Below are 138,398 nucleotides of genomic sequence, written 5' to 3'. Positions count from 1 at the left end.
ATTGAAAATTGGGTGTAGACTAAGGAATGGGAGAATTTTGAGCTTAAAATAATTGTCTCCCACAACCTTGGTGATGGTGTAAGGCCCGTGTCCAAGTGGTCTGAGCTTCCCATGGGCTCCGGTAAGACGTTCTTTCTGCAAATGCAACCAAACTTTGTCACCCACCTGAAACTTGTGTAGCACTCGATATTGATCATGTCACTGCTTGTACTTGGCATTAGACTTATCTAAGATATTGTGCACTTGCTGATGGATATGCTAGATGCATTCAATAAACCAGGTTGCTTTAACAACCTCAGAGTGTACATGTATCAATTCTATCTATGTAGTCGCGTGAGGCATGGCAACATCAATCAGACACAATGGTTGAAATCCCAGACCCACTTGAAAAGGATTTCATCTAGTTGAGCTATGGAGAGCTCTGTTATAATTGTTTTTCACATAAGGCAGGCTCTCATCCTAGGTTCATGGATGCTTGGAGTTGTACATGCATAGTATGTGCACTATCATCGTACTAATGGCTTCTATTTGACCATCAGTTTGGAGATGGAATGAAGTTGATTTGGTGATCTTGGTGCCCAATAATGTCCAGAGGGTTGAATAGAATGGGCTCATGAACCTGTTATCTCAATTTGATATAATGGTTAGTGGGATCCCAAAATGTAACCATACTTGTTCAAAGAAGAGTTTGGTAGTGTCCTCTGTTGTGATACTCTTCTTACAAGCCACCAATATAGCCATCTTAGAAAATTTATGCATGACCACAAATACACAGTCATTATCGTGCTTGGTATAAGGGAGGCTTGACAAAGAGTCCATGGAGATGGATTCCCAGGGCTGGCTAGGAGTAGGAAGAGGATTGTACATGCCTTGATTCTTGATGGTTGGCTTGGTGATGGCACAGGTAATGCAGGACCGGATATATTTTCCAATGTCATGTTAGAGTTTTTACCAATAAAAATAATTATGTAGTATGACCATAGTGTTCTCCACACCAAAGTGTCATGTGATTTAACTATAGTGCACCTCCTAAATCAGCTTGGCACACTCACTCGAAGGAACACAAAGGTGGAAATTTGGGACTTTCTTTCCATCCACTCACATTTGCTATGTGGTGGAAAAATATGGATCATTTTTGTACAATTGCATCCCTCCGTAGGTCTCATGGCCACAAGAGTTGAGAACAATAGTCAGTGCTTCAACTGGGAGTCGACTAAGGCAATCTGTAACATGGTTGGTGTTTTCCTTCTTATATTTAATATTCAAGTGGAATTTTTGTAGATATGTAGACCACTTCAGATGCCAATCATTTTGAAACTTCTATTGTGTCTAGATAAGATTAAGAGGATAGTGATTTGTATGGATGATCATCTCTTTCCCTAGAAATTTTTATTGTATCAAAAAGTGTCTCACTATGATAGGCCACTAGATTCATTTGCTGGGTGAGAATTGCACCAATAGCACAGTTAGAAGCCTTTGTCTCAATTTCAAATGGTTATTGTAGGTCCAACAATGTGAGTACAATTGTAGAGCAAAGGCAGCGCTTCAGTGCAATGAACACCTTCCATTGGGACTCAAACCATGGTAGTTTATCTATGGGAATATATGTGGTGGTTACATGCCTTCTGAAGTATGTTACAATGAGGCTCGAAGACCTATTTATTGTTGAGAAACAATGGAAAACCCTAAACATTCAAAAACCTAACCTTAGCAGATGAAGCACCAAAATTTTGTGGGCCCAGTTGGGGTAAATTAGTACATCAACTTCCCGAGGTTGTAAATTTGGCATATGATCTCTGTTTGATGTGTACAATACCTTGATATAAATATATGTCTGAGGAATACAACTTTCGATTGCAAACCCATATTGTTGTTTATAAGTTTTCCTTTTTTCCAAAACAACATTGGCTAGGTCCTCAAAATGGCTACGAAAGTTTAGGACCTGAAAAAATTCCAAAAATAGTAAATTGTGCTACAATTAAGGACACTGAAAGAAAAAGTGGTGGGGGTCCAAGTGGAATAGATGGGTGGCCACCAATATCCACCTAGATCATTTAATTACCTTAGTTTATTTCTTTTCTACAACTACTTCTTCATTGAGATTTATGATTGTGTCATTTATCTGTTTTATCTTCATTTCTATTTCACCTAACTGCTTCTTAACTTCATCAAGTTGCTTTGTCGGGTTTTCACATTTTATTTTGAACTCATCCAACCTAAGTTTCGAGATCATAACAAAGTTTTCATCTAAATACATGCTTCCATCATTCCATGGAACCATCTTCTAGTAGTTAAGCATTCCTAAAGATGACCTCCTTGGATTCCACTTGTTAGACCCAAGAGTAGACTGAGAAGGCAGGGGGTGAATCAATGTGTCATCTATATTACCAATTCACAACTTTCAATAAATTAGCAATGTAACAACCAATAATAACCCTTATAATATATCAATAAACATAACAATGCATCATGAAACTATCCTCATGTCAATAGTTAATCAAGAGGCCATCACATCAAAGATAGACAATATTTTACATGGAAACGCATACAAGAGAAAACCATAAATTATTGATCTCCATATGGTTCAATTTATTACAATCATCTACAAGCTTCAAACTCTCGGAGGAAACCACCCCAAATATATGCAAGTTTCCACTTGCGGTAGTCTACAACATGATTGAGGCACCGACCTTGATAATGAGAAAGATCCAACTTGCTCTAAGCTCCATCCTGATTCAGGCACCAACCTCGATGATGAGAAATATTCAACCTACTCTACGATCTCATCTGCCCTAGGATCCAACCTGATTGAGGATCTAACCTCAGTGGAGGCACCCACCTCCTTCTTCAACTCCTTGTGAACCTCTCTTCAAAATATTTCAAACTAGATCCAGCATTGTCTTCTGTATTTATCTGTTAATAAATAAAAATGATCACAACCAACAACCATTGTTACTACCATCACAACCTGTACATACTATCACCATCATCACAACCTGTACACATTGTCACTACAATTATTTCCATTGAACTTGCAAACACTTTAACTACAATCACTACCACAAACTATCATATCAATCAGTATCATTTGTTGTCATACTTCTATCCATACTCTACTCCAACTAGTTTATCAATATTGTCATACAAACTCCTTGGAATTTTTTCTCCCATTATCTAAAACCATTATGATTGACTCTTAAACCCTAAAAACCATATAATTAAGAATTTGACCATCAAAAAAATTCCAACAAGGCTTTTCATACCTTTGGATGCATCCACCTCAGAGCCTTGATCATGGATCTTCTTCAAAAATCCAATTTGGAACAATAATGAGTTTATAAACCCATAAAAACCATACAAAACAATGTATTAAATTAAATTCTCTACAAATTTCCTTTTTTTGGCTATGCTTCTATAAATTGCCACTTTCTAGCATTGGTGCTAAAAAATGTACACTGTTGTGTTGTTAATAGTGCAACATAATGAATCCTATTAAAATAAAAATGATCTTGTTCACCATTGAGACTCGAACGTGTGACCTCGGGTTGCCGATAATAATACCATAACAATCACGCTATCTGATGGAGTGAGCTTGACATACCGTGCTCTCAACCTAACTTTATTATAAATTTAATTCCATATGGGCCATGGATCAAACTCGTGGCTAATATCCCTTTCACCAAATGTGTTAGTTAATATGATTCCAATCATATTTCTCTACTTTCTAGTGCACACCCAACTCAGTTGTCATGGCCAAACCAACGGTATCCATACCTGGCACCTCCAGTCCCGTGCTAAAACTACATGTTGTTACAAATAGATATCATTCCAAAATCACCACCGATCTCTCCTTTATATCTTTCACTACATAATCAAAGTGGATTTCCTCTGTGATATCTCTACCAAATGGATCTAAGATATCACTAGAATTGGAGTTTACGTCCACCAAATTGAGCTTAAACCAAAATTGAACTTTCAAAGGCATAAAAATAGATTATTATTGAAGCTACCTTGCTATCTATACCGAGTTCAGAGGTATGATTTCTACTGGTGCTTCAACCATGAAAAGATGAATCGAACCATTCTTGTAATTATTTCATGCTTAGAGTGAACCAAAATTAGCTCAGATAGTATCAGCCTCACACAATCTTAACCTTTGAACCAAACTCCCCAACCTCGCTCCAGAACTCTATCAAATTCTTATGTTTTAACATGATAGAGTATATGTTTCAATGATGATCAGGCCCCTATATTTATATTAACAGAGTCATCACGGGGTTTGAGGTAAGCCAACCATGGAAACATTAATCATGCTCGAGATTACAGAGTCAAGTGAATGTTCATTTCAATCAAAGTCATATAACCTTACTCACATGGCCTTACTGAGGTGCCAAGTGCTCATATTATGCCATTAAAATTCATGAAATATGATTATTTCATATGACCATTCTTTATGCCATATTCATACTTCTCAACCTTAGCTCATGTGACCACATGACCATCCCATGTGACCTTAACATAGGGGTTCATTGGTTTCCTACATGATGACTTCAACATGACATCATCATGCCATGTGACAACCCATAAGGGGTGCCACGTGTCACCCGCTTTAGAATTTACACCAATCAAAACTTTCAAATTTTTCTTGCCACATGGAAACCTAGTAGTGTCATGCCATCATGTTGATCTCAACTACTGACATGTCATGTTGCATTGTTGCCACATCATACATGCTACCACATCACGACTTGTACTTTTCTACCACGTGCCCAAGATTCAATGTCATCAATGAGGGCTAAAGGGCCTATGTGTCATGTGTCTAAGGGGTCGACATCATCATTGTTGACCAACCAATGTATGCCACATGTCTTGTAAGTCCACTCAGATCTGCCACCTATGTATCAAATATTTATTGGTTCTGCAGGATATGTTGAATGTCATGCAAGTTGTGACATCATCTACCATCCACTTTCTCATGGTTTTTGGAGTCATTTGATTAGTGAAAAGGACTATGCTCTTTAACATGTTAAAATTCATGTAAGTTCCGTTGAAATGTGCCATTGACCTAGTTTATGAGCCATGATGTGCCTGAAAGGTGCACACTCTTTAACATATCGATAAATTGGGTTTTTGTCTTATACTTTGGACCTCCAACTAATTCTAATTTTCAAATGGCCATATATTTTCATCTACGAAGAGTTTTCTAGAGTGGAATATACCATTAGAAATTTATCAATGATACCTATATAACCATGTTGTTTATAGGATCACTAAGAATTCATTACTTAGTAAAAAAAACTCAATAAACTTTAATATTCCTTGGACTTCACCTAATGAGGGTATGCAAGATATCTAGCTATCATATTGCTTCCTATGATTTGTAAACGATGTTTTTGTTGTCTCATACATTCCCTTTGGCATCAATTACATATTGTTGTCATCAATGACAACACTATGTGCAACACGTTGTCACGTGTCCTAGGGATTCAAGAATATTGAACATGGGTGTACGCAATTTGAAAAGGATAAAAATCTCAATTTTAAATCAATTTTTATTTTGAGTTCTCTTAGGATACTGAATGGAGTGCATAAAAAAATTGTGCACCTTTCTGCAAGAAATACTGAGAGTGGAGGTGAATGATTATTTTATTGATATTAGTAATTTTTATCTTTTAAAACATTTGATACATATAATTCATGAAACATGGATCTTTATATAAGAAAATCTTACACATTTTTTCTTTGTAAAAATTTTGTTAAATTCCTTGTACAAAGTAAGCACCAACTTACCACTTTTGTAGGCACCAACATACAGGAGATTCTAATCTCCAAGCTAAGCACCAACTTAGAAAAATTATAGGAACCAACCTATAGGAGACTCCAATCCCATAGTTGAGCACCAATTTAACAAATTAGTAGGAACCAACATACTTCTTCTATTTTTTCCTTGGACCTATCAACAACAATTCTTGTTTTCCTTTCTTCGATGGCCTACCATGATCAAATTATTCAACAACAAGCTTCACATTGCTCCTTAAATTCTCCACAAAATTGCGCTTCTACTATACTGATCACATGTTAACCTTCTACTATATTGTTCTTTCACTATTTATCCTCAATATTTTTCCATCCATCCACACTCTCCTCCAAGTATATCTTCTTCCACATAGCCTTACTCACATGATTTGTTCTACGAACTTATTCTCTTCCACTCCTCTGCTGAAACAATGTGAACATCATTCTGTTGGAGCCATCACCTTTAGCCATTATAAGATTAGTAGATGGAGTGGATAGACATGTTTCAATGCCTAATACAAAAATACATGTGGCATAGTCCTCAAAATTAGATGAGCACTGAGAACCATCAAGTATAGCGAGAATATATATGTAAGCATAAATCCATCCTCAATTTTTAGCTAGGGAGGGAGAACTAAATAAATTGGATTAGAGATTGTCATGGAGTAGCTCTAAGAATTTGAGGTATTTGATCATTTTCAAACAAATTTTCAAATCTATTTGAAAATCTTACATTAAAAAATGTGTAATCTCTTTGAATATTTTTAATGCTAGATATGGATAGAAAAGGGTTTGACCAATTTATGGTGTCTCCAAATAATGTGAAGTAATATCCTATCAAGCTTTGGATGAGAGCCATGGATGAATGAAATGAGAAACCTTTTATGTCCCTGTAAAAATCTGCAGCCTTGAAATCAAAGCTAAGAGCCTTGCCCTCCATAACAGTTTAGAGTTCCTAGTCCACCATAAACATGGATCCATCTCCTCAAAAGTTCTAACCTATAACAAGACTTGACTTTGGCTTGTTCAAGTCTGCCTCAAAGCACAAAGAAACAAGTTTGAAAAAATATAAAAATTGTCCCCAAAACGGTTCTAAATAGATCCTCCTAAAGCTCAGTTAAGAGGAGAAAATTCTTCTTCTTGGTTTATCATCTCCTTTTATTGGCTCAATTTTTCTCCTCCTCCTCTCCAAGATTAGATCTAAATTAGATGCTTGAGTTGAGTGCTAAACTCCTCCACATAACTCTTATTTATAATGTTTGGGCATCCAAGTTGGGTTGACTTGTGCAAATCTTGTGCACATAATAGGATATTATAAAATCTACTTCTCTTTAACCGTTAGATGTTAGGAGGCATGTCATATTTTGTTGGAAAGGTCTCAAAATATGATATTTTGCTATGTAACTTTCTCTTTCATCTAGAATACCTTTGACATTAACAACAACCTTTTTTAACAATCTCCCCCTTTGTTATTGATGGAAACACTTTGATATTAGCCTCTACCAACAACTACTCCCCCTATGTTCATTCTCTCCATATTTCCTGTCATCTTCTCCCCTTGTCTGAATTCTCTCCCCATTTGACATCAAAATAAAAGGGTGATTCCCCTATCTGCATCATTTCAACGCTTCCTAATAGATGTTCTTCTTTTTCTATCACTGAGGAATTCTCCCCCTAACATTATACTTCCCAAGGACATTTGAATCAAACATCTTATTATATTTCTTTTCAAGTATGTTTCTTAAGGTGTCTAGTATTTCCTTTCCTTCTATGTCTTCAATGCAATATTAAAACTTCAAAGTGTTCAATGGCTCCTCACCTTTTATGTATCCATTACCAGAACTAGTTTTAATGCCATAAGAAGCCAACACCATGTAGTAGAGTGTCACATCCAATTCCCACACATCATCAATGATATGTCAAGCCTAAGGATCACTTTGGTGTAGTAAAAATAGGATAAATAAGAGACCTTCAAAGATCATCATTGTTTCTCTTAAATACCTTGCTAACATTGAGTTTTGAAGTCTTAACTATTCCATCACTACCGATGAAAAGGTTTTCTGGTTTGATATCTCCTTTTCCAAATTATACTTGCATGTTGTGACTCCTTTGCCTCGACGAGTTTTTCTTCGAGCGAAGTTGGGAAACATAATTTTCCTTCTATTATCATTCAATGTGGTTAATTTCCTCTTAGGAGAATACATCAAGTTAATGTTTATTTCCATGTAAAATGGCATCAAAGACCTGAATATGTTTTTCATATCTTTTCAACATATATCATTTCCCCATTGCCTTTTATGAAATTTCAACCTTTATAGAACCATGAAGTTGCCACTCATCAATCATCAGTATGGAATTGAATCGCAATGTAACATGCATATTTCCACACCACAGTTGATATGCAAGTATCGACCAAAATTTTATCTACATTGTGTATGATGAAGAGTTTCTAGGGAAAAGATAATGATTGGACCTTGAATATTCATTTTTCCATGCAACTTAGAGTGGTATGGTAGTCAAATATTCCCTTCTAATCATTTCTATTATACATCATTTCTTCCTCTAAACTAAGAATCATGCAAAAAACACTTCAAAGTCCATGCATGTCAATCACTTATTAACATCTTTCTAGTTATGGTGATTCTTGGAAAGAGGTTTAGTGTGGATTTTCATATGACTTCTTGTAATTTTCCTTGGCTTCAGACCAATAAATTTTAGTATCTCCCTAAATTTGCTTGTTTATTTCTTCATAATAAATTACAGTGTGAAAATTTCTTTTAAACAAGGAAAATTAATCATCTATTGTCTTTTTTATCTTGCGCAAGTATGTAGGCAGAGAGGTCACACTTACAAATGGCTTATATCTCGCAAAAATTTCTACCTCAAATTTGGAATGCACATGTGCTTGACGTGTGTCATTTAGAAGTTTTTCCTCCTTATCAAACACATTGGATAGGATGGATAGATATCTCCTCAAAATGTTACACCTAAAAAGGAATATTATTGAGAACCCCTTTATTTAAAGTATGCCAATTCTTCCTTATTATATTCCATGGCACCTTGATTAAGTACCCACTTGAATCCAAAAATTGTAGTGCAACCATTCTTAGAAGCACTACTATTCTAGTCAATATTATATAAATTTATCAATAATTTGTCTGATGGAAGCAAAGCTTTCCCTCTTGGTCTCATTTGCATGTAGTTCTCCATGTGAAGTGGCATTCAAAAGGTTCTTATGTAGGGTTTCAAACCATCTACTTCCCAATCTTTTCATATATAATATTACAAAATTGTGTGTAGGATTGCAATAACATTCTTCTCTATTATAGGAACTTGGTTGAGGATATTGGATAAGAAAATTGTGAGTATTTGGTTACTGGAATTGTGTGTGATTTGTCTTGTTCTCTAAAGGGGAAACCTGTCATTGATTTCTCAACATCAATCCTATAATCAACCAAGAAAGAACATGAATATTCCACTAAATCCAAGCAACAAAAGTGTAAACAACTGTAATATCAACAATGTTTGTTTTTGCACATATTTTCCCAAAAAAACCTTCAAAAAATAAAATTTATTCTTCATATACTTTAGTACAAGAGAGAGAAATTTTAATCCATATCATGGAAACTCCTCTACAACCTTCATGTGATTAGTACATAGTCAAAATAGAACATCATATTGTATATTCTATAATTCCCTTTCTTCAGCTATCTTAGAGCATTCAACCTTGTATATAATTGAGGAATGTATCAACAATTTAGACTTGTATCTTGGCCATATCGATCCATATTTGGATCTTCTTGTTTTCTTATTCAGACCTCGGTGTATTTTTCTATACGCCAGAATACAATCGTTGGACCACATCTGCCAGACTTTAAAAGAGAGAAGAGTTTGGTAATTACATTGAAGGAATTTTCTTTGCTAGCTTGGGGTGAGAAAACACTATTCACCCCATCTAATGGGAAAGCCTCGATTTTTCCCTTCCAACCAATATAATTCTCCCATGTGTTTTCCCCTCTAACCAATCAAATCTTTCCATCTGTCCAAGTCATTTTTTGCCCACTTACGACCACCTGCCTATTTCTACATGTCTTTATGACACATCGTCCCACCATACCTATGCTCTCCCTTCCACCATTACTTTTGACTCCCTCCTCTTTGGGATGTTGTACCCTTCTCCTTCCCGTAGGTCAATCGATGTTTTTCACCATACCTCCATTAAATTTCATTGTATGCCATCTCCCTCACATGTTGTTACCTATATTAAAGAGTCGTGTACCCTTCTGCTTATCGATTTTCAGTCAATACCCATCTGCCATACTTGTGCTATCCCTTCAACCTTTAATTTTCACACCGTCCTCTCTAGCACGTTGTACCCTTCTCCTTCTTGCTGGTCAATCGAGCATGTCTGCCATACCTACCACATTGAATTGCATTGTTTTCCTGTTGACGATGCTAGACCTGCCAACATGTCAAGGAGATCTCCCCAGTAAGAAGTCCCAATTAGACCTCAAACCATTTGTTGTAAGAGTCCTAGTAGTGGTTTGTAAGGTAATGCCTTGATTGTAGTGTCACACAGAGGCAAGTAGAATAACTCTGTCAGTAGCAAGGGTGTTTCTAATGTAGTGAGTCAAGGAAGGTGTATGAGAGGTTCCAACACTTTGAAGGGGGAAGGAGGTGAATGTGAGTTCTAGGTTGAAAGGGATCAATCCCAACTAGGCTAGGAACACACAACATAAAGGACATGCACAACTTCCAGCGGAGCAGTCCACTCGGATGTGGTAGTCACGTACACCACTCATAGATCAGTCCGAGATGAGTGCGACAGTTGTTATAGCAAGGTTCAAGTGAAATATTTGTCTGATGTCCGGTAGAGCAGTTGACACAGATGGTGACAACATTTACAACATATGCAACACATTAAAAACAAGATTCATATGATTGCATGTGAATCAGTTCATACACAAGTACGTAAGTTAAAAAACACATATCATTAAAGCAACCAAAGTAGTCCAACTACAATAACAACATATGCATGAAAATGTGCTGACTCTTATTATATAAAGAAGTGTAATTCACAATCATACAATACATCCATGTAAACCTGCTAGCCCCAACAGTGGAATGTTATAGCCACATCTACCTACTCCTCCAAAGAGATGTACTAGCTCAGTGCAGTGGAGAAGCCAATGCGCATTACAATACTGTCGAAGCCTTCTTCAAAATAGTCTTAGTAGAAGCTTGGTTGACCAAAACCTTATACAATGAGTTATGAGGGACTATTTATAGCAAAGGGTGGGGTGACCCTTGACATTCCCCTTTGTGACAGTTAAACTACCCTCATGACTCTTCACCTACTCTATGACCGTTACATCAAACTATTGACACTTGACTTACACTTGACATGACTCAACATTACAATGCAAATGTACTCATGTGAGACAACATGGTTTGAGCAAGCCTTGCAAGACATCATTGAAACTTGATCCAATATGGTGACACCAACTCTTTGACATGCTTGTCATGGTGATGTTGTTGAGCTGATGCCAAGCTTGGTCGTCCATGATGGTGTGCATGCACCTCATGGTGACATCTTACTGAAGCGAACACTTGCTTTCATTGCAACCGGTGCATTGGTTTGGCCCCTTCATCCAACTTGTCTGCTAACATGCACATGGTCTTCTTGGGTGCGTTGAACTAGTAGCACACTGATGCATAGTTTTCGTGCTGATCTTCAAGTGTGTGTTGGTGGTCATGCGCATCAACTTGTTGAAGTACCTGTTCGGCTCCAGTTGGACTTGATTCTTGTCTTTGACTTGGTGAGTGTGTTGAATGGCTTGGAATACATGTGCGCGCACAATGACATGCATGCTGCTGAATCCCTTACATGTGATCAACCACACTGCTCACCATGTCTGCTCCATGTTAGCTGCTAGGATGGATCTTTAACTTGTTCGGGCACAGTTTCATCCATGAGCGCATGTTGCGCCCATTACTATTTCTGGTCCTACTGCAACTCATTCATCTGTCTGCACAACTTCATGTTATTCCTGAGTTGCTAATTTAGCACATGTAACTCCTTCTTTGTTACATCTTCTGCCTTCATGTGATATTCATGTTGTGTTGTCACTCCATAGCCAGAGTCTCCAAAGTTGCTTTCATCATCAATGGAGTTTCTTGAGCTTGCAACCTTATTCTGCCTCTGTGTTGTCAACAACCCTCCTCTTGCATTCGTTGCATTTGGTATGCTGTCTTCAGCTGTTGTTCATGATGATGCTTGTTATGATGCTGTTGCTTGATGTCCTTGTCTATGAACAACTTGATGAGCCCCAGAAATGGGTAATTTTATGGGCTCATTCTACCTCTTATTTCGACTTAATCCACCATTCTCATTAGTTTTTTGCATGTTTTTGAATATATTTATGCTAATAGAGTGAATTGGGTTAGTCACTTTACCATGTAGTCTAATGAGTGCTTTATGCAGATTTTTTGGACATTTTTGGACAAAGACAAGGAATTTATGAGCAAATGGCAGCCAAACTCGAGGAAAACAGAGAAGAGGACTTGTAGGGGGGGTGTCTACTTCATTAATGACCCATTTCCTCAAATCCTCCATCATCAACTCAGAGCACAAAGGGCCACATTGATGATTCCAAGGGGTAGTCGAGCAAGTCAAGTAGGACTGCTATTTATCTTCAGTTCTAAGAAGCTGAGTTCCTTGATTTTAGGAGGACTGTTGGAAGTCCCCATTTGTATAAATATGAAGTCTTAGAGCCTCAGTAGGTTAGCCAGTTATTAGTAGATTTTCGCACTTTGTGTAGCATTGTGCTCAGCTCATTTTCAAGCTCTTTTTGAGAACAGTTTATGTGATGTAACTGCTATTTTTGATAATGAAGACGAAATAGTTTTTGAGCCAGCACTGATTTTTTTCAGAGGGCTAAAGCTCTTGGGTTAGGGCCCAACCCAAGCTTCCCAGCACCTCCTTTTTGTACTTATATGCTTTTGTTTCAATTCATGAGTTAATTTATGTTGCATACATTCACTTTACTTTGTTAGATTAGGTTGCTTTTGATGGTTAGTATAGTTGTTTTTGTTTCAAGTTGCTTAAGTAAATTGCTATAGTGACAAAAAAAGATCCAAAAAGGCCAACAATGTAGGAATTTACAGGGTAAGTTCCTCAGAAAGAACACCAAAAGGACACCGCTCACAACCAGATCTCAAATCAATACACCAGTATTTTTGACGTGGTTAAAACCCTCAAAGAGGGAAACAGTCCACGGCCTGAGCCAACGTGGCCACTTCAGGCAATTTATTAATCAAAGAATGAAAATTTACATAAGCTTTCTCTCATAGACGGATTACCCGAACAATGACCCTCCATGCACTTTAAATAGAACTCATGGACCAATCGGGTGTCAAGCCACGGATCAAGTGTCGGTAATACCGAGGAGAGAGTGAACCGTCGGATCACTACATATCGTGGCTGTCGGATTGTAAGTTACAAAATGTACAACGGTAAAGAAACACACTTTACCTAACTCTATACCTAACTCTATACTAGACCAAGTTGAACTTAACTATTTCCTATGTGTCGGAATATCCTAACATCCCCCCTTAAGAACAACTTGGGATAGGATTGAAGGATTTACAAATATGACACAATAGGAGAAGGAAGGAGGCACTAGAGCCTATCCCCCCTTAGTGACAATTTCCTGAACTCCAAGCATATATCGAAGTTTAGTGAACTTCGCCTCTGTGAGAGCCTTTGTGAAGATGTTTGCAACCTGATCATCTGTTGAACAATATTGCACTTCAAGAACATGGTCATGAATGAGCTTTCTGATGAAGTGCATGTGTAGTTCAATGTGTTTGTTGTGCTGATGCTGGACTGGATCTTTGCATAGCTGAATGGCACTTTGATTATCACACCAAAGTGTGGTTGGATGCTGCTGCTCAAAGCCAAACTCTGATAGGATCTGACGAAGCCACAAGGCTTCCTTACTAGCTTCCACGGCACCACGATACTCTGCTTCTGCTGACGAAAGAGAAATGGCAGCCTGTTTCTTACAAGCCCATGTAATAGGTCCTGAACCAAGAGTGAAGACATAACTGGCAGTAGACTTCCGATCATCAGGGTCACCAGCCCAATCAGAATCAGTGAAACCAACTAATAGAGGAGCTGCTTTGGCACTGTAATGAATCCCAAACTGTACTGTACCTCGAACATAACGAAGTATTCTTTTAGCTGCTTTCCAATGACTTTCACGGGGGTTTTGCATAAAACGAGCAACAAGGCCAACAACAAAGGAAAGGTCAGGACGAGTATGGGTTAAATACAAGAGTTTTCCTACAAGTTGACGGTATAAGGTAGCATCAACTTCAGGAGAAGTACAAGAGACTGAAAGTTTGACTCCAGACTGAAAGGGAGAAGGGGCTGGCTTACAGTCTTCCATGTGAAAATGATGAAGAATATCACAAGCATACTTGGACTGGGAAAGGGAAATACCCTCCTTGGATTGCAAGACTTGAAGACCGAGAAAATAGTGTAATTGTCCTAAGTCTGTCATTTCAAATTTCTTTTTAAGGCTGGACTTCACATGGTTTATGAGGTTGGGATCACTACCAGTAAGAATAAGATCATCAACATAAAGAACAAGGATGATAAGAGAGTTGCCCACTTTCTTGGTGTAGACAGTATTGTCAGAATAACACCTAGAAAAGCCAGATTCTAAAAGAAAGCTATCCATTTTGGCATACCAAGCCCGAGGAGCTTGCTTGAGACCATAAAGAGATTTCTTAAGTCGACATACAAGGCTGGAGTCTGTTTGGATGAAGCCAATGGGTTGTTCCATATAGATTTCTTCATGCAAGTCCCCATGCAAGAAGGCAGATTTAACATCCATCTGATGGACTTCCCATTTTAAAGAGGCAGCAAGGGAAAGAACAAGGCGGATAGAGTTCATTTTGGCAACAGGGGAGAAGGTTTTAGTGTAGTCAATGCCTTCAACCTGTGAAAAGCCCTTAGCAACAAGACGAGCTTTATGTTTATCAACTTTCCCATCTGGTCCATACTTGGTTCTGTAAACCCATTTACATCTAACAAGTTTGCATCCCTTTGGTAGAGGAACAAGATCCCATGTATCATTTGCCAACAATGAATGATATTCTTCATTCATAGCTGCTTCCCAATGTGGATGGCCTGAAGCTTCTGCAAAAGTGTCAGGATCATGATTTACTGGAGCTTGAGCCAGTAAAGAAGAGGCTCTTTCAAACTGAGAACGTGTACGTCGCTGATCTGTAGGATCACCGGCAAGATCACCTGCTGCATCCCAAGTAGCACGGACCCATCTTGGAAGTTGAGGATCCTGAGAATGTGGGGAAGGATTTTCATCCTCACTTTCATCATCTGAAGAAGAAATGTTTTCAAAAGTAGAAGAGATAGGAAGAGGTGGCACATCCGCCGGACTAGGCTCGCAGGCCGATTTATTTTCATCAAATTTTACATCTCTTCTAATGATAACATTTTTGGACTTAAATGGAATAAGTCTATAACCTTTTACATCTTCAGAATATCCAACAAAAGTACATTTCTCACTCTTAGGTTCTAAAGCTTTATGCTTTTCATCTGGAATATGGGCCCATGCTTCACTTCCAAAAACACGAAAGTGACTTACATCTGGTTTAATGGAACTCCGAGCTTCTTCTGGAGTGATATTCTTTAGAACCTTAGAAGGAGTGTGATTTATTATATAATTTTCACAATTAATTGCTTCGGCCCAAAAACTAAGACTGAGTCCTTTAGATTGCAGCATACAATTAGCCATTTCCTTTAAGGTGCGATTTTTCCTTTCAGCTACACCATTTTGTTGTGGAGTGTATGGAACAGTATGTTGCATTTGAATTCCATTTTCGGTGCAAAAGTTGATGAATGTGTTTTTAACATATTCTCCACCATTATCAGTTCTTAGCTTAAGAATTTGATGTCCAGATTGTTTTTCAACAAAGGCTTTGAAGGCCAAAAAGGTGTTAAATACTTCGCTCTTGAGTTTTAAGAAGTATACCCAAGTGCGTCTGGAGAAATCATCAATGAAAGTTAGGAAATACTTGCAGCCAGAGAACGAAGCAACAGGAAGTGGACCACATAAATCACTGTGCACAAGCTGTAAAGGGGCTGAGGCATGCCAAGAGGCACGTTTTTCAAAACTGTCCTGATGATGTTTTCCGAGTACACATCCGGAACAAAAACCATCTCTGCAAGATACCATAGGAAGACCTGTCACCATATTTTCTTTACATAGATGCTGAAGGGAGCGATAGTTTAAGTGACCAAATCGCTCATGCCAAAGTTTGCTTACTTCATCATTATGAGCAACAAATACTGAGGGAAGATTTGATGACCCAAAGTTGTGAAACTTATACAACCTTGTGGAATCATCAGCAATACCAGTAGCTAGAATCTGTTTAGGATCTCTTAGATCCTTGATTACAACATCATGAGGTGAAAATTCAACAATTTTACCTTCACCTGAATGAGTTATCTGATATACAGATAGAAGGTTGCAGGATAAGGTTGGAACACATAATACATCATTAAACTGACCATTGTCTAGATGAACAGTTCCAGTCCCTACAACATTAAGAGATCTATCATCACCAACATATATATTTTTGGTGTTACAATCATTTAAAGAAGAAAACATGGCTTTGTTTTTGGCCATGTGATAAGAGGCTCCAGAATCAATGAGCCACTCATGAGAATGAGAAGAAGAAGATACATTTAATGCATAACCAGACTGAGATGATTGACAACGACATGCAAAAAGTGCCATTCCTGAAGATGAAGTTGAAGTTGAAGTTGAAGAATGCTCCACATGGATGTTATGTTTCTTCATTGCGGCTTCCAAGGCTTCCATCTTCTTAAAGCATTTAGATTCTAAGTGGCCATCTCGATTACAAAAGTTACAATGTCTATCAGTCTTCTTCCATTTGTTTTTATTGGTCTTATCATTTTGCTGAAATGATCTTTCATTTTGAGGGTGAGTTTGCTTAGGACCCTTGTTTGGTTTAGGACCATTCTTTTTAGGATATGACTTCTTAGGATTCTTTGAATTTGGTTGCTGCTGGGCGGCTAACGCTTTCTTGGAAGAGTTTCCAAGATTAAGAAGACCAAGGTGTAAGAGTTTTTCTTGTTCTCTTATTAAAGAATCACAAAAAGAGTCAAAGGAAGGGGCCTTGTAGTCTTTTCCTTGACAAATGAAAGCTTCCCTTGTAGAATGGAAGGTGGAAACAAATACAGAGTAGGCTGGTCCCAACTTAGTAAGGATGGAATAAATAAGGTTACTATCTTCTTTCTTAACCTTAACACCTTCCAAGAGATATCTAAGGGTCTTGAATTTGGACAAGAAATCTTCAATGCAATAAAAATTATTAGGATCCAATGTAAGCAACTCATTTTCAAGTTGATGGGCTCTAATTTCATTTTTAATCCCAAAAACTTTAGTGATTTGTTCCAATGCTTCATGAGGAGTATCAAGTTCTGCAATATGGAATCTAAGATCAGGAGAAATAGACATCCCTATCAAACCACGTGCTTGATCTTGTCTATTTTCCCATTTTGCAGCCTTGTCTTCATCTTTTGGTTTCTTCTCTTGGCCTGTGGCTATTCTGTAGAGACCTTTACTTCTAAGTAAATCTTCCATGTAGGATATCCATTGGAAGTAGTTAGTGCTGTCAAGAATGAGTTGTCATGGTATTTCCATTTTAAAAAAAAACTGAAGCTAAAGATGCTAAAAGTAAGTGTTCCAATGGATAGATCTCGAAAAATTAGGCTGTTTTAAAAAAAACGGCTCTAAAAAAGGCTTCCGGATGAAGAAGTTATGGCTTTTTGAAAAACAAATTGTTGAAGTTGCCGGCAAAGTGCGCGAATGTGCGGGAATGAAAAAAAACGCCCCCACAAAATGGAGATTTGAACCCAAGACCTCTACTCTCTTAAAATATCTTTGAACCAATTGAGCTATACAAAAAATTTGAGAGAGAGAGAGAGAGAGAGAGAGAGAGAGGGGGGGGGGGGCCTTGGGTTGCGTGCTTGCCTTGAGAAAACTCTTTTTTCCTACAAAACAAAAACACAAAACCCAACACGAATATGTAAAGAAAAACGAACCTTATGGCTCGAAGTTAGCTTTAGCCGAAAACTAAATATTTTTCTCAATGTTTCTGATTTTCCAAGATCACACTAAGGTGCAGGGAAAAGAGCATACGCATGAGAAAAAAAAACTTCCTTTCTGTTTCTGATTTGCCCAGATCGCACAGAGTCGCAGGGCAAAGAGCATACGCAGAAATGAAAGGTATAGATCCGGTAATTAAAAAAAAGCTAAATAAACAGAAACCGAAATAACCAGAGAGAAAATAACAGTAAACTGCAGATAAACACTATATACCTCCAGATCTTAAAAATGACGCAGATAGGGCTACCGGAAACCTTTTCGCGTGAAACGAAAGGGGTTCCTCACTGGAACAGATGCTCCGAACGCAACAGAGCAGTCCTCTCGGCCCGAAAGCAGTCAGAAATAGTAGATCTAGGAAACGACAGCCGCATGCAGTTCTACCGGCTTCAGATTTGGATCACCAACGGACGCGGCCCTCAAATAGCTCTGATACCATGTAGGAATTTACAGGGTAAGTTCCTCAGAAAGAACACCAAAATGACACCGCTCATAACCAGATCTCAAATCAATACACCAGTATTTTTGACGTGGTTAAAACCCTCAAAGAGGGAAACAGTCCACGGCCTGAGCCAACGTGGCCACTTCAGGCAATTTATTAATCAAAGAATGAAAATTTACATAAGCTTTCTCTCATAGACGGATTACCCGAACAATGACCCTCCATGCACTTTAAATAAAACTCATGGACCAATCGGGTGTCAAGCCACGAATCAAGTGTCGGTAATACCGAGGAGAGAGTGAACCGTCGGATCACTACATATCGTGACCGTCGGATTGTAAGTTACAAAATGTACAACGGTAAAGAAACACACTTTACCTAACTCTATACCTAACTCTATACTAGACCAAGTTGAACTTAACTATTTCCTATGTGTCGGAATATCCTAACAAACAACAGGTCTTCATCTCCTTTCTCCCTTCTTGGGACTATGATTTGAGGTCAAGGCACTACTGCTGCCACCAAAAACATGGTTTTTGCTCTTCCATGCAACTGTTAGTGTGATACTTTGATTTGGAAAAGTTGATATTGGTTCAAATTCAATTTATTATATTATTTCATGTCCTTTTACCATATTTCTCTCGCATGCTTTTCTGTTCATAAGGTACTGTTCAACATTTTCTGGTTGTAGGTCAGAAATTAGGTCAAGCTAGACAAAACTCTGTTTTTTTGTTCTTTCTTTGGTCAGTTTTGATAAGTAAATGTGCAGATCTCTTGCAGGACATCCTAGCTCACCATCCCTCCATAAAACAACCAGCACCAACTCACTTCTCATAGATTCCCCAGCTCATTCGCAACATTTCACCAATCTGCCCTAATTTCTGCGTTTTTTTCCATAAAGCTGCTTTCTTGCCCTTTGAACAAATCCAACCATCACATTCATCCCTGATCTTCCTTGACAAGTTCTAGACACCTCAACACCTTCATCTAGCCTTCATTTCCCTTTTCCCATCATTTTTCCACCTTCAAAACTCCAAAAACAACTTTCGGCCTCCTCCTGTAGATTCTCCTATAGAACCTCCTGTAGATCCCCTGCAGCCTCCTGTAGAATTTCCTGTGAGTGATTTTTTGAAGTCTGATCGCAATGAAAGTCTTCAGAAGGGTACTAGGGGATTCTTAGGACCTCTCCACACCTTCCTTCACCTCTGCAACAACCAACTCCATCTTCCTTTGCCACCAATCCTCTACACAGTCACAACCAAAGAAATCACAAGCATAATAATTTCACATAAAAACACTCAAAAGTACAAAAAGATGATTTCTTCTCATTTCTCTTCAGAAGTAGCTTGAATAAATGTAATTTACCTTCTCAGTAGTCAATGGCCCCCGTTTCATTAGTTTCCATCTCTTTTCTTGAAAAAGTAAGGTTAGTGGGTAAACTAGGGTTTGCTAGGGTTTGCGTTTCATTTCAGTTTTCCTTTTCTTTCTGCAAGTAGAATAGCCCCTATAGAGTTATTTTCCTTTCATCACAGTCAAAATATTCTTCTGAGAACTCATAGAAGTTGGATTAAGCTCCTAGAGAACTTGTACTAGCTGATCAAGTGACAACCCGCAGTAAGAGCTAGTACTTGTGCATACAGCACCATCACTTCCAAGTTTGTTACGAACTACCGGGTTGATAAAAGTAAAGAAGGAAGCCCTAGGAGTGCAACATTATTGTTGCAATACTGGATCCCACCACAACTTGATGTCTTCGTGAGTAGGCAAGCTCATAGACACTTGATCAACTGCATCCCCAAGCGTTCTCTGAATGGTGTCCTCATCTCTGCTCTCCTAGAAACCATTGTATATGTATTGCTGAGAGGTATATGAACACATGCGATGCCTGGAGACATGGAAACACTCATAGCAAGCAATCTATTACTTGAAAACCAAAATTAACATGAGAACTGACTTGCAACATACCTGGGTGAATGATCATGAAGGTTGTGCAATTTTGTCCTGGAGGTCGGGAGACTGACTGCCAAGACTAGTCAAGGCACAGTCCGGGCTGCTGGGAGACTAGATGACTGCTTGAATTGCGCAATGCATAGTGCAATCTAGCTACTGACTTCTAGGATTGCATAATGCGTAATTCCAGCTAGGAAGGACTAATGGCCTAGGGACAAATCTGTGCAATTTCTTGGGCCAAGTAGCCACTATCCTCCAGAAATGCGCAAAACAATCCTAGAGGCTAGTGCCGGGTAGGAATGCACAAATCTCGAGAGGAAGGTGAGCGTTCCTTTCCCAAATTGCGTAATGCAGCCTTGGTGAAGGCAAAGCATGGGCCAAGGTTGGCCCGACTCGCCGATGAGCGACTAAAAGTAGGTAAGTCAGTGAATGCATGACGACACTAAGTGATAGTAGAAGTGATTGACAGTGCATGAAAAACATGACTGAAAGATTTAGCAAACAAATCAACATGCATGTGGGTCAGGCAGTTTGATAGTTGGGCAAATGTTTGTGCAAAACAGTTTCATGCATGCAACAGCAGTGAGATAGCAACGAAAACTGAAACAAAGCTAGGACAAGCTAGTCTATGTGTGAACGACAGTAAGCATCCAAATAAATCAAGAAAACAATACTCCTACAAGTGAAAACACAAAAAGCAACTGAAATGCAGCACAAGGCATGGGAAGCAGGCTTACCCCAAAACAGCTGAGGTGAATGTGCCAACTACTCCTAGATGTAATGTAGGATGTCAGAGCTGCAAGGTTGATGTGAGGAATGAGCTCTGTAGCATCCAGTTGGTGAGTTTTGGTAACATCGAGGTTGTGACGTGTATGTCATGAATTTAGGGGAAGCAACACTTCGTGGGAGGTTTCAGAATTTCTCCTTGCATGTAAGCTCCAAATGCTAAACATAGATCTATGAAACAAGGGATGCCTTTGCATGCTACCTTGGGAGAAGCAGGCCATGCATGCAAGTTTGTTTTTCTCAATCTTGGAGGGAACCAATCAACTCAACTGCACATGCAAGAGACTACTCGACTGCTAGAGAAAAACACGCATTTCTGGTTGGGAGTTGGGTTGGCTGCCTAAGGGATTTGCACAATTTTTGGGTAGAGCAGCTGACTAATCCCCATATTTATGCAAATCTTGGGATGAATAGCTTGTTGCTGGGAAATTTTACGCAAATCCTACTGGGAGGGTTGGTTGTCAGGATTGCGCAATCCTAGAGCCCAGCAGGCTATCAAAGAGGATTGCATAATTCCTCAAGGGAAGGCTGGTTTCCCTCTAGAAATGTGCAATTTTCAAGGGTAATCCACTTTCCCTACAGCTGGACCAAGTCCGGGTGAGCATCCTATGAGGGGAATGGATCAACTGTGATCGACAGGTTTCCTTTGTGCGAGGAAAACACTTGAAGCTTGAGTACTTGACGAAGCAAGACAAAGTGTTGTGTAAGGTTGGTAGGGAGGCTCTAAAACAGGATAAGGAAAAATTTAGGAGGGTGGTTGTAGCCACTACAACACTTGGCAACACACTGGTAGAACTCCAACTCTCTAAATGGACCTTGTTCGTGAAAAACAAGTCTAACACCTTCGGAAGTATTTTTCAGCTCTCAGCTCATCCTGGCTTCACACTAGTTTGATTGTAAGATGTAACATTTGCTAGAATCTTGGTTGATTAACACACATTCCAAGCCAAGGCAACACAATTGTTTCTATTGGGCTTGAGGGGTATATAGGTGCACAAGAAATATAGTCATCAGAGTCTTAGTTTCATCTCTGGTTTTGCTCCACTGCCCGTAGGCCTAGACAGTACCCCGATGGAGTCAGATAGAAACACAAGCATGGATCTGTTGCCAACGAGCTTGGTTAGTACCCTGACGGAGTTACTTGCATCACCTTCCTGTGCAGGAAGCCTTTCTCTTCTTTCGCCTTATTCATTTCGATTTTTGATTTTTTTTTTTTGACTTTTCAATTTTTTTCATTTTCACTGTGCATAACACTTATTCATTTCAGAGGCGGAAGAGGGATCCCAACTTATTGAGAGCAGAAGAGGTTGTTCCAGCAGAAAAGTAGTTTATTATATCTTTGACATGCATGTTAAGGTTTTCCCCCTCACCTTACTCTACTTGACTGAGCTGACAAGTGTTGTGTTTACACCAAGGTTCACTTCAAACAATATGTATTTTCCTTTCGATGTATCATGGAATAAAAGTAACAAGCTCATCATACAGAGGCAAGATGACAGATAGCCAAGTAGTGATAGCTGTACAAGCCCTCTTGTACTTTACCCAGCTTGCTTCAAGAGTCATAAATGGTTTCATGCAAAACTAACCTATGAACGAATCAAGTGAATGAACTAACAATCAACAAAGCAAAGCAAGATCATAAGCAAAATGAAAGAGAAGCAAGTGAACAAACAAGAAAGAAAACAAACAAGCAAACAAAGCACATAAATAAACAAGCATGGAAGCAAACAACTAAAAGAAAACACTATTCCTACTCCTATACTAATGGTACATGGGACTGATCACATGAAGTGATACTTCCAATGCAGCCACCAGCGCATTGGTAGAACCATGTTGGTGAAGGCTTGGTCCATGATAAACCCAGTTATATGAACCAGCAAGGAAGAAATATATAACAATGAAGACAACCACACTTCATGATTCAAAGTTCCCACAGGACATAAGTGAGTGCATGTGAATGAAGGGCATTCCAAGTACTTATCATGGCGCTATGTGACACTACGTGCAACTTTGAAGCATAAGCACACTCTTGACTGTGACATGCAAGCAAGCGAAAGAAACGAAGATAACTTGCATCACGTATGAGTGCTCACAATGTAAGACTCCTCCAATGCATGAGCAATGGGATTGTGTAGTTCGAGTGGAGGAAGTAAGATATGAGTGTTGGATTGATCTTGAGTGCATACAAATGAGTGATGAGGAGCCTTGAGTGTTTGAACAATTTCCTAGTAGTAAGTGAAATCAACCTCAATACTGAGAGGGCCTGACATAACCATCAACTCAGGCTGAAATTCCTTGACGGCTTGTGGGGTTTCGACTTTGTTGATAGATGGATCTTTGTAGACCAGTGGCTTAGATGGATTAACAATGAGTGAATCAACATTGTGGTTAGATGATGAGATGAAGAGATCACGCAACTAAGATCAAAAAATTTAGGATGTTGGTCGACATCGTCATGGTTGGATGAATCACATAGAGGGGTAGATGAAAAGCGAATAAAATCATCCTCTGTGTTTTCGGAAAACACATATGAAGGATCAAGTGGATTTTCAACAAGTAACTTATCCTCTCTATTGTCAAATGATGGACTAACATCTAGTGAGTCCTGCGAGTGATCGACAATGGGTGCATCTATGGATGAAGATACACATGGAAAACCATGGATTGCAGGTTCACCAAAGAGGTTAGGAAAGAATGGAGGGGACTCAGATAGAAGGGAGTCATCCTTCACCAAGTGTTGATGTTCAAGATCCCACTTATACTGTTCATGAATGACAATGGATGTTGGTTGTGCAACACTGACTCCGTCAGTGGGTTGTTCCTCGTTCACAACAAGTGGAGAGTCTAGAATGGATGAACACAAGACAACATCATCTAGAGGAACACCTAAGTGCAAAGACGGAGGTCGAAGAAAAGAATGCATATGAGAACTCGAAGGACTCACAACCAAATCTGCGTGAAAATTGAGTGGAGTGATGTTGGGAGAGTGTGAAGGATGAACAGGTGTGTGAGCATGATCCTCAACATCACTAGGTAGTGGTGGAGCTGCTAAATGAGAGGGAGGCGGATAGTCAGTTGAGACAGTGCCCACTCCCACATGAGATTTTGTAGTTCCATCAATGAAGAATGTTGAGCGAGGCTTGATATCAAGCTTCCTCTTGGGACGAGTAGATTTCTTAAGGAAATACTCGAATTGGTCCCAAAGATAAGCAAATTTCATCTGGCTCTTCGGAGCTTGAAACTGCAAGTCACGGAAGCACTACCAAAAATCAATAATGGATTCATGCGGAGCCCTTCGTTGCTGTAATAGTTTCCAGTCAAGATAGTCTGGATCAAAATGATAGAACGTGTCTTCAATGAGATCACAAAGTGCTCAAATGAGTGCACGGTGTTAGCCGGTAGGCTGAGCACCCAACGAAATGGAGATTCGCGAAGTGTGTATGCAAGCAGAAAACCGACATGTTCGTCAGAAAACTCATCTTCCTCATAAATCATGAAAAGAAAGTTATATAAGTGCTCAGGCCAGGCCACTTTGCCTTCACCATCATACATGTGAGTGGAAAAGAGATAGAAAAGCTTCCCCGATATGGAGACATCTTCACGATTCAAAAAACACCTCAGGGGAAGAAGAGTGCAAGACTCCATGAAAAATATGCAAAGGTTCAAAAATGGATGAGAGGACACAGCTTGTCATCAGGCCCTCCTTCTAGCGCCAAAAATGTTGATGGTGTTGGACATTCCAACATCTCAAGGGGATCTCCCTGGTAGGAAGTCCCAATTACACCTCAGACCATTTGGTGTAGGAGTTCGATTAGTGGGTTGTCAGGTAATGCCTTGACCGTGGTGTCGCACAGAGGCAAGTAGAATAACTTTATCAGTAGCAAGGGTGTGACTGATGCAATGAGTCAAGGAAGGTGTATGAGAGGTTCCAACACTTCGAAGGGGGAAGGAGGTGAATGTGAGTTCCAGGTTGAAAGGGATTAGTCCCAACTCGGCTAGGAACACACAACATAAATGACAAGCACAACTTCCAGCGAAGCAGTCCACTCAGATGCGGTAGTAACATTATACAAGGTAAGATAACACATACAACACTCACGGATTAATCTGATACAAGTGTGATGGTTGTTCTAGCAAGGTTCAAGTGAAAGGTCTGTTTGATGTCCAATAGAGAAGTTGACACGGACGGTGACAATATTTACAACATATACAACACATTAACAACAAGATTCATATAATTGCATGTGAATCAGTTCATACACAAGTACATAAGTTAAACAAGACATATCATTAAAGCAACCTTAGCAGTCCAAATATAATAACAACATATGCATGAAAATGTGTTGGCTCTTATTATATAAAGAAGTGTACATCACAATCATACAATACATCCATGTAAACCTACTAGCCCCAATAGTGGAACGTTACAGCCACATCCGCTTGCTCCTCCAAAGAGATGTACTAGCTCAGTGTAGTGGAGAAGCCAAGGCGCATTACAATGCTGTCCAAGCCTTCTTCAAAATAGTCTTAGTAGAAGCTTGGCTGACCAAAAGCCTATATGATGAGTTATGAGGGACTATTTAAAGCAAAGGGTGGGGTGACCCTTGACATTCCCCTTTGTGATAGTTCAACTACCCTCATGGTTCTTCACCTACTCTATGATCGTTACATCCAACTGTTGACACTTGACTTACACTTGACATGACTCAAAATTACAATGCACATGTACTCATGTGAGACAACATGGCTTGAGAAAGCCTTGCAAGACATCATGAACACTCGGTCCGCTGTGGTGATATCAACTCTTTGACATGCTTGTGATGGTGAAGCTAGTGAGATGATGCTAAGCTTGGTCATCCATGATGGTGTGCATGCACCTCATGGTGACATCTTGCTGAAGTGAACTATTGCTTTCATTGAAACTGGTGGATTGGTTGGGCCCCTTCATTCAACTCGTCTACTAACATGTGCATGGTCTTCTTGGGTGTGACTGAACCGGCAACACACTGATGCATAATGTCCGTGCTGATCTTCAAGTGTGTGCTGGTGGTCATGCGCATCAACTTGCCAAAGTACTCGTTTGGCTCCAATGGGACTTGCCTCTTGTCTTCGCCATGGTGAGTGTGTTGAATGGGTTGGATTGCATGCGTGCGCACAATGACATGCATGCTACTGAATCCCTTGCATGTGATCAACCATACTTCTCACCATGTCTGCTCCATGTTAGCTACTGGGATGGATCTTTAACTTGTCCTGCTGCAGTTTCATCTATGAGCACACGTTGCACCCAATGATGTTCTTGATCTTGCTGCAACTCATTCGTTTGTCTACGTAGCTTCATGTTCTTCCTGAGTTGTTGCTTCAACACATGCAACTCCTTCTTTGTTACATATTCTTCCTTCGCACGATATTCATGTCATGTTGTCACTCCATAGTTGGAGTCTCCAAATTTTCTTTCTTCATCAATGGAGCTACTTGAGCTTGCAACCTTGTTCTGCCTCCGTGTTGTCAACAACCCTTCTCTTGCATTCATTGCATTTTGTATGATGTCTTCAGCTGCTATTCATGATGTTGCTCACTATGATGCTGCCGCTTGATGTACTTTTCTACGCAAAGCTTGATGTCTTCGTAAGTAGGCAAGCTCATAGACACTTGATCAACTGCATCCCCAAGCATGCTCTAAATAGTTTCCTCATCTCTGATCTCTTGGAAACCATTGTACCTATGCTACTAAGAGGAAGATGAACACCTGCGATACCTGGAGACATGGAAACACTCATAGCAAGCAATCTGTCAGTTGAAAACCAAAATGAACATGAGAACTGACTTGCAATGCACCTGGGTGAATGATCATGAAGGTTGCGCAATTTCGTCTGGGAAGTCGAGAGACCGACTGCCAAGACTGCTCAAGGCACAGTCTGGGTGGTTGGGAGACCGGTTGACTCTTGGAACTACACAATGCAAAGTCCAATCTGGTTGCTGACTATTGGGGTTGTGCAATGCCCAATCCCATCTGGGAAGGATTGCTAGCCTAGGGACAGATCTATGCAATTTCTTAGGCCAAGTAGCCACTATCCTCCAGAAATGCGAAAAATAGTCTTGGAGGCTAGTTTTGGGTAGGAATGTGAAAATATGGAGAGTAAGGTGAGCCTTCCTTTCCCATATTACACAATATAGCCTTGGTGAAGGCAGAGCCCGGGCCAAGGTTGGCCCGACTCGCCGACGAGTGACTGAAAGCAAGTAAGTCAGTTAATGCATGGGGACACTAAGTGATAGTAGAAGTGATTGACAGTGCATGCAAAACATGAATCAAATGTTCAACAAACAGACCAACATGCATGTGGGTAAGGCAGTTCACCAGTTGGGCGAACGTCTGTACAAAACAATTTCATGCATGCGACAGTAGTGAGATAACAATGAAAACTGAAACATATCTAGGACAAGCTAGTATATGTGGAAATGACAGCAAGCATTCAAATAAATCAAGCAAACAATACTCCTATAAGTGAAAACACAAAAAGCGACAGAAATGCAGCATAAGGCATGGGAAGTGGGCTTACCCCAAAATAGCTGAGTTGAATGTACCAACTAATCCTAGATGTGATGTGGAATGTCAGAGTGACAAGGATGATGTCAGGAATGAGATCTGAAGCTTCTGGTTGATGATTTTTTATAACATCGAGGTTATGATGCGCATGCCACGAATTTAGGGGAAGCGACACTTTGTGGGAGGTTTCGTAATTGCTCCTTGCATGTAATCTCCAACTGCTAAACATAGATCCCCAAAATAAGGGATGCCATTGCATGTTGCATTGGGAGAAGCAACCCATGCATGCAAGTCTATTTCTCTCAGTCCCGGAGGGAACCAGTCAACTCAGCTGCACATGCAAGAGACTGCTCGACTGCTGGAGAAAAACGCACATTTATGTCTGGGAGTTGGGATGGATGCTCAGGAGATTTGTGCAATTTATGGGCAGAGCAGTTGACTTCTACCCAAATTTGTGCAAATCCTGGGCTGAACAGCCTGCTACTGTGAAAATTTGTGCAAATCCTGCTAGGAGGGTTGGCTGGCAGGATTGCACAATCCTTGAGCCCAACAGGCTGTCAAAGAGGATTATGCAATTCCTAGAGGGGAAGCTAGTTGCCCTCCAGAAATGCACAATTTTAAAGGGGAAGTTGCTCATCCTGCAATTGGACCAAGTCCAGGTGAGCAGCCTATGAGGGGAATGGATCAACTGTGATCGACAGGCTGCCTTTGTGCGAGGAAAACACTTGAAGCTTGAGTACTTGACGAAGCAAGACAAAGTGTTGTGTAAGGTTGGTAGGGAAGCTCCAAAACAAGCGAAGGAAAAATTTTGGAGTGTGGTTGTAGCCACTACAACATTTCCATATCCCTCACATGGAATTACATGTGTTAAAGAGGCATGTACCCTTCTCCTTGTTGTTTTTTAGTCAATCCCCATCTACTATACCTTCCTACAAAGCATTCAACTAGAATGAGATATGGGTGTTCACAGGCCATCCTCTGCCCACATGTCGGTCACTTCATTCAACTACCAATATATTATCAAGGGTTTGTTCTTACATGCTATCATTTCAATAGGTCAATTTTACAACATCATATTTCAAATTTCACAACATCAGAACGAAGGGGCATTGCACCATCCAGATTGAAGGAATTTGATGGATTGCTCTCTGAAAACACCTGGTAACTTGTTTGTGTGAAATCCAAGTTCTTCATAAGCCTATTAAATCCCGCTCCAATTGAGTAGTTACACTGTAAAAAAAAAAATTCTTGCAACTTTCTTTCTTTCTAGATCCATGAACAACTTGCTTCCCTTGTGGCCAAATTTGAGTATCTCCACAACATGTTTAAAAGTTGAGCACAAAGATTGCAAGGCCCGCAGGGTATTATCCTTAAGTAGGGGATCCTTCAGTTCCTTGAGTTCTTCAAACATGGGTGCTAATAATTTGAACCTTCTCACCACATTAGTGCTTTCTTCCTTCAGATAGTTCCTACATTCCCCAACACTTGCTATCTCATTCACCAATTCCATTCATGATTCCACCACCACCTTAACATCCCCGCCATCTCCTCCTGCTTAAATGAAATCCATGTCCAAATCTGGCACCCACACCCCCATCATTTTTTCTTCCATATATGGTCGATGATCTATTGGAATCCCAATTCAAACACTGTGAACTGTGACATTTACATGAGGTTTAGGGTTTATCCTATGATGAGATTCATGGGTGTTTCATTATTTGTACAAGAAACCTCAAGGGTCCCTCACTTTTCTTAAGATCCATATCATATATGTTCACCTCTTTTTATATGTGAGGTGACTTTACATAGAAGAGAGATCCCATGCAGCTTTCCTGGGCCTGATCCCACCATGTGAATTACCTCATTATTTCTTGCTGTCACAATAATTGGTTGTGATAAGAGGCATGTGAAGATCTAAATATTTGGTACCAAATCAGCGATAAAATTTATCTCCTCGTGGTCACCATGTATTTCCATTAGGACTTTTTGTAGTAATTGGTAATCATTCCAGGTTTGTTGCTTTCTACTGGCAGTCAGTTCGTTACTGTCAGTTTTCCCTTTCCCAGGTCTAATCCCACCATGCAAATTACCTCATTATTTCTTATTTTCACAATAGCTAGTTGCAATAAGAGTCATGTGAAGATCTAAACATTTTTCACCAAATCAGTGATAACATTTATCTCCTCATGGTCACCATGTATTGCAACTAGGCCTTTGCATAGTAATTGGTGATCATTTCGGGTTTGATGTTTGCTACTTCCAATCGGTTCTTTATTTTCAGTTTTTTCCCCACTAGCTATCACTATCATGAGAGTTTCCTTTAATTATTATGGGCTTATCCCCTGGATTTCCCAACCAGACCCTAAATTTTGTGCCTAAACAAAGCAAAAACCCATTTTTGTTTTGCTTATTTACAAGCAAACTTGTCTCTTCCTGATGGAACTTCTTTTGTAGTTGTTGTTGAGGTCATCCTTTGGTAGTGCATGGGTTGTCTTTTTGGTAAATGTGGTTTATGGAGGCCCCTTTGTCTTACTTCATCTAAGAAATGTTTACATTTATTTTATTAGATTGGTCATTTCTACTAAAACTACAAGTTGACTAAAGGTTCTATTTTTATCTACACCATCTGGTTTCAGTTTTGTTTTTCTTCTCTTCCACATACCTCATCAAATTATCCAAGGTATAATTCTTCTCTCTCATTGATTCATCCATGTATCTATTTACCAACATTTTGTTGGATGATTCCTTCACTTATGATATCAAAACTTTCAAATCTGGTTTTAATTATTTCTTTTATTCCTTCCCCATTATTTAATTTCTCTTTTCAACTTTTAATCTTATTCATTAAACAGGGTTGCATTGTAAAACTTTCTATTGTTTGCACAAATTCTTTATTGTTCATCACATACTCATTTTATAACTAAAAGGACTACATCTAAAGTGATTTAACCTTGCAATTCATATTCTATTTATTTCCAACAAAAAAAATTTGAAAAGAGATCATGCAGCTAAAAGATTTCAGGTTTCTTTTATGTGTTGTTTTCATCTATCAAAGTATCAAAGTTTCAAGTCTACTGCTTGCTACTGCCAATCAATTATTTACCACCAGTTTTTCCCTACTAGATATGATTATGATGAGAGTTTCATTTATTTATTCTAGGCTTCTTCCTTGGATTTCCTAGCCAAGCCCTTCAAACCTCAAATATTATGTTGAGGTCATCCTTTGGTAGTGCACAGGTTTCCTTTTTGGTAGATGTGTTTTATGGAGCCCCCCCATTACAAAAGTATCTTCATCCTTAGTGGGTCCTGAGGTTTCTTCTTTGCTTTTTGCTTCTAGATCTATTTCTATTGTCCTTGCAGAGTAGGCCACTCTTACATTTATAGCAATATAAATTTCCTTTTAATGATGCTATTATATGGCCTTTTTCTCTTCTTACTTAGCTTTAGTTTGTAAAATTAGGAGTCATGTTTGCGCTGATGTTCTATTGAATTCGAAGGACTTATCTTATCTTGTCTCTCACCTTTGTCAATAATTTTGAAAAGTGAATTGTTGCCCTTATATTTATGACCCCTTATCTTACTTCATCGTATCAATGTTTACATTTCTTTTATTAGACTGAGCATTTCTACTATAACTTATACAAGTTGATTAAAGGTTCTATTTTTTATTTGCACCATCTCGTTCAAATGTGTTTTTCTTCTCTTCTGCATACCTACTAAAGTTATCCAAGGTATAATTCTTCTCTATCATTGATTCATCCACGTCTTTCTTTACCAACATTTTGTTGGATGATTCCTTCACCTATGATATCAAAACTTTCAATTTTGTTTTTAGTTATTTATTTTATTCCTTTCCCATTAATTAATTTATCTTTTCAACTTTTAAACTTGTTCAGTAAATAGGGTTGCTTGTAAAACTTTCTATTGTTTTCACAAATGCTTTATTCTTCATCGCTTACTCATTTTCTAGCTAAAAGGACTACATTTGAAATGGTTGAGCCCTACAATTCATATTCTATTTATTTCCAACAAAATATTTTAGAAATGAGATCATGCATGTAAATATTTCAAGTTTGTTTTATGTGATGTTTTGATCTATCAAAGTGTCACTTCTCGAAAACGTTTTGGTACATTTCCTATGGGTACCTCCTCTACTGCTATTATATGGTATCATCTCATCAGGCTTCACATCCATCAAACTATTTTCAGTCATCATCTGCTCAATTCTTCCTTGAAGGGATATCCTTTCCATCCTTCTCCCTTATTGCCCCCTGTTTTAAATATTATATGAATTCCCCTCCAGGGCTCCAACTAACACATTCCCATCTAATTTTGGCTATGATATGCTCACCTGGGGAGTTTAGGTTGTCGATTAAAGAGCCTTCATTGGTTATTTTATCTTTAACTCTTATAAAGCTCTTAACAAAAGTATCATCTGCTAAATTTGACCAATAAATGAAGGTTATGCCTCATCTTGTGAAGTGCAACAATATTGGTGAATAGATACACAAGGTATTCACCATCTTCACACGTTGAATGAAAGGAATGAAACTATTGATGAAGAAAAGAGATGTTTGTCTTTTAAGTTCATTGAAGATTTAATTTTTTTAGCCAGAGAGGAAAATGTTGTAATTGGTAGTGCCTCCATTTTTGTTGAGACTCATTGATTGTCCGCCTTAATATAAACTCAATTCCTTTTATTTTATGTAGCTTGTTTGAATTCTTGTTTTTTTGTACTTGGATATTTAATATATTTTCTTCTGTGAAAATCTTGTTTTTCGTAAGGAAGAAAAATATATAGCCTCGTGCTTTGAAGTTTTCCTCATGAATCTGTAAAAAATCTACAAATATATAGAATACAACTCATTACATCAATTTATAGAAAGTTCAAGAGAAATCATCCTTCCACAAGTAATATTTGAAATGTGCCATAGGTTGTTTTTTTATGGATTAGTGTACCCTTACTTTAGACTTTTTGTTGATGGTGTTGGACCCACCAACATGTCAGGGGATCTCCCCGGTAAGGAGTCCCAATTAGACCTCATACTATTTGGTGTAGGAATCCTAGCAGTGGGTCATATGGTATCCCCTTGACCACGGTTTCATAGAGAGGCAAGTAAGATGTCCTTGTTGGTAGAAAGGGTGTGACATATGTGTCAAGTCAAGGAAGGTGCATGAGCGGTTCTAACACACGGAGGGTGAGGTGAGTGCGCCCCTTGGAAACCTATGATAGCATGGAGTTAAGAAGGGAACACACGAGCAAAGATGCACCACAACATGGAAGGCAAGTTAACTAGAAATCCAAAGTGATGGTTAAACCAACAACACATTTCAGTAAGATTTATACATACATATACAGAAAATAGCTAGACATGCATGTGTAATCAAACATATACATATATCATTTAGAGTAAACAGATAGCTAAAATAAAATACGGCATATGCATGAAATGTGTTGGCTTTGTTATATTAAGAAGTGTAAGTCCTAGTCATACAATACATCCATGACCAACCACTAGTTTCGACAGTGAAACGTTACAGTCACTGCCGCGTGCTCCTCCAAAGAGATATACTAGCTATGCATGGTGGAGAAGCCAAGGCTCGTTACAATACTATCCAAGCTTTCTCTAAGATGCTCCTATCAGAAGCTTGGCTGACCAAAAGACTTAACAATGAGTTATGAGGGACTATTTATAGGAAAGGGTGGGGTGACCCTTGACATTCCCCTTTCAGACCATTCATCTATCCTCATCATTCTTCAACTACTCTATGACTGTTACATAAAACTATCAACACTTGAACTTCCACTTGACAAGACATTACATTACAATGCACATGTGCCCATGTGAGACAAAATGGCTTAAGCAAGCCATGCTAGACATCACTAACACTCAAACTATTGTGGCGAACTGATGCCAAGCTTGGTTGTTCATGATAGTGCCTATGCGCTCAACTGTGACATCTTTCTGAAGCTAACTCTTGCCCCTGTTGCATCTAGGTGCACTGATATTGTTATAGCTCCAAATCTCACTCTTATGGTTTGTGATGCTGCACTCATGGCCTAGGGCAACCCCTCCTTCCAGACCTGGTCCTAAAATTTAAAAAACAGTGTTTTATTCCCTATACGCGACATTGCCCTGAGTTAAACGCGTGTACACGCGCGTCTGTGTATACCCAACCCGCGTGTATGTATTAAAACACTTAAAAAAATAAATAATTCCTTATTTTCGGGCGGAGATCGCAGGTTTTACCTGCTGATCACCTGTTAGTGCCCGTGGCCCAACTGTTCCCAACCAACTCCTAACTAAAAAAATACTTTGGAGATGGTATAAAAAGACATCAAAGGGAAGGCCTAAGAGAGAGAAAAGAAGAGCAAGATTATTATGCTGAGATTTTCCCCTTAGACCAGGTCTAAAGTCCTTGGTGCCTTCTGCACTTCCCCCATTTTGCATAGGAAACCCTTGTTTCCATGTGTATTGGTGATCATTCATCCTTTATATCACCATTGAGTAAGACTTGGAAGGAGCTCTTGTTGGAGGCTTGAGGCTGGAACGAATCCGGGAGGAAGCTTTGCTTGGAGCCTGCTGAAGGTGTTTCAGGTGAAATCTTTCCGTTATATGTACTTTACTTGCCTTTATATTAAGAAACACGTCTTGGTTCCCGAAACAATCTTTCTTTATGCTTATAAGATTCTTATCTTGAATTCTTATGCAAGTAGTTACTTAAATATTTTTATAACTAACTTGATAGCATGAAGATGGTTTTCATATAAGTATTTGTCCATGTACTGTTGTGTTCTTTGATTTGTTTGTTTTATAGGTCAAAGGAGAAGAAGGGAACTCCAAGAAGGGTTTGGACCCTAAAGGCCTTCTCGAACGTAGGACCTTAGGTACGTACCCTAAACATTAGAATTTGCTTATAGTAAAGATAATGGCTGTGTGTGTGTTTCTTTGAATAAGCAATTTTCAGTCTGGTAGAGTCTTAACCCAAAGGACCCTAGGGGTACTTTCCCCTCAACCAGAGTTGGCGACTCCGTTGGGGAACAACACTCTTGTTGTTGCTAGTTTGGGTAGTCTTCAAGCCAATCAAGGCTCAGCCCCTCTGTTTGCTGGCTCTGACTGTCTGATCTGTTCTTGAACTCTAAGCTTTTCCAGTTTTTTCAGTCTGTGTTTTTTATTTTTCTTGAAAATCTTCAAATACGTTGTTTTGCTGGATTACAGAAGCGTATATACGCAAGTTGAACTAAGTGAACCCGCGTATACGCAGGTTTCCTCAGTTACAGTCGCGTGTACACGCATTCTGCACATCACTGCAAGCGCGTATATTATATAATTTTCAAGATTTGTAAATTTTCTTCTTGCTGAATGTTTATCTGGTGGTTTGGGTCAGTTTGAAGCAGTCATTTTCCAGTAACAGTCCTCTGTTGAACAGGGGGCATCTTGTTCTGAACTCTCTCTAGTTATAAGGAGTATTAGTCTTGTTTTCGTTGATTGCAAGCGTCATTGTTTTTTGACACACAAGATTTCTGGTTAAGAATCTTGACTGCTCTGTTTTGGCAGAGTAGGAAGATTGGATTCAATCTTTGTGTTCATTTTGCTTAGGTGACCCTTTTGTTTGCTTGACGAAATCATTTTTGTGACCATTTGCTCCTTCGTTTCGGGAAAGTTGTTTGTTATCACTTTCTTGAGACTTGTCTTTTGATCTTTTGGACTTTCATTGCTGCTTTTGATTGTCAAGAGCGATTTCAAACACATTTATTTTGGTTGGGTTTTCATCATTTGAAAGGTGTCAATTCGCAAAAGTGTTTGGTTTCCTATTCTTCAATCATTAGTGTCAGTATTTTTGAGAGCATTCCTTGAAAAAGACTTCTTTGCTTGTTGTTTGAAAGAAAATCTTTTGAAAGTTTTGAGTTTCGCTTTCTTAAACTTGCTTTTCATTTGATTTCCTTTTTTTGTGAAGTGAAAGTGCTTTGTGTTTATCTTAGAACTTGTTTTTATTGTTTGGACGAAATGATTGGTAGCACATCATATTCTATCTAAGCATTTTAGTGGCAAGACAAATTTGATAAGTGAGCAACTTTCCTTCTTTGTTTGCAGAGTAGTCTTAAAATCTTGCATTCACATATAGTTGTTGCATTAGGATAGATTTGCATCCCTTTTTATGCATACATAGCTTTGTTAGCTTTTGTGAGTGTGGAGTCTGAAAAGAAAGCAAAAAACTTTGTTTTATTTGAAGTTCCTCTGAACCCTGTAGAGATTACTTTTCATCGAAAAACGAAAAGTGCATGTGCATGTAGTTAAGTTTTGTTTAACTTCTTTTGCGTCAAAAAACACCACTAGTTTCATCTCCATTACCTTGTGACTTAAAGAACAGCCTAATAAAATCAAGCGCTAATTAAAATCCACTAGAACTTTTTGTTTTAGTCAGTTACACCAACAAGTTTAGGATTTTAGGGCCTTGGATTAGGCGAGTGGAGAGTTAACTCTCCAAGGCCACATAAAACGTCAAACATAGGAGTCTGAATAATGAGAGAAAATCCAATAGCGTTAGGAAGACCAGGAAAGCTCCGGATCTGGGAGTTAAGCACGAGGGTCTGTGAAGACAGGGAAGAGAGATACCCCCTCTCCTACTTGTCCGAACTTACCTCACGACTGTTCCACCTGGCTTCTGCGACAAGTTGGTACCCATAGTTGCCTCTCCTAGGGATCTACACAGGTGGCTACGGAAGGGAATCCCGCGGCACCTGAGGTCGACGTTGCATCACTCTCGAGAGTACTACTGGAGGGCACCCTTGCGAAGCTTGGGGGCTTGCACCGGCGCAGGCTGTAGTTAGGAGGTCAACGTAACTTCCTCTGTTACCTTCGCTGATAGGGCTGGGCTGTCATTATCCCAGACTATCTACGGAAGGCCCCTGACTCCACTTTCTTGTATTTTGGTGTCCGGTCCTCATCACCCGGAGCGGAAATACTTGGAAGTTGTTTGACTGGCTGATATCTTTAGGGACTTTATAGTGAGTGCTCTTTGCTCCTTGTATATAGTTGGCTTTAGGTATTTTTGTCTAGTCACATTTGGACTTTGTGGTCTGAGTGACTGGCTTACCACTATACCTATCTTGAAAGGCTTTTGGTCGTTCTTTCAGAAGTTGTAGAGTTGCCTCCTCAAGGGCAAAGGTTTTGATTGCTTATCCATATTCCTTGAAAAGTTATTTCTATATTCCCATAAGGGAAGGGTCTTTGGAACAGTTAGATATGGCCAATATTCCTGTGGAAACCAACCAATGTGCCCTCCCAAAAGGGGAGCCTTGTGCTTTTCCTTTCTTTGGAAACGTTGGTACTCCCTTGATGGCCACTTTGAATATTCCTGGGTTGAATGTTGGACTACCCGTTTGGCTGTGGTCCACTCTGAATATTCCAAATGCTCTTGAAGCCTCTCAGTTGAATGCTTTATTTCAAGGGCATCCCATGGGTGCTAATTGTTCATCTTCTTTCAAAGAGAAATCTGGGGTTCCTTCTTCTCCTCCTTCTTGTCACAAGCAATCTAAAAAGAGGAGAAAGAGGAAGTCAAAGAAGAAGAATAATTCTAGCATTTCATCTTCAACCTCTGCGAGTCATGTTGGAGATGAGCCTTCAGCCACTGCTAGTCATGTTGGGGGCACAAGTCTAGTCACTGCGAGTCACACTAGCATTTCATCTTCAACCTCTGCGAGTCATGTTGGAGATGAGCCTTCAGCCACTACTAGTCATGCTGGGGGCACAAGTCTAGTCACTGCGAGTCACACTAACACTTCATCATCAACCTCTGCGAGTCATGTTGAAGATGAGTCTTCAGCCGCTGCAAGTCATGCTGGGGGCATGAGTCTAGTCACTGCGAGTCATACTAGCAAAGAGTCACCGACCTCTGCAAGTCATGTTCAGGACTCTCCGCAAACCACTGCTATTCATGTTGGCGGAATGGAGGTTGATAAGAAACCTGGACGTAGAAGTTTTAAACCTAAGTTCCCTTGTAAGATATGCAAGGGAGACCATCTTACTCATTTATGCCCTGGTATTCCAGAGGTTCAAAGGATATGGTCTGAGTCTGAAAGTACTTCTACTCCTAAACCTGATATGGTTTCTCATCAATCCCATCAACCATCGGTTGAAAATGTGGTAGAGCCAGTGCAATCGCTAGCCGATTACACTCCTCTTTTGGGGGGTGAAGTGCCTAACAAAAGAGTTTGTTTGATCTCTAGTACAGAGTCTTCTAGTATAGGGGGCATTCCGGTTTCTTCGAATGTTCCCCCTCCAAGTTCTAAGAGTGTTTCCTTTGATTGGGGTAGTCTTGTTGAGCCTCGTCTTCCTTCCGCTGCACCTTTTCAAATAAAGGTCAGGGTTAATTCCACAAATGTCTATCGATGTATGGTGGATGAAGGATCCTCTGCAAGTATTATATCCTCTTTGACTTGGAAAGCTTTGGGTTCCCCAAAGTTGTTGACAGCTCAGAGTCAGTTGTTAGCCTATGATAGAAGGCCTGGTGAATCTATGGGTGTTCTTCCTCAAGTGCCTATCACTTTAGGTGGGAAGACTGTCTTAATCGATATGATGGTGGTTGATAGCCCTTTAGACTTTAATATGCTACTTGGGCGTGATTATGTCTATGCTATGAATGCTGTGGTGTCTTCACTCTTTCGAGTAATGTGCTTTCCTCATAATGGGAATATTGTCACTATTGATCAGCTTGCATCTGATAATCACCACCCTAATTCGACTTTACTGCAGAATGCCCCTTGGTTTGTTCCAAGTGTTCAAGTAGACTCTACCCCGCCACGGGTGAATTATGTGGCATTGAGTCCTCAATGTTCAATTGCTTCTGAGAAGGATCCTTTGACTTATTATTCTCCTTCTTGGGACTTGGTCCTGGCAGTTGACCGAGAGATTCATCCTATAGGAACATGGGACCCTTTAATTCCCTCTTTTGATCCTTGTAGTTCTCATGATTTCTTAGAACTTGTTTTGCCTTCACAGGAGGAACTCTTTGAAGCCATGAGTTATGACTACCAAAGGAGTCCTTGGTCCGATCCCTGCAAGGGGTTTGTCCAGCAGAACTATTATGCGTAAGTCGCAAGGCTGCGTGGTCCCCTGTACCATATTGTACATATGAGGTACGCATTTTCAAGTTTTGTATTCTATAACACAAGATCTTATATGAAGTTTATATGTGGGATGTATTAACTTCGTGTCTAGTGTTCCTATTTATGTTTACAGAACTTGGAAGATTTCTCCTTTGGAAGTTTATGGTTGGTCCGTTCTGACAGGTATTGGTTCTCGAAACTGGCATATAGGTTAGGTTTTTCCACCTGCATTGTGCATTTATCAGTTTCCTTTCCCATTTTGCCTTAGGATCGACCCCACCAAGTTATGGTGCGGAACCTTCTCATTGCTTAGAAGTATCATGACTTGTGTGGTAGAGCCTACCTTATCATGGGTGCCCTAATTAGTACCTTATTGTCGCTTGGCACTCATGCAGATTTTTGTCCTTAGGTTCGGGAGTCCTCTGTAGTCCCGCCATGACTTATGCGATCAAGACTCATTCCTCTTTGCTTCTTCGCTTCGTTCTGGCCTTATACCCTAGAGGCTCCCTTGTGTTGAGTTGTACCACTGCATTGCATGTTGACCACTTGCACCTTTTGGCCTAGAGCCGGCTTCACTTGGACTCGTGTTTAAGCCAACTTTTGACCATGACGTCTGCAAAATCAACCTTGCATACCTTTGACTTCTGCAGCTTGACACACCTTGACCCGTGGAAGGAACATACCTTTGAGTATCACAGACCAGTTTTCACCTCCCTGCATTGAGCATAGAAACGTTCCTTTCCCAGGAACTAGATCATCTGTTTCACCGACACTCGTTCTTTCCACTGTACCATAGCATTCTTTTATTCTTTTTCCGGCTTAACAGAAAAAGACAAAAAAATTAAATATTCCAAAAAAGAGCGGGAACAGGGACATTATTTCCATTTGTTATTGGCAGCTAGAGTCAGTCGTGTCGCCCTTGAACAAAGCACTCAAAACAAAGTCTCCTCCGCATGGGTGGGATTTAGTTTGACTTAGGTATGCCATAACCTTGTTATTGAGTCAGTTCTCCCCCGATTGGTTATCTCTTCCAATCATATGGAGGGTTCGTTCGTGCCTCCTGCATGGCGAACCTATACAGAGTCATCATATGCTGCCACATAGTCACATTGAGTCGTGCTTTTGTTCAAGGGAAGTTAGCCTGAGTCGGCCTCTTTGCTGTGTCTCTTGACTCATTTTCAGTCGGCCATCCCTGGTTGTCAGTATCATGTCTATCATCACATCAATTATATTGGTCCTTTACTCGTGCCGGTTTGAGAAGGTCCCCATTGACTTCTTGTTGGCGTGTCTTGTCCTTATCGACGACGACACCTTGCTCTGAGGACAGGCCTAGAGCCGCACCCTGGCCCTATTTTCATTATTGATAGGTCACCTTGTGCTCAACATCGATCAGTATCATGGGTCTTTGACTGAGTGGTTTCCCTTATGTTCGACATCAGCATACATTATCACACATTGGGATTCGTGCAGTACCTTGGTTTCCATTTGACCCTATTGGTGGATACCTCGCCTCTGTGTAAGCTTTCATTATTGGTTGGTTCAGAGGGTTTCTGCCGTGCGCTAGCCACATCTTGTGTACGCCGGAAACGTACTTCGGTTGGGTTACTACATCTTTTTTCGTCCGATTCCTTCCACATTATTGGCCTACGGGTTACACTCGCGCTAGATTGATGGAGGATGCCTTAATGCCTTCCTTCTAGCGGATCTTTCCCTATCGACTCCGACTCATTGCTCTGGGGCAAAGATCTAGAGTCCATTTGGCAGTACCTTGGGGTTTGCAGTCATTAGTGGCAGATTCCTCGCTATCGATAGTGGGAAACCATCATTTTCTCCTGATCGATAGATTCTTACAGGTGTTCGACTTCAGCTCATCTATTCACACTTGTTAGATTGTACTGGGTACCTTGACGCTCATTATCATTATCGGTGAGTAGTCTCGCGTTTGTTAACGGTATACATCAATGACCGGTAATCAAACGATTTCTCACATGGTCGACTTCAGATCATTTATTCCCATGGTGTAGAAATGTACCATGGCGGTCGGTAAAGACCTCAGGTTGTATCAGCATTCATTGGTTCACTTGACAGTTGCTCCTGTTGCTGCTAGTTGATACCACTCCACCTTATATGTTGCAGTCAGTCATGGCGACATTCTATATGCTGGCACCTGAGTTTGCAGTGTAGTACCATCCTATTCCATCATGTTCAGTTGGTACCTTTTGGGATCAGTCTTTGATATCAGTGATCCGTTGCATCTTTCAGCATCATTGATAGTCTTATATGTGATATTCAGACATGTACTTGCTCCTTATGATCAGATGATCCATTATGTATCTTCCAGTCATTTATACTTGTATACTTAGTGGATCCGCTTGTACTTGATATGCGGACATGCTTTACTTTTTCTGAGCATGGGTATGCCCGCCTCAGACAGTGTTTCTTTCTGATCTCCTTTTGGTGGCTTGGCAGGCTGAATTCTGGTGAAGTCCTCCTCGATTTCTCGACAAGACTTCCTTTCCATGTTCTTACATAATATATTTCGGCCATCATGTTCCCCTTCTGACCTCATACATTAGGGGGCATCTGTTATAGCTCCAAATCTCACTCTTATGGTTTGTGATGCTGCACTCATGGCCTAGGGCAACCCCTCCTTCCAGACCTGGTCCTAAAATTTAAAAAACAGTGTTTTATTCCCTATACGTGACATTGCCCTGAGTTAAACGCGTGTACACACGGGTCTGTGTATACCCAACCCGCGTGTATGTCTTAAAACACTTAAAAAAATAAATAATTCCTTATTTTCGGGCGGAGATCGCGGGTTTTACCTGCTGATCACCTGTTAGTGCCCGTGGCCCAACTGTTCCCAACCAACTCCTAACTAAAAAACTACTTTGGAGATGGTATAAAAAGACATCAAAGGGAAGGCCTAAGAGAGAGAAAAGAAGAGCAAGATTATTATGCTGAGATTTTCCCCTTAGACCAGGTCTGAAGTCCTTGGTGCCTTCTGCACTTCCCCCATTTTGCATAGGAAACCCTTGTTTCCATGTGTATTGGTGATCATTCATCCTTTATATCACCATTGAGTAAGACTTGGAAGGAGCTCTTGTTGGAGGCTTGAGGCTGGAACGAATCCGGGAGGAAGCTTTGCTTGGAGCCTGCTGAAGGTGTTTCAGGTGAAATCTTTCCGTTATATGTACTTTACTTGCCTTTATATAAAGAAACACGTCTTGGTTCCCGAAACAATCTTTCTTTATGCTTATGAGATTCTTATCTTGAATTCTTATGCAAGTAGTTACTTAAATATTTTTATAACTAACTTGATAGCATGAAGATGGTTTTCATATAAGTATTTGTCCATGTACTGTTGTGTTCTTTGATTTGTTTGTTTTACAGGTCAAAGGAGAAGAAGGGAACTCCAAGAAGGGTTTGGACCCTAAAGGCCTTCTCGAACGTAGGACCTTAGGTACATACCCTAAACATTAGAATTTTCTTATAGTAAAGATAATGGCTATGTGTGTGTTTCTTTGAATAAGCAATTTTCAGTCTGGTAGAGTCTTAACCCAAAGGACCCTAGGGGTACTTTCCCCTCAACCAGAATTGGCGACTCCGCTGGGGAACAACACTCTTGTTGTTCCTAGTTTGGGTAGTCTTCAAGCCAATCAAGGCTCAGCCCCTCTGTTTGCTGGCTCTGACTGTCTGATATGTTCTTGAACTCTAAGCTTTTCCAGTTTTTTCAGTCTGTGTTTTTTATTTTTCTTGAAAATCTTCAAATACGTTGTTTTGCTGGATTACAGAAGCGTATATACGCAATTTGAACTAAGTGAACCCGCGTATACGCAGGTTTCCTCAGTTACAGTCGCGTGTACACGCATTCTGCACATCACTGCAGGCGCGTATATTATATAATTTTCAAGATTTGTAAATTTTCTTCTTGCTGAATGTTTATCTGGTGGTTTGGGTCAGTTTGAAGCAGTCATTTTCCAGTAACAGTCCTCTGTTGAACAGGGGGCATCTTGTTCTGAACTCTCTCTAGTTATAAGGAGTATTAGTCTTGTTTTCGTTGATTGCAAGCGTCATTGTTTTTTGACACACAAGATTTCTGGTTAAGAATCTTGACTGCTCTGTTTTGGCAGAGTAGGAAGATTGGATTCAATCTTTGTGTTCATTTTGCTTAGGTGACCCTTTTGTTTGCTTGACGAAATCATTTTTGTGACCATTTGCTCCTTCGTTTAGGGAAAGTTGTTTGTTATCACTTTCTTGAGACTTGTCTTTTGATCTTTTGGACTTTCATTGCTGCTTTTGATTGTCAAGAGCGATTTCAAACACATTTATTTTGGTTGGGTTTTCATCATTTGAAAGGTGTCAATTCGCAAAAGTGTTTGGTTTCCTATTCTTCAATCATTAGTGTCAGTATTTTTGAGAGCATTCCTTGAAAAAGACTTCTTTGCTTGTTGTTTGAAAGAAAATCTTTTGAAAGTTTTGAGTTTCGCTTTCTTAAACTTGCTTTTCATTTGATTTCCTTTTTTTGTGAAGTGAAAGTGCTTTGTGTTTATCTTAGAACTTGTTTTTATTGTTTGGACGAAATGATTGGTAGCACATCATATTCTATCTAAGCATTTTAGTGGCAAGACAAATTTGATAAGTGAGCAACTTTCCTTCTTTGTTTGCAGAGTAGTCTTAAAATCTTGCATTCACATATAGTTGTTGCATTAGGATAGATTTGCATCCCTTTTTATGCATACATAGCTTTGTTAGCTTTTGTGAGTGTGGAGTCTGAAAAGAAAGCAAAAAACTTTGTTTTATTTGAAGTTCCTCTGAACCCTGTAGAGATTACTTTTCATCGAAAAACGAAAAGTGCATGTGCATGTAGTTAAGTTTTGTTTAACTTCTTTTGCGTCAAAAAACACCACTAGTTTCATCTCCATTACCTTGTGACTTAAAGAACAGCCTAATAAAATCAAGCGCTAATTAAAATCCACTAGAACCTTTTGTTTTAGTCAGTTACACCAACAAGTTTAGGATTTTAGGGCCTTGGATTAGGCAAGTGGAGAGTTAACTCTCCAAGGCCACATAAAACGTCAAACATAGGAGTCTGAATAACGAGAGAAAATCCAATAGCGTTAGGAAGACCAGGAAAGCTCTAGATCTGGGAGTTAAGCACGAGGGTCTGTGAAGACAGGGAAGAGAGATACCCCCTCTCCTACTTGTCCGAACTTACCTCATGACTGTTCCACCTGGCTTCTGCGACGAGTTGGTACCCATAGTTTCCTTTCCTAGGGATCTACACAGGTGGCTGCGGAGGGGAATCCCGTGGCACCTGAGGTCGACGTTGCATCACTCTCGACAGTACTACTGGAGGGCACCCTTGCGAAGCTTGGGGGCTTGCACCGGTGCAGGCTGTTGTTAGGAGGTCAGCGTAACTTCCTCTGTTACCTTCACTGATAGGGCTAGGCCATCATTATCCCAGACTATCTTCGGAAGGCCCCTGACTCCACTTTCTTGTATTTTGGTGTCCGGTCCTCATCACCCGGAGCGGAAATACTTGGAAGTTGTTTGACTGGCTGATATCCTTAGGGACTTTATAGTGAGTGCTCTTTGCTCCTTGTATATAGTTGGCCTTAGGTATTTTTGTCTAGTCACATTTGGACTTTGTGGTCTGAGTGACTGGCTTACCACTCTACCGATCTTGAAAGGCTTTTGGTCGTTCTTTCAGAAGTTGTAGAGTTGCCTCCTCAAGGGCAAAGGTTTTGATTGCTTATCCATATTCCTTGAAAAGTTATTTCTATATTCCCGTAAGGGAAGGGTCTTTGGAACAGTTAGATATGGCCAATATTCCTGTGGAAACCAACCAAGGTGCCCTCCCAAAAGGGGATCCTTGTGCTTTTCCTTTCTTTGGAAACGTTGGTACTCCCTTGATGGCCACTTTGAATATTCCTGGGTTGAATGTTGGACTACCCGTTTGGCTGTGGTCCACTCCGAATATTCCAAATGCTCTTGAAGCCTCTCAGTTGAATGCTTTATTTCAAGGGCATCACATGGGTGCTAATTGTTCATCTTCTTTCAAAGAGAAATCTGGGGTTCCTTCTTCTCCTCCTTCTTGTCACAAGCAATCTAAAAAGAGGAGAAAGAGGAAGTCAAAGAAGAAGAATAATTCTAGCATTTCATCTTCAACCTCTGCGAGTCATGTTGGAGATGATCCTTCAGCCACTGCTAGTCATGTTGGGGGCACAAGTCTAGTAACTGCGAGTCACACTAGCATTTCATCTTCAACCTCTGCGAGTCACACTAGCATTTCATCTTCAACCTCTGCGAGTCATGTTGGAGATGAGCCTTCAGCCACTACTAGTCATGCTGGGGGCACAAGTCTAGTCACTGCGAGTCACACTAACACTTCATCATCAACCTCTGCGAGTCATGTTGAAGATGAATCTTCAGCCGCTGCAAGTCATGCTGGGGGCATGAGTCTAGTCACTGCGAGTCATACTAGCAAAGAGTCACCGACCTCTGCAAGTCATGTTCAGGACTCTCCGCAAACCAGTGCTATTCATGTTGGCGGAATGGAGGTTGATAAGAAACCTGGACGTAGAAGTTTTAAACCTAAGTTCCCTTGTAAGATATGCAAGGGAGACCATCTTACTCATTTATGCCCTGGTATTCCAGAGGTTCAAAGGATATGGTCTGAGTTTGAAAGTACTTCTACTCCTAAACCTGATATGGTTTCTCATCAATCCCATCAACCATCGGTTGAAAATGTGGTAGATCCAGTGCAATCGCTGGCCGATTACACTCCTCTTTTGGGGGGTGAAGTGCCTAACAAAAGAGTTTGTTTGATCTCTAGTACAGAGTCTTCTAGTATAGGGGGCATTCCGGTTTCTTCGAATGTTCCCCCTCAAAGTTCTAAGAGTGTTTCCTTTGATTGGGGTAGTCTTGTTGAGCCTCGTCTTCCTTCTGCTGCACCTTTTCAAATAAAGGTCAGGGTTAATTCCACAAATTTCTATCGATGTATGGTGGATGAAGGATCCTCTGCAAGTATTATATCCTCTTTGACTTGGAAAGCTTTGGGTTCCCCAAAGTTGTTGACAGCTCAGAGTCAGTTGTTAGCCTATGATAGAAGGCCTGGTGAATCTATGGGTGTTCTTCCTCAAGTGCCTATCACTTTAGGTGGGAAGACTGTCTTAATCGATATGATGGTGGTTGATAGCCCTTTAGACTTTAATATGCTACTTGGGCGTGATTATGTCTATGCTATGAATGCTGTGGTGTCTTCACTCTTTCGAGTAATGTGCTTTCCTCATAATGGGAATATTGTCACTATTGATCAGCTTGCATCTGATAATCACCACCCTAATTCGACTGTACTGCAGAATGCCCCTTGGTTTGTTCCAAGTGTTCAAGTAGACTCTACCCCGCCACGGGTGAATTATGTGGCATTGAGTCCTCAATGTTCAATTGCTTCTGAGAAGGATCCTTTGACTTATTATTCTCCTTCTTGGGACTTGGTCCTGGCAATTGACCGAGAGATTCATCCTATAGGGACATGGGACCCTTTAATTCCCTCTTTTGATCCTTGTAGTTCTCATGATTTCTTCGAACTTGTTTTGCCTTCACAGGAGGAACTCTTTGAAGCCATGAGTTATGACTACCAAAGGAGTCCTTGGTCCGATCCCTGCAAGGGGTTTGTCCAGCAGAACTATTATGCGTAAGTCGCAAGGTTGCGTGGTCCCCTGTACCATATTGTACATATGAGGTACGCATTTTCAAGTTTTGTATTCTATAACACAAGATCTTATATGAAGTTTATATGTGGGATGTATTAACTTCGTGTCTAATGTTCCTATTTATGTTTACAGAACTTGGAATATTTCTCCTTTGTTGGTCCGTTCTGACAGGTATTGGTTCTCGAAATTGGCATATAGGTTAGGTTTTTCCACCTGCATTGTGCATTTGTCAGTTTCCTTTCCCATTTTGCCTTAGGATCGACCCCACCAAGTTATGGTGCGGAACCTTCTCATTGCTTAGAAGTATCATGACTTGTGTGGTAGAGCCTACCTTATCATGGGTGCCCTAGTTAGTACCTTATTGTCGCTTGGCACTCATGCAAATTTTTGTCCTTAGGTTCGGGAGTCCTCTGTAGTCCCGCCATGACTTATGCGATTAAGACTCATTCCTCTTTGCTTCTTCGCTTCGTTCTGGCCTTATACCCTAGAGGCTCCCTTGTGTTGAGTTGTACCACTGCATTGCATGTTGACCACTTGCACCTTTTGGCCTAGAGCCGGCTTCACTTGGACTCGTGTTTAAGCCAACTTTTGACCATGACGTCTGCAAAATCAACCTTGCATACCTTTGACTTCTGCAGCTTGACACACCTTGACCCATGGAAGGAACATACCTTTGAGTATCACCGACTAGTTTTCACCTCCCTGCATTGAGCATAGGAACGTTCCTTTCCCAGGAACTAGATCATCTGTTTCACCGACACTCGTTCTTTCCACTGTACCATAGCATTCTTTTATTCTTTTTCCGGCTTAATAGAAAAAGAAAAAAAAATTAAATATTCCAAAAAGGAGCGGGAACAGGGACATTATTTCCATTTGTTATTGGCAGCTAGAGTCAGTCGTGTCGCCCTTGAACAAAGCACTCAAAACAAAGTCTCCTCCGCATGGGTGGGATTTAGTTTGACTTAGGTATGCCATAACCTTGTTATTGAGTCAGTTCTCCCCTGATTGGTTATCTCTTCCAATCATATGGAGGTTTCGTTCGTGCCTCCTGCATGTCGAACTTATACAGAGTCATCATATGCTGCCACATAGTCACATTGAGTCGTGCTTTTGTTCAAGGGAAGTTAGCCTAAGTCGGCCTCTCTGCGATGTCTCTTGACTCATTTTCAGTCGGCCATCCCTGGTTGTCAGTATCATGTCTATCATCACATCAGTTATATTGGTCCTTTACTCGTGCCGGTTTGAGAAGGTCCCCATTGACTTCTTGCTGGCGGGTCTTGTCCTTATCGACGACGACACCTTGCTCTGAGGACAGGCCTAGAGCTGCACCCTGGCCCTATTTTCATTATTGATAGGTCACCTTGTGCTCAGCATCGATCAGTATCATGGGTCTTTGACTGAGTGGTTTCCCTTGTGTTCGACATCAGCATACATTATCACACATTGGGATTCATGTAGTACCTTGGTTTCCATTTGACCCTATTGGTGGATACCTCGCCTCTGTGTCAGCTTTCATTATTGGTTGGTTCAGAGGGTTTCTGCCGTGCGCTAGCCACATCTTGTGTACGCCAGAAACGTACTTCGGTTGGGTTACTACATCTTTTTTCGTCCGATTCCTTCCACATTATTGGCCTACGGTTTACACTCGCGCTAGATTGATGGAGGATGCCTTAATGCCTTCCTTCTAGCGGATCTTTCCCTATCGACTCCGACTCATTGCTCTTGGGCAAAGATCTAGAGTCCATTTGGCAGTACCTTGGGGTTTGCAGTCATTAGTGGCAGATTCCTCGCTATCGACAGTGGGAAACCATCATTGTCTCCTGATCGATAGATTCTTACAGGTGTTCGACTTCAGCTCATCTATTCACACTTGTTAGATTGTACTGGGTACCTTGACGCTCATTATCATTATCGGTGAGTAGTCTCGCGTTTGTTAATGGTATAAATCAATGACCGGTAATCAAACGATTTCTCACATGGTCGACTTCAGATCATTTATTCCCATGGTGTAGAAATGTACCACGGCGGTCGGTGAAGACCTCAGGTTGTATCAGCATTCATTGGTTCACTTGACAGTTGCTCCTGTTGCTGCTAGTTGATACCACTCCACCTTATATGTTGCAGTCAGTCATGGCGACATTCTATATGCTGGCACCTGAGTTTGCAGTGTAGTACCATCCTATTCCATCATGTTCAGTTCGTACCTTTTGGGATCAGTCTTTGATATCAGTGATCCATTGCATCTTTCAGCATCATTGACAGTCTTATATGTGATATTCAGACATGTACTTGCTCCTTATGATCAGATGATCCATTATGTATCTTCCAGTCATTTATACTTGTATACTTAGTGGATCCGCTTGTACTTGATATGCAGACATGCTTTACTTTTTCTGAGCATGGGTATGCCCGCCTCAGACAGTGTTTCTTTCTGATCTCCTTTTGGTGGCTTGGTAGGCTGAATTCTGGTGAAGTCCTCCTCGGTTTTTCGACAAGACTTCCTTTCCATGTTCTTACATAATATATTTCGGCCATCATGTTCCCCTTCTGACCTCATACATTAGGGGGCATCTGTTATAGCTCCAAATCTCACTCTTATGGTTTGTGATGCTGCACTCATGGCCTAGGGCAACCCCTCCTTCCAGACCTAGTCCTAAAATTTAAAAAACAGTGTTTTATTCCCTATACGCGACATTGCCCTGAGTTAAACGCGTGTACACGCGGGTCTGTGTATACCCAACCCGCGTGTATGTATTAAAACACTTAAAAAAATAAATAATTCATTATTTTCGGGCGGAGATCGCGGGTTTTACCTGCTGATCACCTGTTAGTGCCCGTGGCCCAACTGTTCCCAACCAACTCCTAACTAAAAAACTACTTTGGAGATGGTATAAAAAGACATCAAAGGGAAGGCCTAAGAGAGAGAAAAGAAGAGCAAGATTATTATGTTGAGATTTTCCCCTTAGACCAGGTCTGAAGTCCTTGGTGCCTTTTGCACTTCCCCCATTTTGCATAGGAAACCCTTGTTTCCATGTGTATTGGTGATCATTCATCCTTTATATCACCATTGAGTAAGACTTGGAAGGAGCTCTTGTTGGAGGCTTGAGGCTGGAACGAATCCGGGAGGAAGCTTTGCTTGGAGCCTGCTGAAGGTGTTTCAGGTGAAATCTTTCCGTTATATGTACTTTACTTGCCTTTATATAAAGAAACACGTCTTGGTTCCCGAAACAATCTTTCTTTATGCTTATGAGATTCTTATCTTGAATTCTTATGCAAGTAGTTACTTAAAGATTTTTATAACTAACTTGATAGCATGAAGATGGTTTTCATATAAGTATTTGTCCATGTACTGTTGTGTTCTTTGATTTGTTTGTTTTACAGGTCAAAGGAGAAGAAGGGAACTCCAAGAAGGGTTTGGACCCTAAAGGCCTTCTCGAATGTAGGACCTTAGGTACGTACCCTAAACATTAGAATTTGCTTATAGTAAAGATAATGGCTGTGTGTGTGTTTCTTTGAATAAGCAATTTTCAGTCTGGTAGAGTCTTAACCCAAAGGACCCTAGGGGTACTTTCCCCTCAACCATATATGGCTCCTTCGTCCAATTCGTCTCATAGAATGTGCATGGTCTTCTTGAGTGCAGCCGAACCAGCAACAGACTGATGCATAGTGTCCATGCTAATCTTTAAGTGTGTGTTGGTGGTCATGTGCATCAACTATCAAACTGCATACCAGTTGGACTTGCTTCTTGTCTTTGCCTTCGTGAGTGTGCCAAATGGGTGGGATCACATGCATGCACACAATGACATGCATGCTTCTTAATTCCCTTGCATGTGATAAAAAACACTTCTCGCCTTGTCTGCTCTGTGCTAGCTGTTGGGATGGATCTCTAACTTGTATAGACATAGTTTCATCCATCTGTGCATGTTGCACTACCTGCTATACCTATTCCTACTCCAACTCATTCTCTCGTCTGTGCAACTCTTGTTATTCCTCGAATTGTTGCTTAAGCACATGCAACTCCTTCTCTACTCCTTTCTCTACCTTTGTGCAAACTTCATGTTGCGTCATCATCTCATAGCCTCAATCTCCAAAGCTGCTTTCATCATGAGTGGATCTGCTTTGAACTTGCAGTTTGGCTCTACCTCTATGGTGTCAACAACCTTCCTCTTGCATTCGTCATGTGCAGGCGTGCTACCTTCTGCTGCTGCTAATGGTGCTACTCGGTGTGATGTTGTTGCCATTCATCTTGATATCCTTGTCCATGAACAACTTGATGTCTTTGTGGATAAGCAAGTTCATAGACACTTGATCGACTGCATCCCTAGTTGCATTCTTAACTGTGTCTTTGACTCTGCTCTCCTAGAAGCCATTATACATGTGTTGCTGGGAGGCAGATGAACACCTATGATGCCTGGAGACATAGAAAAACTCATGGCAAGAAATCTGTTGGTTGAAATCCAAAACAAACTTGAGGACTGACTTGCAACATACCTGTGTGATTGATCGTGAAGGTTACAAAATTTCCACCGGGCAGTCGGGAGACTGACTACCAAAATTACACAAGGCACAATCTAGGCTGTGGGGAAGCTGATTGATTACTGGAACTATGCAATTCATAGTCTATCCTAGCGTGCTGAGGATTGAAACTGGAGAATGCACAATTTTATTCAGTAGTGACATGCAACCAACAAATTGCATTGTGTAGTTTCTGGGGCCAGCAGGACACTACCTCCAAGAATTGCATAATACAAGTTTGGAGGTCAGTGTTGGGCTAGAATTGCACAATTTTTGGAGGGAAGGCAGAGCCTTCACTTCTGGAAATGTGCAGTGCTAGCCAAGCAAGGCACAATCTGGGCCAAGGCAGCCTAGACCGGCCAATGGGTGACTGGAAGCATGAGAAGTCTGAATGCATGAAGAGACGAGTGAAGAAAAGAGTGAATGGTCATACATGCAAACATCAAGTGTAGGATTTAGGAAACAGGAAAGCATGCATGTGTGTGAAGCGAGTCGCTGCAACGGCGACTGTTCGTGTAAAAACAATGTCATGCATGCGACAACAGTGAGATGCGAATGAAAAATGAATGGTGCTTCTACAAGCTAACATACATCAAAACAACAACAAGCACTCAGTGAAATCAAGAAAACAACACTCACAAGAAGCAAAACACAAAAAGAGACAAAAACGCAGCGCGAAACATGAAAAGTGGTCTTACCCCGAAACAACTGAGCTGAATGTGCCGACGACTCCTAGATGCAATGTGGTATGTCAGAGCTGCAAGGTTGATATGAGGAATGAGCTCTGCAGTGTCTGGTTGATGAGTTTTGATAAAATCGAGGTTGTGACACACATGCCACAAATCTTGGAAAACCAACACTTGGCGGGAGGTTTTTGAAATGATACTTGCATGTAACCTCCAGCTGCTAAAAATAGATCCCTGAATAAAGGGATGCATTTGTGTGCTCCCTTGGGAGAAGCAGTCCATGCATGCAAATCAGTTTGCTCGGTCCCGGGTGTAACTCATCAACCCAATGGCACATGCAACATCTTGCTTGACTGATGGGAAAATTTGTGCATTTCTAGGAGGGAGATGGGTTGTCTTCCCAGAGGGATTGCACAATTTATGGGCTAAGCAGTCCTGCTCAGACAGATTGTGCAGTTTTTCTAGTGAAGCTTGACAGGCATAATTGTGTAATTCTGGAGCCCAGTAGGCTGCCAGTCAGGATTGCAGAATTTTTAGAGGGAAGGTTGGTTCCCCTCCAAAATTGTGCAATTTCTTGAGGGAGCTTCTCCACCTGCAGTTGGACCAAGTGCGGAGAAACAACTTGTGAGGGGGATGCAACGAGTTATCATGCACAGGCTGACAATCTGCTAGAAAACCACTGAAGCTCATGTCCTTGACAATGCAAGACATGCTGCTAAGGATGGTTGGTAGGGAGGCTCTAAAAGGAACGTAAGGAAAAATTTTGGAGGGTGGTTGTAGCAACTACAACACTTGGCGACACACTGGTAGAACTCCAGCTCTTTGAATGGACCTTCTTCGTGAAAAGCAAGTCTAACACCTCTGGAAGTATTGTTTAGTTCTCTGTTCCTCTTGGTTTCCACACTTGATTGATTGTAATATGTAGCATCTACCAAGCCCTTGGTCGGTCGACACACATTCCAAGCCAAAACAACACAGTTGTTTCGATTGGGGATGAGGGGTATATTGGTGCACAAGCAGTGTATTCGTTAGAGTTTTAGTTTCATCTTTGGTGTTGCTCCACTGCCAGTAGGCCTGGATAGTACCCCGATGGAGTCACGCAAGAACACAAGCATCACTCTGCTACCAGCGAGCCTAGTCAGTACCCCGGCATAGTTACTTGCATCACCTCTCTACGTAGGAAGCCTTTCTCTTCTTTCGCCTTATTCATTGTTCATCTTTTTCAAACATTTTTCACATTTTCATTTTTTTTTTCGTTTTTTCATAACTGTGCATAGAACTTATTCATTTAAGAGGCAGAAGAAGGATCACGACTTATTGAGAGCAAAAGAGGTTGTTGCTTCAGAGAAGTAGTATATATGTACCTCTAATGTGCTTGTTAAGGTTTTCCCCCTCACCTTACTCTACTTAAATGAGCTGACAAGGATTAAACCCAAAACAACCGACTAGAGTAGGTGATACTATTTAGTGCGTAAGCATTGTGTTTTCACCAAGGTTCACTTCGAACAGTACATATTTTCCATCGATGTATCATGGACTGAAAGTAACAAGTTTTTCATGAGAGATTGCACATGAGAGAGTGGACAACAGATAACCAAATGTTAGTAGTTGTACAAGTCCTCTTGTACTTCACCCAGCTTATTTCAAGAGTCACACATGGTCCATGTGAAACTAACCTACGGACATAAACAAGAAAAAAACAAAAAAGCAAAGCAAGAAGAAGAAGAAAATGTGTGTGCAAAGTGAGTAAGAAAACAAGCAAGCAAGCAAGAAGAGACACAAAGAAAGAAGAAAACATGCATGCAAGAAAACAACTCAAAAGAAAACACTACTACTCCTAAGCTAATAGTGCATGGGCCTGATCACGTGAAGTGATATTTCCAATCCAACCACCAGTGCATTGGTCGACCCATGTTGGTGAAGCCATGGTTCATGAACCAGACAACTATGTGAACCAGAAAACAAGAAATATATAACACTGAAGACAAACACACTCCGAGTTTACAAGCATCCATAGAACAAAAATGAGTGGAAGTGCATGACATGCGCTCTGTGGACATTCCATGGTGTTGTGCTACACTGCGTGCAGATGTCGAGTGTATGCATTCTCTTGACTGTGACATGCAAGCAAACATGAGAAAGGTGGAACACTTACGTTGTGCAAGTGTGCTTACTGTGTAAGATGCCTCCAGTGCATGAGCAATGGGATCGTGTAGTTCGAGTGGAGGAAGGAAAATATGGGTGCTTGGTTGATCTTCAATTCAAAGCTGAGAGTGATGAGGAGCCTTACGTGTTTCAAAAATTTCCTGATCAGAAGTGAAAACAACGTCAGGATAGCAAGGACCTGACATAACCATTAGCTCGGGGTAAAGTGCCTTGACAGTCTAGGGGGTTTCAACTTCATTAAAAGATAGATCATCATAGACCAATGTATTAGACAGATTAACAACAATTGAATTAACATCGTGATTGGATGAAGAAGTGGAGAGATCATGACAACCAAGATCAAAAAATTCAGGATGTTTGTCGGCATCCTCATGATTTGATGAATAGTGCAGAGGTGTAGATGAGAAGCAAGGATGTTCACCCTCTGTGTTTTCATAAATGACAGATAACAAATTGGACAAATTTTCAGAGGAAGATGTGTCCTCTCCACAATGTAACGACAGACTTCCATACGATGTGTCCAATGAATGATCGGAAGTAGAAACATCTGGAAATGAGTTTTTACAAGGGAAATCAACAGTGGTAGAATCACAAGGGATGTCAAGATAAAGCGGGTGAGGCACGTCTAGAAGGGAGTCATCCTTCACCATGGGTTCTTCTTTAGATTCCCACACACACTCATCATGAATGATGGTGTAGGTCTGTTGCATAACACCAACTCTGTCAACAACTTGATCCTCGTTCATAGCAGGTGAGGAGTCTATAATGGAAGAACAAAAAACAGTATAATTTGGAGGATCAACAAAATGTGGGGACAAATGTTGAGGGAACGAATCCACATGACAACCAAAAGGCTTGCAAGCCAAATCTGCGCAGATATCAAGAGCAAGTGGGATGGGAGGATGTGACAGTTCAATAGATGTGTGTGCATAATCTCCCACATCACTCTAAGGTGGTGGAGTTGTTTGATGAGGTGAAGGCGGACAATCACTTGTGACAACAACTATGCCTTCTTGTGATTGTGTAGCTCCACCACCGAAGTGTACTGAGCAAGCCCTGAATGATTTCAAGAATTGCGGATTTTCGGATATGTGAAGAAGATACTCAAATATCCCATCGAGAAATTCCCAATCAATTTCATCTTCGGGGAATCGGTATGTAAGATGAAAAAAGCATGTGTAAAACTGTTCAGCGGATTCATCGGGTGATTTTCGTAGTTTCAGAATTTCTTGATCGAGTGCTTTACGGTTAAAGTGATTGAAATCATGGTCTATCTCTGTGACCATATGAGGAAGAGAATGAATAGATTCTTTGGGCAGCGTGGCACACCAGTGCATGGGGTTCCCTCGAAGTGTGTAGATGAACAATGCACAGGTCATGTATTCTTCAAAGATTCCATGTTTTTCGCATGAGCCTACAACACCGACCGCATGTCTAACCAAGGCTACATGGCCTCCACCATCATATGTTTTATGTGACAAGTTATCTGAGAGAATTTCCGAGATAATGAAGTCGTTTCCATAAGACATACATTCCAGAAGAGAAACTTTGTAGTTAGTCATGATGGATATGCAGAGATTCAAAACAGATGTGAGGACTCAGTTGGTAATTTGGCCCTCCTTCTAGCGCCAAAATGTTGATAGTGCTGGACCCACCAACATCTCAAGGAATATCCCCGGTAAGAAGTCCCAATAAGACCTCAAACCATTTAGTGTAGGATTCCCAGTAGTGGGTTGTACAGTATTGCCTTGACCTCGGTTTCGTATAGAGGCAAGTAAGATGTCCCTATTGGTAGCAAGGGTGTGACATATGCAGCAAGTCAAGGAAGGTGCATGGGCGGTTCTAACACATGGAGGGTGAGGTGACTGTGCCCCTTGGAAACTTGTGAATAGCACAAAGCTAAGAAAAGAACACATGAGCAAAGATGCACCACAACATGGAAGGAAAATTAGTTAGCAATCCAAAGTGATTGTTAAACCAACAAAGCATTCAGTAAGAGTCATACATACATATACATAAAATAGCTACACATGCATGCGTAAGCAAACATATACATATATCCTTTAGAGTAAACAGATAGCTGAAATACAATACGACATATGCATGAAATGTGTTGGCTATGTTATATTAAGAAGTGTAAGTTCTAGTCATACAATACATCCATGACCAACCACTAGTTCCGATAGTGGAACGTTACAATCACTGCCGCCTGCTCCTCTAAAGAGATATACTAGCTCTGCGTAGTGGAGAAGCCAAGGCTTGTTACAATATAGTCGAAAATTTCTCTAAGATGCTCCTATCAGAAGCTTGGATGACCAAAAGCCTTTACAATGAGTTATGAGGGGCTATTTATAGCAAAGGGTGGTGTGACCCTTGACATTCCCCTTTGAGACCGTTCATCTATCCTCACGACTCTTCAACTACTCCATGACTGTTACATTCAACTATCGACACTTGAACTTCCACTTGACAATATGTTACATTACAATGCAAAGGTGCCCATGTGAGACAAAATGGCTTGAACGAGCCATGCAAGACATCATTGACACTCGGACTGTTGTGATGAGACCAACTCTTTGGCATCCTTGTGATGGTTGATGGTGGAAAACTGATGCCAAGCTTGGTTGTCTGTGATGGTGTTTGTGCACTCAACGGTGACATCTTGCTGAAGCTAAATCTTGCCTCTGTTGCCTCTAGGTGCACTGATATGGCTCCTCCATCCAACTTGTCTGATAGCATGTGCATGGTATTCTTGGGTGTAGCCGAACCGACAACACACTGATGCATAGTGTCCGTGCTGATATTTAAGTGTGTGTTGGTGGTCATGTGCATCAACTGTCAAACTACATGTTCAACCCTAGTTGGAATTTCTTCTTGTCTTCGCCTCGGTGAGTGTGTCAAATGGTTGGGATCGCATGCGTGTGCAAAATGACATGCATGCTGCTGAATTCCCTTGCATGCGATCAACAACACTGTTCACCTTGTTTGCTCCGTGCTAGCTGCTGGGATGGATCTATAACTTGTACGGGCATAGTTTCATCCATTTGTGCATGTTGTGCCCCCTATTGTACCTGTTCTTGCTGCAACTCATTCTCTTGTCTATGCAACTCTTGTTCTTCCTTGAGTTACTACTTCAACACATGCAACTCCTTCTCTGTTCTTTTCATTGCCTTCGTGCGATCTTCATGTCACGTTGTCACCTCATAGCCTCAATCTCCAAAGCTTCTTTCATCATTAGTGGATCTGCTTTGAACTTGCAGCTTGGCTCTGCCTCTATGTTGTCAACAACCTTCCTCTTGCATCCGTCACATGCAGGCATGCTGCCTTCTACTGCTGCTGATGATGTTTCTCGTTGTGATGCCATTGTCATTCATCTTGATATCCTTGTCTATGAACAACTTGATGTCTTCGTGGATAGGCAAGTTCATAGACACTTGATTGATTGCATCCCTAGTTGCATTCTTAATGACGTCTTTGACTCTGCTCTCCTGGAAGCCATTGTACCTATGCTGCTGGGAGGTGGATGAACACCTATGATGCCTGGAGACATAGCAACACTCGTGGTAGGAAATCTGTCAGCTGAAAACCAAAACAAACTTGAACATTGGCTTGCGACATACCTGTGTGATTTATTGTGAATATTGCGTAATTTCCGTCGGGAGATTGGGAGACTGACTACCAAAACTTCACAAGGAACAATTCAGACTATAGGGAGGCTGACTAACTACTAGAACTACACAATGAACAGTCTAGCTTTTCCTGCTAAGGAATGAAACTGCGCAATGCACAATTTCAGTCAGCAGTGACATGCAACCAGTAAACTGCATTGCGTAGTTTCTAGGGCTAGCAGGACACTGCCTCCAAGAATTGTGCAATGCAAGTCTAGAGGTCAATGTTGGGCCAAACTTGTGCAATTTTTGGAAGGAAGGCAGAGCCTTCGGTTTCGGAAATGCATAGTGCTAGCTGGGTAAGGTACAGTCCAGGCCACGACAGCCCAGACCGGTCGACAGGTGACTGAAAACATGAGAAGTCTGAATGCATGATGATATGAGTGCAAACAAGAGTGAATGATCATACATGAAAACAACAAGTGCGTGATTCAGGAAATGGAAAAGTATGCATGTGTGTGAAGCGAATCACCACAACGACGACCGTTCGTGCAAAAATAGTGCCATGCATGTGACAGTAGTGATATGCAAACAGAAATTGAAATGGTGCTTCTACAAGCTAACATACATCAAAATGACAGCAAGCACTCACTGAAATCAAGTAGACAACACTCGCATGAAGCGAAACACAAAAAGCGACAGAAACAAAGTGCGAGACATGAAAAGCGGGCTTACCTCGAAACAACTGAGCTGAATGTGCTGACGACTCCTAGATGCAATGTGGGTTGTCAGAGCTGCAAGGCTGATGTGAGGAATGAGATTTGCAGTGTTTGGTTGATGAGTTTTGATAAAATCAAGGTTGTGACCCGCATGCTACAAATCTAGGAAAGGCGACACTTGGCGAGAGGTTTGTGAAATGATCCTTGCATGTAACCTCCATCTGCTAAAAATAGATCCTTGAATAAAGGAATGAATTTACATGCTGCCTTGGGAGAAGTAGTCCATACATGCAAATCAATTTTGCTCAGTCCTGGGTGGAATCAGTCAACCCAATGGCACATGCAACAGCTTGCTTGACTGATGGGAAAATTTTGCGCATTTTTGGGAGGGAGCTCGGCTAGATGCCCAGAGGGATTACACAATTTCTGGGCTAAGGAGCTAACTGTTGCCCAAAATTTCACAATTGATGGGTTGAGCTATCCTGGCTGGACATATTGCACAGTTTTTCGAGTGAAGCTTGCAAGTAGAATTTCACAATTATAGAGCCCAGCAGGCTGCTAGTTAGGATTACACAATTTCTGGAGGGAAGGATGATTCCCCTGCATAATTGCGCAATTTCTTGAGGGAGATGCTCAGCCTGCAGTTGGACAAGTCCGGAGAAACAACCTGTGAGGGGGATGCAATGAGCTATCATGCACAGATTGGCAATTTACTAGAAAACCACTGGAGCTTGTGTACTTGACAGAGAAATACATGTTGCTGAGGACGGTTGGTAGGGAGGCTCCAAAACGAAGCTAAGGAAAAATTTTGGAGGGTGGTTGTAGCCACTACAACACTTGTATAGAATATCGGTATCCAGACTGCACATACAGTTGAGTTGTACCATTATTCCTAACATGTTCCAAGGCATTGATACAAAACTCAGATTAGCACAAAACTTGGTGAGGTTGAGAGTCTAGGTTATGGATTAGAAATCATGCATACAAAAAATTGTTCCAAAATCCCATATGGAATTCATGGTTTTTTGGTTTTCTTCCTATGTTCATCAATGTTTGCTTCCACATTATGCAATGTTGTATTAACATTATGATGTTTTCATGACATCAACAAATTATATAGATGAAAATGTTCAAGTTTATATATCATATCTGGATGAATGTGTTGTAAAGGCTACTCCTACATCAATGGATCAACATATTTTAAATTCAAGTTTTCAATTTTGGAATCAAATATTCTAACATGTGTTGGAATATTGTTTGCATATTAATAAAATAAGTAATGATTGCATATTAATAGATGAAGTTGGCAACAACTTCTAGTATTCTTGAGTGAGATTGCTTGGTGCAAGTATCAACGCTCAAAAATATATTTGATGATTATGTTTATTAAAAATAACCTTGTTTTATTAGGCTTTGAGGAAGACAATGGTGAGGAATTAATTTGAGTTTTAGAATCTTATTTTCTTGTCTGGAAAACAAATGGAGAAAAGTTTTTCTAAATCTTCATGGTTTTCATTAGGAAGGTTGGTTTGTTACAAATATTTTGAAATTAAAGATCTGATGTGGGTGTACATAAGACATTCTAAAAGAAAGTGTTTTTCATCATCAACCTTTAATATCACAAATATGATAGATTCTTTCATCTCATGCCATTTTGGGAATTGTCCAATGGCTTGTTTCATTATGGAGCTCATGAGCAATGTTGAATTTCTTATTTATGCTATACTAACAGGGATCTAGCAATGTGATGGTATTTTACTAGAATGGAAAATACAACCATATCTTGTTAGGGATGCTTTGCTTATTTTACTTGTTATATTTAAATAGCAATACACTACTTTGGCCCTGCCTGTTTACAGATGATTCATGGTATTTTTCAAACTTTACAGTTAAAGCCATGACTTGGGAAAATTGTTTTAGTCATTCTACTTGTCATATTTTAATAACACTTCGCTAACATAGATCCTTGTTAACCTGGCAGGATATATTGTGTTGTTCCCTTTCGAACGGTACAAATCTCATGTTCTTGATATTTATTTCATTTTTGTTTACATGTTCAAAGGTATGCATCTACACTTTTCCTATCTACACACGCTTATACTCGAGGAATTTAAAACATAAACAACATTTATAAAAACAAGATATTAGCAAAACTTCTAGGTTGCCAGTTCCACATTTTCGATATGTTTCAAATTGTTCCAGAAACAAATTGAAATGAGATGCAACATTTTACTAGGTCATCTATTTATTCCAATATCTGCCCTTGCATCACCCTCATATATTTTTCATTGTTGCATATAATTGCAAGTGTGCTCCGTGTATTCCTCCAGTTGCTTTGCAAAATTGTTCCATCTTTTCAAACTTTGGTTTGTCCTCTAAACAACTTGCTTCTGGATTAATCCTCTCCTATATAAGCCACTTTGCTATCACCCTATTCCATCAATATTCACTTCATTATCAACTAAAAAACTTCAGGCAACTTTTCTTTGACATCCTGGTGTGCCAAATATATTATGGCTATACTGATCCAAAGACATGTTCCAATTCATATTCATATAAACATGCAGAGAAAATGTTCTAGAACATTTTAATAAACCATACAGGAAAATTGGAAACATGATTATCCTATTATGATAGTACCATATAGATGCAGATGCAACACAACTCTAGCTTGGTAGAACTTGGAAAATCCTCTCATCAATGTGAAATAGTTTCAACTTACTTGAAATACACCCTTTTCATATGAACATATCGTCCTCACATATTAAATGGATTTTCCCCTCTTGTGGAATTGTTTCATTAATGGTTGTTATCTATTGTGATGTTACACTATTTATGGTTGTTATTTGTCTGATGTTACATTATCTAAAAACACATTTCATTCCCTTATTTCTACCCTATATTTTCCTTCACACATTTTTTCTGTTTTGGAGAATGACACATGCTCTTTTATATTTAATATAGTGAGAGATTTCCTCTCGCATAAAACAAGCTAGCCTATATTTTTTTATATAATATTAGAAGACTACATCTCTAGATCTAGTTCATGAGAAAAGTTGCAAGGTCATTTCAATAGGGTGCAAACTTGTAATTGACATAAATGCAGAAAAAACACTTTACTTCACAAACAACTACCATAATCAAAACTATGCTTCCTACTTTGCCTTGCTACTACCAAGCCTCTTTGTTTGGACAAGGCCTCGATGTCTGCTAGGTAACTCATTCAAATTGCCTAGCCCTTCCTCTGTTCCCTCCAAAACTTTCCTTCACTCAATAAAAAGAAAATCCATGCTAGGCATTGTTTTATTCTTAATTTTTTTCTTACCCATGATACATTTAAAGTTGGCACATGAAAATTGCACAAATCATAAGGAGAGTAGTCTAACAATCTATTCGTTTCTGGTATCTCACTCATTCTTGCCCCTTTTTTTTTCCCTCATACTTTTTTATCTTCAACACTTTTCCTTTTAATTTCTATTGTTGATTCATCTCTTTTAAGATAATCTCTTTAACCTTTTTCTTCATTCTACTACATAATTTTTTCTTCACTTTCCTATACTTACAATTGATATTCACTTGCAGTAACTTTCTTTCAACAACAAAGCCATATCACCATGGAGACAACCTTGACTAGAAATGCACTTTCATTGTTGTTCGTTGGTTCTACCGAGATTCAACTAGTCCTCCAAGTCATTGTTGTCGAACATATCTTCCCTGCTAGGACTTCAACCCCTTGCTACCGTGTCTCTCTTTCTCATGGTTCTCATAGACATGAGGTTTTACTTCCTTCTTCACACAATTCCCTTGCAAAAAACGGGGACTTGCAAATAGACTTTATTGTGCTCCTAAAAAAATTCTCATGCACATACGCACATTAGACTATGTATTTTGCACACAGGGAGTCCCCCATACTCCTAATGTTTCCTCTCCTTTTATGCCCCTTTTAAAATCTATTTTCTTTACTAGTGTTTTATTTCCCCTCTTCGCTCACATATGATCTTTCTTGCAGGCTGCTTTGTCTCCTCGAACTTGAAATACTCCACTATGTAGCAAATATGATAGGTGAACCAACTCCTCTTATTCCCTCCACTGAACAAGTGCTCCATGCCACCTCATCCTCGTCTACTGGCTCTTCCTTTTCATCAACACCCACCATTGACAGCCAAACTCCAAACTTCACAAATTCTTTTGTTGCATCTGCAACACCTCTACCTTTTAAGGCACTTACCCCAACTTGAATTGTTTTGTCCATATAAGGTACAGTGCTCGCAAAAACACCCCTTTGTGAATACACCAATGCACACGGCTTTGGAAAATCACTCAAGTTTGATGTCGTTGACCATGATGATGAAGGAATCCATGTATTCACCTTCAATGACTTGGCAGACTCGCTCCATGCTCTCATTCATCTTGTGAAAGTATACACAGTTTCAAATGGAACCATAAATTTCCCGAACCCTACGTAAAACCATCTTAACCACCCATTCGAAATCCTCCTCTTCTCCACATCAATTGTATCTCAACTCATAGATGAGGATCAAACAATTCCTTCCCATACCTTCCGTTTTGTGCCAATAAGTTCACTCAACATTGCAACTCTCAACGTAGTTGTTGATGTTATCAGTGTTGTTAGCTCAACCTCTCCTGCCTTTATCACGCACAAGTGTGATGGCTCAAAAACTATAAAAACAAATGTCTTGCTTCATGACATATCTGGTAGAAGCATCGATGTTACCTTATGAGGAAAACAGTGCCATGTCGAAGGACGTGCACTCTCCAATTTTTGCATGGTACATGTTGTTCGAGTCCTTGCAATCAGAGGCGGTCAGATTGTCAAGTTCAATGGTCAAACTATCAAAACTATCACAACCACTTTCCTTCTTATAAATCCAGATATTTCCAAAACACGCAACTCAAACAAAGGTTTCAAGATGAAGGTGTCAACTCTTCCTCACCATCGGTCAACCATAAATACATAGGAATGACCAACAGGCCCATGAAAAAAAAAATAATTGCTGACATTCTTGCAATGCCCGTCAACGAAAAAGATCTATGGGTTTCCCTCCATGCTACTGATACAACAATTAACATGGATGACTTCTACTTCTTTGCATGCTCCCTTAGCATTGATGGGATGAAATGCATGCAAAAGGGTGTACGACAATATGACAACACATGGAATTGTTCAAAATGTGAAGGCTCCTTCCTCGAATGTGAATATCGCTATGTGCTTCGAATTGAATTGCATGACCCCACTAGCCACCTCAAAATTGTGGTTTCTTTTTATGAGGCCACAAATGACCTCTTGGGCATATCAGCAAAGAATGTATGCTTCCTCTCAAGCAAGCCATAAACTATCAGATACATATCCAACAGGTTCAAAGCATGACAATTTCTCTTCACATTGGCTGTCAAAGCATACACTTTCAATGGTGTTGATCACCTTCGCCCAATTCTCATGCACTCTAAAGAAATCCCTTACGCCTATGAATCTACTCTCCTCCTACAAGACCTTCAACCCACTCCTCCCCCTGCCAAAAAAGTTTTTCGTCGACTATAAACATGCCTTTTCCCCCTCTCCCTCGCTATTCCCCATGCTCTTGTTCTATACACCCTTTCCCTTTAACACTTATTTTCTCATATACCCCCCCCACCTTCTCCATTGATGTCTGTCCTTGACCTTGCAAATAATTTCCCTACTACACCCCTCCCTTTCACTATTTCCAACTCCTTCCCCCCCTTCACTCACATTAATCCTCACTTGCCCTTGTGCACCTTATCAAACCCTCTTGTCTGCACTTCTATCTCTCCTTTTTTTATAAACCTCATCTTAGACAGTGCTTCCTACTTTTGTAATGATTCTCATGAACATATGGGCAGCCACTCGTTTTTTTTCCTTGTGCATATATGGCCATTCGCTCACTTGTAATGTCTCTTCTAAATATATGGGCATTTTCTCACTTTCATTTCACTATCCTTGCTCATCATTTAAGCTTCTTTAAAAAACACAAACATTATTTGAATGCACATATGAATATGATATGCTCAGTATGGAAAAAAATACACAACTAATGCTTCTAATTATGGTCAAATGCACAAATGGGCTTCCTTTAGTCTAGGCCAAATATGCATAATGCTATTGCTTCCAAAATTAATAATAGTCATTTGAACATCCCAGCATGGAATATTTAAATTTGAACAAGTGCAGCACAAAAAAAAAATAACATTCGCTCCCGACTTCATAATACTCCTGAGATTTGTATTCGGCATGTTAGGCAGTGAATGAAATTTCGCTAAAAGAAACACTCACACCATATATGTGCTACTATGTTTTGTAATGAAAAGCTTAACACATAAAAAAAAAAACTTCAAATAAACAAACACAAAAATCATTCATGTGCATGCTTAACTTGCCTTTGCTCCTAATTCACTTACACCTCTAATTTTGACAAAAAAATTCTTGTTTGAGAAGCTATGCAAACCACTCCAGAGAATAGTGTGCAGAAGGAATGACGATGACACCACTACGTGCTTACCAAGGATAGAATAAATGCACGTCGTTGTCTTCTCTACAACAGTCGTCAATCCAACCTTCCCTCTCAAACCAACCCAAACCAAACTCCCATTCCTTCCCAGATTCCTCTCCCTCCCCTACCATCCACCCAACCTCTTCTGGTTTCCCTTCGATTTCCACTTGCTGACCAATCATTTACAAACCTTGGCCTTTCTTCACCTCCCACCTTCCATGTGCAATCATCCCCCCATGTGTCTTCCTCTTCAACTTCCCAAAAATTCCACAACAACCATCTCCATCATGCACATCATTGCTTTCATGAAAGGATTGATGCACTTAACCCCATACAAGTCTATTCCACTTGTCATGAAGCTTACCCATCCATGAAAACAAAAAAATTTCTGGTATCGTTGTTTGTTCCCGTTGTGCCTCTGAGCGAACTCTCCATCATTTTTCCTCCTCAAACAACATGTACCTAGGAAACCAAACCCATGTCCTCTCCTTCCTAGCTCAAGTTGAAGAGATTCTCATTGCTCGTGTCAACCCCGTTCTTCAAGTGACCCATGCACGTGGATGGAAATTCAAATATTCTGGCCATACTATTAGCTTCCCTCAAGATATAACTAACATTTTCACCTCCCTTCGCAACATGCTCTTAGAAATAGATATCCTTGTTGTAAATAAAACCAACAATGACCACACATCCTATGAATTATTTGTCAACAAATCACATGTTCTCACAGCTTTGAAGTTCAAGCTAGCAAATGACCCATACTACAAATATGTTTAGCTTAACCCGCTTGCACTTTCTATTTTTCCTGTTACCCCTTCATATATTTCTAGTATGATGTGTTGTCTCACCACCAGCTCCCTTGCACCCTAAGAAGACCTCTTTGAAACTCTTGATCATGAACTTCTCCACCCAAGCCTGTCTGACCTTCAATCATCCTCCTTTGTTGCAACTCTGGCAAATTATCATACAGAAATTGATGAAATACTTGCCTACATAAAATCCTCTAATTCCACACCCACCCATTCACGTCAATGGTCCATCATTGGCCTTTCTCCAGTCAATGAATACAGAACAAAGGGCCTCTTCTCCATGACCTTTCCCACCCTCTTCCCCACTGGATTTGGCATGATTAACCAACCAAAAATTAAAAAATTTGATATGCAAGAATACGTTTTGCATCTAATGTGCTTCCATGACAATCACTTTAGCCAACATCCTAGGTTTCTATATTACCTGTACAACCTTATCACGTTGCATCGAACCCAAGCCACTTCTTCTGTCTTCATTAAAGGGGACCTTGCAAATACCTTGTCGACAATTGTTGCTTACCTTCGCCTCTAACTTCAACAACATCCACCTTCAACAATTCTAGACCAGATTATGTGCTTCGTCTCATCCCTGCGTGGGGGTCATTCTCTTTGGACAAGGGCTAGAGGGGAGCTCAATAACATGATCATTCAATGAGGTAACCTTACCATATTCTTCACACTAAGTGCAACTAATCCCAAATGACATGACTTTCATATGGACATGCCTTCCAATCGTCCATCCAATGCACATGATCAAACTCGGTGGAGAATCCAAAATATTGTTGCAAACCTACATCATGCATATCAATACATCTATTGTAGATTCACAATATTCTTAAAAGAGGTCCTACTAAAAGGATTCCTTGTAAAGGATTTCTTGGGTAGGTATGAATATACCATTGGTTTCCCTTCTCTACTTTTTTTACTTTTCCTTTCATGCATCCCGCTTACTTCTTCTCATCTTCGTTACTAAGGTCTGAATGGCAACATAGAGCTCTACACATCTACGTGGATTCCTATGGTTTGAAAATGCACATGATGTGCACGCCCTCGACTGGACTAGCGATACAGACAAATTTGCGGCCAAATAATTCTTTGATACATACATCACTACTTGGAAACTTCACCCCGTCCACAATAGGACTCCTGGAATACATCTATAATCTATACGTGATCCCTGCTTCCTTGCGAAAAATGAAATCTTTGCGTCAAGTGAGCTCCAAGACTAAAAGGAAATTGTGAACTATGTCCAAAGGCACACAATTTTTCATTCCTCTACATACCTTCACAAAAGAAATAACTCTACTACTTTCCACTATGGAGCCCCCTGGGAATTGCATGAGACCTCTTCGCTGCACATTGATGCTTCTGGTCAGAAAAAGTACTCTCCTACTTGAAATCATGACAAGCTCAATGTCCACAACTCTCATATGCTTGCAATCTAGAGGGTTAACATTGACTTCCAACCAGTTCTACCACGACATATTGTTTTGAACTACATTGCAAAGTATGTTGCAAAAGCAGAGGCAAAGTCCAAAAGCTACCACTAGATGCTTGCACGGCTTGCACAAAGCCCAACCCCGCGATGCCCCTACTATGACTGTTGTTTGGAAACTCCTAACAAAAATGGTTGCTGATAGGGACATTGGTGCACAAGAAACATGCCACATGCTCCAAAAACTCCCACTAACCCATTGCAGTTATTCTTTTTCCTCCTCAATGTTAAGAAAGACATTTTCAGACATGTTGCACAAATCTTGGATGGTCATCCTCCAACAACACCCTTCATCACATTATACATGCAAAGACCTCATGCACTTGAGTCATTGCCTCTTATTGAATTCGCACGGTCTTGGTCATTCTCCTCCCATCGGAAGACATCACCATGGAAATGCATCTTCCCTCCCATGGTTGTGCACTTCATTCCTCAGTACACCTCAATTTTGGATAAATATTCAACATTCTATGTAGAATTTTATTGGATTGAACTCCTCTTATATTTCACTTTCTGTAGACTACCTTACGACATTGGCGAAACCAACGAGGTAGTTATTTCACATTGGAAACAAATTAGCAACATGTTTCTACCATGGAATGTCCAACGGGCTCCTTTAAAAACACCCCTCTCCAACTCTGATGATCGCTCTCCTAATAAAATGCACCCCCCCACCACCATAAACGTGGAAGAATGGAAATTCCTCTCACAACTCCACCTAGGTAAAAAATTCATCCTTGATGAGCTCGACATGCTTGGCCATCATGAATTTGATGCAAACGATAATTGGGACCACTCTCTTATCCCTTCGCAGTTGAAAGAATGACCATTCACTTCATATAATTCAACCGCTTCTCCACAACACTCCGCCAAATTCCCTATTCAAATCCATAATCCCTGCGTGGGGGTTGTTCTTGTTGGACCGGGGCTAGAGGGGAGCTCAACAACATGATCATTCAATGAGGTAACCCTACCTTCTTCTTCACACTAAGTGCAACTGATACCAAATGACATGAATTTCATATGGACATGCCTCCAATCATCCATCCAATGCACATGATCAAACTTGGTGGAGAATCCAAAATATTTTTGCAAACTTGCATCATGCGTCTCAATACATTTATTGCAGATTCAAAATATTCTTAAAAGAGGTCCTACTAAAAGGATTCCTTGTAAAGGATTTTTGGGGCAGGTATGAATATACCATTTGTTTCCGTTCTCTACTTTTTGTACTTTTACTTGCATGCATCCCTTTTACTTCTTCTCGTCTTTGTTGCTAAGGTATGAATGGTAGCATAGAGGCTCTATGCATGTGCGTGGGTTCCTATTCTTTGAAAACGTACATGACATGGACGCCCTCGACTGGACTAGCGATACAGATATCAGTGCAGCCAAATAATTCTTTGATACATACATCACTGCTTGGAAACCTGGCTCCCTCCACAATAGGACTCCTGGAATACATCTCTCATCTATACTCGATCTCTGCCTCCTTGCAAAAAATGAAATCTTTGCGTCAAATGAGCTCCGAGACTACAAGGAACTTGTGAACTACATCCAAAGGAACACAAATTTTTATTCCTTTACAAGCCTTCACAATAGAAATAACTCTACTACTTAAAGCTATGGAGCCCCATGGGAATCGCGTAAGACCTCTTCTCTACACATCGATGTTTCTGGTCAGAAAATGTACGCTCCTACTAGAAATCATGACAAGCTCAATGTCCACAACTCTCATATGCTTGCAATTTGGAGGGCCAACATTGACTTCCAATCAGTTTTGTCACGCCATTCTGTTTTGAAATACATTGAAAAGTATGTTGTGAAAGCATAGGAAAAGTCCGAAAGCTATTAGCAGATGCTCGCATGGCTTGCACAAAGTCGCCCACCCCCCCCGATGCCCCTACTGTGACTGTTGTATGGAAACTCCTGACCGAAATGGTTGTTGATAGGAACATTGGTGCCCAAGAAACATGCCACATGCTCCAAAAACTCCCACAAACCCATTGAAGTTGTTCTTTTGTCTCCCTCAATGTTAAGAAAAATGTTGTTAGACATGTTTCACAAAACTTGGATGGTCATCTTCCAACAACACCCTTCATCACTTCATACATGCACAAACCTCATGCACTTGAGTCATTGCCTCTTATTGAAGTCGCACAGTCCTGGTCATTCTCCTCCCATCGAAAGACATCACAGTGGAAACACATCTTCCCTCCCATGGTTTTGTGTGTCATTCCTCGGTACACCTTAATTCCAGCTAAAGATTCAACATGCTATGTAGACTTGTACTGGAGTGAACTCCTCTTCCATAGACTACCTAATGACATTGGCAAAATTGACGAGGTAGTTATTTCACATTGGGAACAAATTAGAAACATGTATCAAGCATGGAATGTCCAATGAGCTCCTTTAAAAACACCCCTCTCTGACTCTGATGATCGCTCTCCTAATGAAATGCACCCCCCCTGCCACCATAGAAATGGAAGAATGGAAATTCCTCTCTCAGCTCCACCTAGGTAACAACATTGTCCTTAATGAGCTCAGCATGCTTGGCCATCGTGAATTTGATGCAAAACATAATTGGGACCACTCTCTCGCTTCATATAATTCAACTTCTCCTCCATAACACTCCGCCAAATTCCCTATTCGAATCCACATTCCCTTTCCTCCTTGTCTCCAAGCTAGATCAGGGAATTCAATATCATTTTCTACCACTTCTCCAATAGTAGCTCCAACACACCATTAAGATGCTCATCCAAGGCATTATTAGCACCGACAAGTCTTTCTTGATTGATTGCCTAAAAAATGCCTTCCTAACCAACTCTACCAATGGACAAAACCTGCTACTCTTGCTTTCTCCAACCGGTGTTGCAGCATTCCACATAAATTCCCTAACCATACACTCCAGCCTTCGCATCCATACCTCCTCTATGAAACGTTTGGAAGTTCAATCCTTACTAAACCTTTAAGAACAACTTCGGCATGTCAAATACATTCTCATTGATGAAATGAGATTCATTGGTCCTAAAATTCTTGCTCAAATTGATGAACGGTTTCTAGAGGCCTTTCCATCCAATTGAAACAACCCATTTGGTGGCCGATCTATAATCCTTTTGGGGGACCTTGAACAATTTCCACTTGTTAAAGATACATCAATGTATGTAGGCATGTCTTGTGGCAATGTTGTTTGGTGGAGCTTCGATATTGTTGACACACTTTTGACAATATTTCACCAGCAAGGTACAAGTCCTGAGCATATTTCATTTCGCCAACTCCTCTCCAACCTTCATAATGAAACCCCCACATTGGATGATTGGAAACTTCTCATGACACGTTCAAAATCCAAGATTCCATAGGATGAGCTACATACATTTGCCAATTCTATGCGTATCTATGCAACTAATGAGTTTGTTGTGCTACACAATAAAACCATGATAAGAAAATTAAACCTACTAGTTGCACGTTGTTATGTCAAGCAAAGGAAACAAATGCAAAAGTGCTTCTCTGCAATGGTCAACATTTCATTCTAATAAGCAACTTATGGGTTGAATTAGGCCTTGTTAATGGTTCGCTTGAGAAAGTTGTTGCTATTTACTACGCACCTAGTTCTCGATCCCCAGAACTCCCATCATTTTTTGTGGCTGATTTCATTCACTACAAAGGTCCACCATGGGATGCCTCAAATCCAAAATATGTGCCTATATCCCTCGTAACATGGGTTTCTCACACACAAATTCCCCTTCGAATGGCATGGGCCCTAATGATCCATAAATCACAAGGCATGACACTACAAAAGGCAACAATCGACATTAGCAACATTGATCGTCAAGGCCTAACATTCACAACCATATCTATAGTTAGATAATTGAATGATCTTTGAATATCTCCACCTTCCTCCTTGACACGCTATTCACGCATGCAAGAAAATCCTTACGTACTTCACAGGAAAAAGAAGAAACATACCTTGCCTCCAAATCTGTGAATCAAACTACCTAAAGACCTTCTCCTTTTGGTTGCTTTCCTTCCTTTGCATTTCACTTGAAAATTTTTCATCTTCTGTCTCATGTTAACACCTTAAAATATCATGTTTGTTTTACCTATTCTATCTATAATATACTTTCACTTTCAAAAGGTTGCTACTATTTTTCTTCTATGCTTTCCCTTTCAATTAATGAATTTATACATGTTCGCTTACACGCTTTCTCTTTGCTTTCACAAACAGATGGATGTACAATATGTTTCTCAGCTCTACACATTTTTCCTTCAGATACATGAACAAGAGGCTTCTCTTTTGAATATACAAACATGATTCCTATGTTCTTGTATTGTGCTTTTATACCAGATGTGTCCAACTCTCCAACTACTTAAAAGGATTAAAGATTTCGTGCATGTCCTCATCCATGTACATGAAAGGGATGCAAACAGGAAACTTCGAGCATATTATCTCGATCGCATCCCAAATCTAAATATCAATTGGTGTTGTAGATGCCACACACCATCTTGTATTTACGACTAGGAATTTTCCCTACAAGAGAAAAACAAGAAAAAAAACATGCACTTTGGTTGAAGGACTTCAAACATTTTTTTTGTCAGTCCGCTACATGCTTCTTCTTTTATAGAAAATAATACATGTTGTTTCATCAAAATTTTCTTGCTTTAAAGTAACTTATATAGAAAAGTACCCTACTTACATGGACATTCTCACTACCCTACTGTCTCTAGTTCCTTGTCTATTTGCCAATTTTTCTTGCATGATTGAACATAATATGTGTGTATGCTTTTCCATGTGAAAGATAGCCAACAATTATAGTGTGGAAGTTGATATGGAACAAAGCATACTGCCCAACAATTTCCTTATCCAACCATTAATCTAAATGCATTTCCAGTGAACCTCTTCTACTGTACATTTGACTTTAAATGGTAATTAAAAGGGTTTTGTGCACATGTGTACTCTTTCTTGAAAATATATTGTTGCATGGATATGCTGCAAAGATTACTGTGAGTACTTAATTCTACAGTCTTTCACAACACTCTGAATGTATTTCTGACGTATCACAATCAGTTTTAGATTTTGTGATATAACCATGAAAGGACTATGCAAACCAAATTTCCCCATGTTTTGTTGCTATTGACAACCTTCTCCCTGTTTTCTTGCTACTTCATTATTAATGCAACATGCAACCATGTTCAATCCTGATCAATTTTATATCTGAGGTATCACACTCAGTTTCAACTTTTATGATTTGGCCTTAATACTGCAAGATGGAACAATGTTCAACCATGATCATTTTTATCTCTGAGGTGTCACATTCAGTTTTAGCTTTTGTAATATGGCCATGAGAGGACTATTCACACTAAATTTGCGTGCCAAAAAAATGCCAATTTCATGCCCCAAGAAGAAGATAATTCCTATGTAGGCTTGATATGGTGCATGTTTTGTTGCCATTGAATCTGGTCTCTTCATGATTATAAATTAAAGATGGATTATGGAACCATGTTTAATCCTGATAAGAATGAGTGCCAATTGTAAATATCGAGCAATTTTATTTCTAAGGTATCACAGTGAGCTTTAGCTCTTCATTATTATTGATGCAAGATGGAACCATGTTCAATCCTGATAAGAATGTATTAAGTCACAACTGGATTGTTGATTGAGACAATGAAGTAAGAAGTTTTATCCCTAAGGTATCACACTCAATTTTAGCTTTTGTGATATTCCCTTGAAAGAACTATTCAAACCAATTTTTTGAGATCAGAAAATGCTAATACCTTGCCAAAAAAGAAGATAACTCCTTTGTAGTTTAGATATGGTCAATGTTTTCTTGCAACTTACTCCTTGGAATCTAATGATATTTTTTCTACATTTGGTATGGGAATACGGCGACTAATAATAGGATTATGTTTTATCCTAAGAAGAATACTTTGTCATGAATATTTTGATGAGTAATTTTAGAAAAAAATTATACTATGTATGTCGGTGTATTTCATTGCGACCTTTCAAACAATCGACTTCGCTCATGTCCATTAAATTTTTGGAATATTTTGGAAACTGCAATCCATATAAGGATGACCATTCTTGCACTTTATTGAGATCTTTTAGAAATTGACTTCGGGCATATCCCCAAGATTTCAGGAATATTCTAGAATCTGCATTCAACATATAGGTTGCCCATTTAGAACTAGAGCAACAATAACACATTTATAAAAAATACTCAGAATATCTGTCAGACAGATGGAGAAATTGTTGATTTCTAAATGTGCTTATTGCATTTCAAACTCATTGGGAAAGGAAATATGATCTTCTCAAGTATAGGTCTAACTGAAAATCAATGTTCAACTTCCACACTAGCTTGAAGCTTAGTCACCACAAAGTACATTGGCATATAACATGCTTTTCCTACAATAACAAAAGTTATAACAATAGTAAACAAGAAATACAATACATTCTATTCAAATTTACACTAACTACTTAGTTTACTCCTACTAGTGAATCTAATACTAAAATTAATTCCTTAAGGTCTAGAAAGACTAGAAGTTTGAGAGAATTTTATGAAGGCTTATATGTGAATTCATATTGGTTTACAGTATAAAGATCAATGTGAAATGAAAATTTGAAAAGTACAAAGATAGATTGGTAGAGAAGGGTTTAGCATAGTACCCTAGAGTGGGTATTGGTGGAAAAATGAGACATTTCGATGAGTTACAAGTTTAGATATAGTTAAAGTTGCCTTGGTCCTAGTATGTCAGAAAAGGTGGAATGTTTATTATATGGATGCAAATTGAACGTTCTTAAATGGAATTTTTTAAGAAGAAATGTATCTAGAGAAACCACTAGCATATATGGTGGATTGATGCAAAGATAACCTATACAAGGTGAAAAAATCTCTATATGGACTTAAGCAAGCTCTAGGAGCTTGCTATAGCAAGATTGATTCATATTGGAATTGTGGTGGATTTAGCATAAGCAACATTGAGACCACATTGTATACAAAGTTGAATGAGTAAGGACAAATTCTATTTATTTGTTTGTGTATTGATGATATGATCTTCACAAGGAATTTATTGCTAGAAAACTTTAAATTAACCATGAAGTAAGAATTTGAATGACTAATTTGGAATTAATGAGATTCCTTATTTTTATTGAAGTCATTCAATCAGATTCAAGTAGCTTTTTTTTCAAGGTATGCCATGAATGCGCTAAAGAGGTTCAGGATGATGAATTCTAAACTAGCACCAACTCCAATTACAATATGAACAACGCTTAGCAAAGTATAAATAAGATCCAAAATAAATCCAACTCTACTAAAAAATTAATTCGTAGTCTTATGTATCTCATTACCAATAAACTAAACATTACATATCCTATTAATTTGATTACTAGGTTCATAGAGTCTCCAAAAATTTCTCATGGACAAAATGAAAATGAATTCTAAAATACACCGTTGAAACAACGAATATGATATATTATAATATATAACCCATGATAATCTCCTAATTCGATATACTAATAATTATTTTGATAATCTCCTAATTGGAGATACTAATAATAATTTTGTAAGTATTACAAATCACTGTAAGAGTTCTTCAAGATGTATTTTTTTTATCTTGGTTAAGTCAATTGTTACAATACCATTATTTGAAGTAGATATGTAGTAGCAACAAGAGAAGTTTGGTTACGTGGATTAGTTGGATATGTTAATAGTTATTTTGTAAGTATTACAAATAACTGTAAGACTACTTCAAGATGTGTTTTTTTTCATCGTCGTCGTTGTTCAAGTCAATTGTTAGAATATCATTATTTGAAGTAGATATGTAGTAGTAATGATAATAGTTTGGGTAAGCGGATTATTGGGTGATTTATAACAAGAAGAATAGGGACCAACTAAAAGTGCATCATCATCATCATCGAGAATAGTTTGGGTACGTGGAATATTGGGTGATTTATAACAAGAAGAATAGGGACCAACTAAAAGTGCATCATCATCATCATCGAGAATAGTGGATTAACAAGAAGAATAGGGACCAACTAAAAGTTGTTCATCATCATCATCGGTACATGGATTATTGGGTGATTTATAACAACTAAAAGTGTATCAATAGTATATTTATCAAGGAAATGTGTTGGTTATTAGAGAAGCATATTATATCATATATCATTTATTAGAAAGTTTGTAAATATTGGAAAAACGTAATTTTGTAAATTTAAAAAACAACAAAATTATTAACAAGAAATGTATTTGAATTTTATAAATAAAATTTAAAGATTTTAAGCTTAGTTAAAACATAGATCAATACACAATAGTGTTAGAGATAATTACTCCCAATTAATTTGTAGTTTAATTTATAGTTGATGTAAAGTCTAAATTTAGAAATAAATTAGCAAATGTTCAAGAGATAGAATGGGAATAACCATTACTGACATTCTATGATCCTTCAGGAGGATCTGTCCATGAGTCATGAGCTTTTGTGTCTATTTATGGTTCCATTTTCAAACAATTTAAGTAATTTGAATTAGCGGAGCCATAGATTTATCGTGTGCATTGTGTGATTTCAGTGCAAGTCATTTAGTGTGTTCAAGTCATTTAGCAATTTGGTTTCCTCTGTCCATGTTATTTGGTTCGCTCATTGCGCTAGGCAAGCATCATCAGTCGATTCTTTCACATCCACATCAGCTAAATTTCTCCTCAGAGAAAATAATTGATGCAATACGTAGATGAATGGATATTTAGAATAATGGATGCGGGATAATGATTTTGCTCATCTGATTTTGCCGTCAGCGTCTAACTCCTGAGGTCTCCCCGCAATTCATAAGCGGGGACGACCACTATTTTATCACATGAGAATACTCTTTTTTATTTGATTCGTTCATTGGGCCGAGGAAACATAGCCAATCGATTCTTTCACAGTTGCTAAATTTCTCCGCGGAACAAATGAATGGATGTAATACATAGATGAACGGATCTTCAGAATACATAGATGCCAGATCTTAATACATGGGTTTTCTAATCTGATATTTCTCCCCGGAACAAATGAATGGATTTTAATATACAGCACGTTAATTTATTTCTCCCCGGAACAAATGAATGGATCTTAATATACAGCACGTGAATTTTACGAAGGATAAGGTATAGAGAGAAATGTGAGCAATGTAAACATCACACAGATACGTTCACATGCGCTAAATTTCTCTATGGAACAAATGAATGGACCTTAATATACACTCCAAGAATTCTATAGAGGGGAGGCTATAAATGAGTAAAGGAAACATTACGCATCGATTACTTTCAAATGCGATTAATTTTTATGTGAAATAAATGAATGTATCGTGAAATGCACTCCAAGAATTCTATAGAGGAGAGGCTATAAAGAAAAGTAAAGAAGATACATAGTGAATTCTATAAAAGAGAGTTGTCCCGAGGATGTCACAGAGCTATATTGACCTTCTGGTTATCTACATACACTCTGAATTTTAAAAGAGAGTTGATTCAAGGGAAATGTTACAAATTCGATTGATTTTTTTTAATTATTTTAGTAGGGGATTTTATTCAATGAATTTTTTACTTTTGTTTTTTGGCACAATATTTTTAATTTGACTATATATTAGAAAATGCCTCTAAAAATCACATTATTTAACCCCTTACCCATACTAATTCAATACACTTTCCCAATTTAAACCTTACTTTAAGTAAATATATTTATTTTTTCATACAGCGCCCTGTCACACCCCCAATTCCTTTTTCGTTAAATTGGGTGGGTGCAGCACCACCTAAGTAATTAACATTCACCATTGTTACATTACTTTACGAACTATGCCTTAATATTCACTATAAAACATAAATAACATATTAATGTGCGGAAACCATTAATATTAAAACATCAGCAATGTAGAACGGCAAGAGAACGATAGCACATGTAAAAGAAATCTTTTATTATATATGAAGAGTTTTTGTACAATGACCAGGAGCTTGGCTCCACCGGCGTTTATACCCAAGTCAGGCGCCCACCCATGCAAGAGCGCACGGTGGTCTCACCACGACTTAACACAACACGAGTTTCCTTTGCCGAATGGGCGGGCGTGCCCATGCACAACCTACGCCCAACACAATCCAAACTCATATACAATACTCCGGCGGGCGGGCGCCCTAGTGCATCCCCCACCCGCGCCCCAACTGAACTCCAAATCTGCGCAAGTCTTGTGTATCCCGCCCGGCGTGCGGGCGCATTAGAACTGTGCCACGCTGCGGCTATACCCTTTATTCCTGCGCCTTTTCTTGTTGTTCGACCGAGCGATGTTCGATGGTTTGAAATGCCAACTCCTCCGCGCATATATATGCTACCGTCGTGTAGCACTACGCCCTGGCCGACACTTCAATTAAACCTCCAACCGCCGCGTCCTCAAACGATATGCAACGCCATCATATGGTTGGCTCGCCCTCCGTTTGCTACGCTCCTCGGTCAGTTTCATGAACGAGCTCCCCTCGACTCGCCCCTATAAACATGAACGACAACATTGCCTATACAATATGTATTTCATCCTTGGTTGTTCACACTGAGTTTTCATGACTTAGTCGCATTGTGGAGCAGGCGGAGCATGCACCCGGTCGCTCATCGACCACAGGGCATTACATACTCCCCCACTCGAACGCATTGTCGCCCTCGACAATCTTGACTGCCTCAAAAGCTTCCTGTCATACCTCTCAATTTTATTCTTCCATCTCCAAAGTGAGTCCTTCGATTCCCAACTTTCTTCCTCCAGTGCATTCTTCCATCTGACAAGAAATTCCCGCTTCATGTGGCAACCAATCCTTGTAGTTCTGAAGCTCAAAATCTTATCCAACTCCAGTCCTGGCTTGTCTACAATCCCGGCTGGTCCTTTCGGCGGTTCAACTCTCTCTGGATGGTCAGCGTCAAGCCTACATCTCTTCAACTGACTCATGTGAAAAACTAGATGCTTCATGTGCATATGGTGTGGAAGCTCTAGCTCATAAGCAACTTCCTCACTCTCTTCTTCGCTTGGAATGGTCCCTCATACTTCCGTGTTAGTTTTCTCGCAGTCCCCTTGGCTGGCTGAAACTGCTCCCCAGTAATCCTGAGAAACACCATATCTCCCACACTGAAGTGCACATCCCGTCTTCCTCGATCAGCATATTTCTTCATTCTCCTTGCAGCTTCGTGCAAGTGCAACCGTGCCAACTCCAAGGTCTCGTCCCAAGCCTTCATGAACTTCTTCGCATGAGGACTCCTCAAAAACCCTCCTGTCACTACGGTATGCAGCGCAACCAGCATCTGCCCATTCACCAACTCAAATGGACTATACCCCGTCGCAGAACTCTTTTGAATATTGTAGCTAAACTGAGCAATATCCAAGAGTTCAGGCCAATTCTTCTGATTAGTCGTCACATAATGTCTCAAGTAGTCCTCCAGCAACGCGTTGATCCTCTCGGTCTGCCCATCTGTCTGCGGATGGTAACTCGAACTCATCAACAACTCTGTCCCGACTAACTTGAACAATGTGGTCCAAAATCTGCCTATAAAACGTGGATCTCTATCCAACACGATGCTTAATGGCATCCCCCAATACTTCACTTTAAATAACAACTCCGCAATACGCTCGGCTCCACATGGTATCTTTGTTGGAACAAAGACAACATACTTGGAAAAACGATCAACCACGACCATTATCCCATTATACCCCTGAACCTGTGGCAACTGAGTGATGAAGTCCATCAAGACACTCATCCATGGTCTCTCAGGAAACGGTAAAGGTTGCAACAGTCCTCCTTGCCTCTGAGTATCTAATTTGTCCTGCTAACAAATGATGCATGTATGTACATACTCCTCTACATCCTCTCGCATCTTCTCCCAAAAGAATCCTCTCTCCAACAATGCCAAAGAACGACGCATCCCTGGGTGGCCAGCCCATGGTGAGTCGTGGCACTCCTTCAAAAGGTGCCTTCTGAGCCCAGATGACTTTGGAACATAGAGTCGGTTTCCAAAGAACAAGAACCCGTCTCGTAGAAAGAACTTTCGTGTCTTCCCCTCCTTTATCTGCTTCACTATATTCTGCGCCAAAGTATCAGTTTCAACACTTTCCTTGAGCTTATTCTGCATCTCTGCTAACATCTGAACTCAACTCCTACTCCTAGCTTCCCGGTCTTCTCCCTCTAATGCTACAAGTTGTCCCTTCCTGCTATTAAAGGGCATCTGCTACTGCAATGTGCCTTCCCGGTCTATACTTGATAGTCATGTCGAATTCTGCCAAGAAGTCCTACCAACGAGCTTGCTTCACAGAAAGCTTCAGTTGTGATGCAAAATAACTTGCTGCAACGTTGTCTGTCTTGACAACAAACGGCTCCCCAATCAGGTAATGCCTCCACACATGAAGACAGTGAATGATTGCAGTCATCTCCTCCTCATGGACCAGATACCTCCATTCTCTATCCTGCAACTTCCGACTCTCATACGCCACGAGATGCCCATCCTGCATAAGAACTCCTCCTATGGAAAAATCTGAAGCATCAGTGTGTACCTCAAACGGTCTCTCAAAGTCAGGCAACTTCAGTATCGGTGCTATAACCATCCTCTTCTTCAAGTCATCAAATGCCTTCTGACATTTATCCATCCAACTCCACCTCTTGTCTTTCTTCAATAGGTCTGTCAGTGATGATGTTACCTTGGAGTACCCCTCTACGAACTTCCGTTGGTAGTTGGTCATGCACAAAACACCCTCATCTCATGGACATTCTTTGGTTCAACCCAGTCCTCGATCACCTTCACTCTGCTCGGCTCCATCCGTATGTACCCTTGACCAACAATATGCCCAAGGAACGGAATCTCGGTCTGAGTGAACACACACTTAGACTTCTTCAAGAACAACTGATTTGCCCTCAGTGCCTCGAATACCATCGCCAAGTGCTTCTTATGATCCTCCATGTTGTCATTGAACACCACTATATCGTCCAAGTATACTACTACGAACGAATCCAAGTATGGTTGTAGGACATCATTCATCAAAGTACAAAACGTAGCAGGAGCATTGCACAACCCGAATGGCATAACAAGGAACTCAAAGCTACCATACCTTGTTACTATCGTGGTCTTCTTCTCATCTCCTTCATCTATTCACACTTGATAATACCCATGCCTCAAGTCCAGCTTGGAAAACACTCAGGCTTTCGCAAGCTTGTCAAAGCAATCAGCATCCAATGGCAAAGGATACCTGTTCCTTACCGTCTGCTTGTTCAATGCATGGTAATCACAGCACATTCGTAACTCATTCGAATCCTTCTTCCGCTGGAACAATACCGGAGCTCCATAAGGGGACCTTGAAGGCCTAATGAAACCTGCATCAGCTAACTCCTTTAGCTGTCATTTCAATTCCTCCAACTCAGGTCCTGATAATCGATAAGGTGCTTTAGCCGGGGGTTGCTTTCCTGGCTCAAGCTCAATGCTATGGTCCACTGCACGCCTTGGTGGAAGCTTCTTTGGTAGCTCATCAGGCATCAAATCTGCATATTTGGCCAGTACCTCAGAAATCTCGGCTGGAACAGGCGTCCCCACTCCATCACCTTTGACTCCCTTGAACATCACCGCATATGTCTCCATATCTGACTCCTTCATAGCCTTCTCCAAACTTAGTGTCGAAACATGCTGCACCCTGACTTCCCTCCTTTGCCTGTGAGTGGGCAAAGCCCAAGTTTGTGACTGTCCAACCAGCACCACCTCATCACAGAAGGGGACAACAATAGCCTTGTTGCCCTTCAAGAAATCCTGTCCGAGTATCATATCGAAGTCGTTCATCTCCATCACTGTGAAGTCCAACTGACCCTTCCAGTCTTTTATCTGCACAGGCACTTCGTGTGCCAAACCCACCACTTTAGCTCTAGAGTTCACTGCCTTGACTTCCACATTCGATGGGAAGATCATCAATCCAACCTCTTTTGCCAACCATGTCGTCATGAAGTTATGAGTGGCCCTCGTGTCCACCAGAGCTTGAATGGTCTTGCCATGCATCATCAAGTCCACGAAACCCAGACTGTTAATCCATGATTTCTCCATAAATTTTCCCTGCATACATGTCTGTTCTCTGCGTTCATCAAGCAACGACTTCACCACCTGTGAACCTGCTCTGATACCACCTGTCACGCCCCCAATTCTTTTTTCGTTAAATTGGCCGGGTGCAGCACCGCCTAAGTAATTAGCATTCACCATTGTTACATTACTTTATGAACTACGCCTTAACATTCATTATAAAACATGAATAACATATTAATGTGTGGAAACCATTAATATTAAAACATCAGCAATGTAGAAAGGCAAGAGAACGACGACACATGTAAAAGCAATCTTTTATTATATATGAAGAGTTTTTGTACAATGACTGAGAGCTTGGCTCCACCGGCGTTTATACCCAAGTCGGGCGCTCACCCGTGCAAGAGCGTACGGTGGTCTCACCACGACTTAACACAACACGAGTTTCCTTTGCCGAATGGGCGGGCGTGCCCATGCACAACATACGCCCAACACCATCCAAACTCATATACAATACTCCGGCGGGCGGGCGCCCTAGCACATCCCCCACCCGCGCCCCAACCGAACTCCAAATCTGCGCAAATCTTGTGTATCCCGCCCAGCGTGCGGGCGCATTAGAACTGTGCCACACTGCGGCTATACCCTTTATTCCTTCACCTTTTCTCATTGTTCAACCGAGTGATGTTCGATGGTTTGAAATGCCAACTCCTCCACACATATATATGCTACCATCGTGTAGCACTACGCCCTAGACGACACTTCAATTAAACCTCCAACCACCGCATCCTCAAACGATATGCAACACCATCATATGGTCGGCTTGCCCTTCGTTTGCTACGCTCCTCGGTTGGTTTTATGAACGAGCTCCCCTCGACTCGCCCCTATAAACGTGAACGCCAACATTGCTTATACAATATGTATTTCATCCTTGGTCATTCACGCTGAGTTTTCATGACTTAGTCGCAGGGAAAATTTTAAGAACCCCCCCTAAATTTATAAATATAATAAATGGGCGAATCTCCATGGTATATAGGAAAAATGAAAGGCGATTTTATCAATAATATAATATGTATATATAATTTTTTGGCGAATCTCTCACCAGGCATGGCGAATATTTTAGTCAATTATAAAATCTTGTAAGATCTTGGCGAGTCTTTCACTAAATAATAAAACTTTGTAAAGTCCTAGTGAATCGTAGCATAGGCTACATGTTGGTTTAATTCCCCCATTTAAATACGCTACATTCCAGGTGAATACCATGGGTCAATACCATGTGCCATTTTGGTGAATACCATGGGTCAATACCATGTGCCATTTTTATTTTTATTAATTCTAATATTAGGGTTAATAATGGTTTTTTGCATGGTATTAATAACAATCTAGTCCATGGTATTTGTCCCATAGTATTTTGGCCATAGGTTTAACCTAAATATAACCCATTTTTTTAGTGTTCGTAAATATCAGGTGACTTATGGAGTAAATATAAAAAAATGTTTTATTTGTTTACCATACCTCTCGTTTATTTATATTTTTATTAATTTACCATACCTCTTTTACAAATATGGTATTTGGCCCATAGGATTCACTTAAATAAAACCTCTTTCTTGAGCCTTCATAAATAGAACGAGGGTTATGGACTAAATATAAAAAGAGGTTTTATTTATTTACGATACGTCTAGTTTATTTATATTTTTATTTATTTACCATACCTTTTGAGTAAGTATAAAAAGACATTGTATTTATTTACCATACCTCCACTTATATTTTTATTTGTTTACACCCTTACATGTATATAAGGTGACTTATGGAGTAAATATAAAAAATGTTTTATTTATTTACCATACCTCTTTTATAAATATGGTATTTGGCCCATAGGATTCACTTAAATAAAACCTATTCTTGAAAATGGGCGAATGGATTCACTTAAATGAAACCTATTCTTGAAAATGGGCGAATGGAAGGTTGTAAGTCCTAATTTCAAGGGCTAAATTTACCTTTTTTACCCTCTCCCTTAAAATAAGGTGGCCTATTTGAGGTGATTTGTAAAAATGTACTATGATACAAAATATTCGCCCACTAAAAATTTAAAACCCCTTAATTTCGCCAAAGGGCGAACATTCGCCCCTAAAATTATCCTTGCTTAGTCGCATTGTGGAGCGGGCGGAGCGCACGCCCGGTCGCTCATCGACTGTAGGGCGTTACACGCCCCATGCTCGAGATCTCTGCGACGAACCCTTTCATTCCCTCCGTGAACTCCTTCGTTATGCACTTCACTGCGACTTCTTGGCCGCTGCTCGGGAGGACGCCCTTGTAAACTTTGCCAAAACCCCCTTGTCCCAAAATGTTATCACCACGGAATCTGCTGGTGGCGATGCTGAGCTCCTTGTAAGTGAATCTATGGGGCCAGTACTCTTCCTCCCATTCTTCGATCGTTTCCCTGTTTTTCGCTCTTTTGAGAAACCAGACCGCCCCAATCCCCAGCGTGAAGAGAACCAAGGTGGCCACGGTGACGCCGGCTATGAATCCCGGGTCCAGATGTTTGGAATACATGTTAGCAAGTGAAGGGAGACGCGACACATTGACGGGCGGCGCCGTCCCTTCGTTGGTGAAGCTCCACGCCATAACGTAATGGTCTTCCACTAACATCCCTGTGGATGCTGAAAATCCAACAAACATCTTCTCTTTCAGAACACTGTGCAGATCAATTTTCATAGATATCAATGGCCTGTGCGGTCTCGGCAAGCCGGCTAACGTGATGGTAATGTTGAGGCGGCGTTGAGGATGATTGTAATCGATCCAGGCCTGTATGTTCTGTCCACTCTTGAGGCTCAGTCCATGGAAGCTGTCCACCCCATCCCAATAACCGGCAGGCACGGTCTGCTCCGAGATGAGGCTGTTGACGTCTACACCCACGTGGTTGTCGTCGGGATCATTGAATTCCGGATTCTTGGTCGTATCGAACTCCACTGCAAATAAGTGATTGTATGGCCGCCCGTTGCTGGTGAGGTCTAACAAGCCCAAATACTGGGACGCAATAGCGCGAATGGGGTAACTGTGGGGCATCATGATGAACGCTAGTCCATGTCCTCCGTCGTTAGAGGGAGGATGCACAATGGAAAAAACGAAGGTAGTGCTAAAGGAGAAACGAGTCTCGTTGCTTTTCATCTGCACGGGAATTGAATAGAGCGCGCGGCCGATCATATAATGCGATTGCTTTGTGAGAGCAAGCACGGATTTCGAGCCGATGACAGAAGCCTCCTCTTCCAAGATCAGGTGGGTTCCGTTAAATCCGTCGAAGATGAAAGTGGTGTGTGGATGATCCTCATCGACCTGTGCAGGAATAAGTGGTAAAAAGAGAGAGGTGCAGGCTATCAGGAGGAGTCTGCGCCATGGTATTAGCATCATTAGTCGTTTCTTTGGGTGGAGCGAAATTCCCCAAAATTCCTTCTGGGAAGAATAAATAGATATGGATATTAATACCTTTTTTTATAAAGAAAAAAACACTGATATTCAATACATTGAAAACCAGTACATGGTCTAATATAGTCCATAATTGTTACCATCAGCCATAAGCTGTATCTACAGACTTAATGAACTAACATAACAGATATAACCATAGCCATTCTAAAGTCCACGGTAGATAGTTGCATCCCAATACAATGACCTGATCTCTCAAAAAAGATGTCCCTCTATCATCATCGAATACTATAAAAGTCCTACATAATCAAAAGCATATAACAGCTGAAGTATCAACCAACATAAACGGTTGCTACAGAAAACTATCAATAGAAATATTAGCCAAATGGTATGGAGCCATCCTCCATCCTGGTACCATTTCCAAAGAACTGGAAATGCAAGCGCCCAGAAATGATGGATATTAATACATACTCAAGTGATCTATAGCCACAAAACATATATCAAATAAATGAAACAGATTGAAGTGTTGGGTGCAGTTATCTTCCAAAGATTTGCTAGCCCTAAAAGCACCCTTCGAAAATCCTGGCAAGAGCATTGAAGGACTACGTTTCTTATTGTAAATGTTTTTTATAACTTATGACCACGGAGATTTCGTATCGTTAAAATATTCCTCTTTCGGAACGAAAGAGGAATAACAGGGAAATGACCGACGAGATAAGAATAACAGGGAAATGACCGAGAAGATAAGACGTCGTATAATGACCGAGAAGATAAGACGTCGTATTAAGGAAGGAGGAATAACACAGGAATGACTCCGAAGAATGCCGAATTTTTGGAACGGTTAAAATAGCCGCTTCATAATTACAGACGTAGAAGAGAAATTGCAATTCATAAATGTGAGAGTGACATTAACATCTTAGTTGTAATTTGGATTACTTCTCATCTCAAAATTATGGCATCTTCCGACCCGTGATTTCATCCATGTTACTGGAGTGATGCTAGATAAACTCGGTGGTAAATAACGTGTTCAAAGAATTCTGGCTTCATTAAAAGTGAGTTGGCAACTAATTGACTAGAGAAGTCATCTTAGATTAAAATGTAGATATCAATTTATACTACACCGGTAAAAAATAAAATTATAATTTTATTTTAAAATTTTAGTATAAAAAAATAATATATATATATATATATATATATATATATATATGATGATGATGATGATGATGGTGGTGGTGGTTAACGTCCACTAAGACCAAATTGGTCTATCGGACCTATAATTTCTTAATTTCTAATTGTCTGGCTCCTCGTCTTTCTTGGCGAGATTGGTGATGTAGCTTTCTTTTTCTTCTTTATGGTCTTCCAAATTTCTTTATCTTGCATCTTCTTCATCTCGTCTGGTTCTTGGGACATTGGTGTCTTCGCTTCGCGATCTATTGTGTTCGTCCTTTTGGAGATAGTCGGAGAAGAAGTTTGGTCTAAGAGATCTGCTTTGCTATTAAATGAAGATTTATTTTGCGCGTTATTTGAAACCTCATAACTGTCGATGCTTGAGGGGTTGTCGAGTTCACTTTTTTGTTGTTGGGGGGGGGTTTCCCCCTACTTGTCTTGAGAGTTGTTTCTATCTTGCCTGATTTCTTGTAATTCAAAGTTTTCTTGAGAGTATTCTTCTTGGATGACAGTGTAGTGTTCTTTTTGTGCTCCTTCCCACCATGTAGATCTGTGGTGATTTTTTCTAGCACAATTTTTTTGGGAGGCTTTTGGGAAATTTTTGGCTAGGTGGCCTGTCTCAAAGCAGGATTGACATTTGAAGAGGACACTTTCGTAATCGAGTTTCTGGTTCCACACATAGTCTTTACTTGTTAGGTGTATTTCAGCTGGGAATCCAACGTTGAAGTCCATTTCCACACAAATGTGTGCATACGTGGTTCTGGCATATTCCTCTGTTTTTGGGCACCTGCAGTAAAATTTCCCAATTGCATTTCCAATGGCTTCTAGCGAAGAGAAATTCCAGAGATGCAAGGGTAGGTTTGGCAATCTCACCCAAACTGGTGCTGAGGTTATGACTGTTGTTGAGGGATCGAATGACGGGTTCCATGGCCTCATGAATAGGCCTGATTTATCCCAAAACCAAGGGCCAAAATCTAGAATACATTGTCTGCTTTTACGGTTTTCAAAATCTACTATAAAGAAACCCCTAGCACAGGGGTAGATATTAATTGCATTAGGAATTAGAGGCTTCCATACCTTCGAGATCCAACTGTGGAGAGCTGTCAGCCACGGCCAAAAACCATTGAATCGGCATATTAGGGCACTTTCAAAAAACTTCAAAGCCTCATCGAGTGAAGCCTGGACCACCTGGACAGTGGGAGCTGGGGCTTCACTGACGATATGGGCAGGAGCTTGCCCCCCAGAGGCGGATGGAACTGAGCCAGCAGCTATTTTCACGAAGCTGGGAGCCATCTAGAGAATGTTCTCCTTAGCAGGCGAGGGAAGCAAGACCGGGAATGTATATTAAATGTGCCGCAGAGCCGCAGATCATATCATGGCAGATCTGAAAGCCGTAGATCACCAGCAGAACACCTTAGCAGGTGAGGGAAGCAAGACTGGGAATGTATATTAAATGTGCCGCAGAGCCGCAGATCATATCATGGCAGATCTGAAAGCCGTAGATCACCGCAGATTTGAAAGCTGCAGATCACCGCATATCTTCGAAGAGAGCGCGTAATATAATATCCACCAATGGAGGATGTCCTGAAAGCAAACGAGCAAAGCAGCAATATGGACTGGAAATCGATGAGTCAAGAAAAGCCCGAATCGAATCTTTTACTCAAACAAAGCAGCACCAGAATGGAATGAAAGCCATAGATAACCGCAGATCTGAAAGCCACAGATCACCGCATCAAAAATCTTCACCGCAGATCTGAAAGCCGCAGCTCTGAAAACCGCAGATCACCGCATGAAAACCGCAGATCACCACAACTCCAAAACCACAAATTATATCGCATGAATACAATACGATTAAAAGAAAACAGGGAATGACAGTATATAATCGCCGGAATGACAGTATATAATCGGTAAAATGTACTCTCCTTGTACATTACATACATACATCCCTCACTCAGAAGGCGATCCCTCGGAAGTAGCCGCGCAACATCGGGTGGAAGTTTCACATGCCTGCGAAAACAGAATCCCGCTTAAGCGAAAACAGAGAAGGGCTGAAGCCGTAGATCACTCGTAAAGCCGCAGAGAAGGGCAGAACACCCGTAAAGAAGAAGAGAAGGGCAGATCACCCGTAAAGCCGCTGAAGCCGCAAATCAAATATATATGTGAATAGATTTGGTAAGTAGAATATATTTAAAATTACTTTTATAATTAAAGATGAAGATGGGAATTATCAAATGTGGTTAACGTTTTTTATATTTTATTATCCACTTGAATATATTTATTATGTTTTTCTTTGGATTTAGTGACTATTATAGAATTTTTTCCTTCATATTGGTTTATTGTGTTTTCTTCCCTTTTGCTTTATTCATTTCTTTGTGTTTTCTTTTTCCTTTTTATATTTTATATATTATATTTTTATGGATCTTAATTTATTTTGATTTACGAATTAATAATTTAGTTGACTTTCTTATTTATTAAGCTTTGTAATAAGAATAAGTTTCCTTTATTTTGATAATAATCCCTAATCTCAATTTATTCCATCCATATATATATATATATATATATATATATATATTAATTTCTACTAATTCTTACTCAAGTCAAAAGTTAGCTTGGAATCTAGGATTTTAAGTTATATATATTTAATTATTTAAATTATAATTAAAAGATTAATTTTTTAATTAAATAAATAAAAAATCAAATTTTATGTAAGAAAAAAAAGATAATATTAATATCTATTTATATACATTTCACTTAATTATTTAAATTATGATCAAATTATTTTTTCACCTATTTTTTACCTAGTCAAAAGTAAGTGTTTCTTTATAGCCAAAAGATCTCTCTCATCATTCATCTTACGATGAATCACACTAGTTAGTTTTAAACATGTCGACAAATATTCCTTGATATGATTATTACCGATTTTTTTCTTTTGTAAATATAAATCACACAAGCCTTTCTTTTGTAAATATAGATCACACAACCCTAAACTCGATTAGAAATATATTATTTTATAAATAATAAAAATATGTAATTAATATCTTTTTAGTCTTTACTATCAACTTATTATTTTATAACTAATGAAATATAAGACAATATAGACTCATTAATAAAATATTTGTTTTTCAAGAAAATATACTTAAATACTACAATTATTCTATTCTCTTCCAGGGATGGATAGTCTCTCTAGCAGCACGAGATACTACACATAATCTATATATATAATAGAAATATATGTTTTATTTTTTATTATTTTTTTTAATATCTAATTCTTATTTTCTATAATACAATAAATATAAATTTAGTTTTGAAGTTGTATTATTTTTTATTTTTAATAAAAATTAATTTTTTTGTTTTTTAGTAATCAGAATATAATAGAATTTTTATCAATAATAATTTTAAGAAAAATCTTATTGAGTTTGTGTTTTTTGTCGGTCAAAAATATTTTATTATTTGTTTAAAAAATTACATTTAATTTGCTATTTCTTTCTTGTGCTCCTTGTTGCATTCTGATCGGAACGTGAAAATAAAAAACCAAAGTGTCATACACTACATCCAGAACTCAAGTCATAAACACGGATACACCAAAAAAATTCGGGAATACAAACAAAACAAATCATCATCAGAAATTTCTTGGAGGTGTCAGGCCTTGCCCGACATTTGGAGGGTCCAGGGGTCAAATTCCATCATGAGCATGGTGTTCCAAGCGATCGATGCTTTTGTCAATTTGGTCCAACTGCTCCATCGTGCGTCATTGGTTGCGCCAGATAGAATCCATCCTATCCATCATCACCCATTGGTTGTATTAGATGTCATTCAAAAATGTGATCAACTCATTTCTATCTTCATGTCATTGTTGCCTCATCTCTCCCAAGTATACCATGACCAGCTGGAGCTAACTAGCTATTGATTCCAAGGAGGGCGAGGCGGTTGCTATCCCAAGCACTGGTCCAAATTCTTGGGCCATTTCTCCATCAGACGCACCATTGTATCCACCCCTACCATGCTCGGCCACTACTCTACCAACCTAGGACGACATATCACACCGAGGAGCTCTGCCACGCCTACCCCAACCCCTTTGGCGAATCATTTTACATTCTTGATTAAACCAAGTAAACACCCACCAAGTCCCACACTGTCTCCTTTTCCTAGCCCCTATCCACTTCATGCAAGAACAACTAGCAAAGACCGGTGTGCGGAGACGCCCCACCAAATGGAGCGAGACTAAGAAAAACTAGAAAATTCCACAAGGTACCAAGTTGCAACATTCAAACAATGCAGAATTAAAAATCCACCCACTACCAACTCTCCTAGTGTCCACCAAAACCAGAGTACCCCTCTTGGCCAAATTCCTACACCCTCCAAGACAGTTGAACACAAAATCTCCTCCAGGCCAGAACTCCCCAGAATTCACTAAGAGAAACCAACCAAGCTAGATATATACACTACCGAATTGATTAGAGACCGCTCCAGGCCAAAAAAAGGCGAATTGAAGGGACAAATATTACCATCTTGTCAGGAAATTTGCTTCAAGCGTCGAGGCCTCCCTCAACTAAGTAGCATTCTAATTGCGCATCCATACCCTATGACTGTTGACCGCGTGAAAACTGGTCGGGTTTCCCGGGCCCTAAACCCAACAATTCACACTCTCACTCTCAACCAGACCTCTAACCCTGTCACTAGGACTAACTTCACTGCAAAACAACCATGAAGTAAGGGGCATGCACAATCAACTAGCCTATGCATACTCCTCAACATTATCACCACCCTCCTCAGCTCGCATAACTACTATGAAACTCTATCTCCAACTGCTTACATACATCCTTATTGTAATGCCCCTAATAATAATAAATAAAATAAATAATATTATATAAGTAAATAAATAATAAATAAGAAAGAAAGGATAATAATATTAAATAAATAATAAATAATGAAAAAATATAATAATAGTAAATAAATAAAATAATAAATAATGAAAGTTGTAAATAGATATATATAAATGTAAATTATAAAAATAATAAAACTTAGCAAGGTTAACAACGAGCCTAGATCCATCCTAACATCGGATCTATAAAATCTCTCGAGGTGCAAACCTATTTTTTGAGTGCACCTTGAGACATTTGATCCCTCTCAGCACTTGATAGATCCGGCGTTAAGATGGATCTAGGTTGGTTTCAATGGTGTGCGGTCATACAAAATTTGCTGAACATCTAATTATTTTGATAATTTTAAATATGCTAAATATGTCTAAGATTAATTTGGTCAATTTAATTTAAAATTTGCTTGGTTACCTCAAAAAAGTGATATGTCTAAGATTAATTTGGTCAATTTAATTTAAGATTTTCTTGGTTACCTCAAAAAAGTGATATGTCTAAGATTAATTTGGTCAATTTAATTTAAAATTTTCTTAGTTACCTTAGTTTGTTGAGATGAGAGAGACTGTTAGTAACTTGAATGATGAAAAATGATGAAATACAAATTTTGAGTGCAAAGTGTCAATGTAACAATTTTGATAGATAGAAAATGTGAATGCTAAGAATATAGTCAATTACAAACAATCTTCATTGCAATCAATCTGAAACTATTTTTTTCCATTTTCTCATATCGATCATATGAAAAGAGTAGATGGAATCATAGACCATTCAAATATTTAACTTGAGCTACTGTAGTAAACAACATACCTTGTCTCTGTTATTAATAGTAGTTTTCTCCAAAGTCAATCATTGTGACTTATGGAGTGTTAAACACTAAATAATTTTCAGTGGTAGTTATTTTCTATTACTGGGTTTGAATGAAAAGTAATTAAAAATGTTGAATGATGGAAAATAGTAAGAAAACATTTTATTTAGGATGAAAATTCAAGTATTGTATGTATGGTTGAGCAATTTTTATGTGCTTACACTGAGATAGAGTGTGTATGTTTTGGGGGTGAGAAGGAGAGACAAGGGGAGATAGAGATATAGATGGGGGGAAAGGTAAGAAGAGAGAGGCAAAGGTAGGGAGGGAGGAAGAGATGGATATGGAGAGAGAAATGTTAGGGAGCGTGAGAAGGGGAAGAGAGAGAGAGGGAGGGGAAAGCGAGGGACAGAGGGAGAGAGAGATAGATATATATGGAGAGAGAGTTTATATGTTTAGGGGTTGAGATAGAGAGATAGAGAAATCAATGCACACTATTAATCTAATTACTTTGAAATTAATGTACACCATACATCTTGTTGCATCAAATCAAAAATCAACATCTACACTAAAATCAATGCATCTAGTGCAAACAATCAAATAGGATTAGAAATCAACATCTAAACTGAAATAAATGCATCTAGTGCAAGCAATCAAATATGATTATAAATCAATATCTACACTAAAGTCAATGCATATAATGCAAGCAGTCAAGTATGAGTAGAAATCAACATCTACGTTGAAATCAATGCATCTAGTGTAAGGTATTAAATATGATTAGAAATCGACATCTACACTGAAATCAATGCATCTAGTGAAAGTAGTCAAATAGGATTAGAAATCAATATCTACACTGAAACCAATGCATCATGTGCAAGCAATCAAATAGGAGTAGAAATCAACATCGGTACTGAAATCAATGCATCTAGTGTAAGGTAATAAATAGAATTATAAATTAACATCTGCACTGAAATCAATGCATATAGTGCATATGATCAAATAGGATTAGAAATGAACAACTACATTGAAATCAATATATCCATTTTAGTGAAAATCTAAAATATTCATGACTTTCTAAATCTAACTTCTATGTCTATATTTGTCACTGTGAGACTCTTTCTTCTTCCCTCTCTCTCCACCTTCCATTCTGTGTCTGTCTCCCTCGTCCTCTCCTTCTCTCTCTTCCCCTTCCTCTCTCCCCCGCCTCACTCTATCTGCCTCTCCCTAACTTTCTCTATCTTTCTCTTCTTTCCTCTCTGCCCCTGTCATCTATATTTATACCTCCCTCTATCTCTTCTTATTTGTCTCTCTGTCTCAACCCCCTAAACATATGCCACGCTCTCCCCCCCCCAGCATATCTATTTATATCTCCCTCTTCCTTTCCCTCTCTCTCTCTCTCTCTCTCTCTCTCTCTCTCTCTCTCTATCACACACACACACACATTGACTCTCCATCTATCCCTTGCCACTCCCTCTCCACCTTTCTCTCTCTATGTATTTCTTCCCCTTCTAACTCCATCTTTCTCTCCCCCTCTATCTCCTCTCTCTCAAGTCATCTCTCTTTTTCCTTCCTCTCTCTCCCCTTCTCTCCCACCTCCATCTGTCTCTGCCCCCATCATACACACTGTTATGAAACCAGCTCATAAAAAGATAGAAAAGATAGATGAACACCTTAGCAATAAGCCTCTTCGAGGGGGCAACCTCATTTACATTACAAAAATGAACAATTCTTGGATGATTAAAATGACAAAACCTCCTTCCTATATATGGGAGTCTAAGGAGTCACAATATAACCCAGCTGACCTAACAATAATAATATAAAGCCACAAAAATAACAATAGAGGGATTCTATGGGACACAGTAATAAAAATATGGGGATAGTAGGGGCACAACAATATTAATAAGGGATACAACTACAATATTAATGACTTAATCACTAGTATTATAGGGACCTAACATGCCCCTCTCCTTCAAAAAATTGTTGTCCTCAACGCTTGAGTAGTTCTAGATGCTTCTGTATAAAATTCTCATCCTCCCATGTGGAATCTTCAGCGGATAAGTTCTTCCACTTGATCAGATACTCCGAATTTGATCGATTTCGTAGCTGTCGAGTTCTTGTTTTTGTGACTGCTTCTGGTTCCAATATAATTTTTCCTTCCTCGTCAAGTTCTGGCAATATTGTTTGAACTGAGAGCTTGTCACCTATAACATTCTTTAAACATGAAACATGGAAAACTGGGTGCACTCGAGACGGTGCAGGAAGCTCCAATTTGTATGCCATAGTGCCAATATTTTGCAACACCTTGTATGGACCATAATACTTTGGTGATAATTTATTATCCTTCTTAGCTTGCTTGAGGGACATTTGTTTATATCATTGTAGCCGTAGGAATACCTAGTCACCTACATCAAAACTTCTTTCGCTGCGATGTTGATCTGCCTATTGTTTCATTCTATTTTGTGCCAACACGAGGTTATCCTTTAAGAGTTGGAGGACTTGTTGTTGATGTTCGATGTGATGTTCCACTGCTTGAACCTTAGAATTTTCTCTTAAATATGATGTGATGGATGGTGGCTGATATCCATAAAGTGCCATAAATGGGGTCATTTTTGATGCTGTATGGAAGGAAGTGTTATACCACCATTCAGCCAGAGGCAACCACTTGAGCCATTGTGTCTGTTTATCAGATACAAAGCAACGAAGATATCCTTCCAAACATTTGTTTATTATATAAGTTTTCCCATCCGATTAAGGATGATAAGATGAGCTATGAGCTAACTGAGTACCAAGACAAGAAAATAATTATGTCCAAAAATTTCTAGTGAAAATGGATCTCTGTCACTTACAATAATCTTTGGGTTTCCATGTAGATTTTGAATTGTTTCCATAAATGCAGTAGAAACTGTACTGGCTTTAAATGGATGTGATAATGCACAAAAGTGTGCATACTTGGTAAGTCTGTCAACTACCACCATGATGACACTCTTTCCCTCAGACTTGGGTAAACTTGTGATAAAATCCATTGAAACCTCCTCCCAACGTTGGCTTGGAATGGATAAAGGTTGTAATAGACCCGGGGTCTTAATTGCTTTAACATTATTTTGTTGGCAAACCAAACATTCCGCCACAAACTTTTGAATATCTAATTTAAGGCCATCCCAAAAAAATTTCTTCTTAACCCTGTGGTAAGTTTTTAAAAATCCTGAGTGCCCTCCTAAGGGAGAAGTGTGCAATTCCATAAGAATATTTTGTTTGAGTTGCGAATTCTTACAAAGGTATAAGTGATCTTTGTACCATAACGAATCATTTTTCCAGCTAAATGTATCAGATGTACTAGAATCTTGTTGTAACTTTTGAATAAGTGCCCACTCTTCTTCATCATTCTTCCATTCATCCCTTGCTTTGTTTATCCAATCTGGTTGGATAATAGAAATGGCACACAAAAATGCTTCCACATCCTCATCCTTTCTTGAGAGTGCATCTGCCACCACATTTTGCTTCCCTTTTTTGTAGATGATTTCAAAGTCATAACCCAACATCTTTGTGACCCACTTTTGTTGCTCTTCAGAGGATAATCTTTGTTATAGAAAGTATTTAAGGCTATCATGATCCGTTTTTACCTTGAAGTGTCTTCCCATTAGGTAGGGTCGCCATTTCTTAAGTGCATGTAGTATTGCCAACATTTCCTTCTCATAAATAGCTTTGTGTAAAAACTTTTTCTTTATTGGATGACTTTCAAAAGCAATGGGTCTTTCATCTTGCATTAAAACAACACCAATTCCATTTTCTGAAGCATCACATTCCACAATAAAGGTTTTTGTGAAGTCCAGTGTAGCTAAGACCGGTGCTTGGCACATTGCCTCTTTAAGATGTTCGAAGGCCTTTGTTGCTTCTGGAGTCCATGAAAATGCATCTGTCTTCAATAATGTTGTTAGAGGTGCTGTTATTCTCCCATAATTCTTAAAAAACTTGCGATAATAACCTGTCAACCCGAGAAATCCTCGCAGATGCTTTATGGACGTGGGGATTTTCCATTCCTTAATGGCTTTAATTTTGCTAGGGTCTACCTTAACTCCTTCATGAGATACAATATGACCCAGATATTCTACCTCTTGTACTCCAAAGAAACATTTGGATCTTTTTGCATATAATTGTTTCTCCTCCAATAGTTGTAGCACCCTGTCAACATGTTCAACATGATCCTTCCAAGACTTGCTGTAAATTAGTATATCATCAAAAAATACTAACAAAAATTTTCTAAGGAAGGGTTTGAAAATGGAATTCATCAAACCTTGAAATGTAGAAGGTGCATTGGTAAGTCCAAAAGGCATGACCAAAAATTCATAATGACCCTCATGAGTTCTAAACGTTGTTTTCAGAATGTCTTCAGTCTTCATTCTAATTTGATGATATCCTGAACGAAGATCCAACTTGGTGAAGTAAATTGATCCATGCAATTCATCCAGTAATTCATCAATGACAGGAATGGGAAACTTATCTTTAATAGTGAGCTTGTTGAGCTCCCTATAATCCGAATACATGCGCCATGATCCATCCTTTTGTGCACCAGTACTACTGGAGCAGATAAAGAACTTTGACTAGGTTGAATTATACCAGCCTCTAGCATTTCTGCAACCATACGTTCAATTTCACTCTTTTGGGCATAGGGATATCTGTATGGCCTGATGTTTGGAGGAACACTTCCTGGAATTAGATGAATAGCATGATCATGATCACGAATAGGTGGGAGACCTTTGGGAGTCTCAAATACATTGGAATGATTGTCCAAGACTTTTTGGAGATTTGGAGAAATAGATGATTCCGATGTGGAAACATCTAGCGAACATAATTGTGCAATTACACCTCTTTGTTCCTTTTTTAGAGGCTTTGTCATACCGCCAAAGCTGATTATCTTTCCCGATTTCCCTGCAATACCCCTTAATTCAACTTCCTTTCCTTCCACAGAAAATTTCATGAAAAGTTCTTGAAAATTAAAAACTATTGTACCCAAGGATTGTAGCCATTGGACACCTAGTACAACATCAGCACCTCCCATTGGAATGGAAAGCATTGGGCTAGTCAATACATATTCTCCCATGGATAGCTTGATATTATGGCACTTTCCAGAGCAATTTATCGTTCCTCCATTTGCAACCATCACTTGACACTCTGGTGCTGGATATAGGAAGCAATTCAATTCTTTTTCTACCTTACAATGAATAAAATTGTGGGTACTTCCTGAATCAATCAACACTATTACCTTTTTCTTCTTGATTTGTCCTTCTATCTTGATGGTTTGAGGAGTGGTAATTCCAGCCAATGCATTACAAGATATGGTCAGATTCATTTCTTCTTTATCTAGGCTTTGTTCCTGGAGTATATCCTCTTCTTTTGACCTTTCTTGCTCCTTTTATTCTTCCTCTTCACAATCTATGTAGAATATTTTCTTCTCAGCACACTTATGACCTTTAGTGTATTTGCTATCACAACTGTAACAAAGCCCTTTTGCTCTTTTTTCTTCCAATTTTTGTGGTGTCAAACTTATAGGTTGTGGAAGGATAGGGGTAACAACACTTCCATCTTTATAGTTGTGACTGGTATGCTTCCTGGTTGCCATAAATTTGCTTTCCATTTTTCTTGCTAACCTGAATGCCTTCTCTAATGAATCAGGTTCCCAAAGGTGAACATCATGTTGGATATTATCCTTTAAAGTCCCTATGAACACATCAATCCTATGCTCCTATAGAATATTTTTTACCCTTATGTTCAATTTTTGGAACTCCTCAATGTGATCCATTATTGAACCCTTCAGTTTGAGACTTATCAATTGGCTAAAAAAAGTGTTGCTTTTTGTATCCTCATAATGTGTTGTCAATTCTTCCGTAAAAATTTCCCAAGTGATAATTTATTTACGAGAGAAAATCCATTGATACCATACAAACTGATTTGGTTCCAAATATAAAGTTGTAATACGTACCTTTTGGTGTGTTTTGCACATTATTGAGATCGAAAAATTGCTCCATCTGTAATATCCATGTTGGGGGATCCTTGCCATCAAACTTTCTCATATCGATTTTTGGAATATGGTGGGACTTCGATCCAACATTATAGTCTATGGAATCATGATTAACATTTCTTTTGTTCTCATCATGAGTTTCCTTTACTACCCTTTCACCATTAGTGACCATTTCTTGTAGCAACTTATTCATATTTATCTTCAATTCTTCTATCTTATCATCCATGCCATCCATTTTAGCATCCATGCCATTCATCTTAGCTTCCATGCCATCCGTCTTAGCTTCTACGTCTTTCTTTAAACAATCCATCTTAGCTTCTACACCTTTATTTAAACCATCCATCTTAGCTTCTACATCTTTCTTTAAACCATCTATCTTCGATTCTGTTACTTTTTGTGCAAGTGACACTTGTTGCACTTGGTCTCGTAATTTTGATATATCATGTTGCATTTATTCCTCTTCTTCATGAGTCATGCTAGAGCTTTCAAGTTGCTTACCAGGTGTTTGCATTTTCTTTCCTCGGGTCATCAATTACCTATAATAATGCTTTACTATGCCCTTTGAATTCCTTCAAACTAATTTTCAAACCAAGCTTATGCAAAAATTTTAAAAAAACTACACACCTTTTTTCACTTTGTAGGAGCTTGATATCGAATCTGATGTATCTCTATAATTTCGGATCATCTAGTTCTGAAATTACGACCTATAGTAACCCTCTGCATCCTCTTTCCAATGCCACCAGTCTGATCCAAATTGGATTCTCCAAGGAAGAGTTATGCACAATCTCCCAAGATGACCTGATTATAGACCTTTCCAGAAGAGTGAACTTGTATGAAGTGCCACATGTCACTGTTTCAACCTTTGGCTCTGAACAATATATAGAAGAAACTACAGTCCGTACTCTTTTTGCACCTTCTTACAAAATTTCAATTCGATGCTCAGAGAGAAAGTTATGACGCTTTTCCCCAGGTCACCTATTTGGAATTTAATTCAGGAGTCTGCAAAGAGGCAAAATTCCTCAGATCATATCTCTGCAAATATAGCACGAAAAGTTCTGAAATTTGAACCTGAGGTTCAGTGCGATTTCGTCTCAAATGGGTTTTTTTTATCACTTCTGAAACATCGCATAAAAAAACGTTATAGTGAAAATTCCACGATGACCTATTTGGAGCAGCGAAACCCTAGAATCCAAAGCTCTGATACTAAATGTTATGAAACCAGCTCACAAAAAGATAGAAAATATAGATGAACGCCTTAGAAATAAGCCTCTTCGAGGGGGAAACCTCCTTTACATTACACAAATGAACAATTCTTGGATGATTCAAATGATAAAACCTCCTTTCTATATATAGGAGTCACAATATAACCCAGCCGACCTAACAATAATAATATAAAGCCACAAAAATAACAATAGAGGGATTCTATGGGGCACAGTAATAAAAATATGGGGACAGTAGGGGCACAACAATATTAATAAGGGATACAACTACAATAGTAATGGGGTAATCACTAGTATTATAGGGACCTAACACACACACTCTCTCTCCACCCTCCAACTTTGTCACTATCTCCCTCCCTCTCTCCTTATCTCTCTCCCCCCTCCATATATATGTCCCCTGTCTCTCTCTTCCCCTTCTTTCCCTATCTTTATCCTCTCCTTTTCTCTCTCTTCCCTCGTCTCCTCTCTCCCTCATTCCATCGTCATCTATCCCTTGTCACTCCCTCTCTTTTCCCCTCCAAATCCATCTCTCTCCCTCCCTCTCTCCCCCTCCTCTCTCTCTTCATTTCTCTCTCTCATTGTGTCTCTCACCTCTATGTCTCTCTCCCACACTCTATTCCCCCTTCCATATCACTCTCTTTCTTAAATCTGATACCATTGTATTGTATTTAAGAAAGTATTTAAATAATAAAAAAACATAATTGGTTGTAAAATATTAAACCTATATTTTGGATCAATCATGTTAAAGAAAATACAATAATAAAAATATTAAAAGAATCACCCACTATCTTTCCTCTATCATTGTTAATCACTTTTCTTTCTCACTTCACTTGGATCCTTGGTTAAGATGCATCCATCCTAGTTCTTTATAATATTATTTATATTATATAAATTTCACATATGTATATATAAAAGTATTCTCATTTTTTAATTTATTAAAACCTCCATTTAATCTCTATGAAAATTCTCATTTTTTAATTTATTAAAACCTCCATTTAATCTCTATGAAAATATTGTTAGTAGTCGTGAGGATGGAGGGTTTAGATATACCTCAGAAGAAATTATAACCTTTTTTCTCTTAGAGTTAATTAAAAAATGTTATAAAATTAAATTAGAATAAAATATTTGTAAAATATTTTTATTTTGAAATAAGTTATTGTTTTTGGGCATGTAGTATTGATAAGCCATGGTATTGGCCCATGGTATTTTAACAATTAAAAGGCTAGATCTATGGTAAATATTCATGATTAAAAATCTTGTAATATGGTAAATATTAAGTTTTTATCCGCTTATTAATTAAATTTATAGATGGAACACATTTATATTAAGTGTTACAAATATATTGATTACATAAAATCTAATATTACAATATTATATGTTACCCAATATTTATAATAGTGGCCAGAAATACTAATTAAAATGTAATATTATTAAATTTTACCTAATATTTCAGGTCATGCCCCACCCTAAATATTACATTCTACTCAATATTTCCCCTCACTCCTAATTTTATTGAGCACCTTCCTACTACCGAAAACCCTGAATGCAACGAAATATAAATTTACCTGATTATTATTATTACAGAAATCACACAACTAAAAACCTGAACGCCACGAAATATAAATTTACTGGGTTATTATTATTACAGAAACCACACAACGGAAAACCTAAATGCCAGTAAATTTACCTTTTTATTATTACAGGATATGCCCAATTGAATCCTTTGCTTCCTTTATCTAATTTTCTTTGTTATTCAATGAATAAGCTTATCACACAACTGAAAACTTGAATGCCACGAAATATAAATTTACTGGGTTATTATTATTACAGAAACCACACAACGGAAAACCTAAATGCCAGGAAATTTACCTTGTTATTATTATAGGATATGCCCAATTGAATCCTCCACTTCCTTTATCTAATTTTCTTTGTTATTCAATGAATAAGCTAATCGATCTCTTTTCAAATTGTATATATATCGGTTTCAAAGTTGAGTTTGTTAATATTAGTCCACACATTTTTTTGTTTTAATTTTTATTTTAAAGTAACGTTACACATATCTTCAGCATATACAATATATATTCGCTGAAACATATATAGTAACGTTACATATTTCTTCAGCATATAAAATATATATTAGTCGACACATATATAGTAACGTTACACATATCTTCATCATATATATATATATATATATATATATTGTTTTTAATGTAATGTTATGTTACGTGACAACATCTCCCTCATATTTTTTTAATATTTTTTAATGTAATGTTACATAACGTGACAACATCTTCCTCATATACTGTGCTGTAGAGTGCCTCTCGGCGCAAAAAGTGAAAATGAATCAAATAAGAAAGAGTTAAATTAACAAAAATAATGAATTAAGTAAAACTTAAAACAAAGAAATAAAAATTGCATGTTGACACATGGATTGTGTGCATGCAGATCCCTTTCCAATTCCCTTTTCATTTTTGGAACAGTTGGTTCTATTTAATGGACGAAGAGGGGAATGAGATGATCATTCTTCGAGAGAAGAGTGTTGAGAGGGAAATGAAACCTTGGTAGTAGTACATTGACTAAGGGCTCAGGGGTGACTAGTTGTTAGGCAGCGGATCCCCCCATAGCGGGTTTTTGGGGCTTGAAGCCCGAATTTTGGTCAAGTGTAATGAAAAGACCCCACAAAATGCAGGCGCAGAGCGTGAGAATCTAGGGTTGTCCACCCTAAACTAATATAATTTAATGTAAAGTGTGTTGGCCTACCCATGGTCTGCGGACCATGGGATTGTATAAATAGAGCAAGGCTCTAAGTGTAAAATTGGTTTTAGATTTGGAAAAAAATAACACGTTCTTTTGGATGATGAATTAGCTTTGAGTCTATAAGTCCGAGTCTTGGGTTGTAGTAGTAGGAAAAGGCTCTGCAACTATGTGCGCAGAGGCCTGGTAGAGTCCGCAGCTATGTGCGCGGACCCCTGCAGCTGAGTGTGCAGGGCAGAGTTGGGATTGTACTTGAACAGAGGATTAATAAAAGATAAGTTGATTCTAAAATACTGTGTGTTTATGCTTCTGTTGTATTTATGCATCTCTTTATAGTTTTATGATTGCGTGCACTTGTTATGAATGTTGAATGGTTAATAAGAATATTGGGTACACACAATTAAGTCAAGATCTATAATAATAGCACAGTAAGGATAAAGGATCTAGATAGAACCTCTTCGTGCTCTTTACAAATATGTGCGGAAGCAGTTGCACAAGTTGTGAAGGAAAGACAGTTACGTGGAGTAGCGCAAGCGCGCGGGTTCAGTTCGCGAACTTCCTAGATTTCATCAAGACATCCCTAGGGTGCAGAAACCTGGTTCCAGCACCCTCCCATACTGCCTCGGGTGAGACTTCAGTCCGCACACTGCGTACTATTATTGAAAGGTCTGGTAGTTTCAGGATTTGTTTGGCTAAATCACCTCTGAACCTGGGTCAGGCCCCAACAAGCCAACAAATGGTTCCATTGTCAGGACCGGGATTTGCCTAAGGGATGTTTGATGTCGTGCCATTGGAACCCAACAAAGAAGGAAATTGAAGAGTGGTTGGACAAGAAGCTTCACGAGTTCGTGACACAGGAAAACAGAGCTCCCCAGATATCTGAGAAAAGGTGGCTGGATCGCTACGTATATATGGAAATCCAGGTGATCTTCTTCTCGTCCTTTCCTTTTGAACTGTATGAGTGGATCGCGAGGTTAGATGACAACCAGGGAAGGTATAAGCTCGAGCAATCGATAGTGTGGACTCCGAAATTAGTGCGCAGAATAGAGGCATCAGAAGATAAGATAACGCGAGTGGTGGACCATTGGCTCAACCGGATAATAGGGGGGTTTATGACTGAATTTGCAATAAACACGACCATGAGCTACAGTGAAGCAGAAAGACGGTTTCTCAAGGAACCGTGAGGTAAGTACATTAAATCTCTGAATACCTGGATTAAGATGTTGTTATGTGAAAAGCAGGTTATGCGAATACATTAATGTTTGGAACGACACGGAGCGGAAAGATCTACAAAGGTAGCGGGGAAGTAGTAAACAGTCCCTTGATTTCACCTTCACAAGAAAGCAAGGAAGAGCTCACTCGAGTCTCTCCAAGAAGTGTGGTCAATTTGATAAGGCAACGCATTCTGCAGTTACCACCTCCACTTACACCATCACCCACTTCACCCCCTTCACCTCCATCGTCACCCACTTCACCTCCACCAAACCCGTAGTTCAGCATGGTGAGTGCGATCAAGATACCTGTATTCAGAGGAGTAGGGAATGAGGATCCGAACCAGTTCTGGTTCATGGTAAGGGCAGTGTGGGAAGCACAAGGGGTTATGGACAACAACATTAAGAAGGCTACATTGGTGAGTGCACTGCAGGATCACGCGTTGACATGGTATATCAAGCACTCTAATGATCACCCAAATGCAGGAATAGCGGAGATCCAGAATTTGCTAAACAGATAGTTTAGCTGGCCGAAATCAGAGACATAGTCAATCATCAGATTTAAAGAGATTGCGATGCTTCCAGGTGAGACCCCCTGGGATCTGGATCAATGGCTGAAGAGTACGATCCATGAGGCTAACATGACACTAACGGATGCACAACACCACGCATGATATGTGGTGTCAAACCTGAGGATGACGTTGTCACAACAGAAGCTTTCAACCTAGGGCGAAGCGTTGGAAATGGCAATGAGGTTGCATGAAACACCGATACAAGATCCGGAGTTGGGAGTTCAACAAATCCACACGCAACTACAGAATCTCTACTTGGAAATGGAGGGCTTGAAACAGGATAGGGCACCGCGGCCAGAGGCGCGCGAGGAAGTGTGGTGCATAAAATGAAAAAGCTAGGGCCACGACAAGGATCATTGTCCAGTATTGCGAACTACTTGGCAGGAGTGGGACCAATGCCATTGAGACCAGAGGCACAATCAGGGTCGAGTGCGACACCTGCACTATGGTACACAATTTGTCAGATAGAAGGAAAACACACACCAGATAACTGTCATTTGTTGCAGAAGTATACACAGACTCCCCAACAGTTTTTTTGTAATTTATGTAGGTCGGTGGGCCACGACAAGAAAACTTGTCGTAGCTACGAGTTAAGGATGGATCAGACCCCAGCCTATAGAATGCAGATAGAAACACAAGGCCTCGACCTAGCCGCAGGGATGGCGCATGCTAGATTTCAGGGGCGAGGTCAGGGACAAGGAGGAATGGGACCAGGAAGGGGCTGTGGATAGTTAATTTATTACAACTGCAGAGGACCAGGGCCCTACGCTCATGATTGTACCAACCCAACGAGAGTATCTTGTTCATATTGTGCTCAATTTGATCATGAAATGGTAGATTTTCCTACGTTGATCGCACAGATGCGCAAGAAAGGGGTACTCCAACCTACACTGACTCCGAATATCCAAATGATGAGGTCTGAAACATGCAAAGAAGACCCAAATGTGAACATGATGCTTAGAAGTGGTGCGACCACAGGGGAAGATAAGGGGAAACAACCTGAGGAGGATACATGGGTTTGCAAGGCTCATACAAAGGAACCTGAGTTTGACCTAGAACGCGCAAAAGAGGCTTTTATTGAAGCTAAGACGAGCTTCGCAGAGGCCTCCACTTCAGGTAGTAAGGATCAACTAGAGCCAGGAATGGATCCTTCTATGCTTACTACCTTTTTAGAGACATGAATGACACTGTTGCACAACAATAAGGAAGTTAAGGGACTATAGGAGTTGATCACCAGGTGCGTGGGGTCAGGGGAATCGCACATAGTCCGGAAATTAGGGAAGCATGCATTGCGCACCGGGAGGGAAATGAGACTGACGGTGCAGATTAGCCAAATATGAAATGGATCAGGTAATCCTAGACTTGGGTTCGGATGCGAATGTATTACCAAAGCAGACATGGGAACGCATGGGTAGGCCCACGTTGCAGTGGTCCCCTATTCAATTACGAATGGTGAACCAACAGAAGGTTTTGCCCATGGGGAGGTTGCAAGGGGTAACAGTTGATATCGAAGGTGCAAACACATAGATGGACTTTGAAGTAATAGAGATTGTCGATGACAACAACCCTTATCCTGTGTTGCTAGGAATAGACTAGGCGACTGACATGAACGAAGTCATCAACTTGGAGAAGCGGAAGATGATATTCGAGAAAAATCCCTGCGTGTAGTGGTTCCGCTAGACCCAGCCGAAGGAGTGCGCTACACTGAACCAGTGCGCGATGATGGAAGCGACGATGAGCTGGATTGTATCTACAAGATAACTGCGCGAGATCAGGATTGGGTGAATCCAACTACAGATGGAAGGATCTCGTGGGAGCGTGCAAGTTCTTGCACCATGGGTTCAGACGAAGAAGACAAACGCTAGCACAATCGGTTGAACGAAGTGACAATGCTGAATTGCAACATGATGATCAAATCACTGTGTTGCGTAACAACCCAGGCCCGAGATCTGCCAACATATGGTGGATTGAGAGTGGTGGATGAATTCTTGAGCAAGTTTGAAAGCACGGTGTTGGAACAACAATGGTTCGATGTGTTGAAGTGGGAACTGCGCGTGACACCTACGTCCTGGTGAGGAACACATCAAGGAAACTTTGAAAACTGGCGCGAATGTAGATGAATGATGCGCCTACGATTTGGGAAACCGAAACTACGAATATAAGATAAATACAATAGGCAAGATGACCCACGCACGCACCTCACGAAATGGACCAAGGCCTATGGGGAAAAACCTCAGCCTAAATGGGTACACTTATTCTACCATACCCTGGATGTCATACCAATGAATTGGTATACTAAGACGGAACTCCGACATGGTACGGGCGAATGGGATATCTTGTACGAGAGATTTTTGTTAACATTCACATTTGAGGATTGATGGTTGGATACTGTTGACGACGCACTGCAATTCGTAAAAGCTGACATCTTCAAAATACCACAAGAACCATAGCAAGTAGTTCAACCAACATGGGCAACCCAGTTAAGCATTTCTCTAGAATATTATAACGTGCAGGTAGAGGAGGATGATGACAACCCTCGGAATATTAATATTCCAAAAACTAAAGGGTCTTGCGAAGTTCGAGGACCATCAATTGAGGATCTCGACATCACTGCGCTACTAAAAACAAAGTAGGTAAACATTGGCATAGAGGCGGAGCCGAAGTACGCGACGCTTGGGGACTATTGGGATGATGCTATGGTAGATAAGGTCACCAATTTACTCCATAGATATCAAGATTTGTTACCGACCAAAATCACGAACTTAAAGGGGATCATTGGTGACTTAGGGATGATGAAGATCACTCTAAAACTAGACATGAAGCTCGTTAAGCAGTGACCTTACCGTTTGAATATGAAGTATAAAGAAAAGATCTGCGAAGAACTAGACAAAATGCTTGCAACCAGAATTATTGAACCAATGGAAGAATCTGACCGAGTGAGTCCTATGGTAATACAAGAGAAAAAATAGAAAGGAGAACTTAGAATATGTGTGGACCTTTGGAAGCTTAACAATGCCTGTGTTCATGATCCATTCCCGACACCGTTTATAGATGAAGTATTGGAGAATATTGGCGGTCAGGAAGCTTACTCATTCACGGATGGCTTCTCAGGGTACCATCAGATCAAGATCGCATCGGAAGATAGGAGCAAGACAACCTTCGCAACCGAATGGGGTTTTTTTCAATACACCATTATGCCCTTTGGACCAAAGAACACGCCAGAAATATTTTCGCCCGTAGTAGTGACTGCGTTCAAGGAATACATCCAAAAGTTCTTGGAGGTCTATTTAGATGATTGGACTATATTTGGGTTAGTTAAACACCACATAGCAAGCTTACAGTTGATGTTGGATACTTGTCGATGACACCAGATTGCGTTGAATCTTAAAAAGTGCACCTTCCTCGCCCCCTTTGGAAACCTGCTCGGCCATGTGGTCTGCAAATAAGGTCTGATGGTGGATCCTACAAAGATTGTTGTTATTCTCAATCTGGAAGCGCCGCAAAGTGTCAAACAACTACGCGCTATGTTGGGGCACACTAGTTACTACAGAAAGTTTATCAAGAGCTATGCATAAATAACAACGCTAATGAAAAAACTATTGAAAAAAGATGCTACATATTGTTGGAATGATAATTGTAGGAAAAGTTTGGATGTTCTCAAGGAGAAAATCGCATCTGCTACCATCCTGGTATTCCCAAAATGGGACGTAGAATTTCATGTACATGTTGATGCGTCGTGTATTGCACTAGGAGCAATACTTATGTAGGATGGCACGGAAGGTGTGGATCACTCGATCGCGTTCGCGAGTCGGTGGCTATCCAAAGCCAAAAAGAACTACTCTACTACTAAGCGCGAAGGGTTGGCAATGGTATACGCACTCTATAAATATCGACACTATTTACTTGGCAGGCACTTCAAGATGTATACCAACCATTCCGCGTTGAAATACCTGGTGAACAAGCCTATGTTGGGGGGGCGCATATGTAGATGGTTGTTACTATTTCAAGAATATGACTTTGAGGTCATCGTAAAGCTGGGACACCTAAATGTAGGACCAGATCACTTATCACGAATTGAGATAGGCGAGGAGCCAACAAATTTGGAAGAAGGACTACTTGATGCACAACTCTTTGCAGTGCGTGTCACGAATGGCCACTTCGAAGATATAATCCAATTTTTAACCACAAGGACTATGCCAAAGGAATATTCAGTTCAGCAGAAGAAGGAATTGGTGGTGCGTGCGACAGAATTTTCTATCATTGAGGACCACCTCTACAAATTGGGAAACGAAGAGAGATTGCGAAAATATGTGCCTGAACTTGAACGAGATTAGATCCTCGCGGAAGCAAATGGAGGGGCTGCAGGAGGACACTATGCAAGACGCGCGATGGCACAGAAGATTCTTCGCTCTGGGCTATGGTGGCCAACCCTACATCAAGATTCGAAAGCACACTGTCAGGCCTATGACGTATGTCAAAGGACAGGGAAACCATCACGAAAGGATGAGATGCCACTCAATCCAAAGATGACGATGCAGCCATTCGAGAAATGGGCAACCAAATTTGTGGGACCAATCAAACCACAGGGGAAGATAGGTGCATGCTACATCATCACTGTGACAGAATACCGGACTTGACGGGCGGAAGCACAGCCGATTAAGGACTGCACGGCTGCTACAGCTGCGAAATTTTTGTTCGATAACGTGTTGACATGGTTTGGTTGCTCGAAAATTTTAATGAGTGACCGCAGGAATTCCAGGTGTATCATCAAAAAAGTACACCGTACCATCCACAAGCTAATGGGACAGTAGAAGCATTCAACAAAATTCTGGAGACTGTGCTGACCAAAGTATGTAACGTGCAGCGAAATGACTGGGACCTGCGCATACCTGTCGTATTATGGGCATATAGAACCACGTGCAAGAAATGGATAGGTCAGACACCTTTCAAGTTAGTCTATGGCATGGAAGCAGTCATGCCAATGGAATAACCAGTTTGCAGATAACAACAATTATAGGCATGTTGGACCGTAAAGCCTTGGAAGATAGACTCGCACAATTAGAAGAACTCGAGGAAGAATGGTTTCTGGCGGGATTCCATTAGTAGGTACAAAACAGTGCGAGAAATCCTGGCACGATCGCCATATCAAGATACACACATTCAAGATAAACAATTTAGTGTTGCTGTATGACAGCAAGTTCGAAAAATTTCTGTGGAAACTCAAAATATATTGGTTAGGGCCATATGTGGTAAAAGAAGTCACAGACAAAGGCACGGTCTAGCTAGTCAAACTGAAGGGAGAACCCTTCCCAGGAAGAGTAAATGGCAGTCGCCTGAAGCCCTACATGGGTGGGCCGGCTATCTGACTAACCGACCAAAGCATAGTCTTTGCGACCCGACAAACTGGATAGAGGTGTGCGACTATAAACACAGGTAGTCAAAGCCGGCATCACAGTATAGAATCAAGTCAGACACATATGTTTCAGAAGAAAAAATGGAGTAGATCCAGATGACGGCAGCATGGTGCATTGCAGACCTTCGTGCAACATAGGCACAGTTGGATGGACTTTGCACAAAGATCGCCACACCAGCAGAGTGACTCAACGACGAGTCACAATGATTGTGTCGGGGGCCTGTTGGGTAGTGGATTCCCCCATAATGGGTTTTTGGGGCTTGAAGCCTGAATTTTGGTCAAGTGTAATGAAAAGACCCCGAAAAATGTGGGCACGGAGCGCGGGAGTCTAGGGTTGTCTGCCATAAAATAATATAATTTAATGTAAAGTGTGTCAGCCTACCCATGGTCCGCGGACCATGGGATTGTATAAATAGAGCAAGGCTCTAAGTGTAAAGTAAGTTTTAGATCTGGAAATAAATAACATGTTCTTTTGGATGATGAATTAGCTCTGAGTCTGTAAGTTTGAGTCTTGGGTTGTAGTAGTAGGAAAAGGATCTACAGCTGTGTGTGCAGAGGCCTAGTAGAGTTCGCAGTTGTGTGCGCAGACCCCTGCAGCTGAGTGCGCAGGGCGGAGTTGGGATTGCACTTGAACAAAGGATTAATAAAATATAAGTTGATTTTGAAATACTGTGTGTTTATGCTTCTATTGTATTTATGCATCTCTTTACAATTTTATGATTGCACGCACTTGTTATGAATGTTGAATGGTTAATGAGAAAATCGGGTACACACAATTAAGTCAAGATCCATAATAATAGCACAGTAAGGATAAAGGATCTAGATAACACCTCTTCACGCTCTTTACAGAGCCGCGCGGAAGAAATTGCACAAGTTGTGAAGGATAGACAGTTGCGTGGAGCAGCGCAAGCACACGGGTTCGGTTCACGAACTTCCTAGACTTCATCATGACATCCCTAGGGTGTGGAAACCTAGTTCCAGCACCCTCCCATACTACCTTGGGCGAGACCTCAGTCCGCGCATCGCGAACTATTTCTGAAAGGGTTGGTAGTTTCGGGATTTGTTTGGCTAAATCACTTCTAAACCTGGTTCAGGCCCCAACAAGCCAACACTAGTTATAAAAAGATTATGTGCAGCTGAGCCTACAGTTGGGTGGAGATTCATCCCCAAAACTTTGTTGCGGTTAGCAAGACTCAAATAGTGTTCAACTGCGAAATTACAATTAAGGAATATCTGATGAGCCCCAAATTTGGTAACATTTTGGGCTCATTTGGCCTAACTACCCTTGCTCAACCCTTCATTTTTCATAACTTATGCATCATTTTTTAGTATATTTATGTCATTTGTACGAATGAGGGCAGTCACTATTCCTAGGTGGCTAACACGTGCTTATTTCAGGTTTTTTGACATTTAATGGAGCAAAACCACGAAGATGAGGGCTAGGAGACAGCTAAGATGGGATTGAGATTTTGTAGGAAGGTTGTCCACAGCATTGAATGGCCTTCCTCGTGATCTTCATCCCCAACTCTGAGCTCCAACAGCCACCACCACCGAGTTAGAAGGCAGCCAAACCGATTTTGAGGAAGCAGCAGATCACTCTTAGTTTGGTCAGCCAAATCCCACTAATTTAGGAGGCCAGCTTGGCCCTCGTAATGTATAAATGATGAGGCTGTAGCCTTCGAAAAGGACTTTTCAAACCTTGTTGCATATTCTGGATTATGAGCTGTTAGCTCTGTTTTGCTCTTTTGTAAGCCATTTTTGGCATGTTATTTGGACTTATAATTATTATCTTTTAATGGAAAGCAAGCAGATTTGAGTTCAGTTATGAGTTCTTAAAGGAGCCATAGCTCTTGGGGTTGGGCCCAACTTGAGAGCCTAAGGCCTCCTTCCTTTGTATCGTTACCTTTCTTTCAGCATTGTATTTCTTTTCCTTTACATGCATTTGGAAAAGCAGTTAGCTGAGTTGAATTTCTTGGTGTGGTTAAGTAGGTTAGTTTTATGAACAGAGTTTCTTCAGTAGTTTAGAATAGGGTAAGGAGATTGGAGTTAATAAGAGTTCCAAAAAAGGGTTGACTGCACACTCCTTTTCACCTCTGTTTAGGGGCTGGAATTGCAGACAGTGCCACCCACCAAAAACAGTGTTTTACATGTTCATGCAATCTTTGATACAATGATTTCACTGTAATAAGTTGTCCATGCTTTCAGATCTTGTGGAATGATTCTTTGCTTCAGTACCCTGCATGATTTTCCTTAGCAATAACGTTGCTGTCCTTTGGTTTTATTAAACAGTTAGAATAGGATCATGATACTTCGGTTATGTGCAGGACGTGGATGATTTGTTTCGTTTACACTGTGAAGTACTACTCCCTCACTCTCTTATCCTTCTAAGCTATGCCCAGACCAACTACTCATCTCCCAATTAGACCCCTGTCTCTCAACCAATCTATCACCCTCGTTATTTCACCTTTTTCGACCTTCCATTCCTACTACCCTCTTTAAGACAACCTAGTTTAGCACACCCCCTCTTCATCTCATCTCTCTCTCACTGAGTCACTACAAACTCCTCCCCTACCTCCCTATCCATCCATGCAGCTTCTTCCACTCATCCATCACCCAAAAATCCGATCATAGGACATCCTGTAGGAATTATTGAACTTCCTGTAGAAATTCTGAACATCCTGTAGAACCCCTGCAGACTTCCTGTAGAAGCTCATAAACACGGTTGCTTGGCATCCACACTTTGTGAAACTCTCTGAAAGGATGTTAGGGACTCCTTAGACCCTCTCTGAGCCTTCCTGACCTCTTCCAAGCATTTCTCCCCTTAACCTACCCCTGCACAGTAAAAACCCATTTAGAAACACATGCATAATAATTCCAACAACTTGAGCAAAAATACAAAAATATGTTCTCTTCAGATGAAAGTAGTCTAGACACATGCATCTCACCTCAATAGAAGTAATGGCATCACTTTCAGTAGTTTGCATTCTCACCGTTGCATCAGTAGAACTAGCTGGTAGAATTAGGGTTTGCTAGGGTTTTCATTTCTTGTTGGCTTTCAGTTCATTTTTGCAAAGTAGGTTAATTTCCTTTGAGTTAGCTTTCGTTCATCGGTTAAAAAGCTTCTTCTGAGAGCTCATAGAAGTTGGTTTGAGCCCTAGCGGACTTGTGCCAGCTGACCAAGTGACAGTTGCGACAAGAGCTAGTACTTGTGCATACAGCACCGTCGCTTCCAAGTTTGTTACGAACTACCAGGTTGATAAAAATAGAGAAGGAAGCTCCAGGAGTTGTAGAATTATTGCTACAATACTAGAGCCCACCATATTTTTGGCGTCGTTGCCAGGGAAGCGTCAGAGTATTAGTAATTGTTGCTTTTCTTCTACTTTTCCTACTCTCGCCTTCTGCTAAGTAGTTTATTTCATTTCCATTCTGCAAAAGTAGCATAGACATTTCCTGCTTTCATAGATTAACATTTCAATTCCGCAATTTCATTTTTGCAAGCGTAGATTAGCATTTCAATTCTGCAAGCGTAGACTAGCATTTCAATTCCTGCAATTTCATTTGAGCAAAGTAGATTAGTTCTTTCCTGCTTTTATTTCAATTCTGCATTTTCATTTCAGCAAGATAGTTAGTTGTAGATCAATCTGTTTCAGTTTTTGCAGGTACCAGAAAAAAACAACAAAAGCAATCAAAAGTATTTCCATTTCATGCCTCGTAGGAATCGAGATAAAACAGGCAAATTCTTACCCAACACCCCCACCACATCACTGAGTCACCCTTCTCTCTTCTGTGGCGACAGTGATCCAGAAGAACCTATAGGCGAACCTCCTGAGATATACGAAGATCCTATAGCAGAAGAAGAGTTAGAGAACACTCCATCTGAAGCCATGGCTGACCATAGGGGAGAAGATGAGAGAATAGAAGGTGCCTTCCCCATCCGAGAGACCAATGGAGACATGAAAATGAAGAACATTAGCCCCTCCGCTTTACCTCACTTCCATGGGCTGACTACTGAAGATCCTGATACCTTCCTGTTTGAGTTTGCTGTCCTTTGTTGAACCTATGACTATACTGAAGATGAGCAGAAGCTGAAACTCTTCCCCTCAACCCTTAAGGATGCAGCATTATGCTGGTTCATGGGCTTACCTGGGAACAGTATCACCACTTGGGCTCAGATGCAGCAAGCTTTCAATACCAAATACCGGGACTACTGTAGGTCCAAGGAAACCAAGGGAGAAATCTTTCGGATGACCATGGGAAATGATGAGTCCTTAGAGGATTACAAGAAAGGTTCCAACTTAGCTATAAACGGGCCAGGTGCACACTTGACCCTGAATCCCTCAAGTTGGTTATGCTCCGAGGAGTCCCGGAAGACATCTTAGATACCCTTCACATGCTAGCTGGAGGAGATATTTACCAACTACCTTATGAGGACATAAAGACTGTGTTTAGAAACCACTCTAGGGCAGCCCAGAAAAGAGGTAGAGGAAACCTCCTCTCAGCTGGTATTCCTTTCTCCAAACATGAGTTTGCAAATCAATTAGAGGATCTCAAGAGTGAGGTGAGACAGACCATTGCCATGCAACTTGATACATTCCGAATCCAGCAGAAGAAAGAAGAAGCTGAGAGGGCCTTGGCTATCTTCTGCCCTAGGTGTACGAGGAAACATCCCAAGAACGAATGCCCATTACATTCGGTTGAAGTATGTTTTGTTTGTGAGGAGGACCACCCCACAAACCAATGTCCAACCTTACCTGGGCTTAAAGCCATGTACCAAGGGACAGAAGCACCCACTGAACCTCTCTATTTCCTCAACCAAAGGAGGCCACAAGGACCTAGACCTTACCAGCAGGGGATGCAAGGGACACCCCAAGCTTATTACAGCCCCAACCAATCTACTCCTATGCCTTCCTGGGGTCCCCCTGCTCATCCTTCCTGGTCTATGCCTCCTCCATGGTCTTACCCACCTCAGTACCATACTCAACCCACTACTCAGTCGTATCACTCACATGCCCAGCCACAGCCTCAGTGGAATGCACCTCAATCGGGGTGGAGGCCCCAGTACAATACTCCTCTCGCCATTTTGCCTCCACCACCAGTTCAACCACAACCATTACCTCCTGCTCCTCCAAGGCAACCTCAAATGCCTGCTCAACCGAACCCGAACCCCAACAACAGACAGGCCCAGCAGGTATATACTGGGGAAACATCATGCCCTACCTATGTTGTGGAGATCCAGGAGATCAATCTGCGATCGGGAAAGACTCTTCTGGATCGCCAACCTCCTCCCCCAGAGGACGAGGAAGATAAACAGGAAAGTGAACCAAAGGCCATTCCACCCTTTCCTGAGAGACTAATAGCCACCACACAACCCAACCCAGAGGAGGACGAGCTTCTGGGAGAACTCAAACAGTTGTGTGTGAAAATACCACTTCTCCAAGCCATCAAAGATGTACCGATATACAACAAACTAGTTAAGGAAAAGTGTTTCAGACACCCAGGCAGTCGAAAGAGAGATGCTTCAACCATCAATGTCATAGGACAACTGTCTGATCTTATGTTGGGACAAGTCATCTGCCCAAAGTATCTAGATCCTGGGAGTCCTGTAGTAGATGTCCACATCAATGGCACCATCATACCTCACACCTTGATTGATCTGGGGGCTGCCATTAATGTGATGACCAGAGATACCATGCTCAAACTCAATCTTCAGGGTTCCTTGAGAAAGACCTCGACAGTCCTACAACTAGCAGATCGCTCCACCGTGACTCCCGAAGGGATTGTAGAGGATGTCTTGGTCTCTGTTGACTCTTGGGAATACCCTGCAGATTTCTTGGTTCTGCAACCAAAGGCAAAGCTTACTGGATACCCTCTTATTTTGGGAAGGCCTTGGTTAGCCACTGCAGATGCTTACATAAGCTGCCGTGCAGGAAACATGACCATCAAAAATGGTCCTATGTCCAAGCAGCTAGTCCTATACCCTCCTGCCCAACCCTCATTAGAGCATGACTTACCACTTTGGTTGGAGGAAGGAGAAGAAGACGAGGTGTACTCAACACCTTTGTGCACCCTAGACACCACTAGGGGAGATCCCCCAACCGAGGATGATTTGATTGAGACCTTGATCCAGAATCCACCTCCCAGTGCACTGTCCTTAGAGGAATTGGTGGAGGATGCCCAAGCCAGCACCTTAGTGGAGCTTTGTGCGACCAATCCTGTCACTCCCAGAGTTAAAAATGTGGAGTTCGGCCCTGAGAGAACGTTAAAGATCAGCTCCTCCCTATCTCCTTCCCAGGAAAAAGAGTTGTGTAGTCTGTTGGCCAGTCATCTAGATGCTTTTGCTTGGAGCTATAAGGAGATGAAAGGAGTCCATCCTTCAGTCTGTACCCATCACATCTACATCAAAGAGGACTGTAAACCAATTAGGCAACCCCAGAGGAGAATGAATCCAGCCCTTAAGGACATCGTCAAGGAAGAATTGCAGAAACTGTTGGATGCCGGATTCATTTACCCCATCTCAGATAACGAATGGGTGTCCCCCCTGGTGTTGGTTCCCAAGAAAAATGGGAAGTGGAGAATCTGTGTGGACTACTGAGAACTGAACAAAGCTACCAAGAAAGACCATTTTCCTCTACCTTTCATAGATCAAGTGTTGGATGGACTGGCGGGAAATAAGTTTTTCTCTTTCCTGGATGGGTTTAGCGGGTACAACCAGATCCAGATCAGCCCGGAAGACCAAGATAAGACCACCTTCACTTGTCCTTGGGGTACCTTTGCTTACCGAGTTCTTCCCTTTGGACTATGCAATGCTCCTGCCACCTTCCAGAGAGCCGTCTTGAGCATCTTTTCTGAGCTGGTCCATGATGCGGTGGAAATCTATATGGATGACTTCACCCCTTATGGGTTCGACTTCCAGGAAGCATTGTCCAATCTGGGAAAAGTCCAAACCAAATGCATTGAGATGAACCTGTCCCTTAGCCCTGAAAAGTGTGAATTCTTGATGACTGAAGGGACCATGCTAGGCCATACCATTTCTTGCCAAGGGTTACAAGTGGATCCTAACAAAATTGCTCTTATCAAGAAGGTTCCACCTCCTCAGAAGGTAAGAGATGTTCGAAGTTTCTTAGGATTAGCAGGGTATTATCGGAGATTCATTAAAGACTTCAACAAGCTAGCCTCGCCATTGTTTGGCCTCCTGGCAAAATATGTGGAGTTTAAATGGACTGAGGATTGTCAGAGGGCTCTGAATGAATTAAAGGACAAGTTGGTGTCTGCCCCAATCTTGAGAGGTCCAAACTGGGCCCTACCTTTCCACATCCACACTGATGCCTCGAACAAAGCCATAGGGGCAGCCTTAGGACAAGTTGAACAAAAACTTCCGTATGCCATTTACTTTGTTAGCAAAAACTTATCCAAGGCAGAACTGAACTACACTGTAACTGAGAAAGAATTCTTGGCCGTGGTCCATGCACTGAACAAGTTCCGACATTATATCACTGGCTATCAAACATTTGTACATACTGATCATGCTGCAATTAGATATTTAATGAATAAACCATATGTGAATGCTCGTATTATTAGATGGTTACTTTTGTTACAGCAGTTCGATTTGACTATCGTTGACAAACCAGGTAAAGAAAATGTTGTTGCTGACTTTTTGTCTAGATTAGATTTATCTGCAGATGAGGATGGAACAGTGGATTACTAGATGCCCGATGAACATCTGTTTGCTATTTCAGTACTCTCTCCATGGTTTGCTGATATAGCAAACTACCTTGTTTCAGCACAGTTCCCTCCGCACCTGTCCTCAAGAGAGAAGAGCAGAATCGTCAGAAAAAGTGCCTCATTCACTTGGATCGGGGGCAACCTGTTCAAGCTTGGCCCTGATCAGATCTTAAGGCGTTTTGTAAGGGAGGAGGAAGTCTTTGATATCCTCCTCACCTGTCATGATGGGCCTTGTGGAGGACATTTTGCAGCAAAGAGGAGTGCCTTCAAAATCCTACAGGCAGGCTACTATTGGCCCACACTTCATCAAGATGTCAAAGGTATATCAGCCAATGTGACCGATGCCAAAGGATGGGGAAACCGACTCAAAGGGATGAAATGCCTCTCCAACCTCAAGTGACTCTTGAGCCATTTGAAAAGTGGGGTATGGATTTTGTGGGTCCAATAAACCCTCCTTCAAGGCAAAGATCTTACATCATTGTGTGCACAAACTACCTGACGAAGTGGGCAGAAACCAAGGCAATCAAAGCAGCAACAGAAGAAAAGGTGGCTGAGTGCTTAAGAGAAAACATCTTCTACAAATTTGGCTACCCAAGAGAGCTAGTCACTGATCAAGGAAGCCAGTTCACCTCCAACTTAATTGAAGACCTACTAGCTCATCACAAAATCAAGCATAGGACTTCCACCCCCTATCATCCTCAAGCAAATGGGCAGGTGGAAGTCACCAATAGAGCATTGGAAGGGATCTTGACTAAGGTGGTGAGCAGCAGCAGGAAATATTGGGCAGATCGCCTGGTTGAGGCCACATGGGCTTACAACACCACTTGGAAGACCACAACCGGCTTCACACCTTATGAGCTGGTCTATGGGAAGAGAGATTTGCTGTCAATTGAATTCGAGTACAATACTTTGAGGATGGCAGCTCAGCTGGACCTAGATCTCAGCCATGCCCAACAAGAAAGGTTATTGCAGCTGAATGGATTGGACGAGCACCGAATGCAGGCCCTTATTCACTCAGAAGTGGTTCAACTTCAGAGGAAGGTGTGGCATGACCAACACCTCAATGACAAGCAATTTCAGCCGGGAGATTGGGCGCTGTTGTATGATTCCAGGCATAAAGATTTCAAGGGAAAGCTGAGAACCAGATGGCTAGGACCATATGCAGTGGAAAAATGTAATGACAATGGATCTGTACTCATTCGGACCATTGATGAGGAGGCCATCCCTATGCTTGTCAATGGGCATCGGTTGAAGATCTACAGAAAGCCTCTGTCAAGGCAAGAATTCATCAAAACTGTGGAAAAATCAGTGCTGGTCATAGAGAAGGGTTCTGCCTCTATTTTGGGCACACCCTAAAGATCTTAAAAAAAAAAAGAAAAAAAAAAGAAAAAAGAGAAAAGAGAAAAAATAAATAAATAAAAATAAAGATCCTTGGGTGAAAACCTTTCTGAGGCGCCCAAGGCAGATGGTAGGGGTGAAAACCTCATTGAGGTGCCCCTGCTGTCTTTCAAAAAAAAAAAGAAGGTTTGAAAAAGATCCTTGAGTGAAAACCTCTCTGAGGCGCTCAAGGTAGATAGTAAGGGTGAAAACCTCATTGAGGCGCCCCTGCTGTCTTTCAAAAAAAAAAAACAATAAACAAAAAACAGGGACAGCAAGTTCACAATGTGGCAATGCATGCAGGTTGCAGGTATTCTATGAAGGAAGAGAGGTCCCTCAACTCAAAGACAAGGGTCCTTATTATGCTACCAGGTGACCTCACCAGCACCCCCTCCGAAAACACTCATCTTCTCCAAGGTATGGGCACGATTTGATCACAGTTTAGTCTTCTACAGGAAGCTACAAAATTTCTACAGGAAGTTTTGTATTTCTACAGGAAACTTCCTGTAGGAGTTTTGGACGGCCCAGAACTAATTATGTGGGGAAATCTAACGACCGAGGTCCGGCATGGAGGCATGCAAGCTACTATTTTCTCCATCACACACTGCTGTCACCTCCTTCTACCACCCCAGTCGCCATGCAATGGAAATACCTGCACAATCAAAACAGATCATTGAATTATCAGAGGAAGCGCTTCTCAAATGAAAAAAAGATGCAGAAATGCCATGCAAAACTTATCAAAGCCGTCCGAGGGCCCTGCGTTTATGGTTTAGATGCCACCGTCTCCACTGTTCAGCATGCACCCGAGGAGGAAAAACTGCTACAGGACTTCCTACAGGAATCCCGTAGCAGTTCAGCCAACTAGAGTGCACACCATTAAATCGCCTGCAACATGCAATAATAGAGCAGGCACATGCACCACCCGCAGCCAGGTAACAAGCATCGTAACCATCAGCAGCCTGCGGAAAGGAAGGACCTCCGTGCCTGTGCAAATAGCAGCAGCAAGCAAATCTAATCATCATCGTCCTGAAGCCTGGAAAATCATGTCGCGGCCGCACAGGTAAGTGCCTCGCCCTTTCTTTCGTCGAATTACATGAATAATACTTTGAAATGTTTGCAAGTATGAAATGAATGGGTTGAGCAGTCGTATGGCCATTCGACTGGCCACGTCAACCAGTCAGATGGTCTAGTCGGATGTGTAAAATGGTGCTCGTGGCAAGAAGAATGGGTGGTGGACACGTGAGAACCATCCAGTCGGGGAGAAGCGCGTTTTAACAGAAATGACGGTGGCGGATCTGTGGAGAATGATGCGGCAGTCAGGGAACTTGCAGTAGAATGATTAGGTGACGTCGTCCAACGGTCCGGCAGGGACAGCTCACCCCCGCGCCACGAATTCCGCCGGATTCAAATCTATCAGCTAGATCGCCACCCCACGCATTTATCATTAGCCGTTTAGAAGTCAAGCGAGAGTCCAAATTTATCTAAAGCTCATCACTCCAAGTCTTCGGCTTGTTCGAGAGTCTGATAGCGGCACAGAAGGAGCAGAACCACTGCAGTGCTCTTCAGAACCCGTGCGCTGTTTCTACAGGAAGCTCGCTGCCACGAGGAAAATTGGGCTCTTCACGTCAAAGGTGGCGAAGTGGATAAGGTAAGCCTGACCTGTGCCTCCCATGCAATTGGTTTTGAGGGTGGTGGAGTTGACGTGCTACAGTCTGATCATAAAAATTGCAAGTATTGTCTTCCGTTTGCATGAATTGTCGTCGAAGTGTATGTAAGGTTTTCCACAGGAGGTGAATTTTAAGGTTCATCTGTAGATAGTCTTCGCAAATTGTGTGCGTGGCTCTGTCCCAAAAGGCTAGTTTTTGAATACGCACCCGCCACCTCCAGCTAACAGAGCAGGTTTTCACCATGCCGGGTGGATTCATCAGAAAAGAACCGACCGACTCAAAGAAACTAAGGGAGAACCCTGAAGTGGTAGAGCTGTTCACTCGCGCGCAATGGATGTCGTTCTGCGACAAATTGCAAGGATATGATGATGAGGTGGCAGAGGAGTTCTTGCGAGCTCTGAAGCCAAAATCCAAAACACTGGCCACTGTCAATTTCAGGGGTTTGAGTCTCAGACTCACCCCACAATTCATCAGCCGAGTCACTGAGCTCCCAATGGGGGTACCGTGGGACAAGGAGGAGAGGAAATTAGGCCAGAAGGCTAAGAAGGAATTCTTTCCACCAGAGGAGCAATTCTCAGAGGATAAGAACGGGGTCCGCAGAACTAGCTTACTGCCACTTTGGAGCGAGGTCAGCCTCCAAATTATGAAATACATCACATGCGAAGGTCGGTTCAGCATTGTGTATGGGTACCATTTCCGGCTACTCAATGAATTGAGACATCAGGTGGACCTACCTGCAGAAAAAAAACTAATTATTCCCTGCTTTCTACTGCAGTCTATGACAAAATGTGCCACCAAGTTGAGAGAAGGCACACCAGACTAGGTAGCCCACCATGGGCTCATTAAGCTCCTCGTGGAGGATGCACTGCACACATACAAAGTCCCTCTCTCGTGGGAAGCCTTCCGGAATCTGATGAAGGATGGCGATATAAAAATGTTAACCGAAGAGCTTGGCTCCTCCAGCAGCAAGGAGAAGGAGTCAGTACCCACAGAGAAGAAAGAAAAAGGCCAAAGACCCACGGCCAAAGTACCGAAGAAAGAACAAAAGAAGAAACAAGAGAAAAAGGTTGCCAAAGAGAAGGATGACACACCCATGTTGACGCCCAGAGAGAAAAGGTTACAAAGTAGGGTGGACAAGACTGAGTAGGTCCACATCAGTAAAGACACCTCGACAGCAGTCTCGACCAAGTCAAAAAGGAAAACACACTCAGAAAAACAAACTAAAACGGTGCCACCTGTTTCTACAGGAAAACCAAAACCGGCTTCTACAGGAAGCCAGAAATCAGCTGATAAAGGGCCTTCTACAGGAAGCCCTGAGAAAGGAAAACCCAAGGAAAAGAAAGCCGACATTCTTGCAAGGGAGGCAGCAGCCGTGCTGGCCGCCCTTAGTACACCTCCTAAGCCGAAGGAAAAGAGAAAGAGGGAGATCCCTCTGTATTTTAAAGCCCGGAGAAGTGTAAGAATAAAAACAGGTAGGCCACAACCTCCGTCCAGCAGCCCAATTACTATAGAGGATACCCCTACTTCGCCCAGGGAGAGGTCCCCCTCAAAGATATCAGTCACCTATGAGAGGGGGAGCCCGAAAACAACTACTTGGAAAGAGAGGTTAGACCAGTTGGCTTCAAAAGCCCGGCTACAGGATGCTGAGGCTGCTCTACAGGAAACCTTAGCCCGGCTTAAGGAGACAGAGAGGATGGAGGGAGAAGCACCCTCATCACCACCGAGGGAAGACGAAGTAGAGCCACCAAGAGAAGAAGAGAAAGAGCATATTCCGGAGCCTAGTCCTCAGCCAAGTCTGAGCTCATATTATAATTTCTTAGAAGTTGGAAAAATTATACCACAAAAATTCACTGTGCCACTTTTCTTCGCGTTGGAGGAAGAAAGAGTGAGAACGCACACGTGGATGAAAATAGCTAAGTCAAAAGGCGTGGCAGATATAGGCCCCTTGGAGGAACAACTCAAGGAGGCACGAAAGGAGTTAGCTATGGCCAAACACGTGGCAAATTGCCAGCGGGTGTTCCTACAGGAAGAGAACGAAAAACTTAGACTGCAGCTATAGGAGCTGAGGAAAGGAACGGGCACATCCTCAGGGGACATCACAGCAGAACAGCAAGGCAGAGAAAGACTGCAAGTCGGTCTTGGGGAGCCAACCTCGCATCTACAGGAAACAGAACTGCAAGCACAAATTGAGATACAAGCTCTCAAACAGCAGTTGCAGCAGAAAGAGGCACAATTGGCTTGCATGGCCAGTTGGGCCATGGATGCTATACAATGTAGACAGCCGGCCAAATCCTCTAGGCTGCACTTGAGAGATCAATGGCTACAATTTCAGATTAATACATTAGCACAAAGAGGTATCTCTCAGCTCCAAGACCCGCAGCAGTTCACTGAATTATGCAATACCAGTTCATCAGAGGATAAGGCCAAACTATCGGAGTTCTATCTCCATAATTTGGCCCTTCCTAATGTGACTTCATGGGATCCCAACACGGTCTTAGGGGATATGCAGTTAATGTCATTTGCCTCATGGTTGAACCATGAAGACAAAAGGGCAGCAGAAGTCAAAGCGGTCATGAACCGAGAGCTGAATGATCCATTACTAATTAGAGCAGAGCCAGGGGATCCAACTGCATTAATATCGGCACACCAACACTTATCCACCGACCCTCAAGCTTCACTGAAATATATGGATCAGTAGGCCCAGGCCATAACGCATTTCGAGGATATGGAGAGACTATTAGGGGACAACTGTGTTCAAGCTTGCACCCGCCGATGGAACACATTGGCCCACAGTCTAAAGATCAGAGAATATCACACTCCAACTCGAATGAGGGAAGCTCTAGTACGGGTGCCCCTCTATAAGAAATCCATGCAGAAGCTCCAGGCCAGCTGGATTGGCCTCAAGCTAAGCCCACCTCTGCTGTTAGGATTGATGGAAGGCAGCACAGAGAAAGATGAGCATGAACAGTGGGAAGAGGTGGAAAGAAAGGCTGGGTTCCATGTCAGGAAAGAGGACAGTACTGCAGAAGCTTGGGATGTGAGGGTGGCAGTAAAGGCAATGAAGAACGAGGAGCTGGATTAGTTGCTCAAGGATGAGCAATCATTTTAGCTGGGGGGTGATGATGAGCCCCAAATTTGGTAACATTTTGGGCTCATTTGGCCTAACTACCCTTGCTCAACTCTTTATTTTTCATAACTTATGCATCATTTTTTAGTATATTTATGTCATTTGTATGAATGAGGGCAGTCACTATTCCTAGGTGGCTAACACGTGCTTATTTCAGGTTTTTTGACATTTAATGGAGCAAAACCACGAAGATGAGGGCTAGGAGACAGCCAAGATGGGATTGAGATTTTGTAGGAAGGTTGTCCACAGCATTGAATGGCCTTCCTCGTGATCTTCACCCCCAACTCCGAGCTCCAACAACCACCACCACCGAGTTAGAAGGCAGCCAAACGGATTTTGAGGAAGCAGCAGATCACTCTTAGTTTGGTCAGCCAAATCCCACTAATTTAGGAGGCCAGCTTGGCCCTCGTAATGTATAAATGATGAGGCTGTAGCCTTCGAAAAGGACTTTTGAAACCTTGTTGCATATTCTGGATTATGAGCTGTTAGCTCTGTTTTGCTCTTTTGTAAGCCATTTTTGGCATGTTATTGGACTTATGATTATTATCTTTTAATGGAAAGCAGGCAGATTTGAGTTCAGTTCTGAGTTCTTAAAGGAGCCATAGCTCTCGGGGTTGGGCCCAACCTGAGAGCCTAAGGCCTCCTTCCTTTGTATCATTACCTTTCTTTCAACATTGTATTTCTTTTCCTTTACATGCATTTGGAAACGCAGTTAGCTGAGTTGAATTTCTTGGTGTGGTTAAGTAGGTTAGTTTTATGAACAAAGTTGCTTCAGTAGTTTAGAATAGAGTAAGGAGATTGGAGTTAATAAGAGTTCCAAAAAGGGTTGACTGCACACTCCTTTTCACCTCTGTTTAGGGGCTGGAATTGCAGACAGTGCCACCCACCAAAAACAGTGTTTTACATGTTCATGCAATCTTTGATACAATGTTTTCGCTGTAATAGTTGTCCATGCTTTCAGATCTTGTGGAATGATTCTTTGCTTCAGTACCATGCATGATTTTCCTTAGCAATAACGTTGCTGTTCTTTGGTTTTATTAAACAGTTAGAATAGGATCATGATATTTCGGTTATGTGCAGGACGTGGATGATTTGTTTCGTTTACACTGTGCAGTACTACTCCCTCACTCTCTTATCCTTCTAAGCCGTGCCCAGACCAACTACTCATCTCCCAATTAGACCCCTGTCTCTCAACCAATCTATCACCCTCGTTATTTCACCTTTTTCGACCTTCCATTCCTACTACCCTCTTTAAAACAACCTAGTTTAGCACACCCCCTCTTCATCTCATCTCTCTCTCACTGAGTCACTACAAACTCCTCCCCTACCTCCCTATCCATCCATGGAGCCTCTTCCACTCATCCATCACCCAAAAATCCGATCATAGGACATCCTGTAGGAATTATTGAACTTCCTGTAGAAATTCTGAACATCCTGTAGAACCCCTGCAGACTTCCTGTAGAAGCTCATAAACACGGTTGCTTGGCATCCAAACTTTGTGAAACTCTCTGAAAGGATGTTAGGGACTCCTTAGACCCTCTCTGAGCCTTCCTTACCTCTTCCAAGAATTTCTCCCCTTAACCTACCCCTGCACAGTAAAAACCAAGTTAGAAGCACATGCATAATAATTCCAACAACTTGAGCAAAAATACAAAAATATGTTCTCTTCAGATGAAAGTAGTCTAGACACATGCATCTCACCTCAATAGAATTAATGGCATCACTTTCAGTAGTTTGCATTCTCACCGTTGCATCAGTAGGACTAGCTGGTAGAATTAGGGTTTGCTAGGGTTTTCATTTCTTGTTGGCTTTCAGTTCATTTTTGCAAAGTAGGTTAATTTCCTTTGAGTTAGCTTTCGTTCATCGGTTAAAAAGCTTCTTCTCAGAGCTCATAGAAATTGGCTTGAGCCCTAGCGGACTTGTGCTAGCTGACCAAGTGACAGCTGCGACAAGAGCTAGTACTTGTGCATACAACACCGTCGCTTCCAAGTTTGTTACGAACTACCAGGTTGATAAAATTAGAGAAGGAAGCTCCAGGAGTTGTAGCATTATTGCTACAATACTAGAGCCCACCAATATCATCGCTATAAGTAAGTTGTCTCTGCTCACATTTTTCGAAATTATATGTCAATTAGTTGAATAGTTGTGTGTTGATTATATATCACATAATGAATCTAATTAGTTGTATATTTAAATTATGAGTTGTTATATATGGTATCAGAGGGAGTTCCAACTCTGTGTGACCTCTAAATATATATTTGAAAAAATTACTTTATTAGATTTATCAATATATTTTTGAAATACAATATACTAATTTTTAACAATATATAAAATTATATATATGTTTTCTAAAATTAAATACTATTATATAAATTATTAAATAAATGCCATATCATTTCCTTTAGCAAAGTAAATAAACTTTTTATTTCAATCATTAAATATAAACTTTAGATTTTTCTTATGTGTACGTTTACATACTCTACAATATACTAACATACAAATAACTCTACAATATACTAACATTCATACTCTAAATACGTTATTATAATTTTTTTTAAGTAAAAAAAGCACAATCCCATATTATCCATCCATGACCGCTATTGAATTGCAATTTCCATCGCTATTTCCAACACCATTCCTATTGACTCATTGCTATTTCCAACCAACATCAACATCATTCATCGCCAATCAACATGAACATCGAACTCGACATGCATCATGTAACCTAACCGTAAAAGCATTCGGCATTACCACAGAATAACATTCTATTTCCACTAAATTTGCCTAATCATGTTTGTCGTCAGCACCATGACAAGTCACACCATTCTTATGCTTTCGATATTGAATAAAAAAAAACTATATGTTACGTTTTTTTAAGGCCATCGGTCAGCTTCCATAACTCGGGTCTTCATTAAAACTGAAAGAACATAAATACAGAGGAGATCAGGAAAAACACAGAGAACCACAGCGACAGGTGCTCAATTACACCAACAATAAAAAATCGGGAGTGGATGATCTCCGCCTCTCTGTGATCCTTCTATTTATAGCATATTTTTATGTCGGTTACATCAATTAAAAATATATATTTTTAGGTGGTGCTTCCCTTTTGTTTCTGTAGGCGGTGAGGCGATGGTAACTTCTGGAAGCTTGAAGAGCCAAGGCGGTGGCTATGACGTTGACGAAAGATGTGAAATAATTATTCTTACATTCTCCCCCTTAATTATTTCACAAAAAGAACAAAACTTTGCTATTACATCAAAATGTCGTTACATCATACATACCCCTATGTTTTCCTTGTGAGTTTGAAACAATTCTTTTCCCAACGGTTTTGTAAATATGTTTGCAAAGTGGTCTTCTGATCTCCATAACTCCATACATATTTCATTATTGCTTACTAATTCTCGAATGAAATGATACCTTGTATCAATATGGTTACTCTTCTTATGGAAAACATGATTTCTTGATAGTGCAATAACATATTTGTTGTCTGAGAAAATATGAGTGGGTTATTTCTGTTCATGAAACAACTCTTTCAAAATTATTCTCATCCACACAATTTGACATGTTGTTGTTCTGGCTGCAACATACTCTGCTTCAGCTGATGATAAAGTCACAATGGATTTCTTCATTGATGCCCATGAAACTGCACCTGAACCAAAACTGAACACATACCCAGATGTGCTCCTCCTGTCATCAATATTTCCTGCAAAATCACTATCTGTATATCTAGTTAGTTTAAAATCTAAATCATATGCATACAGGATACCATAATTTCTTGTTCCAACAACATATCTTAAAATCCATTTTCCAACTAGCCAATGGGTACTCTTTAGAGACTCCATGAATCTGGAAATTTATATTACACCAAACATTATATTGGGCCTTGTTGCAGTCAAATACATAAGACTTCCAACCAATTTTTTAAACAAGGTTGGATCAATATCTGAGCCATGATCATCCTTACTGAGTTTTGTACCAATTGCAATTGGGGTTACAACTGGATTACAGTTTCCCATCTTGAACCTTTTCAATATATCCTTTGCATACTTAGATTGACAAATGAAAATACCATCTTCAGATTGAGTTACTTCAATACCAAGAAAATATTTCATTAGGCCTAAATCAGTCATATCAAATTCTCTTTTCATGCTGGTCTTAAAATCATCTATTGAGAGATCTCTAGTGAAAATTAAATCATCAACATACAAGCACACAATCAAAATTTTACCATCCTCGTTTACTTTTATATACAATGTTGGCTCACTTGGACTCCTAATGAATCCATTGTTATTCAGATATTCATCAATTCCACTATACCATACTCGGGGTGCTTGTTTCATTCCATATAATGCTTTCTTTAATTTGTAAACTTTATCTTCTTGAACATCAATTTCATATCCACGAGGTTGTTTCACATAAACCTCTTCTTCCAGAAAACCATTTAAAAATGCAGACTTAACATCCATCTGATATATTTTCCATTTATTTTGTGCAGCAATAGCTAATACCATTCTTAATGTGTCAAGTCTAGCTACAGGTGCAAAAGTTTCATTATAATCAATACCAGGTTGTTGACTGAACCCCTGAGCTACAAGTCTTGCTTTATGCTTTTCAATTTTACCTTTAGCATTCACTTTCATTTTGTAAATCCATTTAACACCTATAGTATTTTTACCTTCAAGAAAATTTACAAGTTCCTAGGTATTATTTCTTTCTATATCATCAATTTCTTCATCCATGGCTTTTATCCAAACTTTTTCTTTCACAGCTTCATCAACATTTACTGGATCATATGCAAGTAATGCAAAATTTGAAACTTGATCTATTTCATCATTCTGCTCATACAATTCCTTTAAGATTCTAGTCTTCTGACCTTTAATTCTATTCTTCAATGTAGCTATTGTAGGATTATAATCATTACTTACCTCTGATCCTTTTGTTTGCTGCCCACCATAACCTGATGGTTCACCATGTTCATGATTTATCAGTGTTCATAATTGTAATGGACTAACTCTTGGTGATTGGCTTGCTGAGGTGCTTGCAGCAGGTGTATATGGAATTGGTTGTCCACCTTGTGCTTCTTTCTCATCTTCATTATCATTTCCATGAGATAATATAGTTGTCTCTACAACAAATTTATCTATGCTTCCATCCCAAGCTTCTTCTTCCTTGAACTAAACATCTCTATTGATAATATATTTCTTGGTGATGGGATTATAAAGTATATATGCTTTAGACTCGTCACTATATCCAATAAAAATACATTTCTCACTTCTATCATCTAAATTCTTTCTCAATTATTTAGGAACATGTGCATAGGCAATGCAACCAAAGTTCTTAAATGAGATATATGACAACTCTTACCATTCCAGGCTTCTTCGGGAACTCGATCCTTCAAGCTCTTAATTGGACTTCTATTAAGAATATAAAAAACACAAGCTACATCTTCTCCCCAATATTCATTTGGTAGATGCTTTTCTTTCAACATACTTCGAGCCATATTCATAATTGCTCGATTCTTCCTTTCAACTATTCCATTTTGTTGTGGAGTATAACGTGTAGTAAACTGCCTCTTGATTCCATGTAATTGACAAAACTCAATGTAATATGTTAGCATATATTCACCACCTCTATCTGATCTCAAAATTTTAATATGATTTCCACTTTCCTTTTCAACCATAGCTTTAAATCTTTTAAATACAGAAAATGTTTCAGATTTCTGTTTCAGAAGATAAACCCATGTTTTTCGACTGTAGTCATCAATAAAAGTCAAAAAGTAAACATTACCCAGTCAAAAGTAAGTGTTTCTTTATAGCCGAAGAATATCTCTATCTATCTGATTCTTCATCTTGTCCTAACGATGAACCACACTAAACATTGGTTAGTTCTAAACGCGTCAACAAATATTACTTGATGTGATTATTACCGATTTTTTTATTTATTTTGTAGATATGAATCACAGGAGCCTAAACTCGATTAGAAATATATTATTTTATAACTAATAAAAATATGTAATTGATATATTTTTAGTCTTTACTATCAACTTATTATTCTATAACTAATAGAAATATAAGACAATATAGGCTCATTAATAAAATATTTGTTTTTCAAGAAAAGATACTTAAATACTACAAATATTCTATTGGATGGATATTTTGGCTAGCAGCAGGAAATACTACAAATAATCTATATATATAATAAAAATATTTATGTTTTATTTTTTATTATTTTTTTAAATATCTAATTTTTATTTTCTATAATACAATAAATATAAATATAGTTTTGAAGTTGTATTATTTTTTATTTTTAATAAGAATTAATTTTTTTTGTTTTTTTTTCTTAATAATTTTTTATTTAGTAATTAGAATATAATAGATTTTTTATCAGTAATAATTTTAAGCAAATTCTTATTAAGTTTGTGTTTTTTTATCGGGCAAAAAGATTTTATTATTTGTTCAAAAATTTACATTTAATTTGCTATTTTTGTCTTGCTCTCCTTGTTGCATTCTGACCGGATTTATTAGCTAGGAGAGTTATGTGAAAACAAAAACCAAAATGTCATACATTACATCCAAAACTCAAGTCATAAACACGGATACACCAAAAAATTTGGGAATACAAACAAAACAAATCATTATAAGAAATTTCTTGGAGGTGTCAGGCCTTGCCCGACATCTAGGGGGTCCAGGGGTGAAATTCCATCATGAGCATGGTATTCCAAGCAATCGATGCTTTCGTCAATTTGGTCCAACTGCTCCACCGTGCATCATTGGCTATGCTAGATAGAATCCATCTATCCATCATCATCCATTGGTTGTATTAGATGTCATTCAAAAATGTGATCAACTCATTTCTATCTTCATGTCGTTGTTGCCTCATCTCTCCCAAGTCTGCCATGACCAGTTGGAGCTAACTAGCTATTGATTCCAAGGAGGGCGAGGCGGTTGCTAGCCCAAGCACTGGTCCAAATTATTGGGCCATTTCTCCATGAGACACACCATTGTGTCCACCCCTACCATGCTCAGCCACTACTCTACAAACTCGGGATGACATATCACACCGAGGAGCTCTGCCACGCATGCCCCAACCCCTTTGGCGAATCATTTTACACTCTTTATTAAACCAAGTAAACACACACCAAGTCCCATAGTGTATCCTTTTCCTAGCCCCTGCCCACTTCATGCAAGAACAACTAGCAAAGACTGGTGTGTGGAGACTCCCCACCGAAGGGAGTGAGACTAAGAAAAACTAGAAAATTCCACAAAGTACCAAGTTGCAACATTCAAACAATGCAGAATTAAGACACCACCCACTACCAACTCTCCTAGTTGCCACCAAAACCTGAGTAGCCCTCTCAGCCAAATTTCTACACCCTGCAAGATAGTTGAACACAAAAGCCCTCCAGGGCAGAACTCCCCAAAATTCACTAGGAGCAACCAACCAAGCTAGATATATACACTACCGAATTGATTAGAGACCGCTCCAGGCCAAAGAAGGTGAATTGAAGGGACAAATGTTACCAGCTCATCAGGAAAGTTGCTTCAAGCTTCGAGGCCTCCCTCAACTAAGTAGCATTCCAATTGCGCATCCATACCATGCAACTGCTGACTGCGTGAAAACTGGTCGGGTTTCCTGGGCCCTAAACCCAACAATTCACACCCTCACTCTCAACTAGACCTCTGACCCTATCACTGGGACTAACTTCACTACGAAACAACCACGAAGTAAGGGGCATGCACAATCAACTAGCCTATGCATACTCCTCAACATTATCACCACCCTCCTCAGCTCCCATAACTACTATGAAACTCTGTCTCCAACTACTTACATACATCCTTATTGTAATGCCCCTAATAATAATAAAAATAATAAATAATAAATAAAATAAATAGTATTAATATATATAAGTAAATAAATAATAAATAATAAATAAAAGATAATAATATTAAATAAATAATAAATAACGAAGAAAATATAATAATAGTAAATAAATAAACTAATAAATAATGAAAGTTGTAAATAAATATATATAAATGTAAATTATAAAAATAATAAAAATTAGTAAGGTTAACAAAAAGTTACAATGAATAAAATAAGGAAGAGTTAGATTAAAAGAAATATTGAATTAAGTAAAACTTAAAATAAAGAAATAAAAATTGCATGTTGACACGTGGATTGTGTGCATGCAGATCCTTTTCCAATTCCCTTTCGTTTTTGGAACAGTTGGTTCTATTTAATGGACAAAGAGGGGAATGAGATGATCATTCTTCGGGAGAAGAGTGTTGAGAGGCAAATGAAACCTTGGTAGTAGTACATTGACTGAGGACTCAGGGGTGACTAGCTATAGAAAGATTATGTGCAGCTGAGCCTATGGTTGGGTGGAGAGTAATCCCAAAACATTGTTGTGGTTATCGAGATTCAAGTAGTGTTCAATTGCAAAATCACAAGTAACGAATGTCATCGCTACAAGTAAGTTGTCTATGCTCATGTTTTTCGAAATTCTATGTCAATTAGTTGAATAGTTGTGCATTGATTATAAATCACATAATGAATCTAATTAGTTGTATATTTAAATTATGAGTTGTTACATATGGTATCAGAGGGAGTTCAAACTCTGTGTGACCTCTAAATATATATTTGAAAAAAATACTTTATTAGATTTATCAATATATTTTTGAAATACAATATACTATTTTTTAACCATATATAAAATTATATATATATATGTTTTCTAAAATTAAATATTATTATCTAAATTATTAAATAAATACCATATCATTTCCTTTAAGAAAGTAAATAAACTTTTTATTTCAATCATTAAATATAAACTTTAGATTTTTCTTATGTGTACGTTTGCATACTCTACAATATACTAACGTACAAATAACTCTACAATATACTAACATTCATACTCTAAATATGTTATTATAATTTTTTTTGAAGTAAAAAAAGCACAATCCCATCTTATCCATCCATGACCACTATTGAATCACTATTGCCAACGCCATTGCTATTGACTCGTTGCTATTGCCAACCAACATCAACATCGTTCATCCCTAATCAACATCAACATCGAACTCGACATGAATCATGTAACCTAACCATAAAAGCATTAGGTGTTACCACATAATAACATTCTATTTCCACTAAATTTGGCTAATCATGTTTGTTGTCAGCGCCATGAAAAGCCACACCATTCTTATGCCTTCGATATTGAATAAAATAAAACAACTATATGTTACACTTTTGTTTAAGGCCATCGGTCAGCTTTGATAATTCAGATCTTCATTAAAATTGAAAGAACAAAAATATAGACGAGATCAGGAAAAGCATAGAGAACCACAACTACAGTTGTTCAATTACACCAACAATAAAAAACTGGGAGTGGATGATCTTTGCCTCTCCGTGATCCTTCTATTTATAGAATATTTTTATGTCGGTTACATCAATTAAAATATATATTTTTAGGCAGTGCTACCCTTTTGTTTCTAGAGGTAGTGAGGCGATGAGGCAGTGGTGACTTCTGGAAGATTCAAGAACCAAGGTAGTAGTGGTGACGGTGACAGTAGATGTGAAATAATTATTTTTACATTTTCCCCCTTAATTATTTCACAAAAAGAACAAAACTTTGCTACTACATCAAAATGTTGTTACACCATGCATATGCCTACATTTTCCCTATGAGTTTGAAACAATTATTTTCCCAACGGTTTTGTAAATGTCTGGAAACTGGTCTTTTGATCTGCAGAACTCCATACATATTTCATTATTGCTTACTAATTCTAAAATAAAATGATACCTCGTATCAATATGTTTACTCTTCTTATGGAAAACATGATTTATTGATAATGCAATAGCAAATTTGTTGTCACAGAAAATATGAGTGGGTTCTTTATGTTCATGCAACAACTCTTTCAAAATTCTTCTCATCCACACAGTTTGACATGTTGTTGTTGTGGCTGCAACATACTCTGCTTCAACTGATGATAGAGTCACAATGGATTGCTTCACTGATGCCCATGAAACTGCACCTGAACCAAAACTGAACACATACAGAGATGTGCTCCTCCTGTCATCAATATTGCCTGCAAAATCACTATCTATATATCCAGTTAGTTTAAAATCTAAGTCAGATGCACACATGATACCATAATTCCTTGTTCCAGCAACATATCTTAAAATCCTTTTTCCAACTAGCCAATGGGTACTCTTCAAAGACTCCATGAATATGGAAATTAAACTTACACCAAACATTATATCGAGCCTTGTTGCAGTCAAATACATAAGACTTCCAACCAATTGTTTAAACAAGGTTGGATCAATATCTGAACCATGATCATCCTTATTGGGTTTTGTACCAATTGCAATTGGGCTTACAACTCGCTTACAGTTTCCCATCCTGAAACTTTTCAATATATCCTTTGCATGCTTAGATTGACAAATGAAAATACCATCTTCACATTGAGTTACTTCAATACCAAGAAAACATTTCATTAGGACTAAATCAGTGATATAAAATTCTCTTTTCATGATTGTCTTAAAATCATCTATTGAGATATATCGAGTGAAAATCAAATCATCAACATACAAGCACACAATCAATTTTTTTCCATCCTCGTTTAATTTTGTATACAAAGTTGGCTCACTTGGACTCTTGATGAATCCATTGTTATTCAGATATTCATCAATTCTACTATACCATAATCGGGGTGCTTGTTTCAATCTATATAATGTTTTCTTTAATTTGTAAATTTTATCTTCTTGACCATCAATTTCATATCCAAGAGGTTGTTTCCCATAAACCTCTTCTTCCAGAAAACCATTTAAAAATGCAGCCTTAACATCCATCTGATATATTTTCCATTTATTTTGTGCAACAATAGCTAATACCATTCTTATTGTGTCAAGTCTAGCTACAGGTGCAAAAGTTTCATTATAATCAATACCAGGTTGTTGACTGAACCCTTGAACTACAAGTCTTTCTTTATACTTTTCAATTTCACCTTCAGCATTCACTTTAGTTTTGTAAATCCATTTAACACCTATAGTATTTTTACCTTCAGGCAAATTTACAAGTTCCCAAGTATTATTTCTTTCTATAGCATCAATTTCTTCATCCATGGCTTTTATCCAAACTTTTTCTTTCACAACTTCATCAAAATTTACTGGATCATATGTAAGTAATGCAAAATTTGAAACTTGATCTATTTCATCATTCTGCTCATACAATTCCTTTAAGCTTCTAGTCTTCTGACTGTTAATTCTATTCTTCAATGTAGCTATTGTAGGATTAGAATCATTACTTACCTCTAATCCTGTTGTTTGTTGTCCACCATAACTTGATGGTTTGCCATGTTCATGATTTATCGATGTTCTGAATTGTAATGGACTGACTCTTGGTGATTGCCTTGATGAGGTGCTTGCAGCAAGTGTATATGGAATTGGTTGTCCACCTTGTTCTTCTTTCTCATTTTCATTATCATCTCCATGAGATAATAGAGTTGTCTCCACAACAGATTTATCTATGCTTCCATCCCAAGATTCTTCTTCCTTGAACTCAACATCTCTACTGATAATATATTTCTCGGTGATGAGATTATAAATTCTATTTTCTTTAGACTCGTCACTATATTCAATAAAAATGAATTTCTCACTTCTATCATATAACTTATTTCTCAATTCTTTAGGAACATGTGCATAGGCAATGCAACCAAAATTTCTTAAATGATGTATATGAAAACTCTTACCATTCCAGGCTTCTTCGGGAACTCGATCCTTCATTCTCTTAGTCGGACTTTTGTTAAGAATATAAACAACACAAGCTACATCTTCTCCCCAATATTCATTTGGTAAATGCTTTTCTTTCAACATACTTCGAGCCATATTCATAATAGTTCGATTCTTCCTTTCAACTATTCCATTTTGTTGTGGAGTATAACATGTAGTAAACTGCCTCTTCATTCCATGCAATTGACAAAACTCAATGAAATCTGTTAGCATATATTCACCACCTCTATCTGATCTCAAAATTTTAATATGATTTCCACTTTCCTTTTCAACCATAGCTTTAAATATTTTAAATACAGAAAATGCTTCATATTTCTATTTCAGAAGATAAACCCATGTTTTTCAACCATAGTCATCAATAAAAGTCAAAAAGTAAACATTACTCGCCAAAGAAGGTGTTTACATTGGTCCACATAAATCTGTGTGAACAATCTCCAATGGAGCTCTCGCCCTATATGAAACTCCAGATACAAATTTCTATCTATGATGTTTTGCAAGTATACAACTTTCACATGAGCTCATTGGTTGTTGAATACTAGGTAACCCTTTCACCATCTATTTCTTCTGCAACAAATCTAGATCACCAAAATATAAATGACCATATCTTAAATGCCATAACCACGACTCGTCGAAATTCTTAGTTTTGTAAGAATTCAAGGAGGGAGTCAATTCATTTCTCATTACAAGTGGAAACATCCTATTCTTTGTCATTTCTACTCTTGCTATCAGTTGCTTACTTGGATATTTGTCAATGATAGTACACACATTATTATTGAAGAACACTCTATACTTTTTCTCTATCAATTGTCCAATGCTCAATAAATTCCATTTCAAGCTAGGTACATAATAACCATCATCAATTGTTCTTCTATCACCATCTCTAGTATAAAAAACAATCATTCCTTTCCCTTTAACACATACCTTAATATCATTACCCAACTTGACTTTAGACTGAATACTGGTATCTAGATTGGAAAACAAATCCTTGTTTCCAATCATGTGATTTTTTCAGCCACTATCTAAAAACCAAATATCATTCGAACATTCTTGAGTTACGTTACAAGTCATAAACACTGGCTTCTGACTGTCTTCAAATTATTTTGAGATGTGTGTAGATTGCTTACCAACATCTGCCTGCCTCTCCAAACACTTATTGGAAAAATGGCCATATCTTCTACAATAATAACATTGAAATTTAGACATATCATACCTTTGATTTCCTCGATGCCAGGTTCTATTGTAACTCCCCCTTAAATTAGGAGGACATTGCTGATATTTCTCTTCATGATAATAATTATCTCGCGGATGTCTTTGATCAGCTACTCTACCGCCTCATCCTCTATTACTCGATCTTCATCTACCTCTTCCTCTAAGAAATTGAAGCTGAGTTTTGAAGGCATTCTCCAACATGCTATCATCATATCTTGACATCCTGGATTCATGTGCAATCAACGAACCAGTCAACTCTTCAATTTTCATTTGACTTGTGTCCTTGAACTCTTCTATGGATACAACAATCGCTTCAAATTTCTTTGGCAAACTTTGAAGGACTTTCTCGATCACCCTCTTGTTTGAGAGGTCTTCTCCATATTGTCACAATTGATTAACAACACTCATGGCTTGAGTCATAAAAGCATCCACAGTTTCACTGTCCTTCATTTTCAAATTCTCAAAATCTCTTCTCAAATTCTGCAACTTGACGTTCTTTACTTTCACTACACCCTGATAACAGGATTCAAGAATGTCCCATTCCTTCTTCAAAGATTCTGCATTTGATACTTTTGAAAGTATCATGTCATCTAAACCTTGTTGAATAAGACCAAGAGCTTTATTGTCCTTCTTTTTGTTTTCTCTCAACAACGTTTGTTCAACATTTGTAAGAGCCATCTCTGCTGCCTCATTAGAAGGCTCAGGATACCCATGAGTAACAAATCCCCAAATATCATGAGAACGCAACAATGTTCTCATTTGAATAAACCAAGAATCATAATTTTTCTCAGTTAAAATAGGAATTGACTTAGTAGTATTGGTATTTGAAGCCATTTTAAATTAGTTTACAAAGTACTTTAATTTCTCCAAAAAAAATCTCTTCCTTGACTCAATCCACAATGGTAAAAAAACTTTAACTAATCTAAGTAGAGCCACACACAGTGAGACAAAAAAACTCAGATGGCAAAATAAATATATCCAATGCCAAAGCAAGTAGAGGTTTAATATAAATTCCTTCCTTTAACGTGTAGATAAAATTGCTGGAAACTTTATAACATAAATGTCCCCATCTACTCAACAATTGAAAATTCTTTGAATTTCAAAAAACATTCTATGAAGTCCTTCAAACATGGAATTTGAAAAATAATTCTACTTATAAAATCTGCCAATAAAAAATTGGCACTATCATGACAGAATAGCTTACAACATTTGTAGTTGCGACTTATGGCAGATTTATCTCTTCTTCTGACTCCTTCAAACTTCATGATGCCCCCTCCAAACATTGCACACTAGCCTCACAAATCAGCTCTATTCGACCATGCTCAACAATGGATCCTCACAAAATAAATACTTCACTCTCATATTCTAGCACTGCACAACAATTATGGTTTCAGTGTAGCATTAAAAAACTCCAACTATTTCAGTCACAAGCGCTCTACACAACAGTTCTGTTCATCCTCACGCAACAATGAATTTTAGGGACACAACAATGGCTTCTCACAAAATCTCAGGGAATAAAGACTTCCAACAAACTCCAAACTGGCTCTGATACCAGATGAAAGAACATCAAGGAATAAAGACTTCCAATGAACTCCAAACTAGCTCTGATGCCAAATGAAAGAACAGAAATACATAAGAGATTAGGAAAAACATAGAAAACTGCAACTACAACTGCTCAATTACACCAACAATAAAAAACCGAGAGTGGATGATCTCCGCCTCTCTGTGATCCTTCTATTTATAGCAAATTTTTAAGTTGGTTACATCAATTAAAAAAATATATTTTTAGGTGGTGGTTCCCTTTCATTTTTGTAGGTGGCGAGGCGGTGTTTCTGCAGGCGGTGAGGCAATGGTAACTTCTGGAAGCTTGAAGAGCCAAAGCGGTGGCAGTGACGACATATGTGAAATACTTATTCTTACAAAACTACCAAATTATGCATGCATCTGCATTGATCTAGAAGTTTTTAATACACAATGATTAATAATTTTAATACAAAATAATTAATAACTTTACTTTCGATGATGTGGAAAAGAGAATTATTAAAAAAAACAAACACAGTCGTATAATTTTTAGCAGATCCTTCTATTTATAGCGGATTTTTATGTGGGTTATATCAACTAAAAATATATATATTTTTAAGCAGTGTTGCCCTTTTGTTTATGCAGGCGGCGAGGCAGTGGTGACTTCTGGAAGCTTGAAGAGCCAAGGCGATGGTAGTGACGGCAGATGTGAAATAATTATTCTTAAAAAACTACCAAATTATGCATGCATCCACGTTGATCTAAGAATTTTTTAATACACAATGATTAATAATTTTAATACAAGATAATTAATAATTTTACTTTTGATGATATGGAAAACAAGAATTATTAAAAAAATAAACACAATCGTATAATTTTTTAACAAAATTTAAAGTAATATACACATTTTAAAATCAAATAATTATTACATTAATTACTAAATAAATATCATTATTTATTTAACTTTTTTTCCAGTACGAAAAAAGATTGATATATATTATATTGATAATAGATATACATGTGGCATATTTATCAGATGCCATTTTGGGCAAAAAAAACAAAATATAGAGCCCATGATTTTCAATAGTTTACTGTGACCCTGAAAAAAAGTCGAAAGTCATGTACATCAAGTCAATATAGATAACATAATATGCATGATACAGTTCTCTGATGATAATGACATCAAAGAGCATATATCAGCGGCAAAATTCTATGAAGTAGATAAAAACATTAGTTGTAGCTATGTTGTTGACTTGCATTCCCATTGTAATAGATACTCCCCCCTCTAGAGAAACCTGTAGCAACGAAAGGACCTGTAACATTTGAAACCAATCCAGCGGAGAAAAAGTTGTATCAATATAAACACAGCTTGGTCAGCAGAGTGATGAAAAAACTTTTGTTTTGTAATGACAC

General features: G+C 39.7%; 1 protein-coding gene across 1 annotated transcript; it reads right to left on the bottom strand.

The window, feature by feature from the left end:
• Positions 1–83,310: 83,310 nt before the first annotated feature.
• Positions 83,311–126,484, bottom strand: LOC149160486 (L-type lectin-domain containing receptor kinase V.9-like). The gene is made up of 4 exons (XM_089434623.1): positions 126,339–126,484; positions 126,057–126,194; positions 84,794–84,845; positions 83,311–84,459 (listed from the first exon to the last, which is right to left on the bottom strand). The coding sequence occupies exons 1-4, from the start codon at positions 126,482–126,484 to the stop codon at positions 83,311–83,313; spliced, it is 1,485 nt and encodes a 494-aa protein (XP_089290749.1).
• Between the last annotated feature and the right edge of the window lie 11,914 nt (positions 126,485–138,398).

This window comes from Pinus tabuliformis, chromosome 5_2, assembly GCF_031772625.1.
Source record: "Pinus tabuliformis cultivar Carrire ecotype Pingquan chromosome 5_2, CPIR1, whole genome shotgun sequence".
In the NCBI taxonomy this organism is placed as follows: domain Eukaryota; kingdom Viridiplantae; phylum Streptophyta; class Pinopsida; order Pinales; family Pinaceae; genus Pinus; species Pinus tabuliformis.
Note: the sequence above shows the minus strand (reverse complement) of the source record. Positions and strands in the feature narration are given on the sequence as shown.

What these genes read in the sequence shown, in the direction of transcription:
- LOC149160486 (XM_089434623.1), bottom strand. Translation starts at nt 126,484, where the DNA reads ATGGGAAACTGTAATCCAGTTGTAACCCCAATTGCAATTGGTACAAAA. An exon ending in GCAACAAGGCCCAATATAAT is followed by an intron (nt 126,195 to 126,338) that starts GTTTGGTGTAAT and finishes TAAACTAACTAG; the next exon opens with ATATACAGATAGTGATTTTG. An exon ending in CATCTTTTTTGAGAGATCAG is followed by an intron (nt 84,460 to 84,793) that starts GTCATTGTATTG and finishes ATTCCTGCACAG; the next exon opens with GTCGATGAGGATCATCCACA.